Genomic DNA, 128212 nt, shown 5'->3' with positions numbered 1-128212 from the left:
GTGACTCTCTGACCAATCAGTGACCGTCAGTCTGTTGACATCACATTTTAGTATCGGCTCGGCTCACTTGGAACCTCACCAGAGCAGGTACTAGACAGGTACCAGGTACTATCCCTGATGGAAAAGCAAAAAAAAAACTGCGTTGAGTAGCTTGAACTGTATAACGGAAAGACTCATAACGTGCAGAGCGTTCAAACAGCTGTATTAACAACTCTGCTTCTACTTTACAGCTAACATCACAACAACAGCATATCCTGACCATCCAGACAGTGCGCTGATTGTCCAGGTAGGTAATGTTATTGTTTGTGTGAAGCACGGCAGAACGGCAGAAGCACAGCAGCGTCCGCCTTCACTCGCAAGTCCCTCTGCCAGTTGGAAAGCCACCGATGTGTACTCAGGTCGTTGTCTGGTCAAAGTCCTTCTTTGTTATTTTTGTTCTATTGACCTCCTCTCTGGAAGTTTCTCGGTCTCCACAATGCCTGTACCAGATTCACCGTTTCTCGCTCCGATAACCTCCACTACCCAACCCCACCCCGCCTCCATCTGACCTGTGAACGAGCCTGAACGCGCCCTGTCTCTGATTGACTGCAGCAGTGTCTTACCTCTCTCTGATTGGCTGCAACAGTGTCTTACCTCTCTCTGATTGGCTGTAGCAGTGTCTTACCTCTCTGATTGGTTGCAGCAGTGTCTTACCTGTCTCTGATTGGCTGCAACAGTGTCCTACCTCTCTCTGATTGGCTGCAGCAGTGTCCTATCTCTCTTTGATTGGCTGTAGCAGTGTCTTACCTCTCTCTGATTGGTTGCAGCAGTGTCTTACCTGTCTCTGATTGGCTGCAACAGTGTCTTACCTCTCTCTGATTGGCTGCAACAGTGTCTTACCTCTCTCTGATTGGCTGTAGCAGTGTCTTACCTCTCTGATTGGTTGCAGCAGTGTCTTACCTGTCTCTGATTGGCTGCAACAGTGTCTTACCTCTCTCTGATTGGCTGCAGCAGTGTCCTATCTCTCTTTGATTGGCTGTAGCAGTGTCTTACCTCTCTCTGATTGGTTGCAGCAGTGTCGTACCTGTCTCTAATTGGCTGCAGCAGTGTCGTACCTCTCTCTGATTGGATGCAGCAGTGTCTAGAGTTACCTGCTGAAACACAGAGTCCAGACTGTGTATTGAAACACATTTTTTTTCAGCCTCACTCAGATGGGACAGATTGTGGCAGCTTGTGGATAGTTAGGAGAGATTCAGTGATTTTGACAAAAGGTGTATTGGATTAGTATTGCTTACTATACCTTTTTAAGTTATCCAAGTTCTTCTTTTTGAAAAAGCCTGTTTGGTCAGGATGGACCAGAAATGGCAGTACTGACTCTTGACGCCAAACTAGAACCTTGGCATACAATTTTATATCACCATTTAGGAGCCACAGAGGGTAAAAACTGGCACATAAATTACTATCTTTACCTTTTTTTGTTGTGATCATGTCTTTACTTAAACATCCTTGACTTTTGAACATTTCTAATACGTTTGGACAGAAATATCTAAAAATGCTAGGTAAAGTTCAGGAGGAATACCATCCCAGCCTGGTGATGTATATGGCAGATATATATGACTTAAAGTATGTCTTTAAGTCCATCATGTAAATCATCAAGAGTGACAAGGGACATTAATAGTGTTATTTGTTGTACTGATAATTTTGGTAAAATCAAGTCAAAGAAGAAGTCTAAGTCAGCTTTTGTAAAATATGCTTATTATATATATTTGTAATAATATAGTTGTTGATAAAATTGGTGAAAGTCCTGACTGATTAAAACAGGATCATACACCAGAATACCCTCTTTGTTTTTAATAGAAACATTAGCTTCCTGATCATTAATGTGGATTTTCCTAGGCAATACAAAAGAATTTTTCATTTCCCTTCACAATTATTTTAATATTCTCTATTTTATGTTTAATTTGATCTGTGTGTTACACTTCTTAAAAGAACGACGTCTTCAAGGTGCAACACATTTATTGTGGTTCTTCATATAAGATCCTGTGCAGAAATACATATACAACACATCAGTGACGGTTCAATATTTTCGCAGCACACTGGTTGTCATAACCTCTGACTTCTTCTGTCATTAAAATACTGAAATCTTACATATAATTAGCACTGAACTAATATTTTCACTATGTCATATGCACAGTCACTGAACTTTCACATATTAAACAACACCTGATGTACAAAACCTGTATAAAACAACATTTCTATGGCACCTGAAACTGTGAACTACATTTATATCCCATATTCACATAAGGGAATTTCAACACACTTCAAATTATTACGCTGTCATGTTAACAAAACACAACATAACATAGACGGACCTGACACCAGAGGCCTGTACTACGAAGCTGGATTTTCTCTTATCGAGATAACTTCAGGGTTAACCCTGGGTTTTCCGTACTACGACGCTGGTTCACTTCTTACCGGGGTAAATCACCATGGTAACTTATGCTGAACGGCTAACCTGCTCCGGAGCAGGTTATGTTCTGGATAAGAGATCAATGAGTACAAAAGCACCACCTCCTGACCAATCAGCTCTCTTAGAAAATGACCTGCCCATTCTTAAAAGATCCTGGCTGTCAACATTGGTGCGCGGATCGTGAGAGGAGCGCTTAGAAAGAGTTTTTAGGGATAGATGCAATTTTTTAATTCGCCAAAATATATATTTAAAAAATAATCATTGAGGCACGTGGGGGATATTATTCTGTAGGTTTGACATCCTGAGATCAAAGTGTCAGGGAGCATAATAACAGTATTTATTTATTGTAATTGTAAAAAATTGACGAAAATATATATTTGTAAAATAAGCCTTGAGACACATGAGGGATATTATTCTGTATGTTATACAGTTGGTTTGAAATCATTCACTCAAATGGTTGAAAGTTAATAGGTTTGTATTTTGAATGTTGAATATTAAACTAACTTAATGTCTCTTATGAAAGGAAGGGCACTGAGGAAGTGATCTGCCCCAAACGTCTGTGCCGTAATAAAGTGGCATTGTGTGATCAGAGTGCTGTCCGTTTATATTGTCTGATAAATTAATATTGTATGATCTCGTGAATTTACACATTAACAGAGTCGGCAATTTTCTGCCAGCATTCCTTCCTGGCTTTTGCTGCAGCAACAGAGTTGCTTTTGGCCTGGATGATGTGTTTGAATTCTTCATATTGTTGAAGAATAATTGTCTGCTCCTCCATGGTAAAGTAGGCTGCGCTGCAGGGTTTCTGCATGTTTGTGATTGGTCAGACGCTGCAAACACCTCCCCTTTATGTGAACGCGCAGTGATCCAGATTGGAAAACCCTGGGTTGATTTACCGAGTTGATAACCAGCTTCGTAGAACCGCTTATCCTGGACTGCGAGGATCTGGTTAAGTCAACCCAGGTAACGGAGAGAGATCCTGGATAGGTTAATCCAGCTTCGTAGTACAGGCCTCAGTAGTGACACTGTTACTGAGGGATAATAAAGGACTGTATAAATTGCTGTTTGGCTGATTCTGATCTCTAGCTTCGCCCCAGGTGTGTCCGTCAAAACACAGATGCTGACAACTCTTCTTTAGTTTGACTGTTTAATTAAGCTCAAGCAACAGTACAGAACATGGGCATAGCTTTGTGTGAGTGGTTCTGTCCAGAAAAAGAAAGAAACATATTATCTGACCCACATTACATACACAAAATATATTGAAATAATGCACCTTTAATAATTGTAATAAACGCACCTTTCTGCATATTATATGCAGTGTAACTAATTAGCATAAACAGTGCGCTTGCTAACTTATTACAGAAAAATACATAGCTACACATCCTAGCTAATCAATTAACAACCACATGTTTTCATGGTAGCAAGCAGCTCCAAGCTAGGTGGCTATAATTAACAACTTATGAAAACAAATGATAGTGAACTAGCAACATAAATAATACGACTTACAGGTCTCATGGACGCACGCACACAATTATCAATTAAATCACTTAGTCTCTGGCTGGCAGCTTCTGACTGGCAGCGTCAGCTGTCTCTCTCTCTCCACTCTGCACTTTTCGTCTTCAGGCTCGCGTGTGCGCGCTCCCGATGCGCCGCGCGTAACTGTTATGCGTATCTGCCTCTGATCTGACGGCCCTTTCGTACAGCCGCCCCCAATCAGCGGTAGCTGTTTGCACCAACGAAAGGCTAATCATCCTGGGAGGGTGTGGGTTGATCTTTATCATCTGGTATGGCTGGGAGGATGACCAGGCAAGCGACAGGCCTGGTGTAGACCTTGTCCTTTATCTTCACGTCAGCAGATCTCACATGACCATCTGCACTGGTATGCACCTTGATTACCCGTCCAATAGGCCAGAGTGCCCTTGGTAGCTGGGGGTCTACCAGCATGACAACCTTGTCCTCAGCGAGGTTGACTCGGATGGCGTGCCACTTCTGGCGAGCTTGCATACCAGGGAGGTAGTACCTGATGAAACTTGACCAGAAATGGTCTGTCAGGATCTGAGAATGTCTCCATCTGCGTCTGCTTAAGAGCTCGGTAGCTGGATACACTACCTGCGGAAGAGAACCATCTCGCCGCCCCATCAATAAGAGACTTGGGGTCACAGGGTCCGGATCAGCAACGCTGGACGATACGTATCCCAACGGCTTAGAGTTCAGAAGGCCCTCCACTTCTATTAGCACCGTCCTAAGCACCTCCTCAGCCTGTGCCTGAGCCCCCACGGTCGTGTAGAGTGCCTGTTTGACCGAGCGTATCTCCCTCTCCCACACTCCTCCAAAGTGAGGAGCCGCAGGTGGGTTGAAATGGAAGGCTATCTTCTGCTTGGCAAGACTCTGTTGTAGTTCCGGTGACAGTGCTCCAAATGCCTCCCGTAGCTCCTTCTCCCCGCCTCGGAAGTTCGTTCCTTGATCTGAGAATAGCTCTGCTGGGGTCCCCCGGCGAGCAACGAACCTTCTCAGAGCCATCAAAAAGGAGTCGGCGTCAATGTTGGTAAGGAGATCTAAGTGCACGGCCTGCGTGGTGAGGCACTTAAAGATGATCCCCCATCTCTTTTCGAGTCGACGGCCCACCTTCACCTGGAACGGCCCAAAGCAGTCCATACCCGTGGAGTGGAAGACTGGCTTGAAGAGGCGAAGGCGAGCGGTTGGTAGGTCAGCCATCTTGGGGACCACAGGTCTGGACTTCCACCGATGGCACTCGGCGCACGTGTGCTGGTGGCGACGGATAGCTTCACGCCCCCTGAGGATCCACAGAGTACGCCGAATTTCGGCGAACACCCGCTCCGGCCCAGGGTGACGCAAACGGCTGTCATAATCCTGTATCAGGAGTTTGACTGCAGGGTGGCTGGGGTCCAGAACGATAGGATGCAGGGTAGCGTAGTCGAGCTCTGCCGATCTCCGTAATCTCCCACCAACCCGGATGACTTTATCTGACTCGTCGAACTCTGGGGACAAGGTAAGTAAGCGGCTACTAGACAGAACAGGCTTACCAGCTCTCAAAAGGCGCATCTCATCTGGAAAGCTGTCCTGTTGGGCTCGTTGGAAGATGAGGGTCTCTGCTTCCTGGTAATCTGCAGATGTAGGACCGCTGTGCTGATCTGCCGCCCCGTGAAGCTCCTTCGCAGTCATCTCTACGAGCTCCCTCCATGTGCTGCACTTACTCGCGTCTTGGGCTCGGGGCTCCCCCACTGTAGATGTGACTCCGCAGAAGGTCGACTTCCTGAGTTCCGCTACCTCTTCCTGGGCAGGAAGGGGAGGGTTTCCTGGCCACTCTTCCCGGGCTCGGAGGAGGAATGGTGGCCCCTGACTCCACCTATTAGGCTCTGCCAGATCTCTCAGGGTCTTTCCTCTGGTGATATCATCTGCGGGATTCCTTGCTGAATCCACGTAGCGCCACGTCCGGAGATCTGTGAGCTCCTGGATTTCAGCCACCCTTGTTCCAACGAAAACTTTAAAGCGGCAGGAATCGGACTGCAACCACATCAGCACAGTTGTGGAATCAGTCCACAGAGTGATGCCACTGATCTTCAGGGTGAGCTCCTGCTGAATCACTGTGGCTATCTGCGCTCCTACCACCGCTGCGCACAGTTCCAGTCTCGGCATGGACAGGAGACGTTTGGGTGCCACTCTCGATCTTGCCATGAGGAACGCCAGGTAGGTGTTGCCCTGATTGTCCCCTGTCCGCAGGTATGCCACAGCCCCATATGCCTTCTCGGAGGCGTCACAGAATATGTGGACCTCACGAGTGACGCTGCCACTGTCCACTGCTTCAGGGGTGTAGCACCTTGGCAGGCTGATGGATGGTAGGATGTGTAGTTCCTCTACCCACTCGTTCCAGGCATCTAGGAGCTCTTGGGGGAGGAGGGGGTCATCCCATTCTCTGTTTTTGTCCCAGAGTCGCTGGACCAGAACCTTGGCTCTGGTTGTATAAGGCAAGATGTACCCGAGAGGGTCGTACTGGCTTGCCAGGACTTTATACACGTTCCGCATGGTCGGCACCTCGCACTCCACAGGCCGCTGCTTGTACCCTAGGCTGTCTGACTGGAAGTGCCAACTGAGCCCGAGCGTCGATTCAGGGACCTCTGCACTATCCTGGGTGAGCCAGAGCTCCAGGCTATCTGATCGGGCCTCCTTTGGCAGGTGACCAACGACGCTGGGGTTATTGCTGGCCCACTGACGCAGCTCGAAACCGCCGGAGGCTAGGAGGGTCCTCAGCCTGTCCACGAGCTCCCTGGCTTCCACTATTGTTGGTAGGCTCTGGAGGCAGTTGTCCACGTAAAAACATCGTTCCACTGAGGACCGGACACTGTCTCCAGGCTCACTGTGGTCCAAAACGTGCTTCTGAACAGCATAGGTCGCGCAGCATGGACTACAAGTGGTACCGAATGGTAGTACCTGCCACTCAAAGACATCTGGAGGGTCGTCTCTTCTCATGTCACGCCACAGAAACCGCAGTAGAGGCCTATCTTCTGGTAAGAGGCGAACCTGGTGGAACATCCCTTTAACGTCGCTGCTGATGGCCACGGGATGTTCCCTGAAACGAAGCAGTACCCCCAGGAGTGATGCGCCTAGCGTCGGTCCGGGCAGGAGAGACTCGTTGAGGTTCAGGCCTTTAAACTGGTACGAGCAGTTAAACACAATGCGGTTTTTCCCATTGTGGGTCACCATGTGGTGCGGGATGTACCACGATTCCCCCTCTCCGCTGAGTGCATCAGGCTCCAGTTTGAGGACTGAGCCCGCATCGACCAGCTTCCGTATCTCAGCTTTGTAATCTGTGGTCCTTTCTGGATCCTTGGCCAACCTCCTCTCTGTGCTCCGAAGGCTTGGCATGACTGCCTCCTTGGCGGCATGGAAGTGTGGCATGTCCTTCTTACGGAGAAGTGGTGTGGCATAGCGCAGGACTCCGTTCACATCCACACGGGTGGTCTTCATTTCCAGTAGATTGACCGCCTCTTGGTCCTGTCTAGACCGGGTCACTACTTTCTCCTTCCTATATGGCAGTATATCGAGCTGCCACAGCTTCTCAACATTTCGGAAGAGCTCCGTGTTGGCAGGGACTGTGGACGTCAGGAGACACTGCTGCGGCCGTAGTTGTTGCTCCACAAGCCGTGCCGGGCCCTGCAGCGTCCAACCCAGTCTAGTCCGGATGGCGGCTGGTCCACCCGACGGACCCAACTTCACTGGCTCGATGGGGGTGATGAGATGTGGGTGATCCGCACCAATGAGGATTAGTGGTCTGGCGTTCTCAAACTGCTGGAGGGAGAGACCTGCTAGGTGTCTGTACCTTTTCTGCAGACTAGCTACTGGATAGGAGTGGTCAGACAAACCCAAGCGAGCAGCTGTAAAGGCTCTGTTAATGCAGAATCTCTTCTTGGGCTGTGAGGCTGGAGATACACTGAATGATACAGCCGCCCCCCGGAGGATCTGGACGTCCTGACGGATGGTTCGAAGAGCGAGGTCTTCTGGCGTCCCCTCTAGACCCAGCTTCTCTGCAGCAGCGGAAAGGAGCATCGTGCGCTCGGACCCATCATCCAGTATGGCGTAAGTGTCCATGGCGCGCTTACCGTTACGCAGGATCACCTTAATCACTTTCAGCAGCACACGGTTGCAGTCCGTTGGTCGATCCAGGTAGAGTACCTCGGTGGAGGTGTTCACAAGGCAACTTGTCTCTGACTCCTCCTTAGGTGCTCTGCTGTTAACTTCATGGAGTACTTGCAAGTGCTTGCCTTGGCAGAGGCCACAGAGCTTCTTAAGGGTACACTGTGCAGCCTGATGGGATCTTCCGCAGCGCCAGCATTTGTTGTTGGACCGTATCCACTCAGTGATCTGGGCTTTGGTGAGCTTCTGGATAGCTGAGCACTGATTGAGGTAATGTGCTTCATTGTCACAATAAGGACAATATGCCTTTGCTTTAGGCCTCCTCTTATCTGAAGGGGCGGAGGGGGTGATTCCCCTTCCCACTGCATCCTTAGCCCCATGGAAGACAGACGTCATGCGATTTACGTAACGACCTTCTGACCTCCGTCCCTGGTTTCCTTTCTGCCCTTTGTTAGGTGAATTGCCGTCAAAGTCCTGACACCATGTCTCGTACTGGAGCCAATCTGCAAAGTCCTGGAGTGTGTATGTGGTTCCTGGACTGCGAAACATACAGCGTCGAAAGTCTGATCTCATTTCCAGCGGAAGCTTACTGAGCAGGCGCGCCACATGTGATCCACATCGCAGTTCAATCTCACCTGCAGGACCCAGAGTCTTCAGCATTCCCACCAGAGACTGAACCTGTAAGGCGAACCTCTCAAAAGCGGCGGTGTCACCACGACAGACATCAGGTGAGGTCATAACACTGTCTATCCTCTTTAATGCGACCTGGTACGGCTGCCCAAACTTCTCATTCAGAGCAGCCATGGTATCTGAATACGGAGTGGGAGAATGGAGGTATGAATCTGCCACTAGGCACGCCTCTTCCAGCTGTAGGTGGTCTGTTAAGATCTGATATTTAAAGAGCTCTGTTGCATCAGCTGGTAACAGGTTCTCTAGAGCAATCTTCAATCGAGCGAACTGACTTGGGTCTCGCTGGCTGAAGTCTGGTACAGTGGGCCTGGGTCCCCTGTAAGATGACTCTGCTCGAGGGGGGTCCCTGTAGGACTGTCCGTAGGAAGGCTCTGCCGGCCTTAGCTGAGGTGCAGGTGTTCCTGGCCTAGGGAGCGCTGGTTGAGGAGGGGCCCATTGTGCTGCTGGTGTATCAGCCTGCAGGCCTGGCTGGCGCTGGATTGGGGTGGAGCGGGACTGTGGAGGATGCTGCTGAGGGCCTCCATAACCCAGCTTAGGGAGCAGATTCACCTGGTATGGACGTCCCCTGTCTGGAGGAAGAGCACTCACCGCTGCCGGTCTGTTGTGGGTCGCAGTGGCAGAGGGGGTATTGAATCTGATTTCCTGGAGCTCATGCATCACCTGGTCCAGGATGTGTGCCACCTTATTCCTCTGTGGCTGCTCTTCAGGCTCCGGCCATGGTGGTGGGGGTTCTGGCCATTCATCTTCTTCATATCGTTCTCCTGCTGAGGGCGGAGCTTGGACAGGTGGGGGTATGTAGTCAGGCCACTCTCCTGAACCTGGCTGCAGATCGAGGGGCCTTATGGGGGCATGGCTTACTGTTGCTGCCTGTGCTTCTTGGAGGCTGCGGACTGAGTCAACGAGCGACCTCATGTCCTTTCTGAGTGAGTGAAGCTGCCCGAAATCCCTATGAATGGCTAACTGAGCTTCACGAAGCCGTGTGTTCTCCTCCCTTATCGTCTCCAGCTCCTGGTAAAAGCCGAAGGAGCTATACTGCTCTTCTTGATCTCTCTTACCTCGGATGTGATAAGGTGAGTGGTTAGGAGGAGTGAGAGAGGTCATCTTGGCTGCTCCCTCCAGGTGATGATACTCATCCTCTTCATGCCCATGTTCATATGGTACTGTGCTTGAGTAATGTGTATTTTGTGGTTTACCCCTTGGATAGTCCAGTTCGTAATCATCTAGATGACGTGGTGGATGTCTATCCCTCTTAGGGCGGGCTCCACTGCTGTACTGTTGCATCCTTATCCTGGAGTAAAGGTCAGAAATCCGGCTCGAAGGACCTCAATGTTACTGAGGGATAATAAAGGACTGTATAAATTGCTGTTTGGCTGATTCTGATCTCTAGCTTCGCCCCAGGTGTGTCCGTCAAAACACAGATGCTGACAACTCTTCTTTAGTTTGACTGTTTAATTAAGCTCAAGCAACAGTACAGAACATGGGCATAGCTTTGTGTGAGTGGTTCTGTCCAGAAAAAGAAAGAAACATATTATCTGACCCACATTACATACACAAAATATATTGAAATAATGCACCTTTAATAATTGTAATAAACGCACCTTTCTGCATATTATATGCAGTGTAACTAATTAGCATAAACAGTGCGCTTGCTAACTTATTACAGAAAAATACATAGCTACACATCCTAGCTAATCAATTAACAACCACATGTTTTCATGGTAGCAAGCAGCTCCAAGCTAGGTGGCTATAATTAACAACTTATGAAAACAAATGATAGTGAACTAGCAACATAAATAATACGACTTACAGGTCTCATGGACGCACGCACACAATTATCAATTAAATCACTTAGTCTCTGGCTGGCAGCTTCTGACTGGCAGCGTCAGCTGTCTCTCTCTCTCCACTCTGCACTTTTCGTCTTCAGGCTCGCGTGTGCGCGCTCCCGATGCGCCGCGCGTAACTGTTATGCGTATCTGCCTCTGATCTGACGGCCCTTTCGTACAGACACCAACAGTCTAACATAACACTACAGGTCTTACTTGGCTGTCTAACTGACCCAATATATTGTGCTTTTAACACTTAATAGAAATAATACCAAAATGGCTCAACAGACGAGCTGCTGGAGTTTAACATTAGCACTTAACACTGCATAGAAATCACATGAACATATCTGAACAGGCTGCTAGAGTTTAATATCAGCACTTAGCACTGTACAGAAATCACCTGAGAAGCTATTTAGTCATGGACGTTAACAGCTAGCATGCTAACATTAGCGCTGGTCGCTAATCTGTTAGCATTCACAGTAAACACACAACTTCCGCCTCCATACATTAATATTTCACCTTTCTCTCACATAACAACACTGTCTTAGACAACTTACTGATTATTTCTGTCATCCAACAATACATACCTGTGTAGAAATTAATACATATATAACACATCAGTGACGTTTCAATATTTTCGCGGCATACTGGTTGTCATAACCTCTGACCTCGGACTTCTTCTGTGGCTGGAAAAACAGTCAGTGCATGTAAGATGCTACACTGGAGAGTGTCCGCGCCCTCTTGTGGCCATTCTACTGTAATTACACAGACTTAGTTTTAACTGACTGCCAAAGGAACAGATTGATAAATAATCATGTTGTTTAAGTGATTTGAGTTTTAGAATGGGGGTAAAATGGGTATTTTGTGTCAGTGTCTTCAGTGTTACTCTAAACATTCTGTAGAAAACCTAAAACTATATTAACCAGTCTGTGGAAAACCTAAAAGGGCCACATGTAAAATTGCTAATAAATGCAATGAACAAAACCAGTTCTGTATTAGTTTTCCTTCTTCCCTCTTTGGCCTGGTCTTGAACTTTGATTGATTTTTCATCCCTTCCCCTTTCTCCTACTTTCTTAAGTGCTTCAGCATGATTTATGTCATTAACTGTTTTCGGATATCCTATGACATTATAACATATTTGAAGTTACTAGAAATGTTCTGTGTCCCAATAGTTTGTTTCTCAGCATCAGTTTTTTACGCATATTGATATGATGCATTTCTACCCTCCCATTAGTACAGTGCTAAAATACAACAAGCCAACTCTGATATAAAACTTGTAATTTACCTCAGGCTAAAGTCTATTCTGATAAGCACATTGCAGGATAAAACAGAAAAACACACTGAAGGAATAGAAGGACTATATATATTATATTTCTAATGTACACGTACAGTCCTCCACCTCGGGTCTTATTGGAGCTCTTTGCGTTTTTGTCAGCACGGTAAGATGTTAGCCTGTCCAGCTGGGTTGCCAAGTTTCAGTAAAAACAAAAACACAGCAGTCTTTTACTTCTGTTTGTGTGTGTAGCCTAGTTGCAACTGTAAGTAATCCAATTTATTGTTCACGGAGCGGACATTAGCAAGTAAGATTGATGGGATGGTGGGCCTGTTTGGGTTAGCCTTCTTCTGTGATCAAAAGCTCACAGCCTTCCACAGTTCTTTCAAGATGTGTGCTTACAGTAGTCCCAGCAGCAGGTGACTGTATCAGTGTTGTTTGGCATCATGCTAATATTTACGATTAAAGACACCGCTGCCTCATCTATCTATCTATCTATCTATCTATCTATCTATCTATCTATCTATCTATCTATCGTTGATTTTTTCATTTGACCTTCCTTTCCTTTTCCCCGTCCTCGATGGATACAAAAAGCAATTTGGCAATATTTATCTTGCCAAAATGGCGTCAAGCTTTCCATACTAATGAGAGTTTTTATGTAATTTCTTCAGAATTCACTCAGGCAGCTGTTCTCCCCCTCTCTAATCTGGGGCCAATACACATATTACACTGATTTCTACAGAAATCTACAAACTGAAGGGGAACTCCATCCAATATAAACTCCCACAACTTGATAAATCCCTTTTGTCACTGCTCAGTGTGAGCAATGCCTAAACATGTGTTTTAGCTTAAACCAGAACACAGTTGAACATAGAAGGAGTCTTTAAAGATTTGGTTTTTGGGTACTTTTGCCTTTATTGGACATTTGTTGGCAACGATGCCAACAGGAAACAGAGAGAGAAATGGTTATTGATAGAGATTTGAATTATGCAGCCCATACATCAATGGAGAGAGTAGACAGGAGTCCAGGATGTCTTGTATTGAAAAGGTTTATTTGCTTGGCCAAGGAGAAGCGAACATATGATCAGTACATGTTATATGCCCTGATACTTCCTTCAATTCTGAAGTTTCTCTCCTCCGGGGATAGACTTTAAACCACACAGATAATGCCCAAGGTTGAGCCATGCCTAAATATGGGCAGATCCAACACATCTACAATATACAGAATTTAATCTACTGGTCTATAGACAAAGCATTGCGTAGACCTCACTCAGGACCTTTGTCCTCCATCCAACACTATATCAAACTTCTGACTCCATTTGCCTCTACCCCATTCAGGGAAAACAGTCAAACACATATCTGACCTCGGCTGCTATAGCAACACTATCACAATGCCTCCTGTTTTCCCCAAAAGGAGCAGACTCACTGCTCACCACTATCTCAAGGGGAGACAGTGTCTAAACATATCATTTGGTGAGGCAAACCGCAAAGCCTAGTTTGACCTAGTGCATATTAATGATGGAAAATTCCCTAACAGTTATGACACGCAACAATGGTCCCTTGCCAGACTCCAACCAGGGCTGCTGCGGAGAAGTAGCATGGGCAGTAACCACTTCCGAGGTGCTTCAAGAAACTAGAACTTTATTACACATTTACAATTACTCAGAATTTAGAGGGAGCAAATATAGTGTATATTTGTTTTAGAAGCTGTGATCAAAAGCTGTAGTGATTTTTTATTGATTAATCTGTAGACAGAAAATTCTTATAATTGAAATTGTTCAAAAAATCGAATCATTACTTTGTCTCAGCAACTTAAATGTGAGCAATTGACATTTAGACAGAAACAGAGAGGGAAATCCTGGCTTTCAACTCCTTATTCTCAGCAGAGATTTAAAAAAAAGGCATATTAATTAAAAATAACTGTAAGCCTAACCCTGGCAAACTGGGAATCCACATTTGCAAATGTTATTGTAATAAAACTCTGGAAGACAACCTGCTCTCAGTGAATATATCTTTAAATTTTCATGACACAAGTATTTCCATGTGATGCTACTTTCTACATCTCAGAGGGAAATATTGTACTTTCTACTCCACTACATTTATTTAACAGCTTTAGTTACTTTTCAGATGCAGATTTGACACAATGGATAATATAACAAGCTTTTAAAATACAACACATTGTTAAAGATGAAACCAGTGGTTTCCGACCTTTTTGTCTTTTGACGTCTTACAAAAAACATTTCAGATGTCTAGTATTAATAATCTAATGATGTCATATATAATAATATATCAGTCAGAGGGACCAAACCACTACTTTTACTGTTATACAAACGTATGCAAACTTAGTGATGGATTTCAGACAGCAAGTGCAATCCAATCCTCAGGTTGAATATAGTTAAGTTAATTAAATGAACTAAAATATCATTACATTACTCGTTTGTGAAAAGATTAAATCTTTTTTTTAAATCCTCTTAGAGCCAGAAACAACTCTGATTATCAGATTTCCTCTCAAATACAAGTTAAATGCCAACTCTGATTCTCTCTCACTGACACACACAAAAAAGGAAAAAGAAAAGTTTTACAGTGATGAAGGTATCTATCATTTCTGCAGGCTCTGCCTCCTCTTCCTCCTCCTCCTCCTCCTCCTCCTGCATCTTAAGCTGCCTAAATGACGAAGGGACTCAGATGCAGAGGGAGCAGATGCAGTGCAGCAGATGTGTAAGTGACTTTGAATGATTCTTTACTGTCTTGGTCTATTCTGTACACTTATATTTTTTCGGTCTGTCCACCACGAAGAGGAATCTTTCCTCTGAGATTTCTTACATTTTTTCATTTTCAAAGGGAGTCTGTCTTTATTTGAATTAAGAGTTTAAGGACAAAGGATGTTATATTGTTGTACATGTCCTGTGGCAGGTTTGTGAGTTGTAACATGGCTTTAAAGATAAAACTGACTACTTTGAACTGATGGAAATAGCAACATGTTCATAACAGTTCAATCTTTTTTATGGGATGAACTTTAACTCAGCAGTCACCTTCACATCTGCAGATGACTTCTTATTAATTTATTTCACACACATTAGTGCTGGAGCCAAACTGATCATTTCCCTCTTTTTACCAGCTGCTCTTCATCTGTTCCCCATCGTTTTGTGGTGTGTGACTGAAATGACATTTATAGAATTACTAACGTATAAGTCATGTCGATGTTTTCTAAGAGATGGGGTTGCTTTCTGTAGCTGGAGCTGTTCTGCACTCAGGTTATCACACTTTCAAGCAGCTGTGAAAATCAGTTTACTAAACTTATGTACTTAAATACAGTTTTGAGATTCTTAATTCTACTTTATCTGATGCAACTTTGTTGTGAAATGTTGAAGCATTTAGTGAAATATTGTGACAATAGTCCGACTCAGGTTCAGGTTTATTTATTTCTCCACAGGGACAATGTACATCATTTTACATTTTCAGAGAACTAAAAACGTAAATGTACCCAATTGCAGCCGAGGGCTGATTTTCATAATTCCTAACATTAACTACATTACACATAATAAATACGATGCAATTACAATAAATATTCACAACAGTCATAGCGTCACAGCGACACATTAAAATAGTATTGTACACTTCATGTTGCTTTGGTACATTGTGCTTGTTTAAGCTTTATACTGTTTCTAAGTGCAGCTGAGTGGTGATCAGAGGGGAAAGGGGACTGCTTGGTGTGTAGATGGAGTGTGAGATTGCAGCAATGCAGAATCCGGTACATACTGTAGGTGTTATTGTGGTTTTGATTGATCATAATGAATGACAGTGGTAGATATATGGACATTTGGGGGCGGCTGTGGCTCAGGAGGTAGAGCGGTCGTCCAATTGGAAGATTGGTGGTTCGATTCCCGGCTCCTCCAGTCCACATGTCTACATGTCTACATGTCGATGTGTCCTTGGGCAAGACACTTCTCCCCAAATTGCTCCCGTTGCTTTGCCAACGGTGTGTGAATGTGAATGAATGGTTAGATTCCCCTGATGAGCAGGTTGCCTACCTGCATGGTAGCCCCTGCCATCAGTGTCTGAATGTGTGTGAAAGGGTAATATGACATGTATATATATATAAGTACAGTCCATTTACATTTAAGGGGTTAAAGTGTTGTAGTGCTGATTTCCAAGTGCTGTCAGTTACATAGTAAAGTACACGATAAAAAAAGGTATAGTGACAGAAAGGAGAAAAGTAATAATTATAATAAAATAAAATAATAGAATAATAAGTAAGATTAAAAAAAAAAAAGTCCCAGAGCTGCGGAGAGCAAGCAGCAGGTGAGCCAGCTGTTAGTCAATGCCCACACAGCAGATATCAAAGCTACTATCAGTGTTCAAGTCTAATAAACTAAGCAATCATTTTTCATTTTCTGAGACCTGACTTGTTAAAAACCATGATTGAATCAGTATTTCTAGACATAAGTTGAGGCTTTTTGTTCATCTAGTGGCCATCGGTGGCACGTTAAAGGTGTAATGTGTAAGAATTGGCCACCTAATAGAAACAAACCAGGTTTTTAATGTGGTTTTCATGTGTTCATGTTTAAAACAAAGTGTACTGCTGAATGTCCTACTTTTTAATTTACTCTTTAATTTATTTATATTTGTGAGTCTACTGTTTGCTGTTGATCTTATTGTGTTTTTTGGACTGTTAACAAACTTTACAACTTTACAAAATTGCGATTTCAAAGCAAAAACAGTAGTGGAAATGTTAAAGCACTCAATCACAAGAAAAGGCCACCAATAGACATTCTTCACTCATTTGGTTCTTTAATTAGCAGGACATGCTTATAGTTTAATATTGGTTTTCTTTTTCCTACCTATATTAATTGATAATAATAATTATTTTTCTCATTTTACATGTTCAAAATGAATCTAAATCTAATGGAAAGGGTTTAACAGGCTTCTTTACTTTGAATTTTTTTATGGACATATTTATTTTATAACTTATTTGCATTATTGTAGGGTTTAATTGTTAACTGTTTTGTGTTGTTTATATGTCCCATGCTTTGCACTTACTTATTCATTCATGTATGAATAACAATCATGTACGGTGGCTGAGAAGGGTCATTGGAATCGCAAAGTTCATCACAATGCAAATGTTGTGGGATTTTTTTGTAAAGAGAGGACTCAACAACAAAGACAGAGATCTTAACAGGCAGGTGAAAATATAGTTTTTTATAAAATTGTTTATTAATGTCACTATGTGACTGTACTTTTCAATGTATTATATTTATATAGTCTGCCATTTAGCGTCAGGTTAGATATGAAGCTAATTATAAACTTGAGCATTAACTTACTTTGTGGGTAACAATAGTCATTTGGATGAATGTAAATGTAAAGTTGTGTGGTGGTCAGGGACGTTTGAGAAGCAGTACTTTCCTCTCTTTGCTTCATCATGTTCTGTCCAGTTTGTGACGTGAACCTTCAAACCGTCGGTAGAAATGTTAGGTTTCTAAGCAGTGAGGGTACATTTTATTCTGACATTTAGTAAAGTTAATAATCATGATGGATGTTATTTTCAGAATATATACTGTTAGTTAATCATGAGTATATCACTTCATGTATGGTGAAATCCATAACAATAGGCATATTGAATGCAATGACTGTAATACAGTATCAAAACTAGAAAAAAGGAAAAACCCAAATTACTCTTCAAAATAAAATCCCTTAATATAAAGTGGCATATTTCACAAATTCCAACACGTGTCAGCCATCACATCCTCCTTGGGCGGGGTGCTATAATGATGCTATTTTCAACATAAATACAAATTCCCATGAAACTTCCCAGGAACTTTAAAAAAACATGGCATACTATATAAATATAAGACACTGAAAAGTACAGTCACATAGCGACATAATAAATAATGGTTTTATAAAAAGGTTTCACTTACTTTTTCATTTTTCTTCTTCTTTGACAAAAAAACCCTGCCTGTCCATCAGCAATATTAGTCCCCAGCAACCCAAGCCAATTGTAGACCTCTTGCTTCCATTGTGGCTTTTTTAATTTGCTTTGTGGTGTTTATATTGTGATGACCTTTCTCAGCCACTGTGATCATTTGGCTGAACAGGTCTGTTGAAACGATGGCAGTCTGCCCATTGACCACTGATAGAGGAGATCTGTTGTTATGTTGAGTCATGGCTCACTATTTCAAACACTGTTCATTCTATTCAAGACATGGCATTAACCCTCCTGTTGTCCTCAAGTCAAGGGAGGAAGGAAGGGAGGGAGGGAGGAAGGAAGAAGGAAGGAAAGGAGGGAGGAAGGGAGGAAAGGAAAGAAGGAAGGAAAGGAGGAAGGATAGGAGGGAGGAAGGAAGGAAAGAAGGAAGCAGGAAGAAGGGAGGAAAGGAAAGAAGGAAGGTAGGAAAGAAGGACAGAGGAAAGAAAGAGAGAAGGGGGGAGGGAGGAAAGAAGGAAGGGAGGAAGGAATAACAGAGGAAAGGAGAGAAGGAAAGAAGGAAGGGAGGAAAGGAAAGAAGGGAGAAGGAAGGAAAGAAGGAGGGAAAGGGGGATGGAGGAAGTACAGGCGGAAGGAATGATGGGAGGAAAGAAGAATTAGATGGGGTCAATTTGACCCGGGAGGACGACACGAGGGTTAAATTACAGCAAGTGTTACACTGTGATTGGATTGCCAGCTGCCCTCACATCTCTTTCATCCTCCAAAATGGCTGGTACATCTCAGTGGCTTTCACTGGATCATGTTAGAGTTAACAATTAAAGCGAATAAATAATTTAATGTTACTGTTTTATTTTAATGAAAACAAAACAGAACTGCAAAGTTTCACCATAGTAGGATTTGTGAATTTGTAGGCCAGACAGACCCGGGCTAGCTGCTGATGCTACTTCAGTAGACATCTCAGCAACACAATACATATGGATCTTTGACATAAACTCAAAAGTGTTATTTTTTCACATTATGTTGATAATTTTATTTAATATGGGAATGTTTTAAACTAGAATTCTGGCCTATTTTCTTTAACAAATTATATCTTTGAGGGACATTAGCCTCTACTGCTTAGACACAAACTTTATTAGTCTCTCTGTATTAATGTCATGCTCCTTATGTCTTCTCTATTCTTAGATGTGAGTGGTGAAGCTGACTACAATTCTACGGTGTGACAACAAAGCTCCAACTAACTCCATTGTATCTGTATTACAGGAAGAGAGAACTCATGAGCCATCTCACTATGAAGGGAAGAACAGTTCTTCTCTTCAGCCTCATAGCGGCGTGTTTCTGTGGCACTGTTGCTCAAACAACAGGTGGGTAATTAAATGGATCTTGTGATGTTTCCCTAAGAGAGATCCAGTTTATTGACCTGATTTACAACAATAATAAAAAGCTGTTGGATTGTCTTTTTTGGTAAATGATGATTGTTTTTGTTTTTTTCATTTCAACATCACATTCACAATTACAGATTTTAAAGAATTTCAAAATGTAACTGCCCTGCAGACATCACGAATGGTGAAAGCTATCGATTCAAAAAAATGTTTAATTCGTACTCCACAGGGAACTTTGATTCTGTAATCTTACTCCCAGAATATGTATTTTCTGGGAATGCAATGTTGACTTTATTTGTCCTCTTTCCAGACTGTAAAAATGTCACCATGGCTGACATTGTCTTCCTGGTCGATGGCAGCAGCATATCCCCCCATGACTTCGAGGACATCAAGCGTTTCCTGCGTACGTTTATTGAGTCAGTAGACATCGGCAACAGAAAAGTTCGGGTTGGCTTGGCGCAGTACAGTGATGAACCTTTTCAGGAGTTCCTGCTGAAGGATCACATGGACAAGAGGTCCCTGCTGGCTGCACTGGAAGGATTATCTCAACGACAAGGAGGCACGAAAACAGGCAAGGCCATCACCTTCCTCCATAATGAGTACTTCACCAAAGAGGCTGGCAGCCGAGCCAGCGAACAGGTGCCTCAGATTGCTGTTGTCATCACAGACAGGAAGTCCAGTGATAATGTGACAGGGCCTGCTCTGAGCCTGAGAAAGGAGAAAGGAGTCATTGTGTTTGGCATCGGGGTGGGACAAGCAGACAAGGAAGAGCTTAAGTCTGTTGCCAGCCGGCCCCCACATCGCTTCCTCCTCACCATTGATAGTTTTGGGGCTCTGCAGCATGCAACAGAGGATCTTTTGAAAACTGTTTGTGTCTCCATGGTGGATAAGAGGCAAGGTAAGGCAAAGCATTGCAACCCGCAGTCACAAAACAGGCTTCAATGTAATTCTTTGCTGCAGTTGTGCACCGTCAGTCTTTCGCTTAATGTGGACTGTTTGTTATTGTTTATAACCAGGTCTCCACTATACGACTATAATACTATAGTTTTTTTCTGTTTTTGTTCTTTGTCTTTTTTTTAGATTTGGTTGACAGGATTTCAGATATTTTCTTCTTGGTGGATAGTGGTATAAGTCAACAACAGTTCAACCTGTTCAGGACAGAACTTAACAAGTTGGTCAATCAGCTTAACATTGGAGCATCCAACAACCATATCGGGTTGGCCCAGTATGGTCAAAATATTAGGGTTGAATTCCTTCTCAACGCCCATCAAACCAAACAGGAGACCCAGGCTAGTGTCAAGCGTTTCCGTCTGCGCCCACCACAACCCAACGAACCACAAAACCTGGGCCGTGCTTTGGAGTACGCCAGAACTAACTTTTTCACCAGTGATGCAGGGGGCCGTGCTGAGCAAGGCTTCAGACAGTTCTTGGTCGTTGTGAGTGGACGAGCCTCAAGTGACAGTGTGTCTACAGAAGTTCGTAGTATCAGATCATCAGGGGTTACTATTGTTGGGATGAGCGCAGGTGCACCGATGGATTCAGTACGCTTGTTGAGTGATCAGGATGTGTTTGATTCTCCAAGAGTAACTCTTCTGAAGGACCTCTTCATAACTGAGAAAGAGGACAACATTACTGAAGGTGAGAAACCTTTTGTTATTATCTAATTCACTTGATCAGCTACTATAGAACTAACTAAATAATATATCTGGGCTGCAACCAACAATGATTTCTTATAGATCAGTTCATAAAAGCCTATAAAACAGAAAATTGTCCAAAGATGCAAACTAAAATGACGGTCTCGAAGCTTTAGATTGAGGGTTTTAGCATTTGTCATAAATAACAAAATACTCAAAAATACAAAATTTACAATCAAAATACACAGTGATTCATTTTCTGTTGTTTGACTAATTGATTCATCCACTAATAGTTGCTGTTCTAAATAACATTAATATATTTCAAGTGGGTTGTTTTTGTCTGAATTGTTGCCTTAGACTTTAAAAAATGTATTTTCTTGCACTTTATCAACAGTCTATCTGAAAATGCATATATGTGAAAAATGACACCACCAGAACTTTCCATCTTTTTCAACACAAAGGAAAGTGATTCTCATATTTACTTTTATGATATATTTCTTACTGATAGAACAGCATATCATCATACATTACATAGTAAGGCAGATGTAATATGTACGTAGATATGGGCTGACGTGGTTATCACCATAGTGTTATTGTAGCCAAGCAGCCAAAATTGAAACAGAGAACTGCAGAATCATTCTCTGGCAGTTAGTGAATGCTGTTGAAAAAAGTGTTAAGTATGAAAATTAAAAACCATCACCATTTAACAAGTTTTATGCCAGTTTTTAACCTAGCCACTTTTACAAATGCAAATCAACACAATCATGCTCACTTGGTCAGCCTGTTACATATTTGTAGACCTATAAGCATTACTTAATGAATACTGTTATTTCACAGTATGTTTAATCTTTTTTTGAATGTTCAAATAGTGGTGGCTCAAGTTAACTAATTACAATTTTTTTCTTTCACAGAATGCAAAGTAGTCAATAAGGTGGACATTGTGTTCATTGTTGATGAGTCGGATAGCATTGGACAAGCCAATTTCGGGCTGGTACGCTATTTCCTACATTCGATTGTAAGCAGCCTGGATGTCAGTCAGACTACAGTCAGAGTCGGCATTGTTACATACAACGACAACCCTACAGCACAGGCCTACCTTGACACCTTCAATGACAAGAACGATACCCGACAGTTCATCAAGATCCTGCCTTACACTGGTGGTGGAACAAACACCGGAAAGGCCCTAGACTTCACCCGCAATGAAATCTTTAATGAGAAAAAAGGCAGCAGGAAGGATGTCCAGAAGGTGGCAGTGGTTATTACAGACGGTGAATCCCAGGACGATGTTAGCGAAGCTGCAGTCCGTCTTCGTCGGAAGGGCATCACAGTTTTCGCTGTAGGAATCAAAAATGCTAGCAAAACCGAACTGGAACAGATAGCATCTTATCCGCCCCATAAGCATGTTTTTACTGTGGACAGTTTCACCGAACTGAAGCCCATGAAGACGATCCTTCAGAAAATCCTGTGCAATAACATCAACGAACAAGCCGTCATAGACAGCAAAAGAACGTCAGATGTCAAAAACGGTTTGAGCCAATTTTTTTGATTATTGTCAAAATTTAGAGATTGTATCAGTATTGTAGATGTAGCTCACATATGGAAGCATTAGCATTTCATCAAACATGTCCCAATGTCACTTAGACTTTGTGAAAAGAACTGACTCTTACATTTGTTTTTCCTCATTAGCTTGTGCATCAAAGGATGAAGCAGACTTCTTCTTCCTGATAGATGTATCAGGAAGCATTGACAGCACAGGCTTTACTGAAATGAAGAGGTTCATTATCGAATTTTTGCGTACCTTCCAGGTTGGGCCACGACATGTCCGCATTGGGCTTATGAAATACTCAGATTCACCAATTTTGGAATTTAACCTCACAGCTTATGCAAATTTAAAGGATGTGGAAAAAGCTGTGATGGCCATTGAAAAAGTAGGACGTAATACATATACAGGGAAAGCACTGTCTGAAATGGAACAACACTTCAAGGATGCGAAAGCCAGTCGCCCCGAAGTCCAAAAGTACCTGATTGTCATCACTGATGGAAAAGCCACTGATCAAGTCATGGCACCTGCAAAAACATTGAGGGATCAAGATGTCAATATCTATGCCATCGGGGTGAAAGATGCAGACCAAGATGAACTGGTTGAGATTGCCGGCGACAACAAGAGGACTTTCTCTGTCAATGATTTTGATTCCTTGAAGAACCTCCACAAACAACTCAACACTGACATCTGTATTCCTGATGGTAAGAAAATCACAGGACTTCAAAATCTAGCATGTAGAGAGATTATGTGAAACTGGAACTCCCTGGTTCTGTTCTAGAAATAAAACTCATTCAAAATAATATGTAGTAATGTAAATAACAAAATATCCACCCTGGGAATGGAACCTTACTCAAGTATGTTGTGTTGTGTACTTCATATATTCAGCCATGGACTAAATAACAATCAAATTTAGCAGTTTATTTTTATATTTTTGTGTTTTAACAGCCTGTGACAAACAGCATTACCCATAAACCCACGCACCCTTGTGGGTTAAATTCCACAGCTTAACGGACGCACCAAATCTATGGGCAAGTTAAGCATAGGATTTAATTAATGAGACCATTTCTCTCTTGAAGCAACACAGAGAGACTGATATACACTTTTCTAACTAGCAGACTAGACTATTGTGACACTCTCCTTCATGGTCTACCAAAGAATACGATAAATCAGCTACAATAAATTCAAAGTTAGTTTTTTTTATAGTTGTGTTATTCAATTTTCATTTTTGGTTTTAGTTATTATGGTGTGCATTAGTGTCTGAAACTATATTTAAAATCATGTTTTGTCAATTACTTGTAAAGCACTTTGAATTGCATCTGATTGATTGAAAGGTGCCATATAAATAAAGTTTAATTGATTGATTAGTTAGTATTCTGTCGGCTGGGGGTGAAGGTGGTGGCCATACCTCCAGCCAATTAGAGTAGATGGTCATTAATAATGAAGATTTTATGTAGACGGCCTGCTGGAGGACAAAGGAATCTGGGCTGCAAGAAAAGATGACTTGATGAATAAAATGTCAGAAGTATGTTTTAAAATAGACCCAGTAATCATAAAAAATGTCAAAAAAGGCCATAATACCAGATATATAAGCAAACACCTCCAAATATAGGAATACCATACTAACATTTATCTTTTCTGTGTCCACAGTTTGCAAAAACGTATCAGGTGATGTGATTTTCTTAGTTGACGGCTCTGAGAGCATCTCTGAGGAGGATTTTCAGAAAATTAAAGATTTCGTGAAATCTATCATCAGCAAGACTGCCATCAGTGAAGATGGGGTGCATGTTGGGATCATGCAGTACAGCACCAAACACAGACTAGAGTTCCCCCTCAACAAACACTACAACATAGATGAAATGTTCAGAGACATCGATATCATGCAGCAGATAAGTCAAGGCACAAACACTGGCGAAGCCATCAGTGCTGTGTCGGAGTATTTTAATAGAAATAATGGAGGGCGTCCTGAGCTGCAGCAGAAGCTGGTGGTGTTAACAGACGGCAAGTCCAAAGACGACGTCAGTGTACCTGCTGCTGCTCTGAGGGTGAAGGGAGTAACCATCTATGCCATAGGAGTGGCCGACGCCAACACTGTTGAGCTGGAGAATATCAGCGAGTCAAAACAAAGGGTTTATTTTGATAAGGACTTTGATGCTCTGAAGTCGTGGGAGAGTCACGTGGTTGTGGAACTGTGCAAGGCAGGTGAGAGTCCAGGAATGTCCCTAAACAGCAATTTACAGCAATTTTGGGTAATAATAGTAGTACATCTTAATTCAGTGTTTTTATTTTATTTGCGAGGAACCATGTACAGGGTTTAACATAAATATTACCATTTGATGTACTGTACCAGAGTTAGCTCATTTGCATCTGCAGTCCATTCAGCATGTCACAGTTTAAGTTACACACAGTAGGACATCACATACATCCAGTGTACATGTCATGATTATGATTATTTATGTACATGAGAGGATCATGAGATCAAGTGGAGAGTCAGTGGTTACAAAGCTGACTTCTTAATTAGATTTTTAAAGTGGTGACAGAGCTGCAGCTGTTCAATAGGGATGGGCGATACCAAACTTTTTCAATTCTCTACAATACTTTCTGTTACAATGTTAACGATATCGATACTGTATTACTCTTAAATGGATATTCAAATCATATGATATATGGCCATTAATAATGAATTTATTATAAGTAAATGAAATAAAACTTAAAATTAAGCCTAATACCTGGATATAGTTGTTGTTTTTTTTTAAGCATATTTTTTCGGGCTTTTTTGCATTTAATGTACAGGACAGTTGAGATAGACAGAGAGAGGGGGAATGACATGCAGGATAAGACTGCTTGGCGTGGGATTTGAACCAGGGTCGCCTGCAACATGGGGCGGGTGCTCTACCCGCTGAGCTATGCTCAACTCCCTGGATATAGTTTTAATCTACAGATGAAAAGAAGCACTGCACCACACTCATTTCCTTTCTAATATTCTCAGTCTCTCTCTTATATGTTTTTTTGATGTGGAAGTGCAAGCTCAACATGCCAGTTTATGTCAGTGCAGTTTGGATGCAAACATTACACAAAAGTACTGAAAATGTTAGGAAGTGATGCAACCAGTTTTTTATACAAGATATTAATATTGATTTAAAAAAAAAGGGGAGTGAGTGAGTAGCTTGTGTGTATCAAAGTATTGACCCACCCCTCCCCGCTGTTCAGTATTCTCTGCGCTTTCACTGAGAATGCTTACTGGCCGAATGCATTGTGACAAAATGGTACAATACAATCTCTGAGTTGTATTTATTTTAAACTTAATTTACATGCAAATAAAAGGATTCAATACTGGATTCAATAAATGCTACTGAAACCCATCCCTATTTCAATTTGCTGTTTTTTTTCTATGTCATGAGAGGATGATGAAAACTAATTAGCTCTTAATTTTGCCTGCTAATCCTGCTTCACTCTTTGTCCTTTTTTTTTCTTCCACCAGACTGTAAGAAGACAAGAAATGCAGAAGGTAAGACTTCTAATGTCACAACTGTGGTGCTGATACATACAAGAGTTAAATGTTAAGTTTGGGTCAAAAGGCGTACCACATCTTTGTATCAAAATTCAGTCACAGAACAAATTTGAATTCCTTATACTTGGTGGTTTCTGACCATGCTGACAGTTTAGATTTGAATTGCTTTTTGTGTGAATTGCTAACTTGTTGAGCACGACTTGTTATGTGTCATTGGAATCTCATATTAACCCTCCTGTTGTCCTCGAGTCAAGGAAGGGAGGAAGAAGGAAGGGAGGGAGGGAGGGAGGGAGGGAGGGAGGGAGGGAGGGAGGAAGGAAGGAAGGGAGGGAGGAAGGAAGGATGGAGGAAAGGAAAAAGGGGAGGATGGAAGGAAGGACGGAGGGAAGGAAAAAGGGGAGGAAGAAGGAAGGAAAGGAGGAAGAAGGAAGGTAAGGAGGGAGGAAGGAAGGAGGGAAGGAAAAAGGGGAGGAAGGAAGGAAGGAAAGAAGGAAGGGGGGAAAGAAGGAAGGAGGGAGGAAGGAAGGAGGGAAGGAAAAAGGGGAGAAAGGAAGGAAGGAAAGAAAGAAGGACAGAGGAAAGAAGGAAGGTAGGGGGGAGGAAAGAAAGAGAGAAGGAGGGAGGGAGGAAAGAAGAAACAGTCAAAAAAGACGGGGTCAATTTGACCCGGGAGGACGATACAAAGGTTAATAATTTTAGCAATCCTTGTACTCTCACCTTCTTTGTGGAGGTCAGCAGTATACATGTTTGTCCTCACAGCACATCATATGGGACGCAAGTTTTAACAAACTGGATAATGTCCACAGTACATTTCAATACAAAATGCTATACTGAACAGGAATGAATGAAAGATGCTGTTTTTAAACTTTGATGTAAAAGTGAAGTAATTGAACCCACAAGCTTACGTATATCCATGTATCTCAGTCCTATATCAAAGCAAAACTATTAGTTCTAAGTGGTTTATAGACATATCAGGCACAAATTGAATGAAGTGCAGTTATCCAGGGTGTGGATTACTAAACAATCAAATACATTCAATAAATTGATGGAATTATTGGTGATTCGGTGGTACAAATGATTAAATTAAGCAAACAATTTATCAAAATTCCCCCCATATACAAGTCCCTGTTTGCATGATGGTACTTTATAAAAATATGAAAGCAGTTATATCATATTTATTTTTGGTTGTTCAGTACATAAGACATTTAAGAAACAACACATTTTTCACAATAACTGGTAGAACACACCATATGTCAATAGCAGAATATGGCGAGAGTCTCAAGACATTAGAGTATAGCTTAAAAATTACTTTAAAATGAGAATTGTGTAGTGCACTTGGTGATTATATACAGATTATAATGTGATCAAATCATTTCCTTTGTTCTGGCAGATTGCAAGACAGACTTGGTCTTCCTACTTGATTCTTCCAGCAGCATCACTCTTGACGATCACGCCATCATGTTGAACTTCACGTCAGAACTGGTGAGCAGTTTCAAAGTAGGTCAAGACTTTGTTCGTGTTGGAGCTGCACAGTTCAGTGACCATCAAAAGCATGAGTTTTACCTCAAGGATTACTACAACAAGGAGGATGTGATTGCACACATTCACAAAATGAAATACTATGGTGGAAACACTTACATTGGAAGAGCTTTGCAATACATTAAGGATTACTTCACAGTGGCACAGGGCAGCCGTAAATCTGGTGTCTCCAAGACTCTGGTGTTCTTCTCAGATGGCGATGATAATGATGATGTTGACATCCTGGAGGAAGAAGCCAACCATCTCAGGGCAATGGGGGTTAGGATTTTTGTAATAGGTGTTGGAGATGTCCACCTCCTGCAGCTCTTGCAGATTGCTGAAAAGCCTAGTAGATTGTTCAAGGTGCAGAAATATAAGGACTTGGCAGGGATCAAGAATGAGGTGCGCGACAGAGTCTGTGAACAATGTGACCAAAAAGATAAACCCATATTTCCCTTTAATACAGAGTGTAGCATCGATATCGCCATTGGATTCGATATTTCAAAAAGAACCGGGCTTCCTGGGGAGACGCTGGTCAGCGGCCATCACAATCTCCGGAAAAACCTGCCGCAGATCATGCACTACATTTCTTCTGTGTCTAGCCTGTGCTGTTTTTATGGCACCAAAATCAATACCAGCATTGCCTTCCAAGTAGTTGACAGCAATGGACGATCCCTCTACGACACAAATTTTGAGGAGTATAGCAAGGATGTGTTACAGAAAGTCATGACCCTGCCGATGACTCAACCTACTTACTTCAACACTGCCCTGCTGAATTCCTTCCAAAACAAGTTTGCCACGTCCAAAGCTGGTGTGAAGGTAAGAGTGATGCAACTTTCATCCCAGTAAAGGGAAATGTTTTCATTTATTTATCATGACATTAAAGTGTAGAACGCTTTCTCATTCTGTGACCTTAGTGAACGGCTTCAATCGGCCTTCAACTCTTGAAAATGTAGTTTCAGAAAATCTGACACCACATGAAAAAAAACAATTTCATATTTTTCATTATCTTTACAGTCAATAAATGGCTTATTATGGCTTCTTTGTGAACAAACCAGATGAAGAGACTACAGCTATGTCACCAGCTCTGTGAGGTTAAATTTAGGCACAATAACACTTCAACCTTAATGCTAAAAGTGCAATGTTTACCATGTTCATAATGAAGCATATTCACATGTTAACATTTGCTAATAAGTAATTAACACATTGTACAGCGGAGGCCAAAACTAAAGGTATTCCCATAGGTTTTTGGGTATTTATTCATAAACAAAAAGCCTGAATAAAGTGAAATTTTGACCAGATGATGGCGCCGGATGTCAGAGCATCACCAACATTATTATAATTTAGCCTGAGGGCGATATGAATTCGTCCACCAAATTTCATTCCAATCTATCAATCAACACCACCAATCGTCAGAGGATCACCAAAGTCAGAAGTATTCATCCTCTGCAGAAAATGAATGTCTCTACAAGGTTTCATTTAATCCATTATTTGTCAAAATATTTCAGCTTTGACTAAAATGATGACCCACAGAAAGACTGACATTGCAGTCCCTAGAGGCGAGGTGAGGTGATGCTCACCAAGATCACTCTCATTAAATCAACCTAACATGTAAACCTTGCCCTTCAGGTGCTGGTGATCTTCTCCGATGGACTCGATGAAGACTTGAACAATCTGCTGCATGTGAGAGAGCAGTTGAGAAATTCAGGTAAATACTGGGAGGCTCTAGTCTGTCCTCTCCTTCTTTTTCCCTGTAGGTCTTTCCTTCATTCAACTCTTCTACCCCTAACCCCTCACCAATGTGTCTTGATCCTGTGAATCAGTTTGGGATATTCCTAAAGACAACTGTTGCAGAAGAACAGTTGAATGGAGCCATTTGCCATAATATTTAATATTACAACAGTTTGTAGATAAATGACATATGAATTCCTCTGAGGCAGCAAACCTACAATCTGTTGTGTTTATTGTCTGCAGAAGTCAACGCTCTACTGACTGTGGCTCTGGAGGGAGCCCAAAACCCTGCCGAGCTGCAGAGGTTGGAGTTTGGCCGAGGTTTCCACTATGAGGAACGCCTCAGTATTACCATGCGGGATGTCGGTAGTGCCATCCTCAAACAGATTGTGAGTCTTTCATGTTAGATGTTCTCAGTCGTACACATGAAAGGTGACAGAAGATATTGATTGAAGAGAGGGTTTTAGGAAGAAGTTTAAACTTCTGCCTCCTTTTACACCACTGTACACGTGGCCGATCATGAGATGGTGTCAGATTGTTGGATTATCAGATTGTAGAACTTAACCTCCAACTCTGTGGACAGTTCAGTTAACTGAAGAAAAAGACAAAAGCAGCTGTAAACCTTTACACTCCATTAACATCAGCAGGAACAAAAGTCTGACAGAAAGATGAAAGATGTCACTTGTAGGATCAATGAACTCCGTATTGACTTATTCAGCTCCGATTGAACATTATAAAATGACGTGATCACAAGAATGTGTTTAAATAGTTTAGTTTGTGTTGGAAATTTAGTGTATCATATTTGTAAAGGAAAACACTTGTGTACAGAGAGAGCTCCTCCCAATCAAAAGAGAAAATATACACCTGTATTACTATGTGGTTTGATTTTTGAAATAAGGCCATTAGAAAGAAATCAGAAAACAAGTTTCATTGTATTTTAAATCTTTTCTCTTCTGCTGTTCTATGTTTCTGCAGGATTCAGTGTCAGACAGGGAGTGCTGCAATGTCACTTGCAAATGCGTGGGAAATGATGGCCCCCGTGGCCCTTGGGGGCCCCCAGGGCCAAAGGTGATTGTCATACACATGCCTTAAAACTTTAAACATGATTTCAAGAACATTTTGTAAAAATGTGTCAAAATCAATAAGATGTCCAGTCTGGACTGAGAGCAAGTGGTTTCATGAAGAAGCATTAGTCATTGTCTGCAACTGTTAATAATTTAGTTATGTAAAGGATTTCATTATCTGCTACTTGTCAACCGACTTCCTTCATAACCAATGATTTGTGTAAATGCAGATCTTGTGATGTCACAAACTATTGTGTTTGAGTTTATGTTTGGCTTCAGTTAATGTTTCTGCTTTAATGAACAGGGTGGGCCTGGACGGAAGGGTCAGCCTGGCTTCCCGGGAGACGAGGGAACCTCTGTAAGTGTTTCTTCATTCAATATTTACTCATTTTAATATGGGATGAAATAATGGAGGAGTGGTCAAAAAATGGGACGATTTATGTTGGCTGTGTTGAACGTTAAAATAAAATGGAAGTGAAATTCAGTTTAAAACATTTGCTCTTTTTGATTGGAATCAATTAAAAATAATAATAATCTGCCTTACTTGGCATCACTTTCTATCAAACGTCTTTGACATCTGTTAACGTTTTTAAGATGTATTAAGTAATGTCCAAATGGGACTAAAAGAAGTATAGAAGTATGAAGTCTGAAGTTTTTATGGTGATGAAAGAGGATTTTGTAGATACACAATTTATCCTCCTGAAGTCCTGAAGGCTTTTCATGAGTATAAATTACTAAAATGTTTATTTGAGATTCACAGTATGACACTGCTTGACCTGCTCATATCTTCTGGTCTCTCATGTAGTTGGCAGTCACGGTTTGATTTTTCTGGTTGTTGCAGGGAGCTAGAGGACCTCCTGGACCAGCTGGACCTCCGGGCATCCAGGGCTGTCCTGGAGTCAGAGGACAAAAGGTACTGTTTGTACTGCTGTGATGCATACATCATTGCATTACATTGAATCCATACACACCATATCAACATATACGAACTGAACCAACATTACAAAGAACAATTATAGATATGAAGGACAATCAGGTAGCACAAATTTAGCTATCACGTTTCATTTACTCTCTACATCCTCTGTTAAATATAAACTACAGTAAAAGATCTCAAGAGGCAAGGTGAAGAGCATTTGCCTGGCCCAAAAAGTCATACTTGGACTACAAGTTTTTCTCCAAAACATTGCAATTGATCTCTTCGCATGCAGAAGACAAATATTTATAAATGTTTGTCCTCTCTTAAGGAACTTGTGATCTCTTGGATATAATCCTAAAATAAAGAAATCAGGCTCCATAGGAATCTCTTTGATGTAATCTTCTGTGTTACTTTACTTTGCTACATTGCCAAACACAATGGAAACACTGACCTTTTATTTCAGAACATTTTACACATAAATCTGGAATAGTACTATCTAAAAATAAGATTTAAAGTAAGAATAAAAGTTTTGTCATGACGTCACATTCTTCACCATCATGGTCCACAGCGCTACCAAGGAAGAGGACGCAGTGAAGTCCAGACAAAAAAAGGTTATAATGTAGATGCTGCTAAGACTGGGCAATATATTGATATTATATTGATATTGTGATGAGACTCGATATCGTCTTAGATTTAGGATATCGTAATATCGCGATATGTCATCAGAGTGTCTTTTCCTGCTTTTAAATGTTGCATTACTATAAAAACGTGTAATTTTCTGAACTTACCAGACTGTTCTAGCTGTTCTGTTATTAACCTTTTACCCACTTTGTCATTACATCGACATTACCAATGATTATTTATCAAATATTTCATTGTGTAAATATTGTGTGAAGGCATCGACAGTCATCTCTACATTATTGTTGTAAGATCGATATCGAGGTATTTGGTCAAATATATCGTGATACTTGATTTGTCCATATTGCCCAGCTCTAGATGCTGCACTGTGTTCATTGATAATCTCCACAGGATGTCAGGAGAATATGTTGTATCTGACGATGTGTTCATAGAGCGTGTCAAGATGTACAATACAGAACACATTTATTGTCTAGATATATTCGAGGGTGCCAGTTGCCAAAGAGATAACAGATAAAGTAAGGTAACAGTCAGTTGTGGCAGTTAGTTGATTAGTTATGGGAATTATATCTCTATTTTCCTTCCACTGTTAACCCTTTAACACCTGCCAATCTTTTACAAATTGTTAGAAGTTTTTAAGCGTGAAGGTAAATAATTATACTAAAATCAGTTCAAAGTAAATTTGTAACATCATGTGTTTATGTGCTGTTCTTTGTGTACAGGGATCCCGAAGCACTAGAGGCGAGAGGGTGAGTGACTCAGGCGTGCTGTAATTCATTAATTTACTGAAGTGCAAAATTGGCTGAAGAATATTTGGAGAAATATTTGAATGTAGACAAACACTTTAGTTCAGATATAGTCTCATAAAGAGGAGGAAGCAGTGAGATGTCACAGATGATTTTCTTCCATCACTGCAGGGCGAGAAAGGGGATGATGGCCTGGATGGACTCGATGGAGAACAGGTGAGTGAATATTTTTTTTGTTATCTTGGACAGGCTCTGACTTGAATATTGCTAACATTTTGACTCAAATATTTCCATATTGGTGCACAGAGATACATGACATCAGCTTTTTCTGACTCAATCCCACCTACTTCAAAAAAGTGAAAAGAGCTTAGACAAAACGAAAAGAGACGAAACAAAAACTGCAGAAAATGTCGTGTTCATGTTGGACTCTTGCTCATTAAAAGTGTTAATTGAGAAAGTTTGTTTACAGAGGTTTCAAACCCTGGTTCTCCCTCCCTGTAGACTCAAAATAAGGAATTTAAGAACATAGAAAGTTATTATGTAGAAAGAGAGGAATACCAGCAAGATGTAAACATTTAAATATAGAAAGTAAATCACTTTATAGATAAATATTATGACTTCTGAAATAAAACAGTTGTAACCAAAGTAACTGTGGAAGTATAACCATGTAAACCTCTTGTGCTGTGTTTCTCCTCTGGAGAGTTAAACCAAACAATAAAGTCTGATGGTCGGATGATGTAAGAAGGTTTTCAGGTTCTCAGTTCTCAGTTGTTTCTGGTTCTGTATTTGCAGGGAGTGCCGGGACTGAATGGAAGTCGAGGAGAGCGAGGAGATCTAGGAAATCCAGTAAAAAAACCTCAAAACTTTTCTTGTGACATTTCCCTGCATGGTGATCCTTGTTGGTCTTTGGGTTTTGTCTCTTTATATTTATTTATTTTCAGATCACTACATTAAAAATCAACAAACATAAAATGAAGGTCGGAGGTGTTGGTTGATTGACAGGTTGAACTTTCATCCTTAGGGTATCGCAGGTATCCCAGGAGAGGGTGGGCTGAAAGGAGAGCGAGGACTGAGAGGAGATCCGGTAAGGACCAACATTATCTCTCTTTTTCTGCTTTTCTCTCAATTTCTCACTATTAACTTCTTATTTGTAAAAAGGAAGAAAAAAAACTAACATCCGCAAACAATCCCTCACTGGCTTGACACACTCAATCACTTAAGCTGGGGACATTCATGATGACTTGTGGGCCAATTATGAAACTGATTTGAGCTGATCAGACAGGAGTTTAACCTAACCCTAATCCTGTTGACATTTAAAAATGTCATTATGATTCAACACCATCACATTCAATTGCTGCCAGTCGTTGCACTTAATGAACATGACAGCTTGTAGCTCATAAAATACATTACATTCAAAACAACAGCACACACAACAGGATTATAATGTGGCAAATTATAAAGCAATGATAATGAGAAGTGCTCACCACAGCTATCGTGCCAAAGTTATGGTCTATGAACCTAACTAATAGCAATAAGGTTATTATTTGGTTAGTGTAGTGTTTGGTTAGTGTAAAATGAAACCCTAATTTGCTACAAACAACAACCTTGTCCTAGATTGTCAGCCTGACAGTTTTCATCCTGTTTATGTACTTTGACAACACGGTAATAAACACGGAGTCTAAGATGGTGCTCTCATCGGCCCCAAAGTGAAAACTTCATGTTACTTTGGTTAGTGTGGACTTTTTGGAGGGTGACAGTCTGCACTCTTGGCTCAGTGATTATGGTTAAAATCAGACGACTTTAACCCATCTGTTGGGTTGTGGTCTAAAACTCATTTGTTTATATTTTCAGGTGGATATTGTCCCACAGCCATAAACTCTAAATATTTTTAAAAATGGTTAAGTTAGAAGGTCCTCATCCCCGAATAAGGAACAACAACCCTAACCCAACAACATAGCAGTGATTTGTTATCAGTATAAAATCTGCTTTTGAGATCAATTCCCAAAAATTGTTGGTGTATTCATTTGGAATGGAGGTGTGTTTGGGGGCAGGAGAAGAGAGCATTGGACAAAAAACACATTTACATGCTTCTCATTGTGGCTGATAAGCCCAAAGACACATTGACAGCCTGAAGGATGCAGAGACAGACAGACAGAGAAATAGTCTGAACAGCATGTCTTTTGATAGCTTTCATATTTTCTCAAGGGGTCACACACAGAGTTCCTCCATTTCAACACACCCATAAACTAAAAGCCACGTCCTGCAGCTCTCATCCAAATCCTTTTTTTGCTAAGACCAACAGACTTCTATCCACATTTGTTTCTGGCAGCGTCACAGACACACAACCTGCTCAGCTCATTCTGAGCCTTTGCCGTCGTCTCTACAGTTGCATCATGTCATTGTTTATAATATGTCATTGTTAAGTAGCTTGAAGAGCATCCCTGCTTTCAAGCCACAGCTGGAGCACATCTGAAACTCCACCTAAGGAAACTATGTTGTAAGTTTCAAAGTGACAAGTTAAGATTCTGATTTCTGTGTTTTGTTCTGTAAGGGACAACCAGGCGTAGATAACACCCAACCAGGACCCAAAGGAGAACCCGGGAACCCAGGTTTACCGGTAAGAAACATCACATAGCACTGCTGTTAGAAACATCCAATCAGAGATCCTGTACTTAGGTTCACTTTGCTAGTGAACGTCACAGGATATGGTATAAATGTTTGGGAACAGTTCAGTAAATATTCTGGGTTTAAAATATTCTAAAATAATAAACTGAAAAAAGATGGATGGTCATAATAAAATCACAAAGTTCTGCGTCTCACTGTTCAGATGTTTTGAGGTTATTATGTCATGGGAACTTTAACAAAAAGTAAACAAATACATTTTATGCATACAGCTCTGCCAAGACCTTCAAAGAAACCTTACACATTGCAACAACAGAACAGCTGCTTTGTGTTTTTGTGTTCGTTACACAACAGAAAAATACACATGCTGAAGTATTTAATCTGTCATTAGTGAATTCATTCACTCTGCTGAACTGTGATGTTTCCTAATCTGCAGGGAAAACATGGACCGGACGGGCGAAAGGGTGATGATGGAGACATTGGAAACCAGGTGAGACTTTTTTCTCATTATTCACTGCATGTGCAAATTAAAGCTTGATGCCACAGTGTTGACCTCACAGTAAATTGACAGACTGTCTGATCCAGAACACAAAGATACTCAGTTCATTACTGAGACATTTTGAAATGATTTGGACCATTAATGGACTGTCAAAGTAGCTCTCTGTCCATCGTCTACTAGAGAGCTGCAACTGATGATTATTTTGATTTTTGATTAATTTCTTGATTATTTTCTTGTTTAATCAATTAGTCTATAATACCAAAACATTATGAAAAAATCTGCTCACATTGTCTTGTTTATTTCACAACCCAAAGATATTCAAGTTACGACAGAAACCGGAATATTTTTACAAGGAAACTTTGCTATTTCTCATCCTGGAAACTAATTTCTCATCTTTTTGTATCTTTTTTACCTTTTGCTTGATCTGGCCTGTTTTTTATTGTGTGTAACCAAGTGTTCACAGTTGTTGACATGTACCTGAAACATTTAATAAAGTAAATACTGCTGTTTTTCTGCTACTCAGGGTCCAGATGGAAGAAGAGGTGGGTCTGGAAGGAAGGTAGGAACTCAGACAAATTATTCTTGTATAGAAAGATTTTTCAAGTTTAAATAAAGGCAATTATAATATATCTATTAAATACTTTCTGCAGGGTGGACCTGGACAGCCGGCAGAGACAGGACTCCCGGGTATCCAAGGTGCTCCTGGTCTTCAGGTGAGCAATCATACAACAGCAACCATCCAGCTGAAGTTCTCTCCGTAGAGTTTATAATTGTCCCCTCTCTGCATCCAACACCTCATCAACATGTGTGACAAACACAATATGTTTATCGTTCCCTCTGATCCACAGAGGAAGGCTGAGTTGTATTATGATAAAATATGATGTATTTATGAGTCAGTTACAGTCTCCCTCAGCTGTGGCTCAGCTAAGTGTGTAATTGGCAGAGGTTTGTTAATCAGTTTCAAGTTAAACAACAGTCAGGAGCGCAAATGAACATTGAACCATGTTTTTTGTCTGTAATGACTCCTCCTGTTCATACTGACCATTAGATCCTTCATCATGTTTACAATGGAAGTGATGGAGGACTAAATCCACAGTCCTCCTTCTGTGGAAACATGGATTTAAAAGTTGATGTGAAGCTAATATGAAGCTTCATCGTCCAAATGAGTCAAATCTTCATCTTCTATGTTTCAACGTTACAGTGTTTTTACTAGCAAAGTCTTTTTGTTACTATACTTCCACCACAGAGAAACAGGAAACACTAAGAGTGATGTTATACTTTAAATCCAATATCTGTCTGACTTGTGCAGTGGACTGAACATACATTCTGGTAAAGAAGAGAAGTAGAGCGAATAGTTTTTTACAAATCCCAGTATTATCAAACCAATACCAAAAATCCCCTCCCCAGTGGAGCTGTTTCAGGAAAGGGGGAGTGTGTGTGTCTGTGATGTTTTTGGAAGAAACCTGCTCCTAATTTCTTTTACAAGAACTTTACTCTTTAAATAGCATGCAAACATTTAATGAGCTGTATCTTTGAAAAATGTTTTCTGCAATGAGCATATGAGAATTGGGAAATAATTGCCAACTATACTTTCTGCTGCAAAAGTTATTTAAACCAGTCTAACTAGATGCAGCTATGACAGGCTGTGACTTAGGAACAGTGCTACTTTGAGCTAAATGTTCACTGAGATACTTACAATACTTCCGTCTCTATACAAGTCAATGGAGAATTCACCAACTTCTCACTTGATTTCTAACCTCAGTAAACGTTTTCAAAATGTGTTTATGGTCTCAATCGCTAGTTTAAAGCCTTCTTCAATGCAGTATGATGTTCATTTGGGACATTTTGGCGTCCCTGATTTTATATGTGACGATAAAGCAGGGTATGCATCAGGGCGTGGCTACGTCCTGATTGACAGGTTGATTGTGAAATAGCCATTAACTTGTTTCACACCAACAGTTTTGTGGTTATAGTTAGTCGTAACAGCTATCTTGGTTAGCATCACCAGGTTGCTGGTGTAGACTGTGGTAGGTAGGCGTGCAATTTCCTCGAGATCCAGCCCTCGCAACCTCCCCCGCTCCGTCCTCTTGCTCCTCCGGATGGTCATATAAGTCGAATTGGTGTTCTTTTTTTCCACGACATGCACCTCAAGTTTTCAAGGTGACGCTGCTCAGATCCAATACTATTGGCCTCAAAGCAGCAGTCCCCAAACCAATTGGTGACGTCACTGCTGTTACGTAGATTATATATACAGTCTATGCTAAGTATCCAGATTTCTATGAGCCACTTTAATTATCATTGATCAAATTAAGGAGACATAATTTTCCATCTTGCCTGACCTTGCCAACAGTGAATAAGAGGTCAATTTCTTTGACTTTACTAAATGTACATGCAGCTTCTGGCAGTGATTAGCTAGCTGTGTGGAGGCGAGAAAGGAGTCAGGGTTTATTTATTTATTTGTTTATTTAAAAGGCACATTGCACATTAATGGACACAGGTATCAATAAATACGCATGTACACAAGTTCTTCAGATGTGTTTTGAATATGGCATATGTTTAATATTCCCCTATTGTTAGTGGTCAACTATTCCAAATGTGACTGAGAGTTCTGACTGACCTAAAGTGGTGCATCTGAACTGTATTATACAGTCCCCTATTGTGGTTGCCCTAGTACATTGGTTATTGTTTGCTTTCTGCTTGATGAAGTCACTTAAATGAGTCCTTTTTAATGTTTTATATATTGAGCAGGCATACTTAAACTTTTTAAAACGTTCAAAACTGAAGAACCGCCCCCCCCCCTCCCCCCTCTGTGAAGGTGAGCTTGTCACTTTGCCTCTGAGGGAAACAACTATAAACACATTACATTTCTAACGTGGTCAGACAACACATCATTAGAACCAGTTCTGATCAACATCTTTGAACGTACATTGAAATAACACAACTGTATGAAGAGTGTGTTTTAAACATGTCCATGTTGTGTCTGCAGGGAGGCAGAGGGAATCCTGGTGATCGTGGACCAAAAGGGATCTCTGGCTTTCCTGGACCTGCGGTCAGTAAATCACCTCCACAGCCTCATCTTCAACAATCAGAGAATGACTGTGGTCATCACTGGTGTTTGCTTTGATCAAATAGCAACAAGTTCCTCTAGCAGGTACAAGTCGTCAGTTGTTGTAGCTTAGTTCTTCCTGTTCTGACTCTGTTGGTTTTCCCACACCAACAGGGTAAACATGGACAACCTGGAGGCAAGGGACAAGTTGGACATCGGGGTCCTAATGGACAGAAGGTGTGTGACATAATTACCTGGGTCCCATCTGTAATTCAGTAAACACTTCACCATGTTAAGACTAGATAAAGGAAGACCAGATTTAGGGTAAAAGTAAAAGTCAATAAAAGTCTATAAAAAACGGTGAAAAAAATGTGATTGTTGTTTCCCAACCCCAAAATGCATACTACGGTTACATACATTTAACTCATGAAGAATGATTGTGTTATTTTTACAGTCATTTGAGCAAATTGTAACATTTTGAGAAAAGCAAAATATGACTTCTTGTTGTTGAAGGGCCAACCAGGGAATCCGGGTATAAAAGGTAATCCAGGTTCACAAGGACCCAGAGGAATGCCGGTGAGAAGCTGGGAAACCAGATGTGCTTACATGCACAGTATAATTTAAAGTATATATTTCTAAAATGTAAATTTCTCTGACTGTCAGTGTGTTATCTGTTTCAGGGTCAGGATGGTAGAGACGGTCGTGGACCCGCAGGACCCACAGGTAGCAAGGTAGAGGAGACCTTAATAGCTTCAAAGAAGTGCCTGTCATTTAAAGTCTGTGTAAAGTCAATATATTGATTTACTTCTAAACACATTATACATGTTGGAAAATGGTTACAGAAAACATGTAAAAAGGCTGATAACTGTACTGAATTGTGGAGATAGAGTGTAGGTTCAAATATCCGATATGTTTCTTGTTGTTCAAAAATGTTAAAGTTCAAAATCAAATCAAATCAAAGATCGTCAGGAGTCGTCCAGCTGACCGTTTAACCAATCAACTCTCTTCCAACACATTATCTCATTTCTTGGCCCCTTTTCCTTACACGTGCCCATCTGGCAGGTGCGAGCCTTCTAGTCTTGTTTTTTCTCCCGCACAGCTGCTGTTTTGCTCAGCAGATCTGGCACAGGTTATGTCAAGTTCAATCTGATCTGTTACCTTGTTTCAACTGCATTCGTTTTCAATAATAGTGATTATAATGATTATAGTGATTATAATGTGTATTATATTTAAACACACACATTGTTATTTTCATGCTGTTTCATTCAACAGATGCAAAATCACACACTTTGATTGTTTTAGTTATCTTTAGCAACTAACAATCAACAAATTCCTTTATACCAAAAAACAATCTCACACAAAGTTAATAACCATCATGAAGATTATACCCCACAAGAGCCTTAAACTTTTTCTCAGCCTCTCATTTTTCCTGATTTTCTGAGCCTGCAAAAAAGGGCTACTCCGTGACGTAGTGGCGTACCCTTGGTCACTCCCCTACTATATAAGACCCTGAGTGTCTCCTCAGTGGTTAACCTACCTAGTGGCCAGTTATTGTTACTATATCTAACACTACTACTACTACAGTCTACAGTCAGCCAGTTAGCTCTCAGACATAGTATGCATGTTTCAGGTAGAGGTGATGACTTTGATTGACAGGTGAGCAGAGAAAGAGGCTGATTTTTACACAACTTTGAAGCCTAATTTCATATATTTATTCTTACTTTACACGGACTTTAAGGATATCCTCTTGCGTCTGTCTTCCACATGGAGCTTGGCTAGCAGGTTCCCTTTGCTTCCAGTCTTTGTGCTAAGCTAACTAGCCTGAACATGTCTTGGATCTGTCCTTGTACTGAAAGCACAGAGATGAAATCCTAAAAATGTTCTTTTATTGATACATTTACTCACATGAATACAAATAGTTTGAGATATTTGAATGATTACATCTTACTTTCTCTTTACAGGGAGATCCTGGTTTTCCTGGGTACCCTGGTCTTCAGGTGAATTCATTTATTTTCACTGATTTTATATCAGACATGCTTGATCAAATCTAAACAAGACCAAAACTGCTGTCAATTTTTCTTGATTTCAGGGTGAGGAAGGCCAAAAGGGAACCAAAGGACATCCGGGACATAAAGGGAACTCAGGTCGACCGGTGAGTCATGACAAACACAACTTTCATCAGTGACTTTCAGTGGTGAAAAGTAACTAAGCACATTTACTCAAGTACTGGACTTAAGTACAATTTTGAGGTACTTGTGCTTTACTGCAGTATTTCCATGTGATGCTACTTTCTACTCCACTACATTTATTTAACAGCTTGAGTTACTTTTCAGATGCAGGTTTGAAAACAATGGATAATATAACAAGCTTTTAAAATACAACACATTGTTAAAGATGAAACCAAACAGCAGTGTGTAGTCGGCTCACATTTCAGATGTCTATGAGTTGTTAACAGCTCCACCAAATAGTGATTTTTCCCTCTAAACTTCTCACATGCTTTCATTTCAATAAATGTTCAAATGATCCAATATTTCAGCAAAAATCAAAGATTAGAAAAAAAGTCCAAACACTGAAAACATATTTGTGTATCAGAACTTTGTTTTTTCTTCTTTCCTCTCCCATTAATCATCTCAGCAGCCCTCGCATTTATCTGCTGACCCTTTGGAGGGGCCCCACCCCTAGGTTGGGAACCACTGGACTAAACTAGCTAACTGTATATAAAGTAGTGTAAACTAGCTAACTGTATATAAAGTAGTATAAACTAGCTAAATGTATATAAAGTAGTATAAACTAACTAACTGTATATAAAGTAGTATAAACTAGCTAACTGTATATAAAGTAGTATAAACTATCTAACCTTATATAAAGTGGTATAAACTATCTAATCGTATATAAAGTAGTATAAACTAGCTAACTGTATATAAAGTAGTGTAAACTAGCTAACCGTATATAAAGTAGTGTAAACTAGCTAACCGTATATAAAGTAGTGTAAACTAGCTAACCGTATATAAAGTAGTATAAACTAGCTAACCGTATATAAAGTAGTGAAACTAGCTAACTGTATATAAAGTAGTATAAACTAGCTAACGGTATATAAAGTAGCGTAAACTAGCTAACTGTATATAAAGTAGCGTAAACGAGCTAACTGTATATAAAGTAGCGTAAACGAGCTAACTGTATATAAAGTAGCGTAAACTAGCTAACCGTATATAAAGTAGTATAAACTAGCTAACCGTATATAAAGTAATATAAACTAGCTAACTGTATATAAAGTACTGTAAACTAGCTAACCGTATATAAAGTAGTGAAACTAGCTAACTGTATATAAAGTAGTATAAACTAGCTAACTGTATATAAAGTAGTGTAAACTAGCTAACCGTATATAAAGTAGTGAAACTAGCTAACTGTATATAAAGTAGTATAAACTAGCTAACTGTATATAAAGTAGCGTAAACTAGCTAACTGTATATAAAGTAGTGGAAACTAGCTAACTGTATACAAAGTAGTGCAAACTAGCTAACTCTATATAAAGTAGTATAAACTAGCTAACTGTATATAAAGTAGTATAAACTAGCTAACTGTATATAAAGTAGTATTAGCTAACTGTATATAAAGTACTATAAACTAGCTAACTGTATATAAAGTAGTGTAAACTAGCTAACTGTATATAAAGTAGTATAAACTAGCTAACCGTATATAAAGTAGTATAAACTAGCTCCACCTCCAGCAGCTACAACAGTAACATGCTGCTCTAACACTGATGCTTCACTATTAATAATCTAATGATGTCATATATAATAATACATCACTACTTTTACTGTAATACTGCATACTACATCACTCATAATACTGCAGTACTTTTACTGTAATACCTTACTAAGCTCATAATACTTTTATATTTTATATTCTTATATTCTTACATTGCTGTATTGTTACCTTTACTGAAGTAAAGGATCTGGTTGTTGAAGGATTTCCCACTACTGCTGACTTTTTATTTCTTCGACTGGCGCAGGGAAACACAGGCAGACCAGGTGAGGGAGGCGGGAAGGGAGACAAAGGAGGACCAGGACACAATGTGAGTGAGGGATGGAAGGAGTATCATCATCAACATCGTCATCATCTTTTAAAGAGAAGAGAAAATCCAACCACCTCTCTTAATGCAGCAGCAGACAGTCAGTAATGATTTAGGTGTCGCTAAAAGAATGTAGATCAATCATTGTTCTTCTTTTCCTCCATCCAGGGTCGCAAAGGCCCTCCAGGTGAAGGCATGTCTGTAAGTCCACCTGAAAGTCACTTAACCTGCCACCATTAAAGGAAATATCAAAACATGCACATGATATTTTCATAATTTAATACTTCTATGTTGTCAGCAATGTGATCTGATCAACTACATCAGAGAAAACTGTGGTAAGTGTTAAAACATTTATTCACTTGGAGAAAAATAATCAATAGTGAAAACAAATAGCTATAACTTTATTTATATTAAGTTAAAACATATTCAATTGCTTCAGTAAGTCTCCAGTGCAAATCTTATTATTTTTCTCCTCCACACAGTATGCTGCGATGGTACGTATCTCCATTTTGTCACTCTGAAAATATGGTAAGTATAGTTTACTCTTTCAATGTTTTATTTCTTTGGCTTTTGTTGTTTTTGGACAGAGAGTCAGTTACATAATACTCTCAATTTGTTTGCAGTTAGGCTAGCAGCTCAATCTATCTACACCCACACAGTTCTGAGAAAAGGTTTAGTCATTCAAAATAATGAAAAACACTTGTGTGAGTGGGCCTTGTGATTGTGCAAATGTGTTGCCTTTGTCAACTTTGTGTCTCGACCTGAATTGTAAAACGGTTCAGTGGGTTTGAAGCAAGGTTGTAGGTTTGATTTAAATTTGGTGGGAACATCATCAGATGGTCTGTGAATGTGTGCTTGCTCTCTGTCACTCCTTTCTCTTTCATAGGTGCATGAATACATATAAACACATCAAGAACCTGATTCATCAAAATGTTTACTTTACTGAATATGTGTTTAGTGACTTGTCTGAAACTGGACTTTGTATGGTTATTATTATTGCTGGGCCTTGGTTACAGGTTTCTCTATCAACAATAATTAATAACTATCAAAGATAATTAATTAATTAATGAGTACTCTCCTTACCAAAGCTGGCAGTGACAGTCGGAGGATTCTCTCTCAAAGTTGACTCAGGCTAGAATGTATATCAGCTAGTAGCTGATAATACACTGTGGCTCTATCTCACACGCTCTATTTCTTAATCAGGCGGGAATACATGGCAGTAACAGCCAGGTAAAAGCTCTCTGAGTGTCACAGGGGTGATGGCATGCTGTGTTTTAATTAAAAACAGAAGCACTAAAATAAATAGCCAATTCTGATAGCTTGGCTAGATTGCATTGAATATGTGGTATTGTAATGCTGAACCAAAATCCTTACAGAGTGGGTTAAACCTGAATGACTAGCAGCAATATGAGGACTATCTTGCTATTGTTGCTAAATTTGATGAATAAAAACTTTTTCACCAAAATGCACTTACTCCTTTGGCACCCAAGTTGTGTTGTGACATTTGTAAATAATTGCCAACCTCACATGGGGTCCTCAAAAAATGTTTGATTAATTACTTAGAATTAATGATAGCGGGGCACCATACTGGAAAACAGGAAAAATAGAACCAATTTGTTCAGTCTCATTAAATGAACAATTCAATTTGGAACTCTGTTTATGGCAATAGCAATATGTCCAACAAAGACTACACAGACAAAGGGCCTGACCATGTGGTTACTGGATGTTCTAGTTACTGGATGGAACATCTGTGAATACTTACATCTAGTTAGCAGTGTGGCTGTTTAATAGCTAACTATGAACATACATCATAACAATAGCACTCAAAGAACAATCCTAAATCAATTTCAACACTGTTGTGTACTGTTCCAAGTACGTTAATAAGTCCATGGAAGGAGAGAGACGCTGTGTGGAGTCCTGTTTCCTAGCTGGCGTATTCGTGGTTGAGTCAGGCTGAGAAGAATTTGGTTCTGAACCTGAATGATGCTGGCCTTGCCGGGCAATCAGTGTTCAGTCATGCAGATCAGAGGCCGCTGACTATCCCTTTGTTGTAAAAGTTAGCAGCTTTTTAACTTGCTTTTGTTGCTGAATCCTAAGCAGGCTCTCACATCAATGCTTGTTCAGAAGAGTTCTGTGTGTGTCTGCTGTGAGCAGACCATACATGAAACAGAGAGTTGAGCAGCTGAGCTACTCCTTCAGCAGCAGTGGGTGGAAGACAGAGAAGCTCTGGTTTTGTGACCATGGGAGTTCACACCTGGGTGCAAACAACTTTAGTCCTGAAACATGGGCTCAGCCAGTGAGACCCAATATTATTATTATTTTAATGCTAGATCTCTTAACTATAAATCTGAGACCAAAAATAATATTTAAAAAAAACCCTGAGTGGCTGTAGCTTACCTGTCTGTCACATCAGAGTTCACCTGAGACACTCGAGATCACTCTTGATCCACTCGTAGAAAAGGTGAGGGATGTCATAAATTGTGAATATTTCTTCCACTAATTTCAAAGATGATGATGATATCACTACATGAATATCTTTGTGTCTTATATTTACATCATGAAAAAGACTAAGTGAACCTACGACTGTTAAAATGAGTTGATCTCTCTCCACCACTGACAGCTGTGCCACAGTTTGAAACATGTTTGTCCAGTTTGGGGTTTTATGTGCTCAGTAGTTTTACATTGTTCTCCATCTTTCTCATCATTAACTCTTCCAGATCCGAAGAAGGCATGTCCAGCCTACCCCACTGAACTGGTGTTTGGCCTGGACATGACGGTGGAAGGTACTTTCCAGAGGCAGCAGAATGCCCTCCTCTCTCTACTGGAGGACATTTCCATTGCTGAGAGCAACTGTCCGACAGGCGCCCGTGTGGCTGTGGTGGGATACAACTCTGTCACCAAATACCTGATCCGTTTCCAGGACTACCGCCGCAAGGCCCAGCTCATCAAAGCTGTGAAGAACATCAGGTTGGAGACCACAACCAACGAGCGCTATCTAGGAGCCGCCATGCACTTTGTGGGTCGGAATGTCTTCAAACATACCCGTGCAGGAGCATTGATGAGGAAGGTGGCTGTATTTTTCACCAATGGAAAATCAGAAGATAAAAATGAAATTGTTACCGCTGTGATGGAATATCGGGGTCTCAACATCATCCCTGCAGTCATCTCACTGGAGAACGCTCTTAATGTTCGTGAAGCCATGGAGGTGAGTTTGATTTGTTAACAGTGCTATGTGTCCTCATAGGAATCGCATCCAAACAAACATGTTGTCACTTCTGCTGTTAAAGTGTTGTCCCACAGTGAGCTCTCACTTCAGAGTAAATCAAATTAAGAGCTGAAACAATAAGTCAAATAATCAACTGACATGAACAGTAATCGTCAACTACTTTGATAATCCTTTAATTGTTTCAGTCACTTGTCAAGCAAAACAAGTCAAACTTCACATATTGTTGTAAACTGAGCATCTTTGGGTTTTGGACCATTAGAGAAACAAAACTTTGAAAACATCACTTTGTGTGCACAACACTTTTTGATATTTCATCAATTAAACAACTGATCTGATCTCAATCAGCTAATCATTTGTTCTATAAACCATTGTAAAACTGATATATGCTAGAGCACAAAGTTATGCTATTAAATGTCTTTTTTGTCCTACCAAGAGTCCAAAACCCAAAAATATATGACTTACTATTATATAGGCAAAAAGCTGCAATTTCCCACATTTGAGAAGCTGGAGTAATCAAATACTTGCCTTTTTTGCTTGAAAAATTATTTGATATTGTCATTGTCAGATCAGGCAATAAAATATTTCTTAAACTCTTGTAACTTTGAGAGGCCTGTCCTGGCTGAGCTTCTAAACCATTGCTCAACAGCCTGGGTTAGGGTTAGGGTTACCTTGAGAGTGCTATATAAAAAAAGATTATTATTGTAATTATTATGAGATAGCCATTGGATGCTTACTAATCGGGTATTCTTTCATGACTTTGCCTGGGACTCATGTCATTGTTCCACGTGACAGCATTAACATCAGTCCTCTTTTGTTTTGCCATGTTTACACTTGAGCAGCTAAGAGCACATTGTCCTCCCATTCATCAAGTCATGAACACGTTATAAAAGTTGTCCATGTAGTCCAAGTAGTCCAAGTATTTGAGAGAGGCAAAAAGAATCTGATATGCAGGTATTTGTCAGGATATCATGAAGCTTTCCACATTATATTCACTTTGAAACACTACACAGACTAAAAGGGAGTAAGGGAGTGTTTTGTTGCTCTTTGAACTTTGTCTCCCTTTGTAGCTAAGATTATAGTTACTGTTTGGTGCCAAAAATCTGTCTTCAGCATTAAGAAATAGCAGCAGTACTTTAAAAACCAATACTGAACCTGACAACTAAATCACTATGTTGGATAGTAAATACAAAATCAATGTAGTTTTAAGCCTACAATGACATGTCAGGAATTTTCTTACCTAAGATTTCCTAAGAGCTTACTGATACCATTCTCAGCCACTGGAATTTATATATATTTTTTGGCAAGGGTATATTTAGGTATTGTCAGGTTCAGGCAACCTAAAACACTTAAAATATCAAACAAAGGAGACAAGACAACAGGATTAGAGTTTCTACTTGCAAGGAGAAACGGACAGAGATTTGCTCAGTTTCAATCTCCAACCCGTTCTGAGCAAACCTTGCCGAACCCTCTGTTTTTATTGGTTTCAGGGAGTCCCTAATTTACATAGTGTTACTACTAAAGGTTGGGGGTCACAAGTCTTTAAAGATTTTCTGATCAGAGTCACAAATTGATCAATGGTGGTATTTCCTGATCAGGTCACAAGTTGATCAATGGTGGTCACACACACTTCGGAGACTTCCTGAGCAGGGTCACAAGTCCTGAAAAACAACTTTTAAAACAGCATGCTTGTAGACTATAAAGGTTAGCAATTATAGAAAGGGTAAATATGGGATAACTTATATACAATAATTCCAACAGGTATGTTGAGTGGTAATTAATGACAGCTGCTGTTTCATCCCAGGTTGATGACACAGGACACTCTGTCTTCACGGAAAGGCCACAGGACCAGGCCGCTGATCTGCGCAAAGTCAAGAACTGTGTAATCTGTTACAGTAAGCTTTGAGCCTCCTGCTTAAATTAACATTTCATATGTGATGATTAAAGTGAGAATAGGACAAGATGTCTAAGCCTGTATATCCTGTCAAGTAAACTCATGTTGGTTGTTTGCATCCAGAATCAAATTGTTCTGTCACTAAACAGTCTTCATGATCATAGCTTAATCGTCGAAATATCGCAAGATCCCGCACAGCACATCTAGAGATCTGTGTGGGATCTTGCGAGACCACACGATATTTCAGTGATCGCGCGATATTTCGATGATGTTTACAGCGTTAGCAGTAGCAGCAGAGTAAAAGCCATCAGGTAAGTGTTTATTTTAATAAACTCCTGGTGTACTTACAGCGCCTGTACTAAGACATTCGGCTGATGGCTCTAACTCCACTATTTTGCGACCAAATGAAAAAAAAGGGCTGCAGCGCTGATTAGATAGACCTCATGGTGCATATAACGCTAGGTCGAAATTACGTCGAACCATCGCTTTAACTCTTACACAACACAATGATTCCAGAACATTCATTTTGAATGTTATCATAAATATTTCACAGATCCAGAACCATTTTCCAACCAAAGAATCAGGTTTCTGAATGTTTCCTTCTGTTTCTTCAGACCCCTGCAGACCTGAAGAGGAGTGCTCCTTCATCCAGGAACCAGTGAAGCCTCAAGAAGTGCGTCTGGACCTGGTGATGGTGGCTGACAGTTCCAGGCTGATGCAGGCTGATGAGTACGCTAGCACCCAGCAGCTGTTAAGCTCTGTGGTGGAGCAGCTGGTTGTGAGCCCACAGCCCCGCCGGGCTGATGGGAAAGTTCGAATAGCTGTAGTCCAGAGTGGCACTTGGACTCCCAAGTTGGAGTTTGGCCTGCAGACATACCAGGACCAACAGCGGATGAAAAGGCACCTGATGAAGGACATGCAGCAGCAGGGCGGCTCCTCAGCACTGGGACTGGCGCTGAATTACACTCTGAGGGAGGTGTTCCTGAAGGCCAGCCAGCCCCGCAGGAGGAAGGCAATTCTGACTGTGGTGGGCACCCAGACGGCTTACGAGGACCGGGCCAGACTACAATACATCTCCCAGAAGGCCAAGTGTGAGGGGGTGGCGATGTTTGTGGTGACGGTGGGCGATCGCTACAACCGGACGCAGGTGGAGGAGCTGGCCAGTCAGCCTGAACAGCAGCACCTGATCCATGTTGGGCGACTGAGGGCCGACGAGCAGGGCTACGCCCAGCGCTTCTTCAGGGTCTTCCTCTCCGCCCTCAACAGTAAGAACAGACTTTCTCGGACAGCAGAGGGATTACAGTCAGATCGCAGGTTGTCTTCAACTTTACTACAGGTCAACAACTTAGCAATGCACAATAAGGAAGAAAAGACAGAATTCTAATAACTATTACAATTTGAACAATAAACTGTTGTGATTCACACAAACAGTGAGTACAAGCTATGTCCATAATAGAGTCTGACAGTGATTTGCACAGAAGCTTTAGATTTTGTTGTGGGTTCAGCTCTGGTCAGTTTTGATCCAGTGTTTCCAGACTAAAAGTGATGAGAAAGTTGACAATAAAGAATATTAGTGCGTGTTTGTGCGCCGCCATCTTTCCAACCAGCATGAAACCAAACACAATGGATGATAGAGCAGCAGCAACATTATATAAATGCAGACCTTCCATCCCTTCATTTTGTTTATAAGCAACAAGAAACGTTTAAATATTCTCCTCTTCTGTTTTCAGAGGGAATGAACTCATATCCTCCTGATTCTGTAAAACGGACCTGCCACCAGCTGCAAGAGCCAACCCCAGGTCCTTTGGCACCAGCCTTCGATCTTAACGGGTAACTCACACTAAATTACAATTTACACAATTAGACATTTTTAGGTCAAATGACATCTAGACCTGTAGGTACTGTAGATCTTTCTGTTAATGTAAAGCATGTCTTAAATACACAGAATTTACACATTTTCTCAGCACAAATCCAGTAGTCACCAAAACATGTTGGTTAATGTTTTTGATAATAAATGTAATAAAAATGTAAATTCAGCTGTTTAATTAAAGAGAGTGAATATTGGATTTACATTCAGCAGGTGGATAGAACGACTCCAAATGAATGATAATGTTGATCAGTAACTGTTGGATGTGGAAATAAACAGCTGTTTGCATGTCAACTTAAAGCTGATGATGAGCCAGATTTCTTTCTGATGAAAACTAGTAGACCAAGAGAAAAAAGTTTGAGGATTGGAGATGTAACCTTTACGTAATCTGATTACTGTGTTACTGCTGTGTGTTCAGTCTGGGGTCGGCGGAGCTGATGGATGAGGGGAAGGAGCAGCAGGAGCAGATTGGAGTAAAGGCCACACAGCTGGACATCATTGAAACTTTGAACACAGAGGATGGACAGAGCTTACTGTCAGTAGCTAACATCACAGGTAACACAAACACACATCTTTACATACAAAAGCACACATGCTGTCACCAGCTGATGATCACAGCTGGTTTAATATATACACATATTTTATTAGTTTGTCTTAGGTACCATGTGTGCCAGAATGGTGGAACTTTACACATAAACTGTGTGATTTCAATAAATAGGTTAGTGACCTCTAATGGTTTTCTCTCCTTAGACTTTGAATATGTCACATAATATAATAAGATATTATACAGCAATTTGAAAGAGTTGATTTTGTTCACATCTTGTGTCAGCACACAGAAACATATGTTGAGTTTGTGCAGATATGAAGGTTTGTTGAGTCTGACTTAGAAGAAAGTTGTATTAGTTTGAAAAAAGTAAATTAACCTTGATGTGTTATGAGGAGTGGAGCAGGAGACTGTAGATTAAGCAAAGCTGGAGGATTATGTCTTTATTCCAGGTTCAGGTGCAGATCTGAACAAAGGATCCACACATTCACAAGACTGAACTGAAAACCAGGACTTAAATATAAACTGAACTAATGAAAGAACAAATAGGGGAGTACACAAGGAGTAGGACAGGGCTAACAAAGCTGATGCAGGAGAACCAACCCTAAACCTAAACCTAAACCTTTGGGACACAGGAGGGAAACAGACCAAACAGACAATCAAAAACCCAGAAAACCCAAAGACCCCTCTTTACACAAGTGGGCAGCAGAGACACATTTATGTTTACATCTGTCTCTATTATGCGTCTCCACTTGTGATTTTGTGCTGTCTACATCACCTCTGCTAGAAGCTCAGAGTTATTACATCAGTAAGACGTGTCAGATTTGTTTTCAGTGCTAAAGAGCTAAGATCTAATAAAATGTTTCAAGAACTAATATACACATACGAGTTATTCCAACTGTTCATATTACTGCTACCACGTACATCAACCGTCATCAACCAATCTCCACATCCTCCACTGATGACGTAGTTTTCTGTTACGTCATGACTGGGGATGCAAACATTAGCATTTACACTACACAGACCACCCTGCAAGTGGTTTGAGTGATCAGATAACTGTATAATCTTGGTGGTCATATTCACTTGTATTTAGCGCCGTCCACTTGTGATCAGATCTCCCAAGACTCATGTTAATGCCAGGTGTAAAAAGGGTTCATCAGTAGGTTCAAGAAATAGAATAGATAGCCTTTATTGTGCCAAAGGGAAATTCGTTTTCACAATCTGTCAGAGACCCACCGGACACAAACAATATACATACACACACCCGCTATACAAACACCACCAAACATTGAGAACATATAAGTACACACTCACTGCACAAACACCACCAGACATTAAACAACCGACACATACATCACACCGAGGAGGGCTGCTGGGTCCATATGGGGTTATTAGGGGAGGTTACTGAGTGCTGAGATGGCAGACGGGGCCAAGTTCTTATTGAAGCCCGTCTCCATCTCGTCGTCCTGTATCTGCGACCAGACGGCAGCAGTGTGAAGTGAGGGTTGAGAGGGTGGTCCGGGTCGTTAGTTATTGCTTGTGTGAGGCGTGTGACTGCTCTGTGGTTGAGCTCGGTGAGGTTTGGGTGTGGGATGGTTAATGATCTTGGATGCGGTATGAGTTATAGAAAGAAAGAAAACAGACACCATAAACTTAAGTAAGCTGCATATATATATATATATAATATAATTGCTTCCACTCTTCTTTTCCACAAGATTTTGTGTCCAAAAAATAATTTTGGTACCTTGACTTTGCTTTGTGCACTGGGACTCATTCCTGCTGGAACAGAAAAGGAAAAAGGATCCTCCCCAAACTGTTCCCAAAACAGTGAAAGCACATAATTGTCCAAAATTTCTTGTTGTGCTGAAGCATGAAAGTTTCCCTTCAGTGTAACTAAGGAGCCTAGTCCAAGCCTGAAACACAACCTCATACCGTTAACCCTCCTCTGCCAAATTACTGTTGGCACAATTCAGGCGGGTAATGTTTTCCTGGCATCTGCCAAACCTAGACTCATCCATCAGACTGCCAGGCAGGGAAGCATGATTCTTTACTCCACAGAACACGTTTCACTGCTCCACAGTCCAGTGGCAGCAAGCTGGAGGAATATCTGGCAGGGAAGAAATTTCACAAACTGACGTATTGCAGTGGTGGCATCCTATGACAACACCAAGTTTTAATTCACTGAACTCTTGACCCAGCCTTTCACAAGTGTTTGTAAAGGTAGACTGCATGGCTATGTGCTTGATTATATAAACCTGTGGCAGTCAATCTGAATGAAACACCTGAATTCAGTGATTAAGAGGTGTACGTCCATAATTCCACTCTTCAGGATAAAAATATGAAAATGTAATTGCATGAGTCCCACTGTTGAGTGTAACACTTCAATCTCTCTGCTGTCTCCATCCAGATGCCAGATGTTTGCTCAGAAAAGATGCCGGTAACTGTGAGAAATACACCGAGAGGTGGTTCTTCAACAGCGATGTTGGCCAATGCTCCCGCTTCTGGTACAGCGGCTGTGGTGGCAACAGCAACCGCTTTGAGACGCAGAAGGCTTGTGAGAAGCTTTGTCTGAGGAAGAGTCACTGAGGAGAGAACATTCATTCATGGCTGAGCTTTTTGTCACGAGGAGTTTTTCTTTAGTTTTGAAGTTTTTTATTTTTATATCCACTACTCTTTTGCACTTTATCAGTTGAATGATTCCTTCTTTCACACTTACCTGACTGAGACCAGAGCTGTAAACGCTTCTTTCAGGATTTTTATAAACACATCAGGTGCTATTTTTAAAGAAGAGTCAGGTCACATGGTTTATCTGGAGTTAATGCAACAAGTGACCATTTCATGTTTTGTTCTGTTTCTGATTAAAATTCATATTTCACATCACATCAAAACTCTGCATTGTCTATCAATATGAAAAACTGTGGATTCATTTTCAAATCCAATCATTAGCCAATTTCTGACAATTATTGTCTCGATTAATTGGCTATTTTTTTGGTTGATAAAATGTCGGAAAATTATGAAAAATGTGGATCAGTGTTTCCCAAAGTCCAAGGTGACACCCTCAAATGTTTTATTTTGTCCACAATACAGAAATATTCAGTTTACTGTGACACAATTCGATCTGTTGATAGACTAATCAATTAACCCACTAATTGGTGATGCTCTATTTTGGTTTTATTGTATTAAACCATTGTACACATAACACAACAAACTATTCAAACTAACTTAAACTATAAACAATATATTCATTTATATTTACATTGTTCTGCATATAATTGCTTAAAAACAAGTTAAAATAACTTATTTCCATCAAGATCCTGTTCTCAGATGATGATTACTTTCATTATTGATCATTGTGACAATTATTTTCCTGATTAATGCTTTTGTCTACAAGATGTCAGAAAATAATGAAAAGTCATGATAATGTCATATAGCCAATATGACGTTTTCAAATGTCTTGATTTGAACAATCTTTCTAGAAAAGCTGCAAATCATCACATTTGAAAAGCTCAAACAGGCTAAATTAAAAAATCTAAAAATTACTGAAAATCATTATTTGATTATCAAAATTGTTATACGAAACTCAATTGTTTTGGTGATGAAGAACAAGACTCAAACATGTTTGTTTGAGCACTGTGCAGCCATGGTGGAACATGAGTGCTCTTAAAAGTGTTTTCTAGAGAAGGTAAAAGAAAAACATCAGACAGCTGGTCGTCACTGCAATGAAGATCCTGCAGGTTCCAATAGAGCAAAGCAGTACTGTCTCACGGCCACTAGATGTCACCAAATAACTAAGAAATAATCCAAGTTTAAATCTGCGGCGTGCTGCAGGTGTCTGCATGGAGCTCTATGGGTCAGATGTTTTTTATGCAGTGATGTTATTCAGTTACTTTACTAGCAGAGCTCAGTAATCCTTAAATCTGTACAGTATAATATGTTTGTGTGAAATGTACTCCAATAGTTCTATTTATCAATACTGTAAGAACAGATTTTAGTTTGCTGGTAATTTCTGGGTTTGTTATCACTCAGCCTTCATGACTTCACTAGCTGTTTGATCATCAACCACACAGTGACAGGAAGCATAAAACAGCATGAATGCCTCAGTATGTGCTGTAGGTGAACACCTTTACACACAACATACACACCTGACTCCAAACAAAGATCACAGTTTAAATGGAAGTCAATCATTAGCTTTCATAGTGAGACTCACACATCCACATTGGTTATTATGTGTAACATCAGCCCAGAGACTGGACAACTGATGGTACAAACAGCACTGAAAGGTAGTTGAAAGGAGCCAACAAAACACCAAGAAATGTTCAGCCATGAAAGCAGCTTCAGCAGTGAGAGGGACGTTAAACTTACTGTATTTTTAATGGAGATTTATATTTCATCAAACTGTTGCTCAGAATAGAGTGCTTAAAATAATGCTACAATATTCAGAAACATCAGCTTCAGCTTCATTCAGTGCCAACACTTGACATAAACTTATTTTATGACTTCCATTTCAACTGCTAGGTGAGGTTGTTTTAGCATTTGTATTTAGACAGCAGCATGAAATGTTTCAGTATTTCATCTGTTTTATGTTTCAATGACAAAATTTCGTCAGTGAGCACAAATCATTTTTCTTTGATACATTTTGGGCTAACTGACACACAGCAAGCTAAGCCAGTTTTTGGTTAAAGGTAGTAGATCAAGGCAAGGAACCAAAACATATTCAATACTCATACCCCCCCCCCCCCCCCCCCCCCCCAACTTAATGTTTGGTAGCACATCCTGTGGAAAAAAATGAAATCAATCACTTCCTGTAACCATCAGCGAGTTTCATACACCTCTCTACTGGAATTTTGGACCGCTTTTCTTTTCGGAAAATGCTCTTCTTTCGGAAACTGCTCCAGGTCTTTCAGATTTGAAGTATGCCTTCCCCCAGCTGCTGTTTTGAGATCTCTCCACAGGTGTTCTTTGGGATTCAGATATGCTCATTGTGTTCATTGGCCATTCAGACCTCTCCAGCACTTGTCTTTAACCATTTCGGAGTGCTTTTTGATGTCTAATTTGGGTCATTGTCCTGCTGGAAGTCCCTTTACCTCTAACCTCTGGTAGAGACACAGCTTTCTGACACTAGGCACTACATTGTGCCGCAAAATGTTTGGTAGTCATCTGATTTCATGATGCCATTCACACAGTCAAGGCATTCAGTGCCAGAAGCAGCAAAACAACCCCAAAACTTCTGTGAATGCCCACCTTGTTTGACCAAAGAAACCGTGTTCTTTTCTTTGAAGGCATCATTTCATTTTCTATAATCAGTACCATGATGTACTTAAAAGCACTGTAAAGCTCTATTTTGGTCTCATCTGTCCACAGTACATTCTCCCAGAAGGATTTTGGCTTTGCCACATACGTTTTCATGCCTTTGTGTCAGTAGTGGTGTCCTCCTGGGTCTCCTACCATAGTCATTCAGATGGCAATGGAAAGTGTGAGCTGACACTGTTGTACCCTCGGTCTGAAGGTCAGCTTAAATTTGTTTGGAAGTTGATCAAGCTTCTTTATCCACCATTCGAACAATCCTTCATTGTTATTTTCCACCAATTTTTCCCCTCCGTCCATGTCCAGGGAGGTTAGCTACAATGCCATGGGTTGTAAACTTCTTTTTCTTTTTTACTATATTTTTTGGGGGCTTTTTGCCTTTAATGTACAGGTTAGTAGAGAGAGACAGGAATCTGGAGGCAGAGAGAGGGGGGAATGACATGCAGGATAAGACCGCTCGATGCGGGATTGCAGGGGTCGCCTGCAGCGAGGACTGTAGCCTCAACACATGGGGCGGGTGCTCTACCCACTGAGCTATGCTCAACCGGTTGTAAACTTCTTGATGACATTGCGCACAGTGGACACAGGAACATTCAGATCTCTGGAGATGGACTTGTAGCCTTGACATTTTCCATGTTTTTCCACAATTTTGGCTCTCAAATACTCCCTAGGGCTCCATAGTAAAGGGGTTGGTTTGCCTTCTACTCTCCTTTTGTTTATCTCATCCCAGATGGTCTGGTCCCTCCCCCCTTATCAAGGGATTGAGGTCACCTACTGGGAGCCTTCATAAACAGGGGAAGTTCAAGATGGCGTCCCCCCCCTCTCTCTCTCTTTCTCTCTCTCTCTCTCTCTCCCCCTCTCTGCCTTTCAGGCAATCAATTTTGGTTTTGGTTTTGTCTTTTGATTGTGTTGAATGTAGCCTTGGTTCATGTTATCGTTGAATTTAAAACCCTTAGTTGATTGATTTGGTCAACTTTAATAAATTACTTCTTGAATGTGAGGTCTTACTGTGTGATCCTCGTTTGTTATGCTCTTAAACGAGCTAGACATAACATGTGGGGGCTCAAGTAGTTACAGTTGTAAATGTTGTAGTTTTGGGTGAGTTTGAGCAGTAGGCTTGAGGTGGGAGGCCCACAGTAGTAGTTTCTTTTGTTTATATTGAGCAGGTAGAGTTTGACACTGTTTTAGTTGTTCATTACGTTAAACTGTGAATAGAGTGAAGAAACTTGTGCTTTACACTCCTAATCGTCACCAGTTAAATTATTCAGTTGTGGAGAAGGAGATATATTGGCGTTGATTTGGGCACTGACATTTTTTGAAGTTTATGTTGGTTCGTCAGTGCCAGTTACTGTTTACATGGATCATAACCCTTTGACTTTTCTGTCAAGTATACAGAATGGTAAAAGGGGAACTTGAACGTTTTTTCCCACTCCACCTCTGTCCCATCAATGTATACTGGAGCGTGCTCGTTCCTCTTCCTAGGATCAATAATCATCTCCTTGGTCGTATCTGTATTCAAGGAGAGACTATTTTCCTGGCAGGAGAGAGAAAAACATTAGACGTCAAGGAAGAATGTAAGTTTTGTTTTTTAAAATAATATTTCAATCAAATGATAATTTGTAACTATAGAACAACTGATTTTGAAAAAGAAAAGAAGTATTTGATCTGTGTAATAATTGTTTTTTTGGCTTTGTGGTTCCAAGGACAGGGTCTCCTCCTCTTCATCATTGTCATCTTCATCTTGTCTGTATCGTCACCACCTGAGATCTTCATCTTTCAGCTCGGCTGGTTCCTGTAGCCAACATGACATTTAGGACTGAAGTGGTGAGCCAACCCCTGAGAAAAGTTTGATGTCCTATTTTGTTCCTTTTATTGATAATTGAATATTTTATGTTGTTGTTGTTATTATTATTAAATTGTTAGCATTTCATTTTTGGGGGTTTAGAAAAGTAAGAATAGAGTTAAACATTTGCGGCAGACACCAAAGATAGGATTTATAAAAATACCAACCAAAATAGGAATAAATAGTTGAATTATAGCCAAATTAGTAAAAAAACTAAACAAAAACATTTTAATCAAACAGAAATAAATTTAGCACTTAATATTAAAATTAAATTAATACTAAATTAATAATGAACAACAATCAGACAATTAACTGATTTAGCTGGTTAATTCCTGATTAAGTCTAAAAAAAGAAAGGGAAAAGTTTATTTATCCATTTATATTTTATACATGTGGTAGTGTTATTGTTAAATGTTTTGGGGAAAAAGAACAGATTAATAAAAGAATACAGTTTTGTTACTTACTTCTTTCAGTCTTGTGTCCAGTTTGTTGCTCGACGCCCATTTCTCCAGAACAAATCTTATCTTCTGAGATGTTGGTCCAAATTGTGTGTTGAGTCCTCTCTTGTTGTGTTATAGTGAGACTATCCAATTTAAAAACTACTTCTGGTTGTTATACCTGCTGCTCTCAATCAAGATTTTCCAAGTTTGGGATCAATAAAGTAAATTTGTTTATCTGTGTATCAATCTGTTTATGTAACAAAACACAACAGAGTATAAACTAACAGGAGTTGATTGTTCAGGTTGATTTTACACAATTACAGTGACCAGAGTGTAAGTTAAGGATGGAGGTTTATTGGCCTTTGTGGCTGTAAACACTTTGAACAGTGACAATGGACCACGGTTTAGTTTTGTGCATAGGAGCCATGTTAACTCACATGAAACTCGCTGTAACTATTGTTATTTAAAAATGCCGGGTTTGATTATTATTTGGGAGGGGTCATGACTCTTCCAGTGACTCTCTGACCAATCAGTGGCCGGCAGTCTTTTGACATCACATTTTTTAGTATCGGCTCGGCTCACTTGGAACCTCACCAGAGCAGGTACTAGACCAGGTACCAGGTACTATCCCTGATGGAAAAGCAAAAAAAAACTGCGTTGAGTAGCTTGAACTGTATAACGGAAAGACTCATAACGTGCAGAGCGTTCAAACAGCTGTATTAACAACTCTGCTTCTACTTTACAGCTAACATCACAACAACAGCATATCCTGACCATCCAGACAGTGCGCTGATTGTCCAGGTAGGTAATGTTATTGTGTGTGTGAAGCACGGCAGAGCTGATGTTACTCACCTGAACGGCAGAAGCACAGCAGCGTCCGCCTGCACCAGATTCACCATTTCTTGCTCCAATAACCTCCACTACCCGACCCCACCCCACCTCCATCCGACCTGTGAACGAGCCTGAACGCGCCCTGTCTCTGATTGACTGTAGCAGTGTCTTACCTGTCTCTGATTGGCTACAGCTGTGTCTTACCTGTCTCTGATTGGTTGCAGCAGTGTCTTACCTGTCTCTGATTGGCTGCAGTAGTGTCTTACCTGTCTCAGATTGGCTGCAGCAGCGTCTTACCTGTCTCTGATTGGCTGTAGCAGTGTTTTACCTCTCTCTGATTGGCTGCAACAGTGTCTTACCTCTCTCTGATTGGCTGCAGCAGTGTCGTATCTCTCTTTGATTTGCTGTAGCAGTGCCGTACCTCTCTCTGATTGCTGGCAGCAGTGTCGTATCTGTCTCTAATTGGCTGCAGCAGTGTTGTACCTCTCTCTGATTGGCTGCAGCAGTGTCGTACCTCTCTCTGATTGGATGCAGCAGTGTCTAGAGTTACCTGCTGAAACACAGAGTCCAGACTGTGTATTGAAATACGATTTTTTTTCAGCCTCACTCAGAAGGGACAGCTTGTGGCAGCTTGTGGATAGTTAGGAGAGATTCAGTGATTTTTATAAAAGGTGTATTGGATTAGTATTGCTTACTATACCTTTTTAAGTTATCCAAGTTTTTCTTTTTGAAAAAGCCTTTTTGGTCAGGATGGACCAGAAATGGCAGTACTGACTCTTGACGCCAAACTAGAACCTTGGCATACAATTTTATATCACCATTTAGGAGCCACAGAGGGTAAAAACTGGCACATAAATTACTATCTTTACCTTTTATGGTTGTGGTTGGTCTTGGTAAAATCAAGTCAAAGAAGAAGTCTAAGTCAGCTTTTGTAAAATATGCTTATTATATATATTTGTAATAATATAGTTGTTGATAAAATTGGTGAAAGTCCTGACTGATTAAAACAGGATCATACACCAGAATACCCTCTTTGTTTTTAATAGAAACATTAGCTTCCTGATCATTAATGTGGATTTTCCTAGGCAATACAAAATAATTATTTTAATATTCTCTATTTTGTTTAATTTGATCTGTGTGTTACACTTCTTAAAAGAACGACGTCTTCAAGGTGCAACACATTTATTGTTGTTCTTCATATAAGATCCTGTGCAGAAATACATATACAACACATCAGTGACGGTTCAATATTTTCGCAGCACACTGGTTGTCATAACCTCTGACTTCTTCTGTCATTAAAATACTGAAATCTTACATATAATTAGCACTGAACTAATATTTTCACTATGTCATATGCACAGTCACTGAACTTTCACATATCAAACAACACCTGATGTACAAAACCTGTATAAAACAACATTTCTATGGCACCTGAAACTGTGAACTACATTTATATCCCATATTCACATAAGGGAATTTCATCACACTTCAAATTATTACGGTGTCAAGTTAACAAAACACAACATAACATAGACGGACCTGACACCAGTAGTGACACCAACAGCCTAACATAACACTACAGGTCTTACTTGGCTGTCTAACTGACCCAATATATTGTGCTTTTAACACTTAATAGAAATAATATCAAAATGGCTCAACAGACGAGCTGCGGGAGTTTAACATTAGCACTTAACACTGCATAGAAATCACATGAACATATCTGAACAGGCTGCTAGAGTTTAATATCAGCACTTAGCACTGTACAGAAATCACCTGAGAAGCTATTTAGTCATGGACGTTAACAGCTAGCATGCTAACATTAGCGCTGGCCGCTAATGTTAGCATTCAAAGTAAACACACAACTTCCGCCTCCATACATTAATATTTCACCTTTCTCTCACATCACAACACTGTCTTAGACAACTTACTGATTATTTCTGTCATCCAACAATACATACCTGTGTAGAAATTAATACATATATAACACATCAGTGACGTTTCAATATTTTCGCGGCATAGCTACTGGTTGTCATAACCTCTGACCTCGGACTTCTTCTGTGGCTGGAAAAACAGTCAGTGCATGTAAGATGCTACACTCGAGAGCGTCCGCGCCCTCTTGTGGTCATTCTACTGTAATTACACAGACTTAGTTTTAACTGACTGCCAAAGGAACAGATTGATAAATAATCATGTTGTTTAAGTGATTTGAGTTTTAGAATGGGGGTAAAATGGGTATTTTGTGTCAGTGTCTTCAGTGTTACTCTAAACATTCTGTAGAAAACCTAAAACTTTATTAACCAGTCTGTGGAAAACCTAAAAGGGCCACATGTGCAATTGCTAATAAATGCAATGAACAAAACCAGTTCTGTATTAGTTTTCCTTCTTCCCTCTTTGACCTGGTCTTGAACTTTGATTGATTTTTCATCCCTTCCCCTTTCTCCTACTTTCTTAAGTGCTTCAGCATGATTTATGTCATTAACTGTTTTCGGATATCATATGACTTTATAATATATTTGAAGTTACTAGAAATGTTCTGTGTCCCAATAGTTTGTTTCTCAGCATCAGTTTTTTACGCATATTGATATGATGCATTTCTACCCTCCCATTAGTACAGTGCTAAAATACAACAAGCCAACTCTGATATAAAACTTGTAATTTACCTCAGGCTAAAGTCTATTCTGATAAGCACATTGCAGGATAAAACAGAAAAACACACTGAAGGAATAGAAGGACTATATATATTATATTTCTAATGTACACGTACAGTCCTCCACCTCGGGTCTTATCGGAGCTCTTTGCGTTTTTGTCAGCACGGTAAGATGTTAGCCTGTACAGCTGGGTTGCCAAGTTTCAGTAAAAACAAAAACACAGCAGTCTTTTACTTCTCTTTGTGTGTGTAGCCTAGTTGCAACTGTAAGTAATCCAACTTATTGTTCACGGAGCGGACATTAGCAAGTAAGATCGATGGGATAGTGGGCCTGTTTGGGTTAGCCTTCTTCTGTGATCAAAAGCTCACAGCCTTCCACAGTTCTTTCAAGATTTGTGCTTACAGTAGTCCCAGCAGCAGGTGACTGTATCAGTGTTGTTTGGCATCATGCTAATATTTACGATAAAAGACACCGCTGCCTCATCTATCTATCAATCGATCTATCGACCTATCGACCTATCTATCTATCTATCTATCTATCTATCTATCTATCTATCTATCTATCTATCTATCTATCTATCTATCTATCTATCTATCCATCGTTGATTTTTTCATTTGACCTTCCTTTCCTTTTCCCCGTCCTCGATGGATACAAAAAAGAATTTGGCAACATTTATCTTGCCAAAATGCTGTCAAGCTTTCCATACTAATGAGAGTTTTTATGTCATTTCTTCAGAATTCACTCAGGCAGCTGTTCTTCCCCTCTCTAATCCTTCCTTCCTTCCTCCCCTCTCTGGGGCCAATACACATATTACACTGATTTCTACAGAAATCTACAAACTGAAGGAGAACTCCTTCCAACATAAACTCCCACAACTTAATAAGTCCCTTTTGTCACTGCTCAGTGTGAGCAATGCCTAAACATGTGTTTTAGCTCTTAAACCAGAACACAGTTGAACATGGAAGGAGTCTTTAAAGATTTGTTTTTTGGGTACTTTTGCCTTTATTGGACATTTGTTGGCAACGATGCCAACAGGAAACAAGGGGTGAGAGAAATGGTTATTGATAGAGATTTGAATTATGCAGCCCATACATCAATGGAGAGAGTAGACAGGAGTCCAGGATGTCTTGTATTGAAAAGGTTTATTTGCTTGGCCAAGGAGAAGCGAACATATGATCAGTACATGTTATATGCCCTGATGCTTCCTTCAATTCTGAAGTTTCTCTCCTCCGGGGATAGACTTTAAACCACACAGATAATGCCCAAGGTTGAGCCATGCCCAAATATGGGCAGATCCAACACATCTACAATATACAGAATTTAGTCTACTGGTCTATAGACAAAACATTGCTTAGACCTCACTCAGGACCTTTGTCCTCCATCCAACACTATATCAAACCTCTGAATCCAGTAGCCTCTACCCCATTCAGGGAAAACAGTCAAAGACATATCTGACTTCGACTGCTATAGCAACACTATCAGAATGCCTCCTGTTTTCCCCAAAAGGAGCAGACTCATTGCTTACCATTATCTCAAGGGGAGACAGTGTCTAAACATATCATTTGGTGAGGCAAACTGCAAAGCCTAGTTTGACCCAGTGCATATTAATGATGGAAAATTCCCTAACAGTTATGACCAACAATGGTCCCTTGCCAGACTCCAACCAGGGCTGCTGCAGAGAAGTAGCATGGGCAGTAACCACTTCCGAGGTGCTTCAAGAAACTAGAACTTTATTACACATTTACAATTATTCAGAATTTAGAGGGAGCAAATATAGTGTATATTTGTTTTAGAAGCTGTGATCAAAAGCTGTAGTGATTTTTTATTGATTAATCTGTAGACAGAAAATTCTTATAATTGAAATTGTTCAAAAAATCAAAACATTACTTTGTTTCAGCAACTTAAATGTGAGCAATTGACATTTAGACAGAAACAGAGAGGGAAATCCTGGTTTTCAACTCCTTATTCTCAGCAGAGATTTAAAAAAAGGCATATTAATTAAAAATAACTGTAAGGGAGATGAATATGGGATGATTGTGACCCAAGCAGCTGGAACGTCTCTTGCCTGGCAAACTGGGAATCCACATTTGCAAAAACTCTGGTAGACAACCTGCTCTCAGTGAATATATCTTTAAATTTTCATGACACAAGTATTTCCATGTGATGCTACTTTCTACATCTCAAAGGGAAATATTGTACTTTCTACTCCACTACATTTATTTAACAGCTTTAGTTACTTTTCAGATGAAGATTTGACACAATGGATAATATAACAAGCTTTTAAAATACAACACATTGTTAAAGATGAAACCAGTGGTTTCCAACCTTTTTGTCTTTTGACGTCTTACAAAAAGCATTTCAGGTGGCGGAGTTTAGCTCAGTGGGAGGAGCGCCCGCCACATGTGTTGAGGCTGTTGTCCTCGCTGCAGGCGACCCCGGTTCGAATCCCCCACCGAGCGGTCCTATCCTGCGTATCATTCCCCCCTCTCTGCCTCCTGTTTCCTGTCTATCTATACTAACCTGTCCATTAAAGGCAAAAAAAGCCCAAAAAAATATACTTAAAAAAAAAAAAAGCATTTCAGATGTCTAGTATTACTAATCTAATGATGTCATATATAATAATATATCAGTCAGAGGGACCAAACCACTACTTTTACTGTTATACAAACGTATGCAAACTTAGTGATGGATTTCAGACAGCAAGTGCAATCCAATCCTCAGGTTGAATAGAGTTAAGTTAATTCAATTAACTAAAATATCATTACATTACTCGGTTGTGAAAAGGTGAAATCTTTTTTTTAAATCCTCTTAGAGCCAGAAACAACTCTGATTATCAGATTTCCTCTCAAATACAAGTTAAATGCCAACTCTGATTCTCTCTCACTGACACACACAAAAAAGGAAAAAGAAAAGTTTTACAGTGATAAAGGTATCTATCACCTCTGCAGGTTCTGCCTCCTCTTCCTCCTCCTCCTCCTCCTCCTCCTCCTTCATCTTAAGCTGCCTAAATGACGAAGGGACTCAGATGCAGAGGGAGCAGATGCAGTGCAGCAGATGTGTAAGTGACTTTGAATGATTCTTTACTTTCTTGGTCTATTCTGTACACTTATATTTTTCCGGTCTGTCCACCACGAAGAGGAATCTTTCCTCTGAGATTTCTTACATTTTTTCATTTCTAAAGGGAGTCTGTCTTTATTTGAATTAAGAGTTTAAGGACAAAGGATGTTATATTGTTGTACATGTCCTGTGGCAGGTTTGTGAGTTGTAACATGGCTTTAAAGATAAAACGGACTACTTTGAACTGATGGAAATAGCAACATGTTCATAACAGTTCAATCTTTTTTATGGGATGAACTTTAACTCAGCAGTCACCTTCACATCTGCAGATGACTTCTTATTAATTTATTTCACACACATTAGTGCTGGAGCCAAACTGATCATTTCCCTCTTTTTACCAGCTGCTCTTCATCTGTTCCCCATCGTTTTGTGGTGTGTGACTGAAATGACATTTATAGAATTACTAACGTATTAGTCATGTTGATGTTTTCTAAGAGCTTCGGTTGCTTTCTGTAGCTGGAGCTGTTCTGCACTCAGGTTATCACACTTTCAAACAGCTGTGAAAATCAGTTTACTAAACTTATGTACTTAAATACAGTTTTGAGATTCTTAATTCTACTTTATCTGATGCAACTTTGTTGTGAAATGTTGAAGCATTTAGTGAAATATTGTGACAATAGTCCGACTCAGGTTCAGGTTTATTTATTTCTCCACAGGGACAATGTACATCATTATACATTTTCAGAGAACTAAAAACGTAAATGTACCCAATTGCAGCCAAGGGCTGATTTTCATTGGTCGCCCCCTCTGCCAGATGTTACCGGCACAATTCCTAAAATTAAAATTAAAATGAACTACATTACACATAATAAATACGATGCAATTACAATAAATATTCACAACAGTCATAGCGTCACAGCAACACATTAAAATAGTATTGCACACTTCATGTTGCTTTGGTGCATTGTGCTTGTTTAAGCTTTATACTGTTTCTAAGTGCAGCTGAGTGGTGATCAGAGGGGAAAAGGGATGCTTGGTGTGTAGATGGAGTGTGAGATTGTAGCAATGCAGAATACGGTACATACTGTAAGTGTTATTGTGGTTCTGATTGATCATAATGAATGACCTTTCTCAGCCACTGTGATCATTTGGCTGAACAGGTCTGTTGAAATGATGGCAGTCTGCCCATTGACCACTGATAGAGGAGATCTGTTGTTATGTTGAGTCATGGCTCACTATTTCAAACACTGTTCATTCTATTCAAGACATGACATTAACCCTCCTGTTGTCCTAGAGTCAAGGGAGGAAGGAAGGGAGGGAGGGAGGACGGAAGAAGGAAGGAAAGGAGGGAGGAAGGGAGGAAAGGAAAGGAAAGAAGGAAGGAAAGGAGGAAGGAAAGGAGGGAGGAAGGATGGAAGGAAGGAGGGAGGAAGGAAAGAAGGAAGCAGGAAGAAGGGAGGAAAGGAAAGAAGGAAGGTAGGAAAGAAGGACAGAGGAAAGAAAGAGAGAAGGAGGGAGGGAGGAAAGAAGGAAGAGAGGAAGGAATAACAGAGGAAAGGAGAGAAGGAAGGAAGGAAGGGACGAAAGGAAATAAGGGAGAAGGAAGGAAAGGACGGAAGGAAAGAAGGAGGGAAGAGAGGGGGATGGAGGAAGTACATGGGAAGAATTGGATGGGGTCAATTTGACCCGGGAGGACAACACGAGGGTTAAATTACAGCAACTGTGATTGGATTGCCAGCTGCCTTCACATCTCTTTCATCCTCCAAAATGGCTGGTACATCTCAGTGGCTTTCACTGGATCACGTTAGAGTTAACAATTAAAGCAAATAAATCATTTAATGTTACTGTTGTTTTTTTTATAAAAACAAAACAGAACTGCAAAGTTTCACCATAGTAGGATTTGTGAATTTGTAGGCCAGACAGACCCGGGCTAGCTGCTGATGCTACTTCAGTAGACATCTCAGCAACACAATACATATGGATCTTTGACATAAACTCAAAAGTGTTATTTCTTCACATTATGTTGATAATTTTATTTAATGGGAATGTTTTAAACTAGAATTCTGGCCAATTTTCTTTAACAAATTATATCTTTGAGGGACATTAGCCTCTACTGCTTAGACACAAACTTAGTCTCTCTGTATTAATGTCATGCTCCTTATGTCTTCTCTATTCTTAGATGTGAGTGGTGAAGCTGACTACAATTCTCCAGTGTGACAACAAAGCTCCAACTAACTCTATTTTATCTGTATTACAGGAAGAGAGGAACTCATGAGCCATTTCACTATGAAGGGAAGAACAGTTCTTCTCTTCAGCCTCATAGCGGCGTATTTCTGTGGCACTGTTGCTCAAACAACAGGTGGGTAATTAAATGGAACTTGTGATGTTTCCCTAAGAGAGATCCAGTTTATTGACCTGATTTACAACAATAATAAAAAGTTGTTGGATTGTCTTTTTTGGTAAATGATGATTGTTTTTGTTTTTTTAATTTCAACATCACATTCACAATTACTTACTTAATTGTTGGGATGAGAGCAGGTGCACCGTTGGATTCAGTGGACAACATTACTGAAGGTGAGAAACCTTTTGTTATTATCTAATTCACTTGATCAGCTACTAGAACTAACTAAATAATATATCTGGGCTGCAACCAACAGTGATTTCTTATTGATAAGTTGATAAAAGTCTATAAAACAGAAAATTGTCCAAAGATGCAACCTAAAATGACTTGATCGGTCTCAAAGCTTTAGATTGAGGGTTTTAGCATTTGTCGTAAATAACAAAATACTCAAAAATACAAAATTTACAATCAAAATACACAGTGATTCATTTTCTGTTGTTTGACTAATTGATTCATCCACTAATAGTTGCTGTTCTAAATAACAATATATTTCAAGTGGGTCGTTTTTGTCTGAATTGTTGCCTTCGACTTTAAAAAATGTATTTTCTTGCATTTTATCAACAGTCTATCTGAAAATGCATATATGTGAAAAATGATACCACCAGAAACTTTCCATCTTTTTCAACACAAAGGGGAGTGATTCTCATATTTACTTTTATGATATATTTCTTACTGACAGAACAGGATATCATCATACATTACAAAGTAAGGCAGATGTAATATGTACGTAGATATGGGCTGACGTGGTTATCACCGTAGACCATGCTGCCAGATAGTAAACAATTATTGGAATTTATATTTTAAGGTAAATGATTCAATCGGATCTCTAAAACATACTGTCAGTTTGTAAAATTAAAATATAAGCCAAAGATAGCTAGTGTTATTGTAGCCAAGCAGCTAAAAGTGAATGCTGTTGAAAAAAGTGTTAAATATGAAAATTAAAAATCATCACCATTTAACAACTTTTATGCCAGTTTTTAACCTAGCCACTTTTACAAATGCAAATCAACACAATCATGCTCACTTAGTCAGCCTGTTACATATTTGTAGACCTATAAGCATTACTTAATGAATACTGTTATTTCACAGTATGTTTTTGAATGTTCAAATAGTGGTGGCTCAAGTTAACTAATTACAATTTTTTTCTTTCACAGAATGCAAAGAAGTCAATAAGGTGGACATTGTGTTCATTGTTGATGAGTCGGGTAGCATTGGACAAGCCAATTTCGAGCTGGTACGCGATTTCCTACATTCAATTGTAAGCAGCCTGGATGTCAGTCAGACTACAGTCAGAGTCGGCATTGTTACATACAACGACAACCCTACAGCACAGGCCTACCTTGACACCTTCAATGACAAGAACGATACCCGACAGTTCATCAAGATCCTGCCTTACACTGGTGGTGGAACAAACACCGGAAAGGCCCTAAACTTCACCCGCGATGAAATCTTTAATGAGACAAAAGGCAGCAGGAAGGATGTCCAGAAGGTGGCAGTGGTTATTACAGATGGTGAATCCCAGGACAATGTTAGCGAAGCTGCAGTCCGTCTTCGTCGGAAGGGCATCACAGTTTTCGCTGTAGGAATCAAAAATGCTAGCAAAACCGAACTGGAACAGATAGCATCTTATCCGCCCCATAAGCATGTTTTTACTGTGGACAGTTTCACCGAACTGAAGCCCATGAAGACGATCCTTCAGAAAATCCTGTGCAATAACATCAACGAACAAGCCGTCATAGACAACAAAAGAACGTCAGATGCCAAAAAAGGTTTGAGCCAATTTTTTTGATTATTGTCAAAATTTAAAGATTGTATCAGTATTGTAGATGTAGCTCACATATGGAAGCATTAGCATTTCATCAAACATGTCCCAATGTCACTTAGACTTTGTGAAAAGGACTGACTTACATTTGTTTTTCCTCATTAGCTTGTGTACCAAAGGATGAAGCAGACTTCTTCTTCCTGATAGATGTATCAGGAAGCATTGACAGCACAGGCTTTACTGAAATGAAGAAGTTCATTATTGAGTTTCTGCATACTTTCCGTGTTGGGCCACGACATGTCCGCATTGGGCTTATGAAATACTCAGACTCACCAATTTTGGAATTTGACCTCACAACTTATGCAAATGCAAAGGATGTGGAAAAAGCTGTGATGGCCATTGAAAAAGTAGGACGTAATACATATACAGGGAAAGCACTGTCTAAAATGAAACAATACTTCAAGCGTGCGAAAGCCAGTCGCCCCAAAGTCCCAAAGTACCTGATTGTCATCACTGATGGAAGAGCCACTGATCAAGTCAAGGCACCTGCAAAAACATTGAGGGATCAAGATGTCAATATCTATGCCATCGGGGTGAAAGATGCAGACCAAGATGAACTGGTTAAGATTGCCGGCGACAAAGAGAGGACTTTCTCTGTCAATGATTTTGATTCCTTGAAGAACCTCCACAAACAACTCGTCACTGACATCTGTATTCCTGATGGTAAGAAAATCACTGGACTTCAAAATCTAGCATGTAGAGAGATTATGTGAAACTGGAACTCCCTGGTTCTGTTCTAGAAATAAAACTCATTCAAAATAATATGTAGTAATGTAAATAACAAAATATCCACCCTGGGAATGGAACCTTACTCAAGTATGTTGTGTACTTCATATATTCAGCCATGGACTAAATAACAATCAAATTTAGCAGTTTATTTTTATATTTTTGCGTTTTCACAGCCTGTGACAAACAGCATTACCCATAAACCCACACACCGTTGTGGGTTTATGGGTATAATTTAATGAGACCATTTCTCTTTTGAAGCAACACAGAGAGACTGATATACACTTCTCTAACTAGCAGACTAGACTATGTAACAGGTATGGAGTGAACCCAATAGCAGCACAATAGAACCAGGAACTTGTATGAAACAGTCTTTATTCAGCAGAATAAGCACAGCAGGTCAGAGAACTCACTGCTAATGGAAGTCCCGCTGGAGAAGTGAAGCTGATCAGGTGGGTGTCTTGATGAGCAGAAACCGGCCAAGTGCCAACCAGCCACAGAGCAGACTGTGACAGACTATTGTGACACTCACCTTCATGGTCTACCAAAGAGTACGATAAATCAGCTACAATAAATTCAAAGTTAGTTTTTTTTATAGTTGTGTTATTCAATTTTCATTTTTGGTTTTAGTTATTATGGTGTGCATTAGTGTCTGAAACTATATTTAAAATCATGTTTTGTCAATTACTTGTAAAGCACTTTGAATTGCATTTGATTGATTGAAAGGTGCCATATAAATAAAGTTTAATTGATTGTTAGTATTCTGTCGGCTGGCTGAAGGTGGTGGCCTAACCTCCAGCCAATTAGAGAAGATGGTCATTAATAATGAAGATTTTATGTAGACGGCCTGCTGGAGGACAAAGGAATCTGGGCTGCAAGAAAAGATGACTTGATCAATAAAATGTCAGAAGTATGTTTTAAAATAGACCCAGTAATCATAAAAAATGTCAAAAAAGGCCATAATACCAGATATATAAGCAAACACCTCCAAATATAGGAATACCATACTAACATTTATCTTTTCTGTGTCCACAGTTTGCAAAACCGTATCAGGTGATGTGATTTTCTTAGTTGACGGCTCCGAGAGCATCTCTGAGAAGGATTTTCAGAAAATTAAAGAATTTGTGAAATCTATCATCAGCAAGACTACCATCAGTGAAGATGGGGTGCATGTTGGGATCATGCAGTACAGCACCGAATACAAACTAGAGTTCTCCCTCAACAAACACTACAACATAGATGAAATGATCGAAGACATTAATGACATGAAGCAGTTGAGTGAAGGTACAAGGACTGGCAAAGCCATCAGTGCTGTGTCGGAGTATTTTAATAGAAATAATGGAGGGCGTCCTGAGCTACAGCAGAAGCTGGTGGTGTTAACAGACGGCAAGTCCATAGACGACGTCAGTTACCCTGCTGCTGCTCTGAGGGAGAAGGGAGTAACCATCTATGCCATAGGAGTGGCCGACGCCAACACTGTTGAGCTGGAGAATATCAGCGGGTCAAAACAAAGGGTTTATTTTGAGAAGGACTTTGATGCTCTGAAGTCGTGGGAGAGTCAGGTGGTTGTGGAACTCTGCAAGGCAGGTGAGGGTCCAGGAATGTCCCTAAACAGCACTTTTGGGTAATAATAGTAGTACATCTTAATTCAGTGTTTTTATTTTATTTGTGAGGAACCATGTACAGGGTTTAACATAAATATTACCATTTGATGTACTGTACCAGAGTTAGCTCATTTGCATCTGCAGTCCATTCAGCATGTCACAGTTTAAGTTACACACAGTAGGACATCACATACATCCAGTGTACATGTCATGATTATGATTATTTATGTACATGAGAGGATCATGAGATCAAGTGGAGAGTCAGTGGTTACAAAGCTGACTTCTTAATTAGATTTTTAAAGTGGTGACAGAGCTGCAGCTGTTCAATAGGGATGGGCGATACCAAACTTTTTCAATTCTCTACAATACTTTCTGTTACAATGTTAACGATATCGATACTGTATTACTGTATATTCAAATCATATGACATATGGCCATTAATAATGAATTTATTATAAGTAAATGGTAAATGGTAAATGGACTGTACTTATATAGCGCCTTTCTAGTCTGTGCGACCACTCAAAGCGCTTTACATCATACGTCATTCACCCTTTCACACACATTCATACACTGATGGCAGGAGCTACCACGCAGAGTGCCAACCTGCTCATCAGAGGAGTCTAACCATTCATACACATTCATACACCGTTGGCACAGCAACGGGAGCAATTAGGGGTTAAATGTCTTGCCCAAGGACACATCGACATGCGGACTGGAGGAGCCGGGAATCGAACCACCAATCTTCCAATTGAAGGACGACCGCTCTACCTCCTGAGCCTCAGCCGCCCAAGTAAATGAAATAAAACCTAAAATTAGGCCTAATACCTAATAACTGCTATCCATACCTGGATATAGTTTTTTTTTTTAAAGTATATTTTTTTGGGCTTTTTTGCCTTTAATATACAGGACAGTTGAGATAGACAGGAAATAGGAGGCAGAGAGAGGGGGAATGACCAGGGTCGCCTGCAACGAGGACTATAGCCTCAACACATGGGGCGGGTGCTCTACCCGCTGAGCTATGCTCAACCCCCTGGGTACAGTTGTAATCTACAGATGAAAAGAAGCACTGCACCACGCTCATTTCCTTTCTAATATTCTCAGTCTCTCTCTTATATGTTTTTTTGATGTGGAAGTGCAAGCTCAACATGCCAGTTTATGTCAGTGCAGTTTGGATGCAAACATTACACAAAAGTACTGAAAACGTTAGGAAGTGATGCAACCAGCCCAGTTTTTTATACAAGATATTAATATTGATTAAAAAAAAGGGGAGTGAGTGAGTAGCTTGTGTGTATCAAACTATTGACCCACCCCTCCCCGCTGTTCAGTATTCTCTGCGCTTTCACTGAGAATGCTTACTGACCGAATGCATTGTGACAAAATGGTACAATCCAATCTCTGAGTTGTATTTATTTTAACCTTAATTTACATGCAAATAAAAGGATTCAATACTGGATTCAATAAATGCTACTGAAACCCATCCCTCTTTCAATTTGCTGTTATTTTCTATGTCATGAGAGGATGATGAAAACTAATTAGCTCTTAATTTTGCCTGCTAATCCTCCTTCACTCTTTGTCCTTTTTTTTTCTTCCACCAGACTGTAAGAAGACAAGAAATGCAGATGTTATTTTCCTGGTGGACGGCTCGGCAAACAAAAATTTAAATATGTTCAAAAGCATTCACAGGTTTATGGAGACAATAGTGGACCTTACTGAAGTTGGCGAGAACCTGGCTCGTTTTGGGGTCATTCTCTACGCCGATAATGCTGAGTCTGTTTTTACTCTTAAAACGTATTACAACAAATGGGACGTGATTGAAGCAATACAGAGGAGTATAAAGACACTCAGTGGAAACACCAACACTGCCAAGGCGATGGAATACTCATTACAATATTTTACTGATGCACACGGTGGCCGGCCTACAAAAAATATACATCAGATTCTCATGGTGATCACAGACAGGGATGCCTCTGATCGTTATGACCTGGAGAGGGCATCTAAAGCACTCAAAGAAAATAGAGTCATTGTCTTCAGTATCGGAGTGGAACCTGCAAATAGAGATCAGCTGAAAATCATGGCTGATGGTGACAAATCCAGAGTTTTCTACGCAAATAATTATGATGCCCTGAAAAATCTCAGCAAGAATGTGTCCCGTGTCTGGTGCAATTTTACTCAGGAAGGTAAGACTTCTAATGTCACAACTGTGGTGCTGATACATACAAGAGTTAAATGTTAAGTTTGGGTCAAAAGGCGTACCACATCTTTGTATCAAAATTCAGTCACAGAACAAATTTAAATTCCTTATACTTGGTGGTTTCTGACCATGCTGACAGTTTAGATTTGAATTGCTTTTTGTGTGAATTGCTAACTTGTTGAGCACGACTTGTTATGTGTCATTGGAATCTCATATTAACCCTCCTGTTGTCCTCGAGTCAAGGAAGGGAGGAAGAAGGAAGGAAGGATAGAGGGAAGGAAAAAGAGGAGGATGGAAGGAAGGAAGGGAGAAAGGAGGAAGGGAGGAAGAAGGAAGGAAAGGAGGAAGAAGAAAGGGTAAGGAGGGAGGAAGGAAGGAGGGAAGGAAAAAGGGGAGGAAGGAAGGAAGGAAAGAAGGAAGGGGGGGGAAAGGAAGGAGGGAGGGAGGGAGAAAGGATGGAAGGAAGGAAAGAAGGACAGAGGAAAGAAGGAAGGTAGGGGAGAAAAGAAAGAGAGAAGGAGGGAGGGAGGAAAGAAGGAAGGGAGGAAAGAAGGAAGGGAGGAAAGAAGGAACAGTCAAAAAAGACGGGGTCAATTTGACCCAGGAGGACGATACAAAGGTTAATAATTTTAGCAATCCTTGTACTTTCACCTTCTTTGTGGAGGTCAGCAGTATACATGTTTGTCCTCACAGCACATCATATGGGACGCAAGTTTTAACAAACTGGATAATGTCCACAGTACATTTCAATACAAAATGCTATACTGAACAGGAATGAATGAAAGATGCTGTTTTTAAACTTTGATGTAAAAGTGAAGTAATTGAACCCACAAGCTTACGTATATCCATGTATCTCAGTCCTATATCAAAGAAAAACTATTAGTTCTAAGTGGTTTATAGACATATCAGGCACAAATTGAATGAAGTGCAGTTATCCAGGGTGTGGATTACTAAACAATCAAATACATTCAATAAATTGATGGAATTATTGGTGATTCTGTGGTACAAATGACTAAATTAAGCAAACAATTTATCAAAATTCCCCCCATATACAAGTCCCTGTTTGCATGATGGTACTTTATAAAAAATATGAAAGCAGTTATATCATATTTATTTTTGGTTGTTCAGTACATAACACATTTAAGAAACAACACATTTTTCACAATAACTGGTAGAACACACCATATGTCAATAGCAGAATATGGCGAGAGTCTCAAGACATTAGAGTATAGCTTAAATCTTATTTTAAAATGAGAATTGTGTAGTGCACTTGGTGATTATATATAGAATTATAATGTGATCAAATCATTTCCTTTGTTCTGGCAGTTTGCGAGACAGACAAGGCTGACTTGGTCTTCCTACTTGATTCTTCCAGCAGCATCAATCGTGACGAGCACGGCATCATGTTGAACTTCACGTCAGAACTGGTGAGCAGTTTCAAAGTAGGTCAAGACTTTGTTCGTGTTGGAGCTGCACAGTTCAGTGACCTTCAATACCATGAGTTTTACCTCAAGAATTACACCAACAAGGAGGATGTGATTGCACACATTCACAAAATGGCTTACTTTGGTGGAAACACTCACATTGGAAAAGCTTTGAAATACATTAAGGATTACTTCACAGTGGCACAGGGCAGCCGTAAATCTGGTGTCCCCAAGAGTCTGGTGTTGATCTCAGATGGCGATGATAATGATGATGTTGACATCCTGGAGGACGAAGCCAACGATCTCAGGGAAATGGGGGTTAGGATTTTTGCAATAGGTGTTGGAGATGTCCACCTCCTGCAGCTCTTGCAGATTGCTGGAAAGCCTAGTAGAGTGTTCAATGTGCGGACATTTAAGGGCTTGGCAGAGATCAAGAATGAGGTGCTCGACAGAGTCTGTGAACGTGACCTTATCCAAAGTACACCTGGTGAGTTGATAAGTGCTATTTTGTCTTACTTTTGTACTTAATACTTGAATTTTATATATCTGGAAAAGATAATACCATATTTCCCTTTAATACAGAGTGTAGCATCGATATCGCCATTGGATTCGATATTTCAAAAAGAACTGGGCTTCCTGGGGAGATGCTGGTCAGCGGCCATCACAATCTCCGGAAAAACCTGCCGCAGATCATGCACTACATTTCTTCTGTGTCTAGCCTGTGCTGTTTTTATGGCACCAAAATCAATACCAGCATTGCCTTCCAAGTAGTTGACGACAGCAATGGACGATCCCTCTACGACACAAATTTTGAGGAGTATAGCGAGGATGTGTTACAGAAAGTCATGACCCTGCCGATGACTCAACCTACTTACTTCAACACTGCCCTGCTGAATTCCTTCCAAAACAAGTTTGCCACGTCCAAAGCTGGTGTGAAGGTAAGAGTGATGCAACTTTCATCCCAGTAAAGGGAAATGTTTTCATTTATTTATCATGACATTAAAGTGGAGAACACTTTGTCATTCTGTGACCATGGTGAACGGCTTCAATCGGCCTTCAACTCTTGAAAAAGTAGTTTCAGAAAAACAATTTCATATTTTTCATTATCTTTACAGTCAATAAATGGCTTATTATGGCTTCTTTGTGAACAAACCAGATGAAGAGACTACAGCTATGTCACCAGCTCTGTGAGGTTAAATTTAGGCACTATAGCACTTCAACCTTAATGCTAAAAGTGCAATGTTTACCATCTTCATAATGAAGCATATTCACATGTTAACATTTGCTAATAAGTAATTAACACATTGTACAGCGGAGGCCAAAACTAAAGGTATTCCCAATGGGTTTTTGGGTATTTATTCATAAACAAAATGCTGAATAAAGTGAAATTTTGACCAGATGATGGCGCCGGATGTCAGAGCATCACCAACATTATTATAATTCATCCTGAGGGCGATATGAATTCGTCCACCAAATTTCATTCCAATCTATCAATCAACACCACCAATCGTCAGAGGATCACCAAAGTCAGAAGTATTCATCCTCTGCAGAAAATGAATGTCTCTACAAGGTTTCATTTAATCCATTATTTGTCAAAATATTTCAGCTTTGACTAAAATGATGACCCACAGAAAGACTGACATTGCAGTCCCTAGAGGCGAGGTGAGGTGATGCTCACCAAGATCACTCTCATTAAATCAACCTAACATGTAAACCTTGCCCTTCAGGTGCTGGTGATCTTCTCCGATGGACTCGATGAAGACTTGGACAATCTGCTGCGTGTGAGAGAGCGGTTGAGAAATTCAGGTAAATACTGGGAGGCTCTAGTCTGTCCTCTCCTTCTTTTTCCCTGTAGGTCTTTCCTTCATTCAACTCTTCTACCCCTAACCCCTCACCAATGTGTCTTGATCCTGTGAATCAGTTTGGGATATTCCTAAAGACAACTGTTGCAGAAGAACAGTTGAATGGAGCCATTTGCCATAATATTTAATATTACAACAGTTTGTAGATAAATGACATATGAATTCCTCTGAGGCAGCAAACCTACAATCTGTTGTGTTTATTGTCTGCAGAAGTCAACGCTCTACTGACTGTGGCTCTGGAGGGAGCCCAAAACCCTGCCGAGCTGCAGAGGTTGGAGTTTGGCCGAGGTTTCCACTATGAGGAACGCCTCAGTATTACCATGCGGGATGTCGGTAGTGCCATCCTCAAACAGATTGTGAGTCTTTCATGTTAGATGTTCTCAGTCGTACACATGAAAGGTGACAGAAGATATTGATTGAAGAGAGGGTTTTAGGAAGAAGTTTAAACTTCTGCCTCCTTTTACACCACTGTACATGTGGCCGATCATGAGATGGTGTCAGATTGTTGGATTATCAGATTGTAGAACTTAACCTCCAACTCTGTGGACAGTTCAGTTAACTGAAGAAAAAGACAAAAGCAGCTGTAAACCTTTACACTCCATTAACATCAGTAGGATCAATGAACTCTGTATTGACTTATTCAGCTCCGATTGAACATTATAAAATGACGTGATCACAAGAATGTGTTTAAATAGTTTAGTTTGTGTTGGAAATCTAGTGTATCATATTTGTAAAGGAAAACACTTGTGTACAGAGAGAGCTCCTCCCAATCAAAAGAGAAAATATACACCTGTATTACTATGTGGTTTGATTTTTGAAATAAGGCCATTAGAAAGAAATCAGAAAACAAGTTTCATTGTATTTTAAATCTTTTCTCTTCTGCTGTTCTATGTTTCTGCAGGATTCAGTGTCAGACAGGGAGTGCTGCAATGTCACTTGCAAATGCGTGGGAAATGATGGCCCCCGTGGCCCTTGGGGGCCCCCAGGGCCAAAGGTGACTGTCATAGACATGACTTAAAACTTTAAACATGATTTCAAGAACATTTTGTAAAAATGTGTCAAAATCAATAAGATGTCCAGTCTGGACTGAGAGCAAGTGGTTTCATGAAGAACCATTAGTCATTGTCTGCAACTGTTAATAATTTAGTTATGTAAAGGATTTCATTATCTGCTACTGGTCAACCGACTTCCTTCATAACTAATGATTTGTGTAAATGCAGAGCTTGTGATGTCACAAACTATTGTGTTTGAGTTTATGTTTGGCTTCAGTTAATGTTTCTGCTTTAATGAACAGGGTGGGCCTGGACGGAAGGGTCAGCCTGGCTTCGTGGGAGACGAGGGAACCTCTGTAAGTGTTTCTTCATTCAATATTTACTCATTTTAATATGGGATGAAATTATGGAGGAGTGGTCAAAAAATGGGACGCTTTATGTTGGCTGTGTTGAACGTTAAAATAAAATGGAAGTGAAATTCAGTTTAAAAACATTTGCTCTTTTTGATTGGAATCAATTAAAAATAATAATCTGCCTTACTTGGCATCACTTTCTATCAAACTTGTTTGACATCTGTTAACGTTTTTAAGATGTATTAAGTAATGTCCAAATGGGACTAAAAGAAGTATAGAAGTATGAAGTCTGAAGTTTTTATGGTGATGAAAGAGGATTTTGTAGATACACAATTTATCCTCCTGAAGTCCTGAAGGCTTTTCATGAGTATAAATTACTAAAATGTTTATTTGAGATTCACAGTATGACACTGCTTGACCTGCTCATATCTTCTGGTCTCTCATGTAGTTGGCAGTCACGGTTTGATTTTTCTGGTTGTTGCAGGGAGCCAGAGGACCTCCTGGACCAGCTGGACCTCCGGGCATCCAGGGCTGTCCTGGAGTCAGAGGACAGAAGGTACTGTTTGGAGGAACACAGTGCTGAAGATGGGTTGGGCGTTTTTTAACATCAGTTCTTATTCTTAAAAATAAGATTTTTTTCCCAACATTATACTTATTGAAAGTTTTTCAAAATAAGTAAGCTTACATTGAATCCATACACACCATATCAACATATACGAACTGAACCAACATTACAAAGAACAATTATAGATATGAAGGACAATCAGGTAGCACAAATTTAGCTATCACGTTTCATTTACTCTCTACATCCTCTGTATATAAACTACAGTAAAAGATCTCCATATTTTTTCAAACAAACCTTGCCTCCCTTTTGGTATATATGTTATTTTTTCAAGAGGCAAGGTGAAGAGCATTTGCCTGGTCCAAAAAGTCATACTTGGACTACAAGTTTTTCTCCAAAACATTGCAATTGATCTCTTCGCATGCAGAAGACAAATATTTATAAATGTTTGTTCTCTCTTAAGGAACTTGTGATCTCTTGGATATAATCCTAAATTAAAGAAACCAGGCTCCATAGGAATCTCTTTGATGTAATCTTCTGTGTTACTTTACTTTGCTACATTGCCAAACACAATGGAAACACTGACCTTTTATTTCAGAACATTTTACACATAAATCTGGAATAGTACTATCTAAAAATAAGATTTAAAGTAAGAATAAAAGTTTTGTCATGACGTCACATTCTTCACCATCATGGTCCACAGCGCTACCAAGGAAGAGGACGCAGTGAAGTCCAGACAAAAAAAGGTTATAATGTAGATGCTGCTAAGACTGGGCAATATATTGATATTATATTGATATTGTGATGAGACTAGATATCGTCTTAGATTTAGGATATCGTAATATCGCCATATTTCATCAGAGTGTCTTTTCCTGCTTTTAAATGTTGCATTACTGTAAAAACGTGTAATTTTCTGAACTTACCAGACTGTTCTAGCTGTTCTGTTATTAACCTTTTACCCACTTTGTCATTACATCGACATTACCAATGATTATTTATCAAATATTTCATTGTGTAAATATTGTGTGAAAGCAACGACAGTCATCTCTACATTATTGTTGTAAGATCGATATCGAGGTATTTGGTCAAATATATCGTGATACTTGATTTGTCCATATTGCCCAGCTCTAGATGCTGCACTGTGTTCATTGATAATCTCCACAGGATGTCAGGAGAATATGCTGTATCTGACGATGTGTTCATAGAGCGTGTCAAGATGTACAATACAGAACACATTTATTGTCCCAGATATATTCGAGGGTGCCAGTTGCCAAAGAGATAACAGATAAAGTAAGGTAACAGTCAGTTGTGGCAGTTAGTTGATTAGTTATGGGAATTATATCTCTATTTTCCTTCCACTGTTAACCCTTTAACACCTGCCAATCTTTTACAAATTGTTAGAAGTTTTTAAGCGTGAAGGTAAATGATTATACTAAAATCAGTTCAAAGTAAATTTGTAACATCATGTGTTTATATGCTGTTCTTTGTGTACAGGGATCCCGAAGCACTAGAGGCGAGAGGGTGAGTGACTCAGGCGTGCTGTAATTCATTAATTTACTGAAGTGCAAAATTGACTGAAGAATATTTGGAGAAATATTTGAATGTAGACAAACACTTTAGTTCAGATGTAGTCTCATAAACAGGAGGAAGCAGTGAGATGTCACAGATGATTTTCTTCCATCACTGCAGGGCGAGAAAGGGGATGATGGCCTGGATGGCCTCCATGGAGAATGGGTGAGTGAATATTTTTTTTATTATCTTGGACAGGCTCTGACTTGAATATTGCTAACATTTTGACTCAAATATTGCCATATTGGTGCACAGAGATACATGACATCAGCTTTTTCTGACTCAATCCCACCTACTTCAAAAAAGTGAAAAGAGCTTAGACAAAACGAAAAGAGACGAAACAAAAACTGCAGAAAATGTCGTGTTCATGTTGGACTCTTGCTCATTAAAAGTGTTAATTGAGAAAGTTTGTTTACAGAGGTTTCAAACCCTGGTTCTCCCTCCCTGTAGACTCAAAATAAGGAATTTAAGATCATAGAAAGTTATACCAGCAAGATGTAAACATTTAAATATAGAAAGTAAATCACTTTATAGATAAATATTATGACTTCTGAAATAAAACAGTAACTGTGGAAGTATAACCATGTAAACCTCTTGTGCTGTGTTTCTCCTCTGGAGAGTTAAACCAAACAATAAAGTCTGATGGTCGGATGATGTAAGAAGGTTTTCAGCATCTCAGTTCTCAGCTGTCTCTGGTTCTGTATTTGCAGGGAGTGCCGGGACTGAATGGAAGTCGAGGAGAGCGAGGAGATCTAGGAAATCCAGTAAAAAAAACTCAAAACTTTTCTTGTGACATTTCCCTGCATGGTGATCCTTGTTGGTCTTTGGGTTTTGTCTCTTTATATTTATTTATTTTCAGATCACTACATTAAAAATCAACAAACATAAAATGAAGGTCGGGGGTGTTGATTGATTGACAGGTTTAACTTTCATCCTTAGGGTATCCCAGGTATCCCAGGAGAGGGTGGGCTGAAAGGAGAGCGAGGACTGAGAGGAGATCCGGTAAGGACCAACATTATCTCTCTTTTTCTGCTTTTCTCTCAATTTCTCACTATTAACTTCTTATTTGTAAAAAGGAAGAAAAAAAACTAACATCCGCAAACAATCCCTCACTGGCTTGACACACTCAATCACTTAAGCTGGGGACATTCATGATGACTTGTGGGCCAATTATGAAACTGATTTGAGCTGATCAGACAGGAGTTTAACCTAACCCTAATCCTGTTGACATTTAAAAATGTCATTATGATTCAACACCATCACATTCAATTGCTGCCAGTCGTTGCACTTAATGAACATGACAGCTTGTAGCTCATAAAATACATTACATTCAAAACAACAGCACACACAACAGGATCATACTGTGGCAAATTATAAAGCAATGATAATGAGAAGTGCTCACCACAGCTGTATCGTGCCAAAGTTATGGTCTATGAACCTAACTAATAGCAATAAGGTTATTATTTGGTTAGTGTAGTGTTTGGTTAGTGTAGTGTTTGATGGTGCTCTCATCGGCCCCAAAGTGAAAACTTCATGGTACTTTGGTTAGTGTGGACTTTGTGTCAGTGTATCTGCCTTATCAACCTTACGCCTCCACGGTGCTTTAGAAGCAAACAGACTGGCCTCATATCATTTATATCTCTGCATTAGGATGTTACACAATCTCTGACCTTTTTCTTTTCTTTGTTTTAGCCTTTTCAGTGCAGACTGCTCTGCATATTAAACGTGCATGTATTAGACAGATTCATGACAAACCAACAGATGTTTTAATAATAGTAGAGCAGCTATAAATACTACTTGAGCATTTTATCAGATTTCACCAGTCAAACTTGAACAAGCCAAGTCTACATATTTGGACGTTGCTGACAGAGGTGGACAAAGTACACAACTTCACTACTTGAGTAAAAGTACAGATACTCATTGTCAAATATTACTCCAATACAAGTAAAAGTAGCTTAGTCAAAATATTACTTAAGTAAAAGTACTAAAGTATTTGCTTAAAAAATTACTTAAGTAAAAGTATTTTTAAAATATCTCAGAAAATACAGGAAAGTAGTTTTATTGTCATTATACAATACACTGATGCGATTCTGCTACAGACATGTTTATAGCTCAAAAATAAACGCATTAAGGCAAGACTCAGCTGCATTCAACAACAAATGAAATGTTTTCATATTGTACAGTAGTTATATTTCAACACACCTAACCCCTACCTTGGACTCTTTGAAACGAATTGTATAAAATACATGAACAGGAAGTCAACTTAATCATTCAACTGCACTGCAACAGTTGCCATATTTTTAAACCATTTAAAAATGGCAACTATGATACTACAAGCACATACGATTACGTTTAAAATTAACATTAGTAACATTAAGTACTTTTTCAGGTTTGAAGATGAGTTTTTGTAGTAAGTACAACAAACATTTAAACCGAAATGAATCAGTTTTTGTGACAAAAATGGGTTTGAGATAAGGCCACGGGTGCCTAGTGGGAGTTTCTCCAGTTTCTTCCTCCATTTCTTCATATGGCATGACGTAGTACAGGTACGGCAATACGACTAAGACAAACCATACGCAAATCAGCAGAAACAGTTTATTTTCTCAGAATTTTGCAACAAAAAAAATCTGACGTAAGCTCAAAAGTAGAGAGTAACGAGAGCATCAATAGAAATGTAGTGGAGTAAAAAGTACAATATTTGTCCTTCAAATGTAGTGGAGTGAAAGTAAAAGTATCTCCCAAAAATAATACTCAAGTAAAGTACAGATACTCAAAAGCTGTACTTAAGTACAGTACTCAAGTAAATTTACTTTGTTACTGCCCACCACTGGTTGCTGAGAAAGGTGGAGGGTGACAGTCTGCACTCTTGGCTCAGTGTTTATGGTTAAAATCAGACGACTTTAACCCATCTGTTGGGTTGTGGTCTAAAACTCATTTGTTTATATTTTCAGGTGGATATTGTCCCACAGCCATCAACTCCAAATATTTTTAAAAATGGTTAAGTTAGAAGGTCCTCATCCCCGAATAAGGAACAACAACCCTAACCCAACAACATAGCAGTGATTTGTCATCAGTATAAAATCTGCTTTTGAGACCAATTCCCAAAAATTGTTGGTGTATTCATTTGGAAAGGAGGTGTGTTTGGGGGCAGGAGAAGAGAGAATTGGACAAAAAACACATTTACATGCTTCTCATTGTGGCTGATAAGCCCAAAGACACATTGACAGCCTGAAGGATGCAGAGACAGACAGAGAAATAGTCTGAACAGCATGTCTTTTGATAGCTTTCAGATTTTCTCAAGGGTCCGGGTCCACACAGAGTTCCTCCATTTCTATTTAACAAACACATAAACTAAAAGCCACGTCCTGCAGCTCACATCCAAATCCTTTTTTTGCTAAGACTAACAGACTTCTATCCACATTTGTTTCTGGCAGCGTCACAGACACACGACCTGCTCAGCTCATTCTGAGCCTTTGTCGTCGTCTCTACAGTTGCATCATGTCCTTGTTTATAATATGTCATTGTTAAGTAGCTTGAAGAGCATCCCCGCTTTCAAGCCACAGCTGGAGCACATCTGAAACTCCACCTAAAGAAACTATGTAGAGTTTATATTTTCAAAGTTAAGATTCTGATTTCTGTGTTTTTTCTGTAAGGGACAACCGGGCGTAGATAACACCCAACCAGGACCCAAAGGAGAACCCGGGAACCCAGGTTTACCGGTAGGAAACATCACATAGCACTGCTGTTAGAAACATCCAATCAGAGATCCTGTACTTAGGTTCACTTTGCTAGTGAACGTCACAGGATATGGTATAAATGTTTGGGAATAGTTCAGTAAATATTCTGGGTTTAAAATATTCTAAAATAATAAACTGAAAAAAGATGGATGGTCATAATAAAATGACAAAGTTCTGCGTCTCACTGTTCAGGTGTTTTGAGGTTATTATGTCATGGGAACTTAAAAAAAACGTAAACAAATACATTTTATGCATACAGCTCTGCCAAGACCTTCAAAGAAACCTTACACATTGCAACAACAGAAAAGCTGCTTTGTGTTTTTGTGTTCGTTACACAACAGAAAAATACATATGCTGAAGTATTTAATCTGTCATTAGTTGAGTCATTAGTGAGTTCATTCACTCTGCTGAACTGTGATGTTTCCTAATCTGCAGGGAAAACATGGACCGGATGGGCGAAAGGGTGATGATGGAGACATTGGAAACCAGGTGAGACTTTTTTCTCATTATTCACTGCATGTGCAAATTAAAGCTTGATGCCACAGTGTTGACCTCACAGTAAACTGACAGACTGTCTGATCCAGAACACAAAGATACTCAGTTCATTACTGAGACATTTTGAAATGATTTGGACCATTAATGGACTGTCAAAGTAGCTCTCTGTCCATCGTCTACTAGAGAGCTGCAACTGATGATTATTTTCATTTTTGATTAATTTCTTGATTATTTTCTTGTTTAATCAATTAGTCTATAATACCAAAACATTGTGAAAAATTCTGATCACAATGTCTTGTTTATTTCACAACCCAAAGATATTCAAGTTACGACAGAAACCTGAATATTTTTCCAAGGAAACTTTGCTATTTCTCAACCTGGAAACTAATTTCTCATCTTTTTGTATCTTTTTTACCTTTTGCTTGATCTGGCCTGTTTTTTATTGTGTGTAACCAAGTATTCACAGTTGTTGACATGTACCTGAAACATTTAATAAAGCAAATACTGCTGTTTTTCTGCTACTCAGGGTCCAGATGGAAGAAGAGGTGGGTCTGGAAGGAAGGTAGGAACTCAGACAAATTATTTTTGTATAGAAAGATTTTTCAAGTTTAAATAAAGGCAATTATAATATATCTATTAAATACTTTCTGCAGGGTGGACCTGGACAGCCGGCAGAGACAGGACTCCCGGGTATCCAAGGTGCTCCTGGTCTTCAGGTGAGCAATCATACAACAGCAACCATCCTGCTGAAGTTCTCTCCGTAGAGTTTATAATTGTCCCCTCTCTGCATCCAACACCTCATCAACATGTGTGACAAACACAATATGTTTATCGTTCCCTCTGATCCACAGAGGAAGGCTGAGTTGTATTTTGATAAAATATGATGTATTTATGAGTCAGTTACAGTCTCCCTCAGCTGTGGCTCAGCTAAGTGTGTAACTGTAGAGGTTTGTTAATCAGTTTCAAGTCTTTGTTAAACAACAGTCAGGAGCGCAAATGAACATTGAACCATGTTTTTTGTCTGTAATGATTCCTCCTGTTCATACTGACCATTAGATCCTTCATCATGTTTACAATGGAAGTGATGGAGGACTAAATCCACAGTCCTCCTTCTGTGGAAACATGGATTTAAAAGTTGATGTGAAGCTAATATGAAGCTTCAGCGTCCAAATGAGTCAAATCTTCATCTTCTATGTTTCAACGTTATAGTGTTTTTACTAGCAAAGTCTTTTTGTTACTATACTTCCACCACAGAGAAACAGGAAACACTAAGAGTGATGTTATACTTTAAATCCAATATCTGTCTGACTTGTGCAGTGGACTGAACATACATTCTGGTAAAGAAGAGAAGTAGAGCGAATAGTTTTTTACAAATCCCAGTATTATCGAACCAATACCAAAAATCCACTCCACTCCCCTCCCCTCCCCGGAAAACACAGAACAAAGCCAAAACAAATGGATATATATGCAGATTTATTAGCAGAACTATTTTATAGTGACATCAAGGATACAAATTGAGGTTCAAATTGAATTGATTGTTGGTTTGAGGGCATTTAGTTCCATATTTAGTTCTTACTTTACAGCAGCTGCACACACAAATGTTTCTTACAGATTCTCACAACAGAATTTAGAACAGAGCAACAAGGATTAAATAGAAGGGGTTCATGTAGAGCAGGGGTCGGGAACCTTTTTTGCTGAGAGAGCCATAAACGCCACATATTTTAAAATGTAATTCCGTGAGAGCCATACAATATATTTAACACTAAATATGCATGTGTGCATTTTAATTTTAATGCTGTTGCTAACAAATGATGAATAAAGTACTTCTTACCATTAATGCGACTTCTGGTGCTGCATGGTTTTGCTGATGGCTTTGTAGTCTGGTTGATACTTGGTGAGGTTAAGCTTCATGCAGGCGTTGAGACTTCCATCCGTTAAACGTGATCGTAGGTTGCTTTTAATGTTCTTTAGATGTGAGAAAGACTGCTCACATGCATACGTAGAGCCAAACATTGTCAATACAGCAATACTCACACGCTGCAGTGTGTGGTACGTGACGGGAAGCGCGTTCCAAGTTTTGACAATCAGCTGGTCCGCGGGTTGAAGTTTTTTTAATTCTCCCCACTTGTGTTTGCTCGCCAACTCTGCTTGCTGTCGTGCAAGTCTTTCTAAATCTTCATTCAGTGACCTGAACTTATTTACCCACATGTCTGAAGCCTTCAGGTCAGCAGCTTGTAGCTCAAAATCTCTGACAGAGACACCGGGGATGTAACTCAGGTCGGCGCTGTCCACTGCGCACTCGTGTGGATGGGTGATGAACTTAAAAAGACGTGTGCGCTCACGAAATTCTCCAAAGCGCGCGGCGAATGACTGCCGGAGTTTAGATGTGAAGCCCGCCAGCTGCTGAAGATCAAGATGTTGAGCAGGGTCACTTGTTGTGCATGCATCTTTAAACTCTCCCAGTTTTTCAAAGTGTAGTAAACGACATGTGTCAATGTCGGTGATAAAGAGTTCCAGTTTGTTTTCAAATGCAAACACTGCTTGTTGAAGAGATAACACTGTATTTCCAACGCCTTGCATTTTCAACGCCTTGCATTTTCACATTGAGCTGGTTCAGCTGTTCAGTCATGTCCACGAGATAGTAGAACTTCATTAGCCACTCGGTGTTAGCTAACTCAGGATGCTCGACGTTTTTAATTTCAAGAAAAGTCCGGATTTCGCTCAGACAAGCCGCAAAACGGCTGAGCACCTTCCCTCTTGACAACCAACGCACATTGCTGTGCAGAAGCAGACCAGGATAATTATTCCCAACTTCATCCAGCAGTGTTTTAAACTGGCGATCATTTAAAGCTCGGGCAACAATAAAGTTGACCACCCGAATGACCTGCGACATCACCTCACCAAGCTGCTCGCCACACATCTGAGCACAAAGCGCCTCCTGATGTAGGATACAGTGAAAACTTAGGATGGGTCTCTTTTCATTTTCACGAAGAAGCGCTATAAATCCTCTGTTTTTCCCTACCATGCACGGAGCACCGTCGGTACACACCGAAATAAGTTTATCCATCGGTAGATTTTTTTCTTTAGCAAACTCAGAGAAAGACTTGAATAAATCCTCACCTGGTACGATCGTGAACAGTCCTTGCCGATAAAGGCATGTCTTTTATTCGTTTGATTATCTTGTCTTTATCTGCAAAGTCGTCGAAAAGTTCATTGGCAACATCAACCATGAATGTTTTGGCATACTCCCCATCCGTGAATGGCTGTCCGCTTCTCACAATCGCTAAAGCACCAGCAAAGCTAGCCGAATTCCAGTCACCTTGTTGAGTCCAAACACGGAGTTGCTGCTGACTAGCTTGCACTCTGCACAGTAGCTCTTGACATGCTTTTTTCCTGCTGTCCCCCGCAGGATATTTCGATGCAAATGTAGAATGGCGTGTGTCGAAGTGCCGCTTTATATTTGACCGTTTCAACGATGCGATTTTATCATTGCATATTAGACACACTGCAGAACCTGCTCTCTCCACAAAGGCGAATTCCTCTGTCCATTCCTGCTGAAAAGTACGATATTCCTCATCTTTTTTTCTTTTAGCCATCTTCTTCGTCAAAAGGGTTTCTGCAATTAGCTAGCTGACTCCTTGACTAAAAGGAGGGAAGTTTACTTCCTGACCTCACAACAACCCGTTTGACACATTGTCCAATAAAAAATTGCCGTTGTCCCGGAGGACAGCTGTGATTGGCCACAGCTGTCCTCCCAAAAGCCGCTCAAAACCATGAACATGAGCGGTAGGAAATGAGTGGATTGAAATACACGAGAATGTTTTATATTTTTAAGGTTATTTATTTATTTATTTTTTAATTAAAGATTTGTCTGCGAGCCAGATGCAGCCATCAAAAGAGCCACATCTGGCTCGCGAGCCATAGGTTCCCGACCCCTGATGTAGAGGGAGCTATTTCAGGAAAGGGGAAGTGTGTGTGTCTGTGATGTTTTTGGAAGAAACCTGCTCCTAATTTCTTTTACAAGAACTTTACTGTCAGGTTCAGGCAACCTAAAACACTTAAAATATCAAACAAAGGAAGACAAGACAACAGGATTAGAGTTTCTACTTGCAAGGAGAACGGACAGAGATCTGCTCAGTTACAATCTCCAACCCGTTCTGAACAAACCTTGCCGAACCCTCTGTTTTTATTTGGTTCAGGTGTCCCTAATTTACATAGTGTTGCTGATCTAAAGAGTGGGGGTCACAAGTCGGTCACACACACTTTAAAGATTTTCTGATCAGGGTCACAAGTTGATCAATGGTGGTATTTCCTGATCAGGTCACAAGTTGATCAAAGGTGGTCACACACACTTCGGAGACTTCCTGAGCAGGGTCACAAGTCCTGAAAAACAACTTTAAAACAGCATGCTTGTAGACTATAAAGGTTAATGATTATAGAAAGGGTAAATATGGGATAACTTATATACAATAATTCCAACATTTACTCTTTAAATAGCATGTAAACATTTAATGAGCTATATCTTTGAAAAATGTTTTCTGCAATGAGCATATGAGAATTGGGAAATAATTGCCAACTATACTTTCTGCTGCAAAAGTTATTTAAACCAGTCTAACTAGATGCAGCTATGACAGGCTGTGACTTAGGAACAGTGCTACTTTGAGCTAAATGTTCACTGAGATACTTACAATACTTCCGTCTCTATACAAGTCAATGGAGAATTCACCAACTTCTCACTTGATTTCTAACCTCAGTAAACGTTTCAAAATGTGTTTATGGTCTCAATCGCTAGTTTAAAGCCTTCTTCAATGCAGTATGATGTTCATTTGGGACATGTTGGCCTCCCTGATTTTATATTTGACTATAAAGCAGGGTATGTATTAGGGCGTGGCTACGTCGTGATTGACAGGTTGATTGTGAAATAGCCATTAACTTGTTTCACACCAACAGTTTTGTGGTTATAGTTAGTCGTAACAGCTATCTTGGTTAGCATCACCAGGTTGCTGGTGTAGACTGTGGTAGGTAGGCGTGCAATTTCCTCGAGATCCAGCCCTCGCAATCTCCCCCTCTCCGTCCTCTTGCTCCTCCGGATGCCCATGTAAGTCGAATTGGTGTTCTTTTTTTCCCAGACATGCACCTCAAATTTCCAAGATGACACTGCTCAGATCCGATACTATTGGCCTCAAAGCAGCAGTCCCCAAACCAATTGGTGACGTCACGGCTGTTACGTAGATTATATATACAGTCTATGCTAAGTATCCAGATCTCTATGAGCCACTTTAATTATTATTGATCAGATTAAGGAGACATAATTTTCCATCTTGCCTGACCTTGCCAACAGGGAATAAGAGGTCAATTTCTTTGACTTTACTAAATGTACATGCAGCTTCTGGCAGTGATTAGCTAGCTGTGTGGAGGCGAGAAAGGAGTCAGGGTTTATTTATTTATTTGTTTATTTAAAAGGCACATTGCACATTAATGGACACAGGTATCAATAAATACGCATGTACACAAGTTCTTCAGATGTGTTTTGAATATGGCATATGTTTAATATTCCCCTATTGTTAGTGGTCAACTATTCCAAATGTGACTGAGAGTTCTGACTCACCTAAAGTGGTGCATCTGAACTGTATTATACAGTCCCCTATTGTGGTTGCCCTAGTAGATTGGTTATTGTTTGCTTTCTGCTTGATGTAGTCACTTAAATGAGTCCTTTTTAATGTTTTATATATTGAGCAGGCATACTTAAACTTTTTAAAACGTTCAAAACTGAAGAACCGCCCCCCCCCCCCCCCCCCTTCTGTGAAGGTGAGCTTGTCACTTTGCCTCTGAGGGAAACAACTATAAACACATTACATTTCTAACGTGGTCAGACAACACATCATTAGAACCTGTTCTGATCAACATCAACATCTTTGAACGTACATTGAAATAACACAACTGTATGAAGAGTGTGTTTTAAACATGTCCATGTTGTGTCTGCAGGGAGGCAGAGGGAATCCTGGTGATCGTGGACCAAAAGGGATCTCTGGCTTTCCTGGACCTGCGGTCAGTAAATCACCTCCACAGCCTCATCTTCAACAATCTGAGAATGACTGTGGTCATCACTGGTGTTTGCTTTGATCAAATAGCAACAAGTTCCTCTAGCAGGTACAAGTCGTCAGTTGTTGTAGCTTAGTTCTGCCTGTTCTGACTCTGTTGGTTTTCCCACACCAACAGGGTAAACATGGACAACCTGGAGGCAAGGGACAAGTTGGACATCGTGGACCTAATGGACAGAAGGTGTGTGACATAATTACCTGGGTCCCATCTGTAATTCAGTAAACACTTCACCATGTTAAGAGTAGATAAAGGAAGACCAGATTTAGGGTAAAAGTAACAAGTATGTATTTATAATCAGTTAATCTGATGATTACTTCCTCAATTCATTAAGTCAATAAAAGTCTATAAAAAACGGTGAAAAAAATGCATACTACGGTTACATACATTTAAGAATGATTGTGTTATTTTTACAGTCATTTGAGAAAATTGTAACATTTTGAGAAAAGCAAAATATGACTTCTTGTTGTTGAAGGGCCAACCAGGGAATCCGGGTATAAAAGGTAATCCAGGTTCACAAGGACCCAGAGGAATGCCGGTGAGAAGCTGGGAAACCAGATGTGCTTACATGCACAGTATAATTTAAAGTATATATTTCTAAAATGTAAATTTCTCTGACTGTCAGTGTGTTATCTGTTTCAGGGTCAGGATGGTAGAGACGGTCGTGGACCCGCAGGACCCACAGGTAGCAAGGTAGAGGAGACCTTAATAGCTTCAAAGAAGTGCCTGTCATTTAAAGTCTGTGTAAAGTCAATATATTGATTTACTTCTAAACACATTATACATGTTGGAAAATGGTTACAGAAAACATGTAAAAAGGCTGATAACTGTACTGAATTGTGGAGATAGAGTGTAGGTTCAAATATCCGATATGTTTCTTGTTGTTCAAAAATGTTAAAGTTCAAAATCAAATCAAATCAAAGATCGTCAGGAGTCGTCCAGCTGACCGTTTAACCAATCAACTCTCTTCCAACACATTATCTCATTTCTTGGCCCCTTTTCCTTACACGTGCCCATCTGGCAGGTGCGAGCCTTCTAGTCTTGTTTTTTCTCCCGCACAGCTGCTGTTTTGCTCAGCAGATCTGGCACAGGTTATGTCAAGTTCAATCTGACCTGTTACCTTGTTTCAACTGTATTCGTTTTCAATAATAGTAATTATAATGATTATAGTGATTATAATGTGTATTATATTTAAACACACACATTGTTATTTTCATGCTGTTTCATTCAACAGATGCAAAATCACACACTTTGATTGTTTTAGTTATCTTTAGCAACTAACAATCAACAAGTTCCTTTATACCAAAAAACAATCTCACACAAAGTAATAACCATCATGAAGATTATACCCCACAAGAGCCTTAAACTTTTTCTCAGCCTCTCATTTTTCCTGATTTTCTGAGCCTGCAAAAAAGGGCTACTCCGTGACGTAGTGGCGTACCCTTGGTCACTCCCCTACTATATAAGACCCTGAGTGTCTCCTCAGTGGTTAACCTACCTAGTGGCCAGTTATTGTTACTATATCTAACACTACTACTACTACAGTCTACAGTCAGCCAGTTAGCTCTCAGACATAGCATGCATGTTTCAGGTAGAGGTGATGACTTTGATTGACAGGTGAGCAGAGAAAGAGGCTGATTTTTACACAACTTTGAAGCCTAATTTCATATATTTATTCTTACTTTACACGGACTTTAAGGATATCCTCTTGCGTCTGTCTTCCACATGGAGCTTGGCTAGCAGGTTCCCTTTGCTTCCAGTCTTTGTGCTAAGCTAACTAGCCTGAACATGTCTTGGATCTGTCCTTGTACTGAAAGCACAGAGATGAAATCCTAAAAATGTTCTTTTATTGATACATTTACTCACATGAATACAAATAGTTTGAGATATTTGAATGATTACATCTTACTTTCTCTTTACAGGGAGATCCTGGTTTTCCTGGGTACCCTGGTCTTCAGGTGAATTCATTTATTTTCACTGATTTTATATCAGACATGCTTGATCAAATCTAAACAAGACCAAAACTGCTGTCAATTTTTCTTGATTTCAGGCTGAGGAAGGCCAAAAGGGAACCAAAGGACATCCGGGACATAAAGGGAACTCAGGTCGACCGGTGAGTCATGACAAACACAACTTTCATCAGTGACTTTCAGTGGTGAAAAGTAACTAAGCACATTTACTCAAGTACTGGACTTAAGTACAATTTTGAGGTACTTGTGCTTTACTGCAGTATTTCCATGTGATGCTACTTTCTACTCCACTACATTTATTTAACAGCTTGAGTTACTTTTCAGATGCAGGTTTGAAAACAATGGATAATATAACAAGCTTTTAAAATACAACACATTGTTAAAGATGAAACCAAACAGCAGTGTGTAGTCGGCTCACATTTCAGATGTCTATGAGTTGTTAACAGCTCCACCAAATAGTGATTTTTCCCTCTAAACTTCTCACATGCTTTCATTTCAATAAATGTTCAAATGATCCAATATTTCAGCAAAAATCAAAGATTAGAAAAAAAGTCCAAACACTGAAAACATATTTGTGTATCAGAACTTTGTTTTTTCTTCTTTCCTCTCCCATTAATCATCTCAGCAGCCCTCGCATTTATCTGCTGACCCTTTGGAGGGGCCCCACCCCTAGGTTGGGAACCACTGGACTAAACTAGCTAACTGTATATAAAGTAGTGTAAACTAGCTAACTGTATATAAAGTAGTATAAACTAGCTAACCGTATATAAAGTAGTGGAAACTAGCTAACTGTATGTAAAGTAGTATAAACTAGCTAACCGTATATAAAGTAGTATTAGCTAACTGTATATAAAGTAGTGTAAACTAGCTAACTGTATATAAAGTAGTGTAAACTAGCTAACTGTATATAAAGTAGTATAAACTAGCTAACTGTATATAAAGTAGTATAAACTAGCTAAATGTATATAAAGTAGTATAAACTAACTGACTGTATATAAAGTAGTGTAAACTAGCTAACGTATATAAAGTAGTATAAACTAGTTAACTGTATATAAAGTAGTATAAACTAGCTAACCGTATATAAAGTAGTGAAACTAGCTAACTGTATATAAAGTAGTATAAACTAGCTAACTGTATATAAAGTAGCGTAAACTAGCTAACTGTATATAAAGTAGCGTAAACTAGCTAACTGTATATAAAGTAGCGTAAACTAGCTAACCGTATATAAAGTAGTATAAACTAGCTAACCGTATATAGAGTAGTGTAAACTAGCTAACCATATATAAAATAGTATAAACTAGCTAACCGTATATAAAGTAATATAAACTAGCTAACTGTATATAAAGTACTGTAAACTAGCTAACCGTATATAAAGTAGTAAAACTAGCTAACTGTATATAAAGTAGTATAAACTAGTTAACTGTATATAAAGTAGTATAAACTAGCTAACCGTATATAAAGTAGTGTAAACTACTTAACCGTATATAAAGTAGTGTAAACTAGCTAACCGTATATAAAGTAATATAAACTAGCTAACTGTATATAAAGTAGTGTAAACTAGCTAACTGTATATAAAGTAGTGTAAACTAGCTAACTGTATATAAAGTAGTGTAAACTAGCGAACTGTATATAAAGTAGTATAAACTAGCTAAATGTATATAAAGTAGTGGAAACTAGCTAACTGTATATAAAGTAGTATAAACTTGTCACAACGTGGTGAGGTTTAGTTTGGGGTTTCTGTTGTCTTGTCTCAATGTTGTCTTGTCAGTTCCTGTTTTATTTTGAAAATTAACTCTCCTCTCGTTTCAGGTCACTTGCCCTTCCTCATGTGTCCCAGTCTGATTGCCCTGAGTGTTTTCACCTGTTCCCCTTACCCAGTGTATTTATTGTCTGCGTCTTCCCTTGTCTTGTGCCAGTGTGTTTTGTGTCATGGACGACGTCAGTCAGGTATTGTCTTGTTTTTGCAGTCTGTAGTGGTTTTTCTTGCTCGTTGGATTTCTTTGTTTTTCGGTCCTTTTTCCTCCCTTGTGGAGAGATTTTTGTTTCATTGAATAAAGACATTGAACACTCTGCTTCTGCGTCCAGAAGTCATTGCCGGTCCCTGACAAAACTAGCTAACCGTATATAAAGTAGTATTAGCTAACTGTATATAAAGTAGTGTAAACTAGCTAACTGTATATAAAGTAGTATAAACTAGCTAACGGTATATAAAGTAGCGTAAACTAGCTAACTGTATATAAAGTAGCGTAAACGAGCTAACTGTATATAAAGTAGCGTAAACTAGCTAACCGTATATAAAGTAGTATAAACTAGCTAACCGTATATAAAGTAATATAAACTAGCTAACTGTATATAAAGTACTGTAAACTAGCTAACCGTATATAAAGTAGTGAAACTAGCTAACTGTATATAAAGTAGTATAAACTAGCTAACTGTATATAAAGTAGTGTAAACTAGCTAACCGTATATAAAGTAGTGAAACTAGCTAACTGTATATAAAGTAGTATAAACTAGCTAACTGTATATAAAGTAGCGTAAACTAGCTAACTGTATATAAAGTAGTGGAAACTAGCTAACTGTATACAAAGTAGTGCAAACTAGCTAACTCTATATAAAGTAGTATAAACTAGCTCCACCTCCAGCAGCTACAACAGTAACATGCTGCTCTAACACTGATGCTTCACTATTAATAATCTAATGATGTCATATATAATAATACATCACTACTTTTACTGTAATACTGCATACTACATCACTCATAATACTGCAGTACTTTTACTGTAATACCTTACTAAGCTCATAATACTTTTATATTTTATATTCTTATATTCTTACATTGCTGTATTGTTACCTTTACTGAAGTAAAGGATCTGGTTGTTGAAGGATTTCCCACTACTGCTGACTTTTTATTTCTTCGACTGGCGCAGGGAAACACAGGCAGACCAGGTGAGGGAGGCGGGAAGGGAGACAAAGGAGGACCAGGACACAATGTGAGTGAGGGATGGAAGGAGTATCATCATCAACATCGTCATCATCTTTTAAAGAGAAGAGAAAATCCAACCACCTCTCTTAATGCAGCAGCAGACAGTCAGTAATGATTTAGGTGTCGCTAAAAGAATGTAGATCAATCATTGTTCTTCTTTTCCTCCATCCAGGGTCGCAAAGGCCCTCCAGGTGAAGGCATGTCTGTAAGTCCACCTGAAAGTCACTTCACCTGCCACCATTAAAGGAAATATCAAAACATGCACATGATATTTTCATAATTTAATACTTCTATGTTGTCAGCAATGTGATCTGATCAACTACATCAGAGAAAACTGTGGTAAGTGTTAAAACATTTATTCACTTGGAGAAAAATAATCAATAGTGAAAACAAATAGCTATAACTTTATTTATATTAAGTTAAAACATATTCAATTGCTTCAGTAAGTCTCCAGTGCAAATCTTATTATTTTTCTCCTCCACACAGTATGCTGCGATGGTACGTATCTCCATTTTGTCACTCTGAAAATATGGTAAGTATAGTTTACTCTTTCAATGTTTTATTTCTTTGGCTTTTGTTGTTTTTGGACAGAGAGTCAGTTACATAATACTCTCAATTTGTTTGCAGTTAGGCTAGCAGCTCAATCTATCTACACCCACACAGTTCTGAGAAAAGGTTTAGTCATTCAAAATAATGAAAAACACTTGTGTGAGTGGGCCTTGTGATTGTGCAAATGTGTTGCCTTTGTCAACTTTGTGTCTCGACCTGAATTGTAAAACGGTTCAGTGGGTTTGAAGCAAGGTTGTAGGTTTGATTTAAATTTGGTGGGAACATCATCAGATGGTCTGTGAATGTGTGCTTGCTCTCTGTCACTCCTTTCTCTTTCATAGGTGCATGAATACATATAAACACATCAAGAACCTGATTCATCAAAATGTTTACTTTATTGAATATGTGTTTAGTGACTTGTCTGAAACTGGACTTTGTATGGTTATTATTATTGCTGGGCCTTGGTTACAGGTTTCTCTATCAACAATAATTAATAACTATCAAAGATAATTAATTAATTAATGAGTACTCTCCTTACCAAAGCTGGCAGTGACAGTCGGAGGATTCTCTCTCAAAGTTGACTCAGGCTAGAATGTATATCAGCTAGTAGCTGATAATACACTGTGGCTCTATCTCACACGCTCTATTTCTTAATCAGGCGGGAATACATGGCAGTAACAGCCAGGTAAAAGCTCTCTGAGTGTCACAGGGGTGATGGCATGCTGTGTTTTAATTAAAAACAGAAGCACTAAAATAAATAGCCAATTCTGATAGCTTGGCTAGATTGCATTGAATATGTGGTATTGTAATGCTGAACCAAAATCCTTACAGAGTGGGTTAAACCTGAATGACTAGCAGCAATATGAGGACTATCTTGCTATTGTTGCTAAATTTGATGAATAAAAACTTTTTCACCAAAATGCACTTACTCCTTTGGCACCCAAGTTGTGTTGTGACTTTTGTAAATAATTGCCAACCTCACATGGGGTCCTCAAAAAATGTTTGATTAATTACTTAGAATTAATGATAGCGGGGCACCATACTGGAAAACAGGAAAAATAGAACCAATTTGTTCAGTCTCATTAAATGAACAATTCAATTTGGAACTCTGTTTATGGCAATAGCAATATGTCCAACAAAGACTACACAGACAAAGGGCCTGACCATGTGGTTACTGGATGTTCTAGTTACTGGATGGAACATCTGTGAATACTTACATCTAGTTAGCAGTGTGGCTGTTTAATAGCTAACTATGAACATACATCATAACAATAGCACTCAAAGAACAATCCTAAATCAATTTCAACACTGTTGTGTACTGTTCCAAGTACGTTAATAAGTCCATGGAAGGAGAGAGACGCTGTGTGGAGTCCTGTTTCCTAGCTGGCGTATTCGTGGTTGAGTCAGGCTGAGAAGAATTTGGTTCTGAACCTGAATGATGCTGGCCTTGCCGGGCAATCAGTGTTCAGTCATGCAGATCAGAGGCCGCTGACTATCCCTTTGTTGTAAAAGTTAGCAGCTTTTTAACTTGCTTTTGTTGCTGAATCCTAAGCAGGCTCTCACATCAATGCTTGTTCAGAAGAGTTCTGTGTGTGTCTGCTGTGAGCAGACCATACATGAAACAGAGAGTTGAGCAGCTGAGCTACTCCTTCAGCAGCAGTGGGTGGAAGACAGAGAAGCTCTGGTTTTGTGACCATGGGAGTTCACACCTGGGTACAAACAACTTTAGTCCTGAAACATGGGCTCAGCCAGTGAGACCCAATATTATTATTATTTTAATGCTAGATCTCTTAACTATAAATCTGAGACCAAAAATAATATTTAAAAAAAACCCTGAGTGGATGTAGCTTACCTGTCTGTCACATCAGAGTTCACCTGAGACACTCGAGATCACTCTTGATCCACTCGTAGAAAAGGTGAGGGATGTCATAAATTGTGAATATTTCTTCCACTAATTTCAAAGATGATGATGATATCACTACATGAATATCTTTGTGTCTTATATTTACATCATGAAAAAGACTAAGTGAACCTACGACTGTTAAAATGAGTTGATCTCTTTCCACCACTGACAGCTGTGCCACAGTTTGAAACATGTTTGTCCAGTTTGGGGTTTTATGTGCTCAGTAGTTTTACATTGTTCTCCATCTTTCTCATCATTAACTCTTCCAGATCCGAAGAAGGCATGTCCAGCCTACCCCACTGAACTGGTGTTTGGCCTGGACATGACGGTGGAAGGTACTTTCCAGAGGCAGCAGAATGCCCTCCTCTCTCTACTGGAGGACATTTCCATTGCTGAGAGCAACTGTCCGACAGGCGCCCGTGTGGCTGTGGTGGGATACAACTCTGTCACCAAATACCTGATCCGTTTCCAGGACTACCGCCGCAAGGCCCAGCTCATCAAAGCTGTGAAGAACATCAGGTTGGAGACCACAACCAACGAGCGCTATCTAGGAGCCGCCATGCACTTTGTGGGTCGGAATGTCTTCAAACATACCCGTGCAGGAGCATTGATGAGGAAGGTGGCTGTATTTTTCACCAATGGAAAATCAGAAGATAAAAATGAAATTGTTACCGCTGTGATGGAATATCGGGGTCTCAACATCATCCCTGCAGTCATCTCACTGGAGAACGCTCTTAATGTTCGTGAAGCCATGGAGGTGAGTTTGATTTGTTAACAGTGCTATGTGTCCTCATAGGAATCGCATCCAAACAAACATGTTGTCACTTCTGCTGTTAAAGTGTTGTCCCACAGTGAGCTCTCACTTCAGAGTAAATCAAATTAAGAGCTGAAACAATAAGTCAAATAATCAACTGACATGAACAGTAATCGTCAACTACTTTGATAATCCTTTAATTGTTTCAGTCACTTGTCAAGCAAAACAAGTCAAACTTCACATATTGTTGTAAACTGAGAATCTTTGGGTTTTGGACCATTAGAGAAACAAAACTTTGAAAACATCACTTTGTGTGCACAACACTTTTTGATATTTCATCAATTAAACAACTGATCTGATCTCAATCAGCTAATCATTTGTTCTATAAACCATTGTAAAACTGATATATGCTAGAGCACAAAGTTATGCCATTAAATGTCTTTTTTGTCCTACCAAGAGTCCAAAACCCATAAATATATGACTTACTATTATATAGGCAAAAAGCTGCAATTTCCCACATTTGAGAAGCTGGAGTAATCAAATACTTGCCTTTTTTGCTTGAAAAATTATTTGATATTGTCATTGTCAGATCAGGCAATAAATTATTTCTTAAACTCTTGTAACTTTGAGAGGCCTGTCCTGGCTGAGCTTCTAAACCATTGCTCAACAGCCTGGGTTAGGGTTAGGGTTACCTTGAGAGTGCTATATAAAAAAAGATTATTATTGTAATTATTATGAGATAGCCATTGGATGCTTACTAATCGGGTATTCTTTCATGACTTTGCCTGGGACTCATGTCATTGTTCCACGTGACAGCATTAACATCAGTCCTCTTTTGTTTTGCCATGTTTACACTTGAGCAGCTAAGAGCACATTGTCCTCCCATTCATCAAGTCATGAACACGTTATAAAAGTTGTCCATGTAGTCCAAGTAGTCCAAGTAGTTGAGAGAGGCAAAAAGAATCTGATATGCAGGTATTTGTCAGGATATCATGAAGCTTTCCACATTATATTCACTTTGAAACACTACACAGACTAAAAGGGAGTAAGGGAGTGTTTTGTTGCTCTTTGAACTTTGTCTCCCTTTGTAGCTAAGATTATAGTTACTGTTTGGTGCCAAAAATCTGTCTTCAGCATTAAGAAATAGCAGCAGTACTTTAAAAACCAATACTGAACCTGACAACTAAATCACTATGTTGGATAGTAAATACAAAATTAATGTAGTTTTAAGCCTACAATGACATGTCAGGAATTTTCTTACCTAAGATTTCCTAAGAGCTTACTGATACCATTCTCAGCCACTGGAATTTATATATATTTTTTGGCAAGGGTATATTTAGGTATTGTCAGGTTCAGGCAACCTAAAACACTTAAAATATCAAACAAAGGAGACAAGACAACAGGATTAGAGTTTCTACTTGCAAGGAGAAACGGACAGAGATTTGCTCAGTTTCAATCTCCAACCCGTTCTGAGCAAACCTTGCCGAACCCTCTGTTTTTATTGGTTTCAGGGAGTCCCTAATTTACATAGTGTTACTACTAAAGGTTGGGGGTCACAAGTCTTTAAAGATTTTCTGATCAGAGTCACAAATTGATCAATGGTGGTATTTCCTGATCAGGTCACAAGTTGATCAATGGTGGTCACACACACTTCCTGAAGTCCTGAAAAACAACTTTTAAAACAGCATGCTTGTAGACTATAAAGGTTAGCAATTATAGAAAGGGTAAATATGGGATAACTTATATACAATAATTCCAACAGGTATGTTGAGTGGTAATTAATGACAGCTGCTGTTTCATCCCAGGTTGATGACACAGGACACTCTGTCTTCACGGAAAGGCCACAGGACCAGGCCGCTGATCTGCGCAAAGTCAAGAACTGTGTAATCTGTTACAGTAAGCTTTGAGCCTCCTGCTTAAATTAACATTTCATATGTGATGATTAAAGTGAGAATAGGACAAGATGTCTAAGCCTGTATATCCTGTCAAGTAAACTCATGTTGGTTGTTTGCATCCAGAATCAAATTGTTCTGTCACTAAACAGTCTTCATGATCATAGCTTAATCGTCGAAATATCGCAAGATCCCGCACAGCACATCTAGAGATCTGTGTGGGATCTTGCGAGACCACACGATATTTCAGTGATCGCGCGATATTTCGATGATGTTTACAGCGTTAGCAGTAGCAGCAGAGTAAAAGCCATCAGGTAAGTGTTTATTTTAATAAACTCCTGGTGTACTTACAGCGCCTGTACTAAGACATTCGGCTGATGGCTCTAACTCCACTATTTTGCGACCAAATGAAAAAAAAGGGCTGCAGCGCTGATTAGATAGACCTCATGGTGCATATAACGCTAGGTCGAAATTACGTCGAACCATCGCTTTAACTCTTACACAACACAATGATTCCAGAACATTCATTTTGAATGTTATCATAAATATTTCACAGATCCAGAACCATTTTCCAACCAAAGAATCAGGTTTCTGAATGTTTCCTTCTGTTTCTTCAGACCCCTGCAGACCTGAAGAGGAGTGCTCCTTCATCCAGGAACCAGTGAAGCCTCAAGAAGTGCGTCTGGACCTGGTGATGGTGGCTGACAGTTCCAGGCTGATGCAGGCTGATGAGTACGCTAGCACCCAGCAGCTGTTAAGCTCTGTGGTGGAGCAGCTGGTTGTGAGCCCACAGCCCCGCCGGGCTGATGGGAAAGTTCGAATAGCTGTAGTCCAGAGTGGCACTTGGACTCCCAAGTTGGAGTTTGGCCTGCAGACATACCAGGACCAACAGCGGATGAAAAGGCACCTGATGAAGGACATGCAGCAGCAGGGCGGCTCCTCAGCACTGGGACTGGCGCTGAATTACACTCTGAGGGAGGTGTTCCTGAAGGCCAGCCAGCCCCGCAGGAGGAAGGCAATTCTGACTGTGGTGGGCACCCAGACAGCTTACGAGGACCGGGCCAGACTACAATACATCTCCCAGAAGGCCAAGTGTGAGGGGGTGGCGATGTTTGTGGTGACGGTGGGCGATCGCTACAACCGGACGCAGGTGGAGGAGCTGGCCAGTCAGCCTGAACAGCAGCACCTGATCCATGTTGGGCGACTGAGGGCCGACGAGCAGGGCTATGCCCAGCGCTTCTTCAGGGTCTTCCTCTCCGCCCTCAACAGTAAGAACAGACTTTCTCAGACAGCAGAGGGATTACAGTCAGATCGCAGGTTGTCTTCAACTTTACTACAGGTCAACAACTTAGCAATGCACAATAAGGAAGAAAAGACAGAATTCTAATAACTATTACAATTTGAACAATAAACTGTTGTGATTCACACAAACAGTGAGTACAAGCTATGTCCATAATAGAGTCTGACAGTGATTTGCACAGAAGCTTTAGATTTTGTTGTGGGTTCAGCTCTGGTCAGTTTTGATCCAGTGTTTCCAGCCTAAAAGTGATGAGAAAGTTGACAATAAAGAATATTAGTGCGTGTTTGTGCGCCGCCATCTTTCCAACCAGCATGAAACCAAACACAATGGATGATAGAGCAGCAGCAACATTATATAAATGCAGACCTTCCATCCCTTCATTTTGTTTATAAGCAACAAGAAACGTTTAAATATTCTCCTCTTCTGTTTTCAGAGGGAATGAACTCATATCCTCCTGATTCTGTAAAACGGACCTGCCACCAGCTGCAAGAGCCAACCCCAGGTCCTTTGGCACCAGCCTTCGATCTTAACGGGTAACTCACACTAAATTACAATTTACACAATTAGACATTTTTAGGTCAAATGACATCTAGACCTGTAGGTACTGTAGATCTTTCTGTTAATGTAAAGCATGTCTTAAATACACAGAATTTACACATTTTCTCAGCACAAATCCAGTAGTCACCAAAACATGTTGGTTAATGTTTTTGACAATAAATGTAATAAAAATGTCACCTCTTGAAAAAGAATTCAGCTGTTTAATTAAAGAGAGTGAATATTGGATTTACATTCAGCAGGTGGATAGAACGACTCCAAATGAATGATAATGTTGATCAGTAACTGTTGGATGTGGAAATAAACAGCTGTTTGCATGTCAACTTAAAGCTGATGATGAGCCAGATTTCTTTCTGATGAAAACTAGTAGACCAAGAGAAAAAAGTTTGAGGATTGGAGATGTAACCTTTACGTAATCTGATTACTGTGTTACTGCTGTGTGTTCAGTCTGGGGTCGGCGGAGCTGATGGATGAGGGGAAGGAGCAGCAGGAGCAGATTGGAGTAAAGGCCACACAGCTGGACATCATTGAAACTTTGAACACAGAGGATGGACAGAGCTTACTGTCAGTAGCTAACATCACAGGTAACACAAACACACATCTTTACATACAAAAGCACACATGCTGTCACCAGCTGATGATCACAGCTGGTTTAATATATACACATATTTTATTAGTTTGTCTTAGGTACCATGTGTGCCAGAATGGTGGAACTTTACACATAAACTGTGTGATTTCAATAAATAGGTTAGTGACCTCTAATGGTTTTCTCTCCTTAGACTTTGAATATGTCACATAATATAATAAGATATTATACAGCAATTTGAAAGAGTTGATTTTGTTCACATCTTGTGTCAGCACACAGAAACATATGTTGAGTTTGTGCAGATATGAAGGTTTGTTGAGTCTGACTTAGAAGAAAGTTGTATTAGTTTGAAAAAAGTAAATTAACCTTGATGTGTTATGAGGAGTGGAGCAGGAGACTGTAGATTAAGCAAAGCTGGAGGATTATGTCTTTATTCCAGGTTCAGGTGCAGATCTGAACAAAGGATCCACACATTCACAAGACTGAACTGAAAACCAGGACTTAAATATAAACTGAACTAATGAAAGAACAAATAGGGGAGTACACAAGGAGTAGGACAGGGCTAACAAAGCTGATGCAGGAGAACCAACCCTAAACCTAAACCTAAACCTTTGGGACACAGGAGGGAAACAGACCAAACAGACAATCAAAAACCCAGAAAACCCAAAGACCCCTCTTTACACAAGTGGGCAGCAGAGACACATTTATGTTTACATCTGTCTCTATTATGCGTCTCCACTTGTGATTTTGTGCTGTCTACATCACCTCTGCTAGAAGCTCAGAGTTATTACATCAGTAAGACGTGTCAGATTTGTTTTCAGTGCTAAAGAGCTAAGATCTAATAAAATGTTTCAAGAACTAATATACACATACGAGTTATTCCAACTGTTCATATTACTGCTACCACGTACATCAACCGTCATCAACCAATCTCCACATCCTCCACTGATGACGTAGTTTTCTGTTACGTCATGACTGGGGATGCAAACATTAGCATTTACACTACACAGACCACCCTGCAAGTGGTTTGAGTGATCAGATAACTGTATAATCTTGGTGGTCATATTCACTTGTATTTAGCGCCGTCCACTTGTGATCAGATCTCCCAAGACTCATGTTAATGCCAGGTGTAAAAAGGGTTCATCAGTAGGTTCAAGAAATAGAATAGATAGCCTTTATTGTGCCAAAGGGAAATTCGTTTTCACAATCTGTCAGAGACCCACCGGACACAAACAATATACATACACACACCCGCTATACAAACACCACCAAACATTGAGAACATATAAGTACACACTCACTGCACAAACACCACCAGACATTAAACAACCGACACATACATCACACCGAGGAGGGCTGCTGGGTCCATATGGGGTTATTAGGGGAGGTTACTGAGTGCTGAGATGGCAGACGGGGCCAAGTTCTTATTGAAGCCCGTCTCCATCTCGTCGTCCTGTATCTGCGACCAGACGGCAGCAGTGTGAAGTGAGGGTTGAGAGGGTGGTCCGGGTCGTTAGTTATTGCTTGTGTGAGGCGTGTGACTGCTCTGTGGTTGAGCTCGGTGAGGTTTGGGTGTGGGATGGTTAATGATCTTGGATGCGGTATGAGTTATAGAAAGAAAGAAAACAGACACCATAAACTTAAGTAAGCTGCATATATATATATATATAATATAATTGCTTCCACTCTTCTTTTCCACAAGATTTTGTGTCCAAAAAATAATTTTGGTACCTTGACTTTGCTTTGTGCACTGGGACTCATTCCTGCTGGAACAGAAAAGGAAAAAGGATCCTCCCCAAACTGTTCCCAAAACAGTGAAAGCACATAATTGTCCAAAATTTCTTGTTGTGCTGAAGCATGAAAGTTTCCCTTCAGTGTAACTAAGGAGCCTAGTCCAAGCCTGAAACACAACCTCATACCGTTAACCCTCCTCTGCCAAACTACTGTTGGCACAATTCAGGTGGGTAATGTTTTCCTGGCATCTGCCAAACCTAGACTCATCCATCAGACTGCCAGGCAGGGAAGCATGATTCTTTACTCCACAGAACACGTTTCACTGCTCCACAGTCCAGTGGCAGCAAGCTGGAGGAATATCTGGCAGGGAAGAAATTTCACAAACTGACGTATTGCAGTGGTGGCATCCTATGACAACACCAAGTTTTAATTCACTGAACTCTTGACCCAGCCTTTCACAAATGTTTGTAAAGGTAGACTGCATGGCTATGTGCTTGATTATATAAACCTGTGGCAGTCAATCTGAATGAAACACCTGAATTCAGTGATTAAGAGGTGTACGTCCATAATTCCACTCTTCAGGATAAAAATATGAAAATGTAATTGCATGAGTCCCACTGTTGAGTGTAACACTTCAATCTCTCTGCTGTCTCCATCCAGATGCCAGATGTTTGCTCAGAAAAGATGCCGGTAACTGTGAGAAATACACCGAGAGGTGGTTCTTCAACAGCGATGTTGGCCAATGCTCCCGCTTCTGGTACAGCGGCTGTGGTGGCAACAGCAACCGCTTTGAGACGCAGAAGGCTTGTGAGAAGCTTTGTCTGAGGAAGAGTCACTGAGGAGAGAACATTCATTCATGGCTGAGCTTTTTGTCACGAGGAGTTTTTCTTTAGTTTTGAAGTTTTTTATTTTTATATCCACTACTCTTTTGCACTTTATCAGTTGAATGATTCCTTCTTTCACACTTACCTGACTGAGACCAGAGCTGTAAACGCTTCTTTCAGGATTTTTATAAACACATCAGGTGCTATTTTTAAAGAAGAGTCAGGTCACATGGTTTATCTGGAGTTAATGCAACAAGTGACCATTTCATGTTTTGTTCTGTTTCTGATTAAAATTCATATTTCACATCACATCAAAACTCTGCATTGTCTATCAATATGAAAAACTGTGGATTCATTTTCAAATCCAATCATTAGCCAATTTCTGACAATTATTGTCTCGATTAATTGACTATTTTTTTGGTTGATAAAATGTCGGAAAATTATGAAAAATGTGGATCAGTGTTTCCCAAAGTCCAAGGTGACACCCTCAAATGTTTTATTTTGTCCACAATACAGAAATATTCAGTTTACTGTGACACAATTCGATCTGTTGATAGACTAATCAATTAACCCACTAATTGGTGATGCTCTATTTTGGTTTTATTGTATTAAACCATTGTACACATAACACAACAAACTATTCAAACTAACTTAAACTATAAACAATATATTCATTTATATTTACATTGTTCTGCATATAATTGCTTAAAAACAAGTTAAAATAACTTATTTCCATCAAGATCCTGTTCTCAGATGATGATTACTTTCATTATTGATCATTGTGACAATTATTTTCCTGATTAATGCTTTTGTCTACAAGATGTCAGAAAATAATGAAAAGTCATGATAATGTCATATAGCCAATATGACGTTTTCAAATGTCTTGATTTGAACAATCTTTCTAGAAAAGCTGCAAATCATCACATTTGAAAAGCTCAAACAGGCTAAATTAAAAAATCTAAAAATTACTGAAAATCATTATTTGATTATCAAAATTGTTATACGAAACTCAATTGTTTTGGTGATGAAGAACAAGACTCAAACATGTTTGTTTGAGCACTGTGCAGCCATGGTGGAACATGAGTGCTCTTAAAAGTGTTTTCTAGAGAAGGTAAAAGAAAAACATCAGACAGCTGGTCGTCACTGCAATGAAGATCCTGCAGGTTCCAATAGAGCAAAGCAGTACTGTCTCACGGCCACTAGATGTCACCAAATAACTAAGAAATAATCCAAGTTTAAATCTGCAGCGTGCTGCAGGTGTCTGCATGGAGCTCTATGGGTCAGATGGTTTTTATGCAGTGATGTTATTCAGTTACTTTACTAGCAGAGCTCAGTAATCCTTAAATCTGTACAGTATAATATGTTTGTGTGAAATGTACTCCAATAGTTCTATTTATCAATACTGTAAGAACAGATTTTAGTTTGCTGGTAATTTCTGGGTTTGTTATCACTCAGCCTTCATGACTTCACTAACTGTTTGATCATCAACCACACAGTGACAGGAAGCATGAAACAGCATGAATGCCTCAGTATGTGCTGTAGGTGAACACCTTTACACACAACATACACAACTGACTCCAAACAAAGACCACAGTTTAAATGGAAGTCAATCATTAGCTTTCATAGTGAAACTCACACATCCACATTGGTTATTATGTGTAACATCAGCCCAGAGACTGGACAACTGATGGTACAAACAGCACTGAAAGGTACTTGAAAGGAGCCAACACCAAGAAATGTTCAGCCATGAAAGCAGCTTCAGCAGTGAGAGGGACGTTAAACTTACTGTATTTTTAATGGAGATTTATATTTCATCAAACTGTTGCTCAGAATAGAGTGCTTAAAATAATGCTACAATATTCAGAAACATCAGCTTCAGCTTCATTCAGTGCCAACACTTGACATAAACTTATTTTATGACTTCCATTTCAACTGCTAGGTGAGGTTGTTTTAGCATTTGTATTTAGACTGCAGCATGAAATGTTTCAGTATTTCATCTGTTTTATGTTTCAATGGCAAAATTTCATCAGTGAGCACAAATCATTTTTCTTTCAAACTTTTTCGACTGACATTGAAAGCTCTGCTAGTCTTTGGTTAAAGGTCATCAGACTGAGTGGACAAAGTATTTTTATAGTCTGCTTAACTGAACTTTCTCTGCTTGCTCACAGGAATATTAAGATAAACACATACTTCACTTCAAGTTGTGCATCTGCCACAAACATTTATAAGATAGATGCTTATTTATTTTATGAAGATATTTATTTTCTGCATTTCTGGGGCTTTAGGGTGTGAATTACAGTCCTACACCAGGAGTGTCAAACATGCGGCCCGTGGGCCAGAACTGGCCCGCCGAGGGGTGTGATCCGGCCCACTTGCCATCTTGTGTTCTTTTCCTTCCTTCCATCTGTCCTTCTTACCTTCCTTTTTTCCTTTCTTCCTTCCATCCGTCCTTCCTCCCTACCTTGCTTTTTTCCTTTCTTCGTTCCGTCCTTCCTCCCTTTTTTCCTTCTATCTGTCCTTCCTTCCTTTCTTCCTTCTGTCCTTCCTTCCATCTGCCCTTCCTTCCTTTCTTCCTTCTGTCCTTCTTTTCTTCCTTCCTCCATTCCTTCCTTCCATCTGCCCTTCCTTCCTTTCTTCTTTCCTACATTCCTTTCTTCCATCTGTCCACCCTAACCCTAACCCTAACCCTTCCTTTCTTCCTTCTTTCCTTCCTTCCTTCTGTCTGTCCGTCCTTCACTATCTCTCTTTCCTACCTTTCTTCCCTCTTTCCTTTTGCCTGTCTTTCCTTCCTTCCATTCTTATTTCCTTATTTCCTTCCTTCCTTCTTTCCTTCCATCTTTTTAATGATCCGGCCCACATGAGATCAAATTGTTCTGTATGTGGCCCTTGAATGAAAATGAGTTTGACACACATGTTCTACTCACATAAAAGGAACAAAAGTATTACATAGACTTTTAGTTGTCTAATCATTTAAATTGTAATTCTGAGTGTGTGTGACACTCACAGTATCTTTTTTTTGTCTTTTTTGTAGGAACATTTATCTTTAGAGGCTCAAGTTTGTCACATGACCAGCGATTCTGACAGAAGGAACCAGCGGTCGACCCACGGAGCCCGGAGCCCAAACAGAGTCCGGTTCCCATGAGGATGGTAAGTCATTCCTTTAATTACCTAAAAACACTAAACACTGCTGAATACTGTCCAGGAGTTACTGAGAACAAGACCAGAAAGCTGAACTACACACAGAGTCCAGGTGATGGAGCCAACAACGGTCAAGATTATGGCAGAAAATTGATTTATTTTTCTAATATGAAAGCAATTAAACTGTTACACAGAGTGGACCCAAACAGACTTTCTTCTTCTTCTTCTTCTTCTACTTCTTCTGCTTCTACTTCTCTTCTTCTTCCTCCTCTTATGCTTCTACTTCTACTTCTGCTTCTGCTTCTGCTTCTATTTCTTCTCCTTCTACTACTTCTTCTCTTCTTCTACTACTAATTTCTTCTCATTCTACTTCTTCTTCTTCTTCTACTATTTCTTCTCCTTCTACTTCTTCTTCTAGCACTTCTTCTTCTACTACTACTTTCTTCTCTTCTTCTACTACTATTTCTTCTCCTTCTACTTCTTCTTCTTCTAGCACTTCTTCTACTACTACTGCTTCTCTTCTTCTTCTACTATTTCTTCTCCTTCTTCTTCTTCTCTTCTTCTTCTAGCACTTCTTCTACTATTTCTTCACCTTCTACATCTTCTTCTTCTTCTAGCACTTCTTCTACTACTACTTTCTTCTGTTCTTCTTCTACTATTTCTTCTCCTACTACTACTTCTTCTCTTCTTCTTCTTCTACTTCGTCTTCTACTACTACTTCTTCTCTTCTTCTTCTACTATTTCTTCTCCTTCTACTTCTTCTTCTCTTTTTCTAGCACTTCTTCTTCTACTATTTCTTCTCCTTCCACTTCTTCTTCTTCTAGCATTTCTTCTTCTACTATTTCTTCTCCTTCTACTTCTTCTTCTCTTCTTCTTCTTCTTCTAGCACTTCTTCTTCTACTATTTCTTTTCCTTCTCCTTCTTCTTCTTCTCTTCTTCTTCTAGCACTTCTTCTTCTACTATTTCTTCTCCTTCTACTTCTTCTTCTTCTATTCTTCTTCTTCTAGCACTTCTTCTTCTACTACTACTTTCTTCTCTTCTTCTTCTACTATTTCTTCTCCTTCTCCTTCTTCTTCTTCTTCTTCTTCTACTTCTTCCCAGTAGCAGGTTAGGCAGTTGTTTAGGGTTTCTCGTTGTATTTTGTGGTTTGTTTTTATCATGCATATATATATATGAAAAAAACAATCTGAGAGGACAAAAATATTCTTTGCAAATGTATTTGTCTGTTTTTCATCATCTGTGCCTGTGTGATCACAGACTCTCAGATAGTGGTTTCTCTCTGTATCAGCCCTTCCTGTGCTGGACTACTTCTCCCTGACTAGTGAAAATATTTGTCTTCCAAATCAACGATACAGACTCAGACCTCTGCTTGGAAGTTGTGCCAACATTGTGTCAACTAAAAGGTAACGTAACATTTTACATTTGCTTTTTTGAACAATTGCTCTAAAAGTTGAGTAAATGCAAAAAAAAACAAAAAAAAAACACTGTGCAACTAGTCACTTCACTTTCTTTAACCCTCCTGTCATCCTCCCGGGTCAAATTGACCCCACCTCTTTTGACTGTTTCCTCTTTCTTCCCTCTTTCTTTAAATTTTCCTTCATTCTTCCCCTCCTCCCCTCTTTCTTTGCTCCCTTCTCCTTCTCTTCTTCCTTCCTTCCTTCCTTCTTTCCTTCCTCCCTTCCTTCCTTCCTCCCCCCCCTCCTTACTCCTTTCTTTCCTTCCTTCCTTCCTACCTTCTTCCTTCCATCCTTCCCTCCCTCCCTCCTTACTCCTTTCCTTCCTTCCTTCCTTCCTTCCTTCCTTCCTTCCTTCCTTCCTTCCTTCCTTCCTTCCTTCCTTCCCTCCCTCCCTCCTTACTCCTTTCTTTCCTTCCTTCCTTTCTTCCTTCCTACCTTCCTTCTTTCCTTCCTTCCATCCATCCCTCCCTCCCTCCTTACTCCTTTCTTTCTTTCCTTCCTTCCTTCCTTCCTTCCTTCCTTCCCTCCCTCCCTCCTTACTCCTTTCTTTCCTTCCTTCCTTCCTTCCTACCTTCCTTCTTTCCTTCCTTCCATCCATTCATCCCTCCCTCCCTCCTTACTCCTTTCTTTCCTTCCTTCCTTCCTTCCTACCTTCCTTCTTTCCTTCCTTCCATCCATCCCTCCCTCCCTCCTTACTCCTTTCTTTCCTTCCTTCCTTCCTTCCTACCTTCCTTCTTTCCTTCCTTCCATCCATCCCTCCCTCCCTCCTTACTCCTTTCTTTCCTTCCTTCCTTCCTTCCTTCCTTCCTTCCTTCCTTCCTTCCCTCCCTCCCTCCTTACTCCTTTCTTTCCTTCCTTCCTTCCTTCCTTCCTACCTTCCTTCTTTCCTTCCTTCCTTCCATCCATCCATCCCTCCCTCCCTCCTTACTCCTTTCTTTCCTTCCTTCCTTCCTTCCTACCTTCCTTCTTTCCTTCCTTCCATCCATCCCTCCCTCCCTCCTTACTCCTTTCTTTCCTTCCTTCCTTCCTTCCTTCCTTCCTTCCTTCCTTCCTTCCTTCCTTCCTTACATCCTTCCTCCATGTGTGCTTGTTTACCTTTTTCTATCATTTTTACGTCAATCAACTTCTTTCCCGTTTACCAAAACTTTCAAAATAAAATACATCCGTTTAACAGGAAGTGTCAAAATAAAATACCTAAAATAATATAGTAAATTAAAAAAAAACATGCACTATCTTGATGTCCTTTACATTATTATTATATCTGATAAATATGATATTTCCACAGACTTTCACTATGAGTAGCAACATCATCAAAATAAAACCTGCTTCTGGGAGGGAGGAAGAAGGAAGGAAAGGAGGAAGGGAGGATGGAAGGGAGAAAGAAGGAAGGAAGGGAGGAAGAAGGGAGGAAGGAAGTAAGGAAGAAGGAAGGAAATGAGGGAGAGAGGAAGAAAGAAGGAAGGAAAGGAGGGAAGGAAGGAAGGGAGGAAGAAGGAAGGAAAGGAGAGAAGGAGGAAGGAGGGAAAAGGAAGGTAAGGAGGGTGGAAGGAAGCAAGGAAAGGAGGGAAGGAGGAAACAAGGAAGGAGGGAGGGAGGGAGAAAGGAAAAGAGGAAGGGAGGAAGGAAGGAAAGGACAGAGGAAAGAAGGGAGGAAGGAAAGTAAGGAAGGCGGGAGGGAGGACAGAAGGAAGGAAGAAAAGAAAGAAGGAGGAAGGAAGGAAGGAACAGTCAAAACAGACGGGGACACTTGTCTTTTCTATCATTTTTTTTACTTTTTGTTTTGTTTAAACAAAAGTTATAAAATATTCAGTTATAAATGTCCAAAGCAAGTTTAATGATGGTTCAGTTTGTAGTAGTTGAATCTGCATCAAACCACAAATACAACTAAAACTGTTTTAATATTCACAGTGGACCAAACTGTATCCCAGCAGGCTGAACTATAATAATAAGCTGCCAAAACACACAATAAACTGCTTCTAACTCATTAAGGCTTCAACTAGTTTCCGTTCATGTCTGAGCAGCATAAACTCAGAACAGACCTTTTTTTAAACTGTTTGTTTCTGTCCCTTTTTTAAATAGTTTGAGTTCATTTGTTGAAACTGTACTAAGACCTGCCAGAGAATCGTTATATTTTTAATAGGGTTGTCAAACGATACATTTTTTAAATCGAGATTAATCGCAGAATTTCCATAATTAATCGGGATTAATCACGTTTTGAATTGCATGTTTAAAATCCTGTTATTTTCCATTTGAAGGCAGTTTTAAGCCCATAATGTAAAGCATTTCTTACCAGAGTGTCTTAACTGGGAATCAATCACGGCTCTGCTGCGACTCCCACACTCCAAAATGCTCCTTTGGTGGAGCTGAGGCTGGCTTGGCTGCACCTGGGTGTTTAGCGTGGAGGTGCTAACTCAAACTCCACGTACTCCGGTGGTAGTTAAACTCCGTTTGACACAGGTTGCATTTTACTTTTGACTTGTCAACTGAAGCGTCTGGAAGTGTTTTAAAGTTAAACAAGCCGTTCAAAAGTCCAGTAGCTCTCTTACTTTCCATCAGCGCGGTAGGTTTACTGCAGGAGGCCACTTCAAAGCATAGCGCTACAGCTAGAGGAGCCGTCTACGGGGGAGTAGAAGGGACAAAAAGGCTTGCTACATTAAAATGCAGCAGAGTTTTTAATGGAGGCCATGTGACAAAAACATGTCTATTTTCATATTTTAACCCCTTTAAATTTGACTAAAGCACATGGACACAAAAAAACCCATCACTGTCCCACAACCTAAAAACTATGGTCTGTCCTGGTGATTCTCTGATTCCAGCCTGAAAACATGATCACTGTTGTTACTCTTTGGAGCTGTTTCTTAACAAACTAATGTGACCAAACGCTTCATGATGAAGACTTTCAGGCTTTGGATACACACACAATACTTATAAGTTATGCTTTAATAAGACTTTAAAGACTTGTAGTAACATTGGCGTCTGCTGTGTGGGTGTTGATTGACAGTTGGCTCACCTACTGCTCTCCTCGGCTCCAGGGTTCAATATTTCACAGAGAGGTTTTACTCTTGATGTTTTGCCCTGAGAGGAGAGAAGAGAAGAGAAGAGAAGAGAAGAGAAGAGAAGAGACGAGCAGCAGACTGTGGGCAGATAAGAAGCGTCCAGAAGCAGCTTCAGGGGTAGATGTGCTCGTTACCCCCCCCCCCCCCCCCTGTGAGTGTTTCCTGCTGTTGTGTTTACACTCAGCTGAGAGGATCCACTGGTCTGCTGGCTGGACTGAGCAGGACCCCGCTGTGGGCCTGTGGGTGCTCTGCTGTGGGCCTGTGGGTGCTCAGGGAGAGCTGGCAGATATTAAAACATCACACCAAACATCAAGAACAAGCTGTTGTGTGTATTTTTACAGTATTTGCACATGTGGAAACAATCACAGTGTGTGTTTTCAGCCAAATGCTAAGTTTGAAGTTGTGATCCGGCCCACTTGCCATCTTGTGTTCTTTTCCTTCCTTCCATCTGTCCTTCCTACCTTCCTTTTTTCCTTTCTTCCTTCCATCCGTCCTTCCTCCCTACCTTCCTTTTTTCCTTTCTTCGTTCCTTTCTTCCTTCTATCTGTCCTTCCTTCCTTTCTTCCTTCTGTCCTTCCTACCTTCCTTTTTTCCTTCTATCTGTCCTTCCTTCCTTTCTTCCTTCTGTCCTTCCTACCTTCCTTTTTTCCTTTCTTCATTCCTTCCTTCCTTCTATCTGTCCTTCCTTCCATTCTTCCTTCTGTCCTTCCTTCCATCTGCCCTTCCTTCCTTTCTTCCTTCTTTCCTTCCTTCCTTCTGTCTGTCCGTCCTTCACTATTTCTCTTTCCTACCTTTCTTCCCTCTTTCCTTTTGCCTGTCTTTCCTTCCTTCCCTTCTTATTTCCTTATTTCATTCCTTCCTTCTTTCCTTCCATCTTTTTAATGATCCGGCCCACATGAGATCAAATTGGTCTGTATGTGGCCTTTGAATGAAAATAAGTTTGACACTTGTGTTAGGACATAATGTGATGGCTGAAATCTCCATGGAGGATGTTGAAAACAACCTTTTTTTAAAGTGAATATAACGTTATTCTTGTGATTTTTGTGTCTAGAGGCTTCAACCTGCGTTGAGCGACTCTTGTGTAAAGTTACCTCGACTTCTCCATCGAAGTGACGTCAGCCATTCGCACATGACCATAAAAAAACATTCATTCATTCATTCATTCATTCATAAGGTGGTTGCTAAGGTGGTTGCTAAGGCGTCTCCACTCTCATATCTCAGATGTGATTTGAGAAGTTGAACATTTGGAGTACAGAAGGAGAAAAAGAAGTGAAATCCTGAAGCCGACCAATCAGAGCAGAGTTAGCTACTTACCTGCTTAGTTCGTAACTTAATTTGCTACTTACCTGCTTAGTTCGTTATTTTATTACTTAGTTCGTAACTTACTTATTTAATTTGTTACTTGCCTGCTTAGTTCGTTCGTTCGTTACTTCATCACTTAGTCCGTAACTTATTTATTTAATTTGTTACCTCATTACTTAGTTTGTAAAAACATCAAGAACAAGCTGTTGTGTGTTACAGTATTTGCACATGTGGAAACAATCACAGTGTGTGTTTTCAGCCAAATGCTAAATTTAAAGTAGTTTCACTGTACATGCACGTATTACATTACATGATGTCACGATGTACGCCTCTTAACTCAGACCTATTTCTAATCTTTAGTTCTGGCACTCAGTCAGAGTCGAACTCCTTCATGGTTTTTAACCTCAGAGGTGATTTTGTTTTTATAGTTGAGGCTCAGAACCAGCTGGAAGACTTTCAACATCCATAAAACCTCCTCGCAGTGTTTCTGGAGTCTGTGAAGCTCATAAAGATGGGCGCACACATCAATTGTGGTTGATAATATATTTTTTAAAGTATCCATCAAATTGCGCTACACTTCTTTACGCTGTGCCTGCTTACCACAGAAAATAAGCTGAGTCAAATCTGTTTCACCAAGTCATGTCGACAGCCTGCCTTACATTTCTGAGGAAGTCATGTGACCTGAGAGAAGCACATTCAGGATAGAGTTCAGATTAAGAAGAAGCTGAAAAGGCGATATAGGTGGAGGTTGATGGTGGATGATTTTATTTCTACACAGAGACATGTTAAAAGAAAGTGTTACAGCTCTGATCAGTATATCAAACATCAGTAAAACATCCACAATCTGGAGTTTCACAAGAACATGATGAGCACCAGACTCCTTCATGTAGTTAACAGGAGACACAGACCTACAGGATCAAAGGAAAGGAAAGAAGGAATAAGGAAGAAAAGGAGGGAGGAAGGGAGGGAGGAAAGGAAAGAAGGAAGGTACGGAGGAAGGAAGGAAGAAGGAAGGAAAGGAAGGGAGGAAAGGAAAGAAGGAAGGAAAGGGGAGAGGAAGGACAGAGGAAAGAAAGAGAGAAGGAGGGAGGGAGGAAAGAAACTGCCTTGCCTAGAGGGAAAGTCATCGGATCACTAAAGTCAGTATGATTCATCCTCTGAGGGACACGATGTAGAGAATAGAGTCAACGTGAAGAACAGAAACAGCAGATTTGAACATAACATTTTCCAGTTGCTCAACTCAAACCTTCCATGAATGACACGTCCTGTAAAGACTCCAGTAAATATCATTTTCTTTAGAAACCTCCCCAAACATTCCCACTCCTAATAAAACAGGGGTGTCAAACATACGACTGGCCCGCCGAGGGGTGTGATCCGTCTCACTTGCCATCTTGTGTTCTTTTCCTTCCTTCCATCTGTCCTTCCTTCCTTCCTTTTTTCCTTTCTTCGTTCCTTCCTTCCTCCCGTCCTTCCTTCCATCTGTCCTTCCGTCCTTCCTTCTGTCCTTCCTTTCATCTGTCCTTCCTTCCTTTCTTCCTTCTGTCCTCCCGTTCTTCCTTCTATCTGTCCTTCCTTCTATCTGTCCTTCCTTCTTTTCTTCCTTCTGTCCTTCCTTCCTGTCTTCCTTCTGTCCTTCCTTCCATCTGCCCTTCCTTCCTTTCTTCCTTCTTTCCTTCCTTCCTTCTGTCTGTCCGTCCTTCACTATCTCTCTTTCCTACCTTTCTTCCCTCCTTCCTTTTGCCTGCCTTTTCTTCCTTCCCTTCTTATTTCCTTATTTCCTTCCTTCCTTCCTTCCTTCCTTCCTTCCTTCCTTCCTTCCTTCCTTCCTTCCTTCCTTCTTGTTAATGATCCGGCCCACATGAGATCAAATTGGTCTGCTAACCTTCCATGAATGACACGTCCTGCAAAGACTCCAGGATAAATATCATTTTCTTTAGAAACCTCCCCAAACATTCCCACTCCTACTGAAAGAAGGATCCCAGGACTGGTGGACTGTTGTTGGCATGAAATGTAGAAAAATGACGAGACTGTGTAACAGAAACAAAGTCATGACTGGAAAAGAGGTGCTGTTGGTCCTTCCTGTGAAGCCTGATGATGATGATTCAGGATAAATGAACTCTAACCACAGGAGGGTTAAAGTGAGTTACATGGAAGAACATTTAGATTATTCTGACTGTAACACAGCTGGAATATTAAAAGGAGTCATAAATCGACCCTGTCCGTTTTGACTGTTCCTTCTTTCCTTCTTCCTTCCCTCCTTCTCTCTTTCCTTCCCTCATTCCTTCCTCCTTTCCTTCCTCCTTTCCTTCCTCCCTCCCTCCTTTCCTTCCTTCTTTCCTCGTGACGACGAAGAAGGAAAGAAGAAGAAAGGAAAGGAGGGAGGCAAGGAATGAAGGAAGGGCGGTAGGAGAGGAAGAAGGAAGGAAAGGAGGGAGGAAGAAGGAAGGAAAGGAGGGAGGAAAGAAGGGAGGAAAGAAGGACAGAAGGAAGGAAGGACGGAAAGAAGGACAGAAGGAAGCGAGGAAGGAAAGAAGGACAGAAGGCAGGGAAGAAGGATGGAAGGAAGGGCGGAAGGGAGGACAGAAGGAAGGGAGGAAGGAAAGAAGGACAGAAGGCAGGGAAGAAGGATGGAAGGATGAAAGGAAGGGCGGAAGGGAGGAAGGAAAGAAGGACAGAAGGGAGGAAAGAAGGACAGAAGGAAGGGAGGAAGAAGGGAAGGAAAGGAGGGAGGAAGGAAGGAAGGACAAAAGGAAGGGAAGAAGGATGGAAGGATGGAAGGAAGGGAGGAAGGGAGGACAGAAGGAAGGGAGGATGGAAAGAAGGACAGAAGGGAGGAAAGAAAGAAGGAAGGACAGAAGGAAGGAAAGAAGGACAGAAGGAAGGAGGGAAGGAAGGAAGAAAGAGAGGACAGAAGGAAGGGAGGAAGGAAAGAAGGACAGAAGGGAGGAAAGAAGGAAGGACAGAAGGAAGGAAGGAAGGAAAGGAAGGACAGAAGGAAGGAAGGAAGGACAGAAGGAAGGAGGGAAGGAAGGAAGAAAGAGAGGACAGAAGGAAGGAAAGAAGGACAGAAGGAAGGAAGGAGGGAAGGAAGGAAGAAAGAGAGGACAGAAGGAAGGGAGGAAGGAAAGAAGGACAGAAGGAAGGAAGGAACAGTCAAAACAGACGGGAGGACAACAGGAAGCTTTAATCACATTTATTGATCAGTCAGATTATTGATTATTGATGCTTTCTTAAACACATCTGTGCTTCAACATGTGGTAGTGGTAATTTAAATCTATTGTCTTCAGATGTAATGTCTTCCATGTGAGGTCACATGACCCTCACATGACTTCACTTACTGTAACAACACATCTTCTCTTGCTTCGAATTCCCCCCTCCCCCCACCCCACCCCACCTCACCACTCTTCAGAGGCGGTCCTGGCTAGTCTTGCGCCCTGGGCGGACCGACTATCGGCGCCCCTCCCCACAAATCCTTCATCACACAAAAAATAAGATAAATAAATGAAATATAGTATGTAAACACCAAAGTAAATTACACACATCCGTCATCATACAAATGAATAAAATAAAATAAATAAATGAAAAATACTAATAATTAACGTAATCTGACAGACTTTGACCCTTTTTACAACTGGCATTAAAATGTTTTGTGGGTGATTAGATTGCTGTCAGGGAGTTCTTGACCACATGAAAGTGCAGGTGTAAAGTTATTTATTTATTTATTGCATTTTCACATAATCCAATAACTTACATGTAGCTATAACGGGTCTTAATTAATTAATTTTATAAATGTATTACTATTTATTTGGAAGCAGCAGTTTGGGTTGTGAGGCCTGGGATCATAATCATCACAGGTCACTCTATCCCCTCCCCCTCCCCCTCCCCCCCTCGCTTTTCATCTGAGAGTGAGGGTAGCCTATTAAAGCCCATAGACTGTATATAACAGAAGTTAAGATAAGTTAAAGCCTTGGATGTACATCCATGGCTGAGACTGTATCTGTTGACTGTATGTTATCACAGTGGAAGGCTAAGCTCGAAGGGTGTGGCGATGACATGAACACTCAAGGGATGCGTTTGCGATTTTTTTACCCTGGGACCAGGTTTCAGAAAGCTTTGTTTGGATGATCGGCCAAAACGTTGACCCCTGAGACTCACTCACAACCTGCTCACAGCCTCTGCAGTTGCAAGTTGATCCCCCGCCCCCCTCCCCTTTGCCTTTTCTTCTGACACACACAACCTGTATACATGACTAGTTGACGTGATAGTAGGGGCGCCTCATCGCCCACTGCACCAACTTGATGTGGAAATGAGCGGTATTAGTCTAGAAAACTGGCGATTTTTGTTTTTGAGGGCGCGCTTTTCTTTTTTTGAAGAGTCGGACGGACTTTTTTTTTCTCTTTTTTTTTTTTTTTGAGAGCGCTCGTGCGCCCCCAAGTAGATTGCGCCCTGGGCGGTTGCCCACATTGCCCATAGCAAAAACCGCCACTGCCACTCTTCTTCTGTGGTCAAAACAAATTCCTCCCTACAAAATATTACTGTACGTCACATCTCCAGAAAGCAATGACTCAAAAAGACACACACACACACACACACACACACACACACACACACACACACACATACAGAACTGTCAGTCAGCAGTAAATTGGACGTTTCAAAACATTTCCTTTCTTTCTACGATATCGTTCACTGATTAGACAACGATCCTCCCGGGTCAAATTGACCCTGTTCCTTCTTTCCTTCTTCCTACCCTCCTTCTCTCTTTCCTTCCTCCCTACCTCCTTTCCTTCCTCCCTCCTTTACTTCCCCCCTTTCTTTCCTTCTTCCTTCCCTCCTTCTCTCTTTCCTCCCTCCTTTCCTTCCTCCCTCCTTTATTTCCCTCCTTCCCTTCCATCTTCCTTCCTCCTTTCCTTCCTCCCTCCCTCCTTTCCTTCCTTCTTTCCTCCCTCCATTCCTTCCTTCTTTCCTTCTTCCTTCCCTCCTTCTCTCTTTCCTTCCTCCCTCCTTCTTTCCTTCTTCCTTCCCTCCTTCTCTCTTTCCTTCCTTCTTTCCTCCCTCCTTTCCTTCTTCCCTCCTTTCCTTCCTTCCTTCCCTCCTTCTCTCTTTCTTTCCTCCCTCCATCCTTTACTTCCCTCCTTCCCTTCCTTCTTCCTTCCCTCCCTCCTTCCTCCTTTCCTTTCTTCCTTCCTTCCTTCCTTCCTTCCTTCCTTCTTCCTCCCTCCCTTCCTTCCTTGACTCAAGGACAACAGGAGGGTTAATAAAAATATCTGGTATATTGTGTCTAGCTAGCATGTATCTATTGAATCAAGACCTCACTGTAAATGCTTGAGTAAGAAAAACACCTTAAAATAGTGTGTGTGTGTGTGTGTGTGTGTGTGTGTGTGTGTGTGTGTGTGTGTGTGTGTGTGTGTGTGTGTGTGTGTGTGTGTGTCAGTTCTAGCTTTAGGACTAATCAGTGTATTTTTCACCTTTTTAAAATGATTGATCAGATTTGAAAAGAAAACTATCAACAGATTATTAATTATTTTAAAATATGTTCTTTGGAAAATGTTAGGACATAATGTGATGGCTGTAATCTTCATGGAGGATGTTGAAAACGGTCTTTTTTAAAGTGAATATAACGTTATTCTTGTGATTTTTTGTGTCAAGAGGCTTCAACCTGCTTTGAGCGACTCTTGTGTAAAGTTACCTCGACTTCTCCATCGAAGTGACGTCAATCATTCGCACATGACCATAAAAAAACATTCATTCATTCATTCATAAAGTTGTTGCTAAGGCGGTTACTAAGGTGTTTCCACTCTCGTATCTCAGATGTGATTTAGCTATTTAGTTCGTAACTTACTTATTTAATTCATTACTTGCCTAAGTAGTTCGGTAGTTTGTTACTTCATTACCTAGTTCGTTACTTGGTTATTTTGCTAAGGCGGTTGCTAAGGCAGTTGCTAAGGTGGTTGCTAAGGTGGGTGGTTGCTAAGGCAGTTGCTAAGGTGGTTGCTAAGGTGGTTGCTAAGGCGTCTCCACTCTCATATCTCAGATGTGATTCAGCACCAACATGTACGGATGTGATTTGAGAAATTGAAAATTTGGAGTAAAGAAGGAGAAAAAGAAGTGAAATCCTGAAGCCGACCAGTCAGAGCAGAGTTAGCTACTTACCTACTTAGTTCGTAACTTAATTCGTTACTTGCCTGCTTAGTTTGTTACTTCCTAACTTAGTTTGTTATTTTATTTCTTAGTTCGTAACTTACTTATTTAATTTGTTACTTGCCTGCTTAGTTTGGTAGTTCGTTACTTCATTACTTAGTTCTTAACTTACTTAGTTCGTAACTTAGTTACTTAGCTAAGCTGGTTGCTAAGGCGGTTGCTAAGGCGGTTGCTAAGGCGTCTCCACTCTCATATCTCAGATGTGATTCAGTTCCAACATGTACGGATGTGATTTGAGAAATTGAACATTTGCAGTAAAGAAGGAGAAAAAGAAGTGAAATCCTGAAGCCGACCAATCAGAGCAGAGTTAGCTACTTGCCTACTTAGTTCATTTTATTACTTAGTTCGCAACTTACTTATTTAATTCGTTATTTGCCTACTTAGTTCGGTAGTTTGTTACTTCATTTCTTAGTTTGTAACTTAGTCCATTACTTAGTTACTTAGGTAACTTAGGTGGTTGCTAAGGCGGTTGCTAAGGCGTCTCCACTCTCATGTGGGCAGGAGGTAGAGCGGTCGTCCTCCAATTGGAAGATTGGTGGTTCGATTCCCGGCTCCTCCAGTCCACATGTCGATGTGTCCTTGGGCAAGACACTTAACCCCAAAATTGCTCCCGTTGCTGTCCTTCCTTCCTTCCTTCCTCCCTCCCTCCTTACTCATTTCCTTCCTTCCCCCTTCCTCCTTCCTCCTTTCCTTCTTTCCTTCCTCCCTCCCTCCTTACTCCTTTCCTTCGTTCCTTCCTCCATCCTTTCCTTCCTTCCTTCCTTCCTTCCTTCCTCCTTTCCTGGTTTACATGGAACCTCCCTGCAGCCGGGTGAAGCCCATTATAGGTGAACCATCAGTACCTCCTCAGGTCCCACCCTGGGAAAGAAAGGAGTCCTTCCTTCCTTCCTTCCTCCCTCCCTCCTTACTCATTTCCTTCCTTCCCCCTTCCTCCTTCCTCCTTTCCTTCCTCTCTCCCTCCCTCCTTACTCCTTTCCTTCCTTCCTTCCTCCCTTCTTCCCTCCCTCCTTCCTCCTTTCCTTCCTCTCTCCCTCAGTCCTTACTCATTTCCTTCCTGCCTTACTCCCTCCTTACTCCTTTCCTTCCTCCCTCCCTCCTTACTTCTTCTTTCCTCCCTCCCTCCTTACCTTCCTTCCTTCCTTCCTTTCCTCCTTCCTTCCTTCCTCCTTACTCCTTTCCTTCCTCCCTCCCTCCTTCCTCCTTTCCTTCCTGCCTCCCTCCTTACTCCTTTCCTTCCTTTCTCTCTCCCTCCCTCCTTCCTTCCTTCCTTCCTTCCTTCCTTCCTTCCTTCCTTCCTCCGTCCTTTCCTTCTTTCCTCCCTCCCTCCCTCCCTCCTTACTCCTTCCTTCCCCCTTCCTCCTTCCTCCTTTATTTCCTTCCTCCCTCCCTCCCTCCTTCCTCCTTTCCTTCCTTCCTCCCCACTCCTTTCCTTCTTTCCTCCCTCCCTCCCTCCTTACTCCTTTCCTTCCTCTCTCCCTCCCTCCTTACTCCTGTTCCTTCCTTCCTTCCATCCTCCTTCCTCCTTTAATTCCTTCCTCCCTCCCTCCTTACTCCTTTCCTTCCTCCCTCCCTCCCCCCTTACTCCTTTAATTCCTTCCTCCCTCCCTCCTTACTCCTTTCCTTCCTCCCTCCTCCCCCCTTACTCCTTGCCTTCCTTCCTTCCTACCCTCCTTACTCCGTTCCTTTCACCCTCCCTCCTTACCCCCTTTTATCCTCCCTCCCTCCTTACCTTCCTTTGTCCCTTTCTTTCCTTCCTTCCTTCCCTCCTTACTCCTTTCCTTCCTCCATCCCTCCTTACTCCTTTCCTCCCTCCCTCCCTCTTCCTCTTTCCTTTCCTTCCTCCCTCCTTACTCCTTTCCTTCCTCCATCCCTCCTTACTCCTTTCCTCCCTCCCTCCCTCTTCCTCTTTCCTTTCCTTCCTCCCTCCTTTCCTTCCTCCCTCCCTTCCTTCCTTCTTTCCTTCTTCCTTCCCTCCTCTCTCCTTCTTTCCTTCTTCTTTTTCTTCTTCCTTCCCTCCCTCTTTACTCCTTTCCTTCCTTCCTCCCTCCTTCCTTCCCTCCTCCCTTCCTTCCTTCCCTCCTCCCTCCCTCCCTCCTTACTCATTTCCTTCTTTCCTCCCTCCTTACTCCTTTCCTTCCTCCCTCCCTCCCTCCCTCCCTCCCTCCCTCCTTACTCCTTTCCTTTCTTTCTCTCTCCCTCCCTCCTTACTCCTTTCCTTCCTTCCTTCATTCCTTCCTTCCTTCCTTCTAAGTTCATAAAGGAACACAGAAAAGAAAGAAAAACAGACATATGAATGTTTTCAGTCAGGATTTTCTTTTTCCCAAGAAAACATTTCTCAGATTTACAACATAATGACCTCATTAACACAGAAAAACTGAGCAGAGTTGTTCTCAAGTGAAAACATTAAAGTTACATTCTGCACTTTTAGACAGTTTGCTTCCTTATTAACGCTAAAATATTATGAATTTAACACACAAATAAGGAAATATATTCAACACATATTCATCTAAAATGTCAAAAATGTTCATTCTTCACATTTAATATCATCTGTTGAACTTATTGATCCTGTTTTATGTAACATTGGATCCTTATAGAGTCTCTCTGCCGTCTGAAAGCTTCATTAAGCTTCCTATCGTCCTCCCGGGTCAAATTGACCCCGTCTGTTTCGACTGTTCCTTCTTTCCTCCCTTCCTTCCTTTCCTTGCTCCCTCCTTTCCTTCCTTCCTTCTTTCCTCCTTTCCTTCCTTCCTTCCTTCCATCCTTCCTTCTGTCCTTCCGTCCTTCCTTCCTTCCTTTCCTTCTTCTTTACCTTCCTTTCCTTCCTTCCTTCCTCCCTCCCCTCCCTCCCTCCTTTCCGCCTTCCTTACTTCCTTCTTTCCTCCCTTTCATCCTCCCTTCCTTCTGTCCTTCCTTCTTTCTTCCTCCCTTCCTTCCTTCCTCCCTCCTTTCCTTCCATCCTCCCTCCTTTCCTTCCTTCCTTCCTCCCTCCTTCCCGCCTTCCTTACTCCCTCCTTTCCTTCTTCCTTCCTCCCTCCCTTCCTTCCTCCCTCCTTTCCTTCTAATCCTCCATCCTTTCCTTCTTCTTTCCTTCCTTTCCTTCCTTCCTTCCTCCCTTCCTCCCCCCCCTCCCTCCCTCCCTCCCTCCCTCCCGCCTTCCTTACTCCCTCCTTTCCATCTTCCTTCCTTCCTTCCTTCCTTCCTTCCTTCTTTCCTCCCTTCCATCTTTCCTCACTTCCTTCTGTCCTTCCTTCTTTCTTCCTCCCTTCCTTCCTTCCTCCCTCCTTTCCTTCCATCCTCCCTCCTTTCCTTCCTTCCTTCCTTCCTTCCTTCCTCCTCCTTTCCTTCATCCTCCCTACCTTCCTTGACTCAAGGACAACAGGAAGACTGAAGAAAGATTAACTGCACATTTATCTGTGACTGATGAAATGTTTATAAATGATTTATGGTTCAGAAGTTTGTTATTGAGATTAATTATGAAGGAATTTAGAATATGAACAGTATGTAAAGGGTTAATTATATATTTTTACCAGATTGATTTATGTGACACAGATATCTCTTTAACACTAGTTCATGTTCTGAGCAGGGTGTCATTCATAAAAACGAGGTGAATCTGCCTCAGAAAGCTCCAGCTGTGCATCATGGTCCACATTGTTGAGTAAAGGGTAATTAATTCTTTTTTTCTCCCCTGCAGCAGATCTGAGCAGGATGAGGGGGGAGGAGCAGAAGACGAGGAGGTGTTTCCTGCAGAGACAAGTCTGCACCTCCCTACATGGCCGTGGGACTCGGGTGCTTTGCGTGCTGAGGGTGAGGGTGCGGGTGCAAAGCAGCAGAACTGTAGGTGAGTTTCAGTCTCTTTACTTTACTGTGCATGAATGAAAAACAGACGCAAATGCTGAATAGTTGTGGGAAGGATGAAATGCAAAGAATGTGAATCACCTTGAGACAGTTTGTTTTAAAGGCTGATTTCAGATCCATTGGGGGGGAACTTTACTTCACTGCAGCACCTGTTAACATGGAGACTTTGTATTCAGTCTGGTGTCATTAATGTGAGAGGAGCCAAATAATGGGATCAATTTCTGTTTGTTACTTCATTCAAAAATGGATCTTTTATCTCTTATATTGAACATATGAAGGGGTTTCAAGGTTTGGTGACATTTGTCCATTGAGGTGTGAGTCTGTGTTGTATGAATATAATGTTAGTGTTTGATGATGCTACTGATGGTGCGTGTTTAAAGAGTTTATTGTATGTTTTTTTTAATGTGAAATCTGTAACAGAAGCTGGAAAATTAGAGTATTTGTAAGATTTGAAGTATTTGTAGAGTCATTGTCTTTTGAAATATTTCAAAATAAAAGCGCTGAAAACATATAAAGCAGTTAAATTCAGTTTAGTAGTTATTCTGCGTGAGATAGTTGACTTTTGAAGTTCTTTTAAGCCTCTCTGCCTCTAGATTACTAATAAAGGCAAAAATATTGGGGAAAATCCATTTCTGATAGTTTGGAGCTAACCAACAATTATTTTCATGATAATCTGCGGATTATTGTCTCACTGAAACAATCAATATTTTAGTCTATAAAATGTTAGAAAATAGCAAAAAATTTGTTTTTTTCTTCAAATGTTTTGTTTGTTCAATCAGTAGTCCAAAATAATAAATGCTTAACTGTATAAAACATCAGAAAACAGTGAAAAATGCCTTTGAATGCCAGTTCAAGGCGAAGTCACCAAATGTCTTTTTGACCAAGCAACAGTCTAGCAACTTAAAATATTTAACTCACTGTGATGTAAGATGAGAAAAAGCAGCAAATTATCCTTTTAGGAAGTCAGAAACCTTTCTTTCTGCTTCAGACTGTTGCTGATAAAGTGAATAAACGCTGTGTTCAGCTCACATTTGCATCCCAGTGGTAGAGACTGGAGCTAAAGGATCATACTGGAGTTTTTTGCATTGACTTGATATTCCTGCACTATTTCAGGTTTTGATTGTGGTGTTTCCTCTTCGCAGGAATGCTACAATAAGCTCGCTCAATATGTGATAAACAGTCAACAATATGAAAAAAACACCAGTTTGGTCCTTTAACAATAAGAGGGGTGTTCTGAAGCTAAAATATGTTCGGCATTACGGATCCTCCTCTCATGCTTAAATCTCTGTTTCACATCTGCCTCCTCTTTATGCTGCCTGGTATCTACAGTACACGAGACCCTCAATGCAAAACACATGCTGATTGCAGCAATACACACATGTTTTCGGTTCAGAATCTATGGAACGGTGCAGGCGCCTCAGAACAGACTCACGCCACTTCCCACGAAAAAAAGTTGACATCTATAAAAAGAAAATTGAGAGAGAGAGGCAACTATATGGAAACTGTGACCTAAGCGTATGAACATTTTAGAGACAGGTGAGACTGGCAACACAGATGGTGAGGTGATGAATTGAAGCCAGATTGTATGATGATGATACCTCTCACACATTTAATTTCTATGGAAGCCAAAGAGAGCCATGTTTGCTGTTATATTTTTTAATGCCACACTCTCAAGATCACAGTTTATGTTATGAGTTATCAGATGTGGAGCTCATTCTCATTTGTTCATCCCTGTCTTCTCATCTCCTAGGCAAGGCAGTTTTATTTATATAGCGCATTTCATACACAATGGCAACTCAATGTGCTTTACATAAAACAGAACCCCCCCCCCCCACTAATAATAAAAATAGAAAGATAGAGAAATAAAACACTAGAATAGAGCATTAAATATAAGATTGTAGCATACAATAATGATTAGCTTTAAAATCATTAAAAGGACATAGAGTGCAAATGAAAGATTAAAATGTAAAGTGCTTTAAAAGAGCTCAATCATAAGCTCAGGAGAAGAGAAATGTTTTTAACCTGGATTGAAAAATGATTTCAGTTCTGCTGGTAGTTTGTTCCAGTTGTGTAAAAGCTGCTTCATCATGTTTAGTTTGAACTCTGGGCTCAACTATCTGACCTGAGTCAGTAGATCTCAGAGCTCTACTGGGTTTATATTCTACTAACATGTCATTCATGTATTCTGGACCTAAACCATTCAGTGATTTGTAGACCAGTAGCAGAACTTTAAAATCTAGCTGACTGGGAGCCAGCCAAGTAAAGTTTTAAAATATTTGAAACGCTAATTAGGACATCCAGTTTGTTTTTGATGCTTATTCGTGCATCGTTTACATGATTTCATATATTTAAAATCTATTCTATAGCTGACTGGGAGCCAGTGTAAAGACTTTAGAACTGGAGTAATGTGCTCTGATCTCTTTGTTCTGGTTCAGACTCAAGCTGCAGCGTTCTGAATGAGCTGCTCATAGTGTCTCCCTCACATGGAGAACTCAACTATTTAAATCAAGCACAGTATATGGAGGACCACACAAAGACAAATCCAATCCGGTCCAGCTAGGCGTTACCTACATAGAACAGAAGACAAAAACATAAAACTCTTAAAGACACAGCAACTAATTAATGTTTTAAAAGTTCTGTTTGAAATCACACAGAAAGGCCAAAAAAATCAGAATTACAAAAGTTAAAATAGGAGTGCTGTTATTAAAATATCGTTGTTTGCAAAATTAAGAATTTCTGATCACACCTGGCAGAGATTTAAAATATTGATCATATAATAATTTTAATCAATTAAAATGTGCAGTTCTAGTTTTGCATGCTGGGTTTAACGGAGAAGGATGTGGGAGAAAATCCCTCCAAAATAAAACAAGTTTGTGAGATTTTATCACAGCTCTGAAAGTTTTGTCACTATTAAGCCTCCGTACTCTGCAGCTCTGCTTAGTATAGCTGAGTGTAGCTCTGCAGCCCTCACTGTACGACCCTCCTCCTCCTCTTTTCAGCTCATCTGTTTCCTATTTAACTTTCTATTCTTTTTTTATCGTTTCTTATGCAACAAGACTGGGTCAAACCTTAATATATGCCTGGACCATGTACAGTCATTGTGCAAAAAGCTAGAGGATTTGTTATAAGAGGCCCTAATCTCAATTTTCTGTAGTGGTCTGACTTGTTAGTGTTAAAAATGCAGTTTGAAGAAAAATACAATACAATCATAACTCAGGATGTTGAATTTGAAAGAGAACTTACTTTTAATCAATTAATTACATGAGTAATATATTGGTATTATATCGATATCGTGATATGAGACTAGATATCATCTTGGATTTTGGATATCGTAATATCGTGATAATGTCATCAGAGTTGGTTTTAAAGCTGCGTTACTGTAAAATATATCATTTTATTTCTTACCAGACTGTTGTAGCTGTTCTGTTATTTACCTTTTACTCAATTTGTCATTATATCCACATTACTGATGATTATTTATCAAACATTTTATCATGTAAATATTGTGTGAAAGCATCAAGAATCATCTCTACATTATCGTTGTGATATCGATTTCGAGGTATTTGGTCTAACATATTGTGATATATTGTGATATTTGATTTTGTCCATTTCACCCAGCTCTAACATTACATCTATGCAATAAAGACTGTTGACTACGACAATTCTTTTAAAAGAGCAACAGCCAGTTGGGTACGCTCCACCACTGACTGACCAATGGTGTAACTTCATCAGTCAGTCAGTCAGTAAGTCAGTCAGTCAGTCAGTAACTCAGTCAGTCAGTCAGTCAGTCAGTAACTCAGTCACTCACTCAGTCAGTAACTCAGTCACTCACTCAGTCAGTCAGTCAGTCAGTAACTCAGTCACTCACTCAGTCAGTAACTCAGTCACTCAGTCAGTCAGTCAGTAACTCAGTCAGTCAGTCAGTCAGTCAGTCAGTCAGTC

The 128212-nt window shown here is 40.2% G+C and overlaps 1 protein-coding gene across 1 annotated transcript; it reads left to right on the top strand.

Annotated features, from left to right (window-relative positions):
* Window positions 1-18575: 18575 nt before the first annotated feature.
* LOC128366935 (collagen alpha-6(VI) chain-like) lies at window positions 18576-105276 on the top strand. Its single transcript, XM_053327697.1, has 37 exons — window positions 18576-18582; window positions 19500-20087; window positions 20270-20827; window positions 67930-68544; window positions 68703-69260; window positions 70359-70916; window positions 72523-73104; window positions 74445-75029; window positions 75125-75480; window positions 76270-76348; window positions 76615-76760; window positions 77306-77398; window positions 77699-77752; window positions 78234-78305; window positions 79806-79832; window positions 80001-80045; window positions 80591-80644; window positions 80820-80882; window positions 83534-83599; window positions 84053-84106; window positions 84639-84674; window positions 84766-84828; window positions 90098-90160; window positions 90332-90394; window positions 90687-90749; window positions 90854-90904; window positions 92134-92169; window positions 92262-92324; window positions 95109-95171; window positions 95337-95369; window positions 95467-95509; window positions 97886-98373; window positions 100176-100266; window positions 100880-101530; window positions 101996-102095; window positions 102565-102701; window positions 105098-105276. The coding sequence occupies exons 1-37, from the start codon at window positions 18576-18578 to the stop codon at window positions 105274-105276; spliced, it is 7383 nt and encodes a 2460-aa protein (XP_053183672.1).
* Window positions 105277-128212: the final 22936 nt, after the last annotated feature.

The sequence above is a fragment of the Scomber japonicus genome, chromosome 10 (genome assembly GCF_027409825.1).
Source record: "Scomber japonicus isolate fScoJap1 chromosome 10, fScoJap1.pri, whole genome shotgun sequence".
NCBI classification, from domain to species: Eukaryota; Metazoa; Chordata; class Actinopteri; order Scombriformes; family Scombridae; genus Scomber; species Scomber japonicus.
The sequence above is the reverse complement of the archived record's forward strand: the minus strand, read 5'-3'. Positions and strand labels throughout refer to the sequence as shown.

Bases quoted from the DNA above. Each gene is read 5' to 3' on its own strand.
- LOC128366935 (XM_053327697.1), top strand. The intron at 20,828-67,929 runs GTGAGAAACCTT...TTTCTTTCACAG, and splicing joins AGAGGACAACATTACTGAAG to AATGCAAAGAAGTCAATAAG. The intron at 76,761-77,305 runs GTGAGTCTTTCA...ATGTTTCTGCAG, and splicing joins GTGCCATCCTCAAACAGATT to GATTCAGTGTCAGACAGGGA.